We start from the raw sequence: 140015 nt of genomic DNA, 5'->3' as shown, positions 1-140015 counted from the left end.
CGTTTATTCACGTCGTCTGCAGGTCATTTTTCGAGAGTATTTCAGAACATTCGAAGAGTTTTATCCCGGGTCAATCACTTATGTTTGAATGGCGCAGCTATTCATCTAGTAAAAATACGAATATGTGATTGTGTTTAGCATAACGGTCACTTCACGTGTTCTATAATTTTGTATATATTGTAATATATTGTAGATATTGTTTTGGGATTAGGGTAGTAATTCTGGTGTGTGTGTTTTATAGTGATATCATTATATACTTCCTTTGTTTCCCATGGATTATATTGTTGATTGGGCAACGTCCTTTTTCAATATTTAAGCTTCTACATTTGCACTGTTGTGTTGTCAGAACTTAGATTCTCTATAATGTAGGTGGACTATTTAAAGTGGCATTTCACTACTTGAAATTATTTCTTTAATTTAATTAAATCACAGATAAATGGAATAATGAACAGATACTTATTCCATTGCGTCCATTGAGTTTTTAAAAGAACATTATTTCATCAAGTTACGTATGAAAACAGTTACAGTAAATTCATATTTTGGTTAGAATAATTGTGATCTAGTGCAAATTTCATACGAATTTAATTTTTCCTTCTTTTTCTGATGTTTCCGATTTGATCGTGAGAACCCAGATCTTTTCCATTTAATAGAATATAAAAATGTTTGCTTAAATATAAATCGAAAAGGATATGTAATTATGAATTTGTTACGGCAAAAGAGGAACGAGCATAATGCACCATTTCTTTTGATCTATTTTTCGGTACCTCAAGAGCATCAATTAATTTTCTGGTAACGATCATTTTCATCATCATAGCTAGAAAGGATGACAAAATAATACGTTTCTTATATTTGAGTAAAAAATACCAATGTTTTAATTTATTCAGTTTTCCTTTGTCATATGCCACATCTCTAGTCATGTCATTCAGGCTTGCTAAATCCTTACTGAGCACTCCTGAGGTGTCTCAACGTTTTGCCGCTGATGTCTAACGGGTGAAATACATACATACATACATACATACATACATATATACATACATACATACATACATACATACATACATACATACATACATACATACATACATACATACATACATACATACTGAACCGTTCTGTTTATGACCCGTTAGACGTGATATCAATGTAATTACAATATGCAGATGAGACCACAAAGGGATGGAATAATATTAAGTAATATTGTGCAACATGACGCAACATTGCCGGTTTGAGAGCATCATAGCGTCAGCTTGGAGATATAGTTCTCAGCCAGACAAATGGGGAAATGAAGCCAAGCCGACCACTTAACTTCTGGGGTTTCTGAAGCCAGTATCTATGCATGAAATCGCGGGAGAATTCAGGCGCGATGGAAACAGGACTAGAGAGAGTTCTCCGTCCACCGAAGGAATATAGAGATTATTAGACGATAGGATTAATGAGAGCAATTTTCTGAGTGAATTGATATGCCTCATGAAGCTAATCATCGTCTCTATGAATTAATTGGCATTCATCTCAATCACCGTGAGTAAAATTCCAGCCCGGGAGAGGAACTCAAGTGGTCAATGCGGGGAAGAACATCGCGTGGCGTCGGATAGTCTCTCAAATAAATACTGCGCTGAAGGGACGCGGAGATCATCCTCTATACTCAACGCTGTCAGAGAGTTGCGTCTCGTGTGTCGATTGCTCTTCGAAAGAACAATGCATTCATACTTGTAATTCGAAGTTAGAGAACTTTCTCTGTTGTGTAGCAAGCGAATAGGAAATATAGTAAATGTGCATCTTAGATTTGAAGAGTGAGGTGGTTAATATAATACCAGTTAGAAATAATTTGATTAGCCAAAATTATTCTACTAATAATTAAATTCTGTGTAGTATGACGCTAACTGATTCTAAGTCAGTGTAGGGTCGGAGTGCATAGAGTCTATTCTATTGCCTTAGAATAAACTATTGCACGCGGGAAGAAAGTAGTCGCAGAAACATTAGGCGCTCAACTTGAATAAACGCCTTGAACTATACATATGTTTATTTGTGTGGCGTAGGTGTAAGATAGTTGAAACCAGTACTTTACTTGTACGTGAAGTCTGCGTGCAATTGTATACGATTATCAGTTTAAATGTTACGCAAATAGCTACAAGAAGTGCATTATAATGCGAGATAAGGACACACGCATCTAACTAGTTACGTATCACAACACTGAATTTCCTTACGGCTGCCTTAAATCACAAGCATTCGCCCGCCAGTGCTAATCTATCACGGCGCGTGCCTGAGAAACGAGACGGTCAAGGCGGACATCATTCGCAGCTGGGATAAGAAGATCCAATCACAAGCGGCGTTTGTCATCACGTCCGATCGAAACACCGTGAGCAGCTGGGAGACGAAGATCCAGTACTGAGTGGTGTTGGTCATCACGATCCGTACAAGTCATCAGCACGAGGTGCCAGTAGAAGAGAGAAGACCCTGGTGATGTTGCTGGTATCGAGCAGAGGAATGCTGCCTTCTGCCACCAACAGTAACATTGTTTACTAAAGCTGTTGTTCGCTATGGAGGATCGTTAAGTGTAGCCCCTAATGAAGGTCAGACAGATTGTAAGTTATAAGCATGAGATAGGGTAGCGTAGCTTAGCCAAATAATGTAAATACAATTTTAACGCCCTTTGGGCGAACATGTAAATATCGTTTTAATGCCCTTCAGAAGAACATATAAATAGCATTTACGCTCAGGACAGGCATGTACAATCTGTGTAGCTTATTTATCTGCATGTTAATATTCATTGATCATAGTTTAGTTTTTTTCTGTATCGCTGTATATAAATGTGTCATTCTCTTGAAGAAGGGATTGTTTGTAAGTTCATCAATAGGATGATTTGCAGAGTCTAGAAAATGTTTATAGCCAGACGTTGTGTCTTAGGTATTAGCTAGAAATGCATGAGCATGTTTTGAGATAAATTTACTTTGGTTGCCAGCGGGAGAAGCTGTAAGTTCGTTACAAGAGTAACATTAACGTATCTTCAGACAGTGAGCGGAAGTCGAACGGCAGTACATTCATGCAGAATGTCAGCCCCAGGCGAGAAGAATATGTTTAATCTGCCCAGCGTTGTTAAGAAAAAATCAGCCATAATCTGTGCGAGTAACGCAAGTGTAAGCGTGTGAATATGTTATATAATGGCTTGTATTAACCTCTGTCGGTGATAATATGTGCGTGCAGAAAAAGGCACAGGAAATAAGAGTTACGAATGCTATGAATTGAGCTCTATTAGTGAGTAAATTTGCGTGCCGGTACATGCACAATAAGTAATGAGGATAAGGGTGACAGTATCATGTTACCGGTACATAACGTAATGAAAGGGCAAGGTAATTACGCTATTGAGTAAGGGCCTGCATTGTATGAATGGAGTCTCAGCATCCGCTGGACTACTAAACTATCAGCGGGGGTAGACTCTTAAATCACATGTGGAATTCATGATGGTCGCTAGACAAACCCGGTCGTCTGTCTGGACTTCCCGAGGGTTGAGTTCTGACGTCATTTGTTGGGGTCCTGTTCTTTCACCGAGCAGATAAGAGGGTAATTGCCTCTGCCAAAAGTTTTAACCTGGTTTCTGCATACTTTTAGAAGTGAAATAAATACGCCGTTCCTGTTGTATTTTAAATTACAGGAATGTGCAGAAACCTGAGCTACTCTGCGCATTGCCAATATATTGTTTTAGCATTGTAATTTAATTTGAGGTATTGCATGTCTCCAAGTCGAGTCATGGGTTCATGTGTCGGACATGAAGCGATGTAATTTGCATGTCTAGTGAGAAGTTTCTGTTTTATAGTTTAAAATGTGCTGCAATGTAATGTAAATATTTCCAACTATAGGGAAAGTGTTAGATGAATTTGTGGGAAGTGATCCATCTCTAACTCATATATTTAATCTGAAATTTAATATGTCAAGAACCTTCATAGTATCTGTCTGCACCTTGTGAAAGCAGAATGATAACGTATTCAGCAAACAGCTAAAGAAGAATATATAGGAGTTTCCGGTGCTGGAGTGCTGGCAATTATTGAAGATGCCAATTCTTGGCTTTTCAATTTTTAATATCAAAGATGAATTAATACAATTATATCGACAGTTAAATATATGTTGAATTTCATCTCTCGTTTTGTAAATACATTTTGTTATTTGATTATCGAAACTTCGTTGAAACTCACAATATTTCCGGTAGGTTTGGGGTAGTTTAAATGTGAATTATCCTTTCCTCTTCAATTTAATTCATCGATGCCCTTCTTTCATCCAAGTATTTCACCGGCTGAGTTACCAGGAGCTGTAGAAGAGGAAGTCAGGATTTCGTGTAAGCTATGTGCCAGGGTTTACGCACCGTTTAGGTGAGTGAATTTTTCACCATAGTATTTCTGGTTTGCTTTCAGGGATAGCTTGATGGTAACCAGATTGCTATAGGGCACAATACATACATAAATACATATATATACATCATTATGAACCGTTATAACTTTCAACGTTCAGTCTGAAGCCTCTGTGAATATAATAAATGTTTTCTCAATTATTTATTTGCAACTAGTGCTGTGGCCCCATGTAGTTCTATACCTCTTATCGTTAAATCATTAGAAACTGAGTCTATCCATCTTGGCCTCGGTCTCCTTCTACTTCTCTTCTCCTCCGTAACAGAGACCTTTTTTCTCGTAGGTAGCCTATCCTGGTCCATTCGCCTCACATGACCCCACCTCCGAGGCCGGTTTATTCGTACAGTTTCATCCATCGAGTTCATTCCTAAATTAACCTCTCCGTCTGTTTGTAAATTACCTGACTATGATTCATCTCCTGTTCAATATGTTTCGGCTAATTCATCCCCATTAGAAATTCTAGGTTCTGTAAATGCCAAAATTCGTATTTTTAAATTTACATGGAAAATCAAACTGTTTGTGGCTAAGCACTTGTCTTGCCCCATCATACTGGGAGCGGACTTCATTTCTCACACTGGTCTCGTGCTCGATCTCCAGAGTAGGTCGTGCACATTCAAGTTTGCGTCCAATTGTAAAATTCCCTTGTTAAAGTGTAATTCTGTATCATGTTCATCTATTTCGCCTACCCAGGATGAGATGTTGTTAGACCTTAGACATCTACCTGAGGAGCAGGCTGATAGTATTCGTAAATTATGTCAGTCATTTCCAGAGGTGTTCTCTGATACTCTTGGTGTTACTGACCTTATTGAATACAAAATTGAGGTCACGGATTCGATTCCTGTCCGTTTTCCACCTTATAGGCTATCTCCACCTAAAATGAAGGCCTTGAAAGAAATCATCGATCAAATGTTGAAGGATGGTATTATTAGGACCTCTAAGTCGGCGTATTCTTCGCCTATTTTTGTAGTCCCGAAACCCCAAGGAGGCTTCAGGCCTGTCATTGATTATAGGGCTCTCAATCGGAAGGTGGTGTTACAATCTGTGCCCCTTCCCGACCTTCATTCGTGTTTTTCATGGTTCCGTAAGGCCAAGTTCTTTACTATCTTGGACTTGAATCAGGCCTATAATCAAATTCCCCTAGCCGAAGAGTCTAAACATCTTACAGCGTTTGCCACGGACTGGAATTTATACGAATACAACCGCGTGCCTTTCGTGCTCCCCACGGGAGCAGCTGTACTCACTAGGCTACTAGATAGGGTCTTCTCCGACATCAAATTTGAGTACTTATATCACTACTTGGATGATGTCGTCGTATTTTCAGAGACTTTTGAAGAACATCTAGATCATCTGCGAGAAGTTCTCGATCGCCTTCGTAAGGCTGGGTTAACTGTCAAGTTGTCCAAGGTCGCCTTTGCTAAGCCCTCTATGTCGTTCCTAGGGCATATTGTGTCACCTGATGGTGTAGCGGTCGATCATTCTAGAACACAGGCCATCCGTGATTTTAAACCTCCCAAGGACATTAAAGGTATCGCCAGGTTCATTGGTATGGTGAATTTCTTCAGGAAGTTTATTCCTAACTTCGCTAATAGAGCGGCGCCCTAAAATCTTCTTCGTAGGAAAGGCATCAAATTCGAGTGGGGACCTTCTCAACAAGCCGCTTTTGAAGATCTTAAATTAGCTCTCTCTAATGCCCCTGTACTTTCTATGCCTGATTTCTCGAAGAAATTCATCGTCCAAACCGACGCGTCGTCGTCAGCAGTAGCTGCAGTCCTTCTTCAAGAGACTGAACTAGGGAGGCGACCCATCGCCTATGCATCTAGGACTCTATCGGCTCAAGAAGCCAAGTATTCCATCTATGAGCTCGAAGGTTTGGCAGTCTTATTCGCCTTAGAAAAGTTCCGTCTCTATCTGGAACACGTCAAATTCGACCTGGAGACAGATAATCAAGCCTTAAGCTGGGTCTTAGGTAGGCCGCGTCGTACTGGTGGTATAGCCCGTTGGGCCATCCGTATTTCTGCCTTCCAATTCGATGTCAGGCATATCAGAGGTACCGAAAATGTTGTTGCTGATGGACTCAGCCGTATGTTTTCCAACGACGTTGAGAACCATGAACCGGTCGATAGTTCATCTCCTCCCGAGTCCATGCTATCTGATGTTAATGCCATCTTAACAGATGCTCCCATGCTCTTTAGGGATATCGAGAAATACCAACGTGAAGATCCGACGCTGGCTCCGATAATGGAAACCCTTTCTTCTGGGGAACATGTCGTCCCTTATGTTCTGAGGAATGGTGTTCTATGTTGCCCTTCGAGGCATGATAAGATGATGAAAGTTGTCGTTCCAGCTGTTCTTGTACCTATGATCTTCAAGTATTATCATGAGACCCCATTAGGAGGGCATCTTGGTATCTTTAAAACTCGTGAGAAGATTCGTGAAATGTTCATCTGGAAGGGTATGGACGGTGAAATCCGTGAACTAGTAAAAGCTTGTAAATCTTGTTTGCTCAGTAAACCCACCATGTCCACCAAGGTAGGCCTTTTGTCTTCGCATCAAGCGTCGCGTCCCATGGAACGCTTGTATATTGATTATGTAGGACCCTTCCCCCAGTCAAAGGGAAATGCCAACAAGTTCATCTTTGTATGCGTAGATGGCTTTACGAGATTTTCCTGGTTATTTCCGACTAAGATGGCTACCGCTCAGTCTACCATTACTTGCTTAAATTCTATTTTTGCCTCTTTTGGTCCGTGCCAATATATTGTGTCTGATAATGCTAAGGCGTTCACATCTAGTCTTTTTCGTAAATTCTGTTTCGACTTGTCCATCTCTCATGTAACTACTTCTGCTTATTACCCTCAACCATCTCTGGCTGAACGGGTTAACCGTAATCTCAGGTCCGCGCTTATTGCCTATCATCATGAAGATCATTCCAGGTGGGACACGTCCCTGCATTGGTTAGCTTTCGCTTTGAATTCGGCGGTTCATGAATCTCACAAGTTTACTCCAGCTTCTTTGATGTTCAAGTTTGTTCCCAACACGCCGCTCTCTAACCTCTGGTCTCTGAGTGACATTCTACCCGAGACAATAGATCCGGACAACATTAAAGATCTTTGGAAGAAGGCTAAAGCCAATCTTCAAGTGTCTCATGAAAAGGTTAGGGAAAGGTATGATCGTGGACGGAGACCCACCCCTTTGAAGGTAGGTGACCAAGTTATGGTCAAGAACTTTGTTCCCGCGGGCAAGCTTGCCCCCAGATTTCATGGGCCTTGTATCATTCTCGATTTTCTTACGCCGGTTACGTTGTTATTAAGTAATCCAGCCACCGAGAGGATATTTAGGGTTCACCTGTCACAGGTGAAACCAGTGTAAATTTTGTGTCAACTTGCTTCATATAATTTGAAAGGAATATGAAGGTTATATATTTTTTTGAGTTTCACTTTTAAGGCTTTCTGCCCCTTCTATAATATTTAGTTTCATATGTATGCATTTTTGTAAACCCTCCCCGCACCGTTAAACTGCCATTCTGTCCTTACCACGGCCATTACCACGCTCCCGTCTCCTGCTATACACACTGTGGCTTGCTTATATTAAATGCCATGGATATCTGCACGCCGCTGGCCCCTCAACCTCTCCACCAAGCCTGTGCCCTCAAAAAAATGATGATGGTCCAACAATTCTGCCGCCTAGTTTTAATGTTTCAGTGCCCCCGCAGCCGCGTGGCGCCGTGCCGCGACTGGGCTAGAGGAAGGGCCCCCTCGACCCCAGCGAGGACGACATGTGCACGGCGAGCCGGAGCTCTCCTCCCGGCCAAGGCTGATGTGCGGCGCACGACCTGCTACTTGCCCGCAGCCTGTATATGTTCACCGCGGGCGCGGCGTGCTTCAACACCACTGCTCCCCTCATAGTGCGGGCGAGCGGTATCTCAGGGTACTTGAGGGTTCCGAGCGGCCTCCTCTGGACGCAAGCTGCAACGGCCGGTCTGGCCATCCAACTTAATCAACATTAACTACATGAACTATTACTATCAGCGATGACTACACTTGGGAATTCAACAACAAAATCTGGTGGACTTAGAAAATTTTTCCTCGACTTTAAAAACTAAAGTTTTCCTTCTGAATTCAACTTCTACAAACATAAAAACCTTACTTCTCCAGTTACAACAAAAATTTTGAAACTGAATCAAACCACATTAAGAAAATCTTATAAATTCTTCGGCAATTAATTTCCATATCTATATCAAAACTCGGACCTTGTTTTCAAACAAATTTCATGTGTCATCCCTGGAGGAACTTTTTTTTGGGGGGGGGGAGGTCTGTACCGGGCAGGACACCTCCACGCCGCTAATTTAAAAGTTGCGCCAGTTGAAACTCCTCTGCTGGAGGAAGTCTGAACTTTATTGACGGTATTAATTTTCAAGTTTCTCAGAAGATGTCACTACCTGAAAATTTTAGACTTTTTGAACTGTGTCATTTTCGACGTATTTTTGTTTTGCTTGTAGAAAGAAGTGTGAACTTTCTCTTCTAGAGGACACTACTGAAGACCAACAATAGTGCACCCTAGTGCGGAGTGAAAGAACTATTTTTTTTGGAGAAATTTTTATTTCAAAAGTTTGTTTCTTGTTAAATTTCTTTCTGTTATTGTTTAAGTTGGCTGTATACCTCTCTCCTTCCCCTTGTTTTGTATTTAACCAATCCCGAATTTCTTTTATTAATTTCTGACCAATCCGAGGCATCTTCCCCCAACTTGAATATGTTGCTGTATCCTACCCAATAAAGAGTTTGTGGGAGGGTGTTTTCATTCCCCTAACGCCTCGAACCTTCCGCAAGAGGATATAAACTGCTGATTTTAGGGTCTCCGGGCCACTTCTCTTCCATCTTTCAGTGTGTAAAGTACATAGCAGGGGCGGGAAGCGCCTATTTCTTCGGCAGCGGTCAACAACAAGGTAATGGCCAATTAATAACTTCTTTCTTTGCTAGCTCAGCATTTTAACTCTCGGGGCGGGTCCGAAGTTTTTCCATTATGTAACCTTCCTTAAAATGTAAAGAAACTGGTATCTATTCTATCTTTTAAACTACGTATTGGGATAGAGAGTGCTTGACCCTCTCGAGCTCCCACTCATATTGTTTTGAGGTGAACTTATTTTCTCAACCTATTCTTCCTTAACATTATGTAAATTTGTTTCTTTTCTAAATTCACCTCCGTAGTATGGGATTAGCCCTTGCATCAGTGGCCTAGAGCCAGATTAGGTTTTAAAAACAAGTGTATTAGGAGTGCAGATCGCCTCCTCTCAAATTGTTATTTTAGAGGTCATATAATTACCCTTTTTCATTTAATAGACCTCAGTAGGTTGGGTATTTTACCCCTGTGTCTATGTCCAGAGAGGACAACTTGAAGGTGGAGTTTAGTGTGGCCTTTGAGGGGCTTAAAGTTGAGAGCGAGTGGCTCTTTTTCGAAAATTGAGTGTTGTATGCCTCGTGGAGGCTTTTCAGTGTAATTTGGAGCAAGTTCTCCTGAACATGAATGGGGTTTTCTGCCCCTCTGGTAAAACTTATTTTGAAGTAAGGTTGGGCTGATTGCCCACGAATTGTGATGTAAGGGCGCTGAGCCCAAATCCAGTAAATATTGTACCTACATTTTGTTGACTTGCTACTCTGTACCTGCAATGCTTGTTATTTCTTCATTTTAAAAAGAAAATATAACCTTGTTTAAATTTTACATTAACTTTGATTCCGTAGTTTGAGACCCGTTCACGCCCGCACCTTCTTTCACCTCTACCTACCACTAAAACACGGTAACACAACAGATTATTACTGTTACGGAAATTTCGTGGAACAGAGAGGTGTAAGAAAGTGTCGGGGCGAATGGGCGGAGAATAAAATGACCAGAGCATAAGTCATGCAGTAAATTTTGAAATTTTATTCCTTTCTTTAAATATTTTTTAAACATTTAAAATGTGATGTGATAGAAGTTTTGGAACAATTAAAATTTAAATAGATTAACAAATGAACTCGTCAGCTCTGATAACAACAGCGGACTATAAATCCAAAAATCAGTTACAATAACTAGAGAGGATTGTCGAGATGATATACAAGGGATGAGCATAGTCGCTCCGAACAAGTACGATATTTTAATAGGAGCATGTTTTTCTCCACTCATTTACATCCTAGGAGAGCGTACAGCCTCTAAGAGGCACAAGGTTCTTACAAAATGATGCCTGACTATCTTCATATACTGTGTTTACAGTCACTTCTGCTCAACAGTCGTTTACGCATTCGTCTATAAACATTTACCAAATAAAGAGGGGCAGTGAGTGCCCGGTCTAAATGACCTTAATGTAAAGTTAATAGATTTGACACCATCGTCCACAGACAAAAGGCTAAGAGTAGAAACACTTGCTTTACTTTTAGAAAAACTCTTAAAACTCTAAATGGGCTTATGGCCCGAAGTTGCAGAGACAAAGCCTATGCTACCGAGGGTTGACTAAACGAGAAATATTAAATGCCGAAAGAGTGTTGAGAATTTAGAGGTTTGGAACATTTTAGTCTCCTCACACCAAGTTGAATGGGAAACAACAGAGGGTGATCACTCTTTGGTCCCCTCATTTACATGTACCCCAGCAGGGATTTGAACAGAGTCTTCAGACATGCCGAAAATCTACATTTAAAACATTAAATTAAGACTTTACGTGAACTATGCGGACGGCCATGTGACAGATTTCATATACTTTGGTGTAATTGACGCGGTTCTTCGCTAAGAAAATTCTGTAAAAATTAAATATTCCATGCACATAGTGCGAAGTTCTATATTATCATTATTATTATTATTATTATTATTATTATTATTATTATTATTATTATTATTATTATTAAAGAATATTTCTATGTAGAAGATCTGAGCTCACAACAATTTCTGCCATCCACAAGAAGCTATATCGAGCATATAAAACGATGAATAGCCAAGAGGAGAGAAACTGATTTAGATTTCTACACAACGACATGAATGATATCGACTGCTAAACATCCTCGTTAAAACGCCTCTGGTTGAAGTACACCGAACTAACTTTTGCCTGTAACTGTCATGGCGGCTGCCATTTCTTGATCTTGATAGTTAACCCTTATCAGTTCAATAAATTGATGAGATTATATGTTATTGCAGATTGAAGATTTATTTAAAAATAAACACGACATTTTCAAACACGCTTAGTGTTGCATTGATCTTATAATAAAAAGAGCGCAGTGAATATGGTGAGCATTTGCTTGTTTAAAACAAGAATTACGTATGTAGCAGGATGGATAATTCAGCGTCATGCACTAACAATAAAGTAATTCACTACAGAAAGATATGTTATGCGTACAGCAGTTCATTGATGAATTTACACGCGTAAAGAATGATACCGTACCACTGCCTTTTCATAACATACCTTCAGTGTCATTCTTGTAATTTTTTGAATTTTGCTTCTTGGTCTTGTTTGTTATGCTTTTTGCTCCTTATGGCTACTTTCTAAGAACTGCTGTGCAACAAGCAACATGTACGTCCGTTGGTTGCGGTGTAGAATATCTCTACGGAATCCTCTGCCTGTCGTAAGGGGCCACTAAATGGGGTAACCCCAGATTCTAAAGTGAGACCACCGGACCCCTGGTTGAGTGTAGCATTCCTTCCACATACGGTATCCTGCCAGCTTTATCACTTTAATATTTCTACCGGATATCTCTTGGTCAAACCTCACCTGACTTCATTCTACTGAATTCATAGCCTACATTTATTTATTTATTTATTTATTTATTTATTTATTTATTTATTTATTTATTTATTTATTTATTTATTTATTTATTTATTTATTTATTTGGTGTAACCTTGCACACCTTCTCAAAGACCGTACTCCATCACACAACAACTTCTCCAGATCCTTTCTATGGCAGATTCAGAGGAAATAAGCATATGTTTTGCCTTTAAGTGTCATGGCTGCCAGTGGTTCAAGTAGATTCAGGGATGGCCATCAGATTTGTAGCGTATATTTTTAATGTCGTCGTTTCTCCACCACAGACGCCATTCTCGCACCGAACGAGCTAGGAAGAAGACTATAGTGTGGCTAACACACTGCCTGCTGGATCTGCATCCGAGGGCTGCCTATACAGCCTGCTCATTACAACATTTTAACATGGCACTAAATGAAACACTCCGTTTACAAATATCCACAGCAGGTGGCAGCACCAACCGGCTCCTGAACTGTCGGAATCAAATAGCCGGAAATAGGGTAGTACTGTATTTGTTTACAGTGGAAATGGTGTACTGCTGCGTGCCTTTCTGCAAATCAAAAAAGGGTAACCTGAATGCCGTGGTATTTCATTGCATGACACGGGCTTTTTCAGGAGATCCAGTTGAAGCCATGTTTAGTTCTATAAGAATGGGAGGAGGGTGCAATGACATGACTGACTCACGGGCAACTCAGAATTCCATAAAGAGAATTCTGAAATCCGGTATTTTAATGTCCACCGATGGTGCTAACTTTATCCACAAATAAAATTCAAATTTTTCTGCCTCAGTATTGAACACTTTGGTCCATATTGAGGGATACTTACCTCTCTTACCTATCGGCAAAGTTCATGAGATCTGTCTCTTGGGTCGTGTCGGGTTCTTCGTCACTTGCTGAGGTAAAGGTAGGGTTCAGTAATTCTAATCTATCTACTGGAATGAAAGGTCTATTTACAATATTCCTATTTATTCAGGAAAATTCTGAAGCAATCTGATATGTCAACGGCATCAGTCAATTGTGTCTACTGGACACCACCATCATTTTTACATAAATGTCAGAACACTGGTGTGAGACTTTAACGTAACTGCCTGACGGGCATTCATACTAGAAACCATTGTCTCAATTATTAATCATTTAAGAAAGGAAAGTCTGGAAATCCTTAAATTCGGCTTCCATGTGAGACCACATGTAGCATCATAGTGATTCGTTATGGTCCAGCCCTCGTAACACGAACTCTGGACTCTGGGTATAATTAAGGCAGTCCAATTGGTGTGTGCCACACAGTGGTTCTACGGCATGGACCCTTAATTGAATCGATGTGACCTGCGTCTATGTCATAGACTGACATCTAAACTTCTAAGTTACTTTAAAGTCATTGTGGATGATGACCGCCAGGAAAATGATGCTACAGTGGCATATGGCCCTAATCTAAGTCACTGAGGTTGATGACCCCCTGACCATCCAAGTTTCTAGGCTGAAGGCTAAACACAATTAAGTTACATCGGTTGATGACCAAAGTTTCCACTTTACTATCCCCAGCACATTCACTGCTCAATCAATCAAAGTTCAATAATTACAACAATAGCAATGCTCACAAACTTTATGGCAGTAAAATCCATTTTCTTCGGATATGTCCCCTTTGCCGCCAAGAAAATTTCTATAAATTTTCTGACTTAACTAAACTGTAATTTCAAGAGTTTTGAAAGTGACTACATGCTTGCTACATTTCTGGCGGTAGTGTTCATGGACATTTAAAATTTTTACGGGTTCGATTTGTGAAATGATTGACCCCCTTTGATAGGCACTATAGTTTTTTGACTTGGCTTGGGTCACGCCATGTACACGCGCTTTGAAATGACTTGAGATTCTTCCGCCTCGACACGTGTGGCTGACGTCACGTACCTCAGAGCGTGGGACCGAAGGTAATCACCCCCTCGTCACGTGTCAAATCCATGCTATCAAGAATCCAACTTTTAGTTTAATTGTTAATTTATGCATAATGTTCTTAGGGCACAAAGGTCATGGGTTCAGTATCCTCTCCCGGACTTAACGAAACAGAACCAGTGATGCCCGCTGAGTATGTACTTGATTTACTGGAAGATGTTCGTGAGCCCTCTGATTCAGTTTTGTCGCTTTGGAAACTGCTTCCCATGTATTAGTGTGTGGTTATTTAGTGCATGTAATCGAAGCAAAAACAAAGCAGCACGTGCTTGAGTAACGTTTCCACCTCAGTTAATGCATCCCCATTGATGAACTTAATCAGACAGTCGTTAGAAGAGGCCTGCGCTATCCCCAGCAACGATTTATTGGGCTACAGAAATTTGTTGAGGCGGCTCTACCGTACAGCAAGAAATCTGCAAGTGTGCTCCAAACTATAAAAAAACTATGTTCTACCGTACCCTCTTTGTGCCACTGTAAGATTTTGAAGTGTTTTAGTAACAATAAGCACCAGGAACTTGTGTCAGAAACTGTGGTGGCCAAATTCGTGTAACCTCTACTTAGTAATGTAGAGAAGTACCATACAGACAAAGTTTCCAGGTTTCCTTGTTCGTCGAAATCTCTTTCTCGAAAAGACCTGATGCTATCATTCTCTAGAGCACCACTTTATGCGTACAATTCTTTAATTTTTCTGTTACTTTCAGATTTTAAATTTTGCTTGTATGCTTATCTAATTGTATTCACGCAACACCTCCTAGATATAAGGCCTCACAACCGTTCTGGGAAAATACTGTGACGTCAGCATCGGCAGGCAAGCTTGAACCTTTTCAGTATTAACACAGCAATAAGTTTGGCCATGTAACGCTGAAATTAGAAGAGTTTTAATTCGTTTAATGGTGCCAGTTGCTAATACCGTTGTACATAATGGTACTGATGTGTTGGGTACTCAACTGTAAGGAGAATTGCGACAGTGATAACGAAGTGCATTGGTTAAGTTTCCGAAAGACGAGGTTATGCGGCAAATGTGTTTACGTGCAATTCTAAGACAAGACTACAAATTTACTAATAACTCAGTGGTGAATAACTATTATTATTACATGCTCACACAATCATAATGAGCATAGGCCTATGACGTATTTAACTACACGCAACAGCTGGTGATTTGTAGGCATATTTACTCTTCAATGATATAAGGTTATGTTAGCTCACAATCATGGAATACATTATTTCAACGGTATTATTATTATTATTATTATTATTATTATTATTATTATTATTACACGCATTAAAACATACCACCTACAAGAGCTGCTGGTGTAGGTCGATTCACTCCGTAAATGCATGACTTTCGCTCACGGTGATAAATTATTTTAAGGTATGTCACAGACATTTCAAAGTCGGTGATATTTTATGGGAAATAACTGGTACTGATCCTCAGGAAAAACTTTTAACTACCGCTACTCCTCTTCCAAGACCATGACTGCCCATCATATTTATCGTCACATTCTGGCAGGTGAAGAGAAGAACCAGGCAAAAAAGTAGAATAGAAAGAGGAGCAATAAACAGAGCCATTGAAGATAGTAAATATATCATACCGTACACAGAATTTCAATCCACAATTTACACAGCTGAAAAGTACAATAAACATGTTATTACCTTATGGTTGTTGTACTGTGATGAAGGGAACGTAAGTAATTTTTCTGTACGTCGATACATCAAGGCAACCATACTACATAACATATGTAATCATCTAATAGGATATGGCCTTTATTCTAAACGGGTTTTATTGAAGTATAAAATATTTCTAATGTATATGTGAAGAAAATTACTAATACAAATGCGGTATATTCTTTAGTTACAAAACATCATAGCTGCATTACAAGGACTGAGTGTAACAATGTGTAGAAAGATTCAAGAAATAAGTTAATTCTAGTCCTAGTTGGTGAATTGAACACCGAGGATGATGTCCCCACAGTTAATTTAAGAGTCGCAGTTAAAACATTTCTTAGTTCATAAAGGAGTATGTGTATGATTTTCTTGTTATTTCTTGAACCTTCTGCCTGATATCTCCTCATGTTTACAAATTTACGACCGACCCCGTGGTGAAGGGATATAATGCCTGCCTCTTACCTGGAGGCTCCGAGTTCGATTTCCTGCCAAGACATGGATTTTTACCTAGATCTGAGGGCTGGTTCGAGGTCGACTCAGCCTACGTGATTACATTTGCGAGCTATCGTACGGTGAAATAGCGGCCCTGGTCTAGAAAGCCAAGAATAACGGCCGAGAGGATTCGTCCTACCGAACGCAAGACACCTCGCAATCTGCGAGCCTTCGGGCTGAGCAGGGCCAAGGTCAAGCTCTTCAGGGCTGTTACGCCTTGCGATTTTTACAAATTTATGTGATATAGTAGCAATTTAATGTTGCCACATGTCAGTACTTTTAAAAGAGTAGGCTCCGGTCTGAATGGTAGTCCAATATTAGGACAGGACCTTACATACTTTCTGGAATACATAAAACATAAAGTTCAAGGTTTCGAACAGAATGACAAATTGGTAACATCGATGTTAGGTGAAATTATCATTAAACCATACATGAACTTCAAGGGAGGAAACATTGTAGGCTCATGTGCAGATACTGCCAGTGAAGCTACGTCAGTTTAGATGTTAGGCCTATGCTAATATTATACGTGCTAGTTTTCTTTTAAGATCATGTAATAGCAACACCATATTTTAAGTGCCGTCCATAGACTTTCGTCCGCTTGTAAGTGCGTTACTTGAATAAATTACATCGAATAAATTAACTGCATAAATTGTGCCGTATATGTGTGCGTTATACAACTGCAGAAACTGTAGAAAAACAAAAAATCTACCATACTTCAAATAAGTTTTTTAGTAAAGTAAACAGTATTTGGCGATTAGCAGAATTATGTTACTTTTGCTTGTAACACAATCCAGCATGTGTACAGTAGGCCTACTTTTCTTGTAGGAAATGACGAATCAACGAAACGCAATAAACGTTATCCTGCCTGACTGAGTAAATATCTTAGTCACCTCATCCCCTCTGCCTACGACACGCAATAATATAAGGATTTTCAGTCCTACATCATAACTACTCTTAGCTTGTATTCGACAGGTAGTGAGATTGAATCCCACGGTAGACAGACCTTAAGGTGGTTTTCATTGGTTCCAATTTTGACATCAGGCAAATAATATATTATTATTATTATTATTATTATTATTATTATTATTATTATTATTATTATTATTATTATCATTATTATTATTAAATTAGCCGGCCCTGCTCCACGGCTAAACGGTTAGCCCAGAAGGTCCCTGGTTAGAATCCCGTCCGTTTCGGGGATTTTAACCCTCACTGGTTAATTCCAATGCTTCGGGGATATACGGCGTCAACTCGAAAGACCTACACCAAACCTCTTCGGAGGCCGGTAGTATTTGAAGGTGCTCAAATACAACAGGCTCGTATCGATATATTTACTGGCACGTAAGAGAACACCTGCGGGACTGAATTTCGGCAACTCGGTGTCTCCTAATCCAACTCGCAAAACCAGGATTAATACGCCCCTTCATATTCCGTATTCCCGCCTCTCTCTCGTTCAAAGAAGTTTATTTATCCGCATACCAACCCTCCTTAACTCTTTATCTTCTGACAGGAACTTGGACGTTTTTTCTTCGTATGCCTCCTTTAATCGATTCTTCCTTAACTTAACCTAGTTCATTTTCTTCATATTCCTTTTTTCTCTTCTCATTGCTGTCCTCTCTTTTGTACATAATATAATATTAATTTTTTACTGTGCTATACCATTACTTTATTTTTTGTTTTTGTTATGTTGTGTCTCTAATTATGTTAGTTTTTAATTTTTCCTCTATATTTATCGTTGCATGTTTTTTCGGCATTATTCTTCCACTTTTCTTTATGCTTGCCTTGTGCTACTCTATTGTAAATATGTATTTCATTGCGGAACTCTGTAATTCGGCTTCTCGCTGTTTTGGTTTCCCAAATAAATAAATAAATAAATAAATAAATAAATAAATAAATAAATAAATAAATAAATAAATAAATAAATAAATAAATAAATAAATAAATAAATAAATAAAAGTAATTAGTGGGACGTAAAACCGATATTATTATTATTATTCAAGTGATATGAACAATTTCTCCACGGTGTTATTTTATTTTGTTCAAGGTTTCCTGTTCTATATTTTCATTCTCTATAAAAAGGGGTATATATTTAGTAAAATGTATAATAACAAGAAATGTGTTAATGTTCCTCCTTCTTCTTTGTCTTGTATTTTTAATTCTCTTTTAACAGGAAATTATGCACCTTTGTGTGCTCACCTAATTAAGAAAACCACGAAATTGTCTTTATTTCTGCAACCTGTGCACTTCCTTATTTACCTGGTCCACTTGTTTTGATCGCTTAAAATATGGCAGACGCGGCGTTGAAGTGGATTCAAATATGGCGGCGCAATAGCCATTCTATTGTCCTCTTTCTATAGCTGTTTTTTTTTTATCACCATAAGATGTAAATGTAAATCCACTCTGTAGCGTAACGGTTAGTGTTATTAGCTGCCGTCCTCGGGGGCCCGGGTTCGATTCCCGGTACTGCCACAAATTTAAGAATGGCAGGAGGGCTGGTATATGGTTGAAATGGTACATGCAGCTCACCTCCAATGGGGGTGTGCCTGAAAAGAGCTGCACCACCTCGGGATGAGGACACGAGTTTACCATAAGATTATTTGTGGGTACAAATCCTGTCACGATTGTAATGAAAATTGGGTCTTAACGTCGTAAGATGGTGGAAGCCGCAAGTTCGGGCTTCTTTAGCACCATTGCTACGTGATTCAATGCTGCCTGTCCATTTACTGTGTGTCTGTGTTTAGAGCACTTGGAGTACACCAGAAACTAAAGAACGTAAAATTATGTATTGGTCCTTGGTCTTCCTGCTTCGTTTTCTCTTTACAAGTTCTTATCTGTTGTTTATAAAATCAGCTGTGTTGCACTGTCCTGTTAGTTGGCATTTGTGAGTGACGGGGAATGGTTGTGTTATATTCGATGCTAGCATCCTTTTAGAATCTGGGATGTAATAAGTTATCTTTCGTATGGTTCGGTGTGTTGTTTGAAATCGCCAGATTTTGGAGTTTTGCGGTGAGTATACTTTTTTGATACTGCTGTTTATATTAAGTCCGAGAAGTCTTCTATGATAAAAAGGAATCTCTTCCTGATTATGCTGAAACTTTTTAGCCTCTGATGCTATGTTATTAACATATTACGTTAATAGTATAAGTTGAAGCTTGTGATATTGCCTGGGTTATCAAAAATATGTTTAGCTTCTGCTAGGCTCTAAATTCGCCCAATTAAACTTCATTTTAATTATCATCAAAATATAATTTTCCCATGTAGATATAAACGGTGTGGATACTCACGAGATACATTATAGGTTCAGTATTGTCTGAGAAAAGTGAAGTTACTTACGATTTACGGTTGCTAGGTTGGAGAAAAGCGTCTTACTTCGTCGATAGTACAGTGTGATTATTATATTTGTGCATTGTTTTATTGGATACATTATTTTCTGTCAGTATATTTTTCATTTTGGTTGTGCAGTTGTATCTCTTCAAGGGGTAAACGATCTTAGGTCGACGCCCCAAATAGCATTTAAATAAATAGCATTTAAAAAAGTATCTCTCCAAGAAAGGATTACCGACAGTATTTTGAAAAATTTGCGAAAAAATCGGGGATGTACCAAATGTTCATGGCTTGGAAAGGCAAGGTGCATTTCTCTCAACCATATTAAGAGAATAGTCTGTTGTGTATATGCCACCATTCGCTACCAAATTCTGCAAAGGTTTAAGTGCCTTTGGTCGAAAACATTGGGTACCGTACCAGTACTAGTTCGTTTTTACTCGCATGTTTAGTTGTTCAGTGTGCTGTTGAATTGTCAGCGTTCATCTTTAATATCAATAATTTGTGTTTTTTCTGTGTGAATTGATGCCTTTAGTTTGGAAAATTCAATTTGCATAAAAACATATGGTGTTTAGTTTTCTGTTTGGAAATTGATTTTAAATGTATACGCTTTTATTAAAGCGTAGTACACCACTGGAATAGATATATAATCATGTAGGCTATGTAACTACTACCTTGATATATATTAATGATTATAATTGATTTACAGTCCTGAGACTGATAAATTGCTATAAAGTATTTCCATGTTATGCTGTCAATTGCTGCTTCCTTCATTGAAACATAATTCTGTGTCTGGATGTCAATCAGGATTTGTTTAAGGAAGGTATTTTTAGGTTTTCCTCATGGAGGTTTCCCTTCAGTGAAGCATTCTTTCACAGTTCTTATTAAATTGGAATGGCACATTGTGTGACCCCACCATGTAATACGTCTGTTACGGATTGTGTAAACGATTGATCTCCGTTGGTTCATAGTGTCTAGAACTCTGGTGTTTGACATCTTATCTCTCCGTGCCACATTTATCATCTTACGATAGCACCACATCTCAAAGGCTTCAAGATGGTTCATTTTATTTAGTATCCATGTTTCACAGGCATACAATGCAACTGTCCATACAAATGCCCTTAGCATTCTCATTTGGAGGGGAAGACTATGTTGACTGGTACACAGTAATGTCCTCTTCTGAATTGATTGAACAATATAGCATTTAACTTCAGTGGTGCTCCTTCCATCCTCTGTTATCTTCTAACCTAAGTAATTGTCATCAATCTTTAAGCAAAGAGGTTTCATGCAACTCGTGGCAGGATTCCCTGGAAGATATTGGGCTGCCAGCTATAATGGCCTGATGAGCAGCAAAATTAATTACTGGTGTGGGTACTCCATTGATTTTTACTCCTAAACTTGTGCCTTCTAGAGCTTCCAATCATCCCCTCCGCACGCCATGTACATGCATAATCTCTCTGTTCATTTAAGTGGGTGTGTATTTACTTTGATCTTTATTACCTTATACAACATTACACTCATCAAAATCTACCTTTGGATTGGTGGATTCTCAATATGAAGTTCGGTTAAGATATATCCATCAGTTTTCCATTTATAAGAAATCAGCTCTGGATGCACCTGCTTTTGGGCTATGTCTGCTAGGACTTATAGACTGTAAAATATTTTATTAGTAATATCTCCCTTATATGCCTTTGCTGGTGGGACCTAGTGTTTACAGTGCACTATGTCTTCTGGTATGGGCTAGAGCAATCTTGTTACTTTCATTGATATGTCTCAGCTTTATCCTTGGCTTTGACAAAATGAAAGTGACTGAGGTATGAGTGATGCTAGTAATGCCATTCCTTCTGCAGCCAGTCCCTGCTATGAATGGTGTGAAAATATTGCTCATAGGGTTGGTTGTTGCATGCATTTCAGTGGGCTTGGCAGACTGATATGTAATAGCAACTTCTGGCTCAGTGAGGAAAGCAACGGGAAACTAGCTCACTCTTCATTTCGCTGGTACGCCTCTTCAGTGATGCCTAGGCCATCTATGACAGCTGATGGCGGAGCTGTTGAGGATCCAACCAGCCTTCGGGCTGAGGTCTAAACATACATACATACATCTCCCTTATTAATCCTCCTATCAAAAAGTGTAAATAAAAAGTTTTAGAAATGAAGTTCTAGATCTATATAGGTTGGTTGATTTCCATAAAGTTAAGTCACAGATATTTTGTGGGAGAGAGAAATCGCTGCTTTGGTCTTCCTATAAACCTCCAGCCCATTCAGGGATTTTGAATTGATATTGACTTTAAAATCTACCCATGGATAGATAGATTCTAAATATGAAGTTTGATTGAAATATATCGAGTAGTTTTTCAGTTATAGGAACTCGGACAGACACCGCCTGTTGCATTTTCTGGCCTTCTGTGGCCACCATGTCCTCCAGGATTTAAGGTTTTCAGGTCTGGAAATCAGACTTCATTGACCCACTCACATTCCTCCTTACGGTTGAAGCCGTTGGTGTGCTTCAGAATTTCAGTGGCTTCCTTTTGTAGACGGGCATGGTAAGACACAGTAGTTGACAGTACTTAGGTGTTGTACTGTATGTCGTGGCCTGCTAGTCATTGAGAACCCTTAAATGCTGAATGCAGTTTTCGGTAAATTGTTGAACCATCATATGTTCCTGGACCATGGCCTGCAAGCCCAAAAAATACAGACATTGCCTTTTAACATCCCTTTAGTCTTAGAAAGCTTAATGTTCATATCATATTCATTGCACCTATTTTTATGTTCCAAGATATTAGATATTAATCTGCCATTAAAACAGTCATTTGCATAAGCAAAACATTTCCACCTACCTGAATCCCTCCCCTGCTACTTACACTGTTCAGTAGTTGAACCATGCAAACTACGAACAACAAATTTGAAAGATTACAGCCTTGTCTAACCCCTGTAAGTACCTTGAACCAAGAACTCATTCTAACATCAATTCTTACTGCAGTCCAATTACTAGGTGCATAAAATATAAACCGGAATTTTAAATTTGCGACTCTGGTATCAAACAGAAATGGGTGGGGCTTTGAGAGGATGTCCGAAGTGGGGGTCTTGATGCGTCACACACCACAGAGCGACCGCTCGCTTCAGTACGCCATGAACGAGCAAGAAGTACACACGTCCGTTGCGCAGAGCAACATATCAAGTTTCTGGCAAAAGAAGCTCCAAAGCTTCGAAATTTTGAGAAGGCTCCGTGCACATTTTGGGGATGCAACTCTTTCAAAGACCCGGGTGTATGAATGGCACAAACCATTTTTGGCAGGACGGGAAGAAGTCGAAAGCGAGCCCCACCAAAGATCACCGTGAACATGCATCACTGCAGACATTCGTGCGGTACGTGACCGTGTTGAGGAAGATCGGTGCATAACATTTCTGAATTGCTTCACTCTTAGGAATAAGCTTTGGAAATGTTCAAGCCATCATGAATGATGAACTCGACCTTCGAAAATTGTCTTTCTTGTGGGTTCCTCGTCTCCTCACCCAGGAACAAAAGAAATTCTGCCAAAATGTTTGTTGGAGGCATCCGAATTGCTATGAGGAGGAAGGATATGATTTTTTGCATCGTATTGTGACTTCTGATGAAACTTGGGTTCATCATTACACCCCGGAGTCAAAACAAACAAGCAAGCATGGAGTGGCGGGAACGAGGTGCAGCTGGCCCAGTCAAGGCCAAAACACGCCTTTCTGCTGAAAAGGTGCTTGCGACTGGTTTTTGGGATGATGCGGACATTTTCTTGTGGATTTCTTGCATGAAAGGACAGTGAATACAGCCTATTACTGACTTCTTTTGGTTGAGACAAAAGCTGCATATTGTAACAAACGTCGCCAGCAACTGATCTGAGATGTTCTTCTGCACGACAATGCAAGGTCACACACTGCTGTTGTAACACGGACAAAACTAGAGGAAATGCATTGGACACCTCTGGAACATCCTCCTTACAGTCCAAACTTGTCACCTTGTGACTACCACTTGTTTGGACCACTGAAAAAAACAGAGAGAAAAGTGATTTCATGATGATGCGGCGGTAGAGGAGTATGTGCGCAACTGGCTGCATACATGTTCTTCTTGTTTTGAGGACCGCATAAAAATGTTGCCAATTTGGTGGCAACATTGTGTCTCAAATTCGAAAGACTATGTAGAAAAATGAGGTAGGCCCTACTTGTTGGTGGATTCAATAAAATTGTAAAAAATAATTCTGGTTTATATTTGATTCACATCAACATAAATGCCTTTCATGCTTTTATTAAATGTTCCTCCTATCAAAAAAGTGTATATAACTTAAAAAATTTTTTAGAAATACATTTCTATAAAGGTTGGTTAACACGTTAAACGGGCCATTTTTGGGTGGAGTATCTCAAGTCTCCTTTCTGCTTTCACCAGCATCAGTTACTAACAATAAGATTCTCAAACGTGACGAGCGATAATACACCAGACCCATTTAATCATACAAACTGACGGAGTGTTACAGTACCTTACAACTTTCAACATTTTTTCAGTATCATAGCCTTAAGGTGCATTTCTCATTCGGTTTTGCTATAAAAAATTAAGTATTAGCATGCTTTATGGTATCTGTTGGCGTAAGTTAGTAAACACTGCCTAACAGGAACTTTATTAAGTCCGTTATCTATTTACTGGTACCTCTTAGTCTTCTCTGCCATTATTGCACATTACAGCCTTGCACATTCTCAGGCTGTTGAAAAGAAATCTCCTTTGAAGGTCGCTCAGTATAAAAATTAAAAAAAATTGTGCTGGGAGAAGCTCCTTTCTACGCCACATGACATCACAGGAGCGTATTTAAACATAGTCAGGTCAGTGCTGCTTAGCTGCAGGTGTCTTTGCCCAAACCAAGTACAGTACCCTCTAGAATGGCACGAATTCTTTATACTGTTGCATATCCCTCATTTACACTTGGTACCCTACTGAGTTTGTTCTTCACTGTAACTGATACTGTACCTCTTGCTTGTTCTACTTTGGATACCATGTCCTTTACTGTTTCCAAGCTCTCACATAATTCTAAATCGGTAGTTTCTAGGGGAGAGACTGTTTTAAACAGATCTCTACAATTTTAAGTAGTATATACTAATTTTGCCAACAAATCATCGGAAAATAGTTCCTGTGCTTTTTTAATTGACGATGCCTCCCTACCGTCAAAAGCAGAAACAATTTCTCGCACAATTTCGTGCTGTTCACAGTAGTACTCCACTGCATTAAGCCACGTTCCCCATTGGGTGAGCACTGGCTGAGGAGGAAGAGGAAGCAAACCTGTTACCCTGATTGGAGCTTCACAAATATTTTCTTAACATTTAATATTAACCAGTGAACATCAGGAAAATTCTGCCATATTTCTTCAGCAACTCTGTGCAACGTGTGAGCAAGACATGTTAAATGGACCATTTTTGGGTGGAGTATCTTAAGTCTCCTTGCTGCTTTCACCATGTATGGTGCAGCATTGGTTACTAACAAGATTTGTTCAAGTGGATCTTAGTAACACAAGGGCAAATGATATTTTCATAATATTGCCTTGTCTGGGATCATCTGCATTGTATATTTAATTAAGAATGTTCAGAAGTCCTCATTCACTTTATTAAGTAGAATATTGGTAGATACCAACATTTTGCACAGGGCTTTTGAGAAATTGAAAAGTTTAGTAAACAAAGATTTCACTTTTTCAAAAGAGCTTGCCTGCTTTGTTCAGAAGACTTGATTCACGCAGCTTTTATACTTAGCCGTACAGCACATTAAATTACTTTACCACCACTACCTTAACCGCTGTACAAAAAGTGATTGTTCCATCAGTACTGAAGATCTCTTCACCAAACTCTTGAACATAATTTCTTAATTTTACACCTTCACTGCACTTCACTTTCAGTATGATAGGGTTCACTGCTGAACTACAAGTGTGATCTATCTGTTGAAATTTGTTGTTAGTGTAAGGGGAATAGAGCTGTAACTGGATCAGTCAAGGACGAACTGGGCGAGTGATAACATGGAATTTCCTTGTTTGCTGATTGCTTCTGAGCTAATATATCTACTGGCAGGACATCCTATTCAAAGGCAGAAGCACACTATCATCACGATCTGTGAGCTCGTGCGTTTCATGTTGCAATCTAACCTGTCCAGAATGATGTGGTAAATGATGTCCGTACAGCAGCTCCTTCTTGGAATCAGGTTTTATAAACCTGCTACATGTCTGTTCCAGGAAAAGAAAGAAAAGTCTTATCACAATCACTACTGATCTGCGTTTAGGGCAGTCACCCAGGTGGCAAGTTCCCTATCTGTTACTTTCCTAGCCTTTTCTTAAATGATGCAAAGAAATTGGAAATTTATTGAACATCTCCGTTGGTAAGTTAATTCAATCCCTAACTCCCCTTCCTATAAACGAGTATTTGTCCTCTTGAATTCCAACTTTATCTTCATATTGTGATCTTTCCTACTTTTAAAAGCACCACTCAAACTTATTTGTCTGCTAACTTCATTCCATGCCATTTCTCCGCTGATAGCTCAGAACATACCACTTAGTTGAGCAGCTTGTCTCCTTTCTCCCAAGTCTTCCCAGCCCAAACTTTGCAACATTTTTGTAATGCTACTCTTTTGTCGGAAATCACTCATAACAAATCGAGCTGCTTTTCTTTGGATTTTTTCCAGTTCTTGAATCAGGTAATCCTGGTGAGGGTCCCATACACTGGAACCATACTCTAGTAGGGGTCTTACCAGAGACTTATATGCCCTCTCCTTTACATCCTTACTTCAACCCCTAAATACCCTCATAACCATGTGCAGAGATCTGTACCCTGTATTTATAATCCCATTTATGTGATTACCACAATGAAGATCTTTCCTTACGTTAACACCTAGGTATAGTCCGCGCACCTTTTAGCGATATTTTTTTGTACGGGGTGGTGGAGTAAGGAGGGACCTCTCATGGTTCCGGTAATACTGCCAACTAAATGAAAATGAAATCTGAATTGAATCGATAATATGATCGATCGATATGAATTTTCTAAACCTTTCTATTATCTTAAGCCAACAACTGTATCATACACACTTTATATAACATTTCTCGATGCGAATCTTGTTCCCAGCATGAATTCTATAGTTTGGCTTTGCTGTGTAAACAACAGTACTAGTATGTAAAGTGTATGCCAAATGTCACACAGCGTTGCATAAGCGATTCATAGTTCTTGTTTCAAAGGTTGCCAATACGAATCTCGAAGATGCCCAAGGTCAATCTATTCAGCACTAGGGTGTTCATGTATCGCTAAAAGGTGTGCATACGGTACTTACAATGATCCCCAAAAGGAATTTTCACCCTATCAATGCAGTAGGAGTGGAATCGGAGGTAAGGCTTTTTGCGGATGATGTTATTCTCTATAGAGTGATAAATAAGTTACAAGATTGTGAGCAACTGCAGCGTGACCTCGAAAATGTTGTGAGATGGACAGCAGGCAATGGTATGATGATAAACGGGGTTAAAAGTCAAGTTGTGAGTTTCACAAATAGGAAAAGTCCTCTCAGTTTTAATTACTGCGTTGATGGGGTGAAAGTTCCTTTTGGGGATCATTGTAAGTATCTAGGTGTTAATATAAGGAAAGATCTTCATTGGGGTAATCACATAAATGGGATTGTAAATAAAGGGTACCGATCACTGCACATGGTTATGAGGGTGTTTAGGGGTTGTAGTAAGGATGTAAAGGAGAGGGCATGTAAGTCTCTGGTAAGACCCCAACTAGAGTATGGTTCCAGTGTATGGGACCCTCACCAGGATTACCTGATTCAAGAACTGGAAAAAATCCAAAGAAAATCAGCTCGATTTGTTCTGGGTGATTTCCGACAAAAGAGTAGCGTTACAAAAATGTTGCAATGTTTGGGTTGGGAAGAATTGAGAGAAAGAAGAACAGCTGCTGGACTAAGTGGTATGTTCCGAGCTGTCAGCGGACAGTTGGCGTGGAATGACATTAGTAGACGAATAAGTTTGAATGGCGTTTATAAAAGTAGGAAAGATCACAATATGAAGATAAAGTTGGAATTCAAGAGTACAAACTGGGGCAAATATTCATTTATAGGAAGAGGAGTTAGGGATTGGAATAACTTACCAAGGGAGACGTTCAATAAATTTCCAATTTCTTTGAAATCATTTCGGAAAAGGCTAGGAAAGCAACAGATAGGGAATCTGCCACCTGGGCGACTGCCCTAAATGCAGATCAGTATTGATTGATTGATTATTATAACTGAGAGGACTTTTCCTACTTGTGAAATTCACAACCTGACTTTTAGCCCCATTTGTCATACCATTGCCTACTGTCAATCTCACAACATTGAGATCATTTTGCAGTTGCTCACAATCTTGTAACTTATTTATTAGCCTACTCTATACAGAATAACATCCACCAAAAAAAAAAAAAAAAAGTAGCTCTTATTCCACTTCTTTATTCATATAATTTATATATAAGAAAACATAAAGGTACAATTACTGCTTTGAGGAATTTCCCTCTTAATTATTACAGGGTCAGGTAAACTTCGCTTACTCTAATTGTCTGAGTATTATTTTGTGAAAATATAGCCACCCATTCAGTCAATCTTTTGTCTAATCCAATTGCACTTATTTTTGCCAGTAGTCTCTCATGATCTACCCTATCAAATGCCTTAGACAGGTCAGTTGTGATACAGTCCATTTGACCTCCTGAATCCAAGATATCTGCTATGTCTTGCTGGAATCCTACTAATTTTGCAAACATGTCTAATATACTGTAATCAGAAAGAATACTTTCCCTAAGCATACATGCAATGCATATCAAACTGATTGGCCTGTAATTTTCAGCTTTATGTATATCACACTTTCCTTTATACACAGGGGCTACTATAGCAACTCTCCATTCATTTAGTATAGCTCCTTCATGCAAACAATTATCAGTTAAGTACTTCAGATATGGTACTATATCCCAACCAATTGTCTTTAGTATATCCCCAATCTTATCAATTCCAGCTGCTTTTCTAGTTTTCATCTTTTGTAATTTATTTTAAATGTCATTATAGGTAAATTTTAATATTTCTTTAGTATTAATCACATCTTCTATCTGGACATTATTCTTGTATCCATGGTGTGCACTTGGAAATTGTGTTGTGAAACTTGATGCAGATAACTCGTACCTTATTAACGAAGCCTCAGTTTAAACAGAAATGCTGAAATTTTAACTAAATATGACCTGATATCACTAAAATGAGCAAAATATAACCAAACCAATAAAAATGGCCATGATATGCATATGTATAAAACATCAAATTGCTTTTAACTGGGTCAGGGGCCAGTCATTTACTTTTTTTTTCTCACATTTCAGATAAAATGATCCCAGGAAAGAAATATTACTTACTTCCTTAACTTCCAAAACTGCTTAACTCTTAAAACAACTTCCAAAACTTTTATAACTATACCTGCTTAACTCTTGAAACTATAGATGTTTAACAATAAGGTACTCGTATTTTCAATACATAACATCGGATTTCCTGTAGAGAGGCAGAATAAGCACATTAGTCAACCAATATTGTTAAATACATATTACTGCACATACCTTTAATGTGCTTGTAGGGCAAATAACATACATACTCAACGTAAAAGAAAACCCCACGAAAATAGCCTACTACAGAGGTGAGATTAGATTCGTGGATCGTGAGCTTGTGAACAGGAGAGCTTGCTAATTGTATTGTCCATTTTTTGTAGGTCATGTGCTGGTCTTGAAACATCTTGAAATATTCAAATTCCATTATCTTGGAATATGCTGGGAGTTGCGCATTGCAATTTGAATTGGTGAAAGTTATCACCATGTTTTGTATTGAATATTGAAAATGGATCAAAATGAGTTGGGGACGCAATGACAAGGTCTCCTTGTAAGTAGGAAATGTTGAAGGATTGATTTATTGTTGTTTGTATATTTATCTTTGTTTTGTCTCTTTCAGATTAAGAATGTCTGGCCAGTGGATTGGTTTTACAGTGTCTGTGAATTGTGGGGAAACACTGGGAACTTACCAAGGCCAAATAATTCATGTTGATTCTAGTGGTCAGACTATAACTTTGAAGAAAGCCTTTAGAAACGGAATCCCAGATCCCTCTCAGGAGGTTGTACTCTGGTATGTAAATGAATTAATTATTGCTTTCTTATTTTTGCTCTGAAACTATGTTTATTTTATCAGTTTAGACTGCATAAGAAATAAATTAGATCATACCAATGGTTCCTCACATTCTACTCAGTATAATTAAAATAGCTTTTATTAATTTATTCTTCATTGATTCTTCTTGAGGCATAGAAGTTGAGAGCATTGCAAAAGCTTGTTTATTGAGCAGAAAGGAAATCAAATTTTGTTTTATTGTGATCCTAATTTTGCCTGAAATGGTATCTTTTGTTCTTAAATTCAAAACCGCTATAAATGAGATACATTTTTTTAGACATTGAAAGTGGCAGGAAAAAGAAAAGTAGCTTTTGTCTTACAGGCTTTTTACCAGGTTTACTCATTCTTTTGTACCAGCTGTATACAATTCATATTTTATTATATTTTGCATCACTCTTTTTCCCTGTTGAAATTTTGTTATGGTCGTATGGTCTTGAGTGTTAAATATGAACGTTACAATTTTTTTCTCTATTTCATTTTTGCTGTCTAGATTAGTGGTTTCCAATTATGTAATAGCTGTAGATTCATTTTGTTTTTAAATGAACCAGACTACCAGCTCGTACTTTGGTTCTGGTGTAGTATTAGGAGTGGTGGTTTGGTAGGAATGTATATTACAAGAAATAAATCATTTCATGAAATGATGAAGATGATTATTGAGCAAAGAGCTTCTCATCTAGAACTCTTAAACATTTTGTACTTCTGTTGAAACATCAATATGACTGTTAAGTTTTGATCAGGTGTCCGTTTTTACCAATGTGGCACTCAGAGCTATGAATGTTCATCTCGCTGAAGTCTTTCTGGCTGATGCTAAGGTCATTGTTTATAAACCACATCCTTCCAAAGAGGTGACAAATATTGTAAATGAAGTGATGGAATTGCGTTTGTAGCTCCTTAAATCCGATCATTGTCAGTTCTTACTACACTGTTGACTAAGGCACAAATTTTCCTGTTTGATAACCATTGGTGACCAAGAATTGAAACAGGCAACAAGATTTAATATTTAGCTCTTTGCTAATGATGACAGTGGATGGCAGTGATTTCTTGCTCATTTAAGTTTCTTATACTGTTTTCCGATATTAGAAATCTTGTTTCCAGTTCTGGTATTTAGAAATGCTTTAGTCTTTTCGTAGCGGTACTTTTTACAATTTCAGTGTATCAATGAAATCTAGAATTGAGTTTTAGAAAAAGAAAAAAAGTAATATTCTCTCATTTTATGAAAGAGTTAATATAAATGAAATCAGTGATAGCCAGGCTGTATTCCATGTGTAATTGTCTCTCTGAAACAGAGTGAGAGATGAATCTGCCTGAAGTGCTAAAGTATGTACAGTATTTTAAGATTTTTATTTCATAGTAATAATTTAGTATGTCATTATATATGTACATTTCTGTATAGACGAAACTAAATAAGAAAGAGGAATAATATTTTGCAACTTGTATTTGCAAGGAATAAACTTATGGCTACTGGAGTATTTGGAGTGGCTGCTGTCATCTGACATTGAAATTCGTTTCCTGCTGCAGACAATGCTACACAAGTCCACCAAATTTTAGTGCTGTGTGAATGACTCTTTGTCCTGTGGCTACACAAAGAAATGCTGCTAGAGTTCCTATAGCATCTCTGTATTACCCACGGAAATATCCAATTCACAAAGGAATGGGAAGAGGATGGAGAAAACTCTTGTTTTTAGACATGCTTGTGATGGGGGAAACCTATTACCTAACGAATCCACAAAATGTAACTGTACTGGAATCCTGCATATACTGACTGCTATCTGAATGGCAAGTTCCTGTCATTACGATCATGCTCATATTCAAGTAGTTATACTTGGTTAAAGATCCTCAGGACCATCCTCTGTCTAGTGCAGACATACTCCATAATCCCTGTTCGTGTGGTGTGGTTTAAATCGGGCAATGCCGAACACCAGATTGAGGAAACATTAGTGTGTATTTGCAAGGAGTAGCTGACAAGTCATACTGTATTTTAAAAATAAACATTACTTGAATATTGTGTTACATAATCGCTAACTTTTCTTGTATAAGTTAAACCCACCTCTGTCAGTTTTCTCTCGTATTTGCACAAAAACACTCGTTCTACTACTATTTCAATATGTTTTGTTTTATTGTTTAGTCAGATTGTGAAATTTATTATTATTTTATGAAATACTTCCTCTCATGCAGAGGCTGCCTTGTGACAAAGTATACTTTTACATTTATTTTTAGAAGAGAAAATAATAGATATACTGTACTTGAGAAATGTTGAAGGTAACCTAATTGTAACAGTGATTTCTTAGAATTATCAGTGAGCCCCTTAAGGCTATGATGGCAATCTCCCGTAACGTAACTGGCAGACATCTTTTTCCAGAAATTAGCAGCAAAAGCGGGAATCGTTCCCCTTGCTCCAATCATTAGACCTACTATGTCGATTTCCTCTATCTGATATTTCTCCCTGTAGTAAGGAATTGTTAGTAAGTAAATATTCCTTTTCTCTAGGTTAACATCTGAGGGCTGCGACTTATGGCTTTCAAAGCGAATTGTGGGGTCGATGATGTAACCTCTCTTCTTATTCTTGAAAGCAATGATGTCAATCCTTCTGTGGCTTCCGTTGTCCGCCAAGCCATGAACCTCTTCAAATACCTGGAAACCATGGTCTTTTAGCGTTGCCGCAATTAACGAGCAGATGTTATGATCACGTGTATTCCTTAAAAGTTCACCATGAGGACAAGATATCAAAACATGTGCAAGAGTTTCAATCTCCTTGAGGCAGCGCCTACAAAGGGAATCGTTTTGAGATCTTCCTGGTACCGATCTAACTGCTGAAATGTTTGCTGTCATCTTAATTGCTTCACACAATTCACTACATGATAAGCCTTGATGGTCTCGAATCCAGGAGTTGGCAGGAGTATATCCATTGTACAAACATACACCTCTTCCTTTCTGCTGCAAGTTACCCCACTCGCTGAATGCTCTTTCTCTCAGTACTCTTCTCACTTTCCTGGCATCTGTTATTTCTAGGCGTGGATGTAGCAAATTGTCAGATGGAGGGACATTGAGGGATTGTAGTGAGAGTTATTTCTTCTTTCAGCTTTCTTGTAGCATGGATGTATTCATCACCTGAGCTTAATAGTACCTTACAGATGTTAATGTGCTGAAGATGAGCTTCCCAAGTGGCGCAGAAGAGTCCCAATCCCTGTTATTTTTTCTCAGTGTAGACCATTCCATTAGGAATGTCTGCAGGTATTTGAAGAATTTTCTTAACAGCACTTCGAATTAGTATGTCTGTATCAGCAAGGAACTTTTTCGGAATCTTCTCTGGCTTGATTGTTTGGAAAGGGTATATGAGAGATGGGCATATAACTGTGTTTATTACTTTAAATTTCTGGTCAGCCTGTAATAGTGGAGAAGAAACCAATTTCTCCATTTTATTCTGTAATTTTTAAGCTCCTGCGTAGGTTGAAAAATTATTTCATTTGAAAAGTTAACTCCCAGATAGCGGATTGTTTCCCCACGTCGCAAACTCTATATATCATAGCTCTTAAATTCAGCTGGGTCTTCGATTAACTTTCCGCGTTCGATGCAGATTGCCGTAGATTTCATTGGGTTGATATAAAGCCCTATTTCATGAAATCTCCTTGTGACTATTTTCGAGAGCTCAAGTGCTGCTGTTCGACTATTTCGTATGACAACCAAGTCATCAGCGAAACCCATAATCGTTAAACGTGGAAAATGTGGTACTAAAGAAAATCCATAGTTGCTTGTGAGAGTCTTCAGTTAGTTCGTTTAAAATATGATCTGTCGCTAGATTGTAGAGACAGGGAGAAAGACGTGAGCCCTGAATAACACCCCTTTTTAGGCTTAAGGTGGCTGTCTTTCCAGTTACAGTTTCTATTTTTGTAGTGTTTCCCGTCTGGAGATTAACTATTAGTTCCTTTAATTTCTCAGGTATTCCTAATGACCTCAAGGTCTCATGTAAATGAAGGTGCCCAATGTTGTCAAACGCCTTTCTGACATCTAGAAAAATCACTGTTAGATCAGTTTTGTTCTGTTTCGCGGAATTTAAAACCGAATCGAGTGTAGAAGTATTGATATGTGTACCGGTTGAAGATATAAATCCCCGTTGTTGTGGATTAAAAGCAATGTATTCTCTCAGGCGTTTATCAAGAGCTCGCTCAATTACTCTCCTAACAACAGAAAATATTGTGATTGGTCTCCAGTTTGCAATGTCATCAGGGACACCTCCCTTGTGTATAAGAACGGTTCTTGCCTTTCTAAAACACGGTGTTACCTGTCCTGTTTGAAGCATACGAGTGGCTATTGTGGCAATTATCTCGGAAGCAATGTCACTTTTAATAGCTCTAACGATGACGTAATCGGGTCCAGGTGAAGTGTCCACCGCAATTCTACTTGTTGAAAGCTGTATTTCATCTTTAGATATAACATCATTAAACGTATCATTGTAAACCGTTTGTGTAGCTTCACTCACTTTTGGGGGATAATTTTCTCTCACTGAATTCTTTTCATGTCCTAATATTTCATGGAAATAGCCATATACATGTTGAGAATTAATCAGACATCTTTCATTGTTTTCATGAAGGACAGTTCTAACTGCTTTCCTACGTTGATTGTGGAACTGAAATTGAGTTAACTGATATAAATACTTCGTCTTTTTTCTCTATCCCTATTAGCGGACCTTTGCGGATTTGAACTTTGTTTATATCCTTTTTCCGTATTAATATACGATTTCTTTTTACGTGCCTCGTAAAATTTCCTTGCTGGGTGTTTAGGCCCAGGCAAAAAGTCAATTGCAGTGGACAGAAACTTTAGAAAGTCTTCTACAAATAAGAAAAATTTAGAATCATTGATTTCACCTTGTACCTTTTTCCTCCATAACACCATTTGCTCTTGGTAGTACGAGTTGTGTGTGTTTTGTTGTTTTATTTCTTTTCTAGATTCATGCCCTTGTTCTGCAGATGTTCCTAAATTTATTTCAGTACTTACTTGGTGGTTCGATTCCCCAGCTATCTGTCTATTCACTAGCCGTGTTCGGTGTTCATTCGGATGTGCTTTTGAGATATGAATATTGACCCCCCCGAGTGGACTTAAACAGTTGCCCACAATGGTTACACAGAGGGTGAGAGGAATTACTTTTGTCATAAGCTGAAACATTACTTCTGTTTGAATTATCAGTCTCAATGCATGATGTGTCAGCAGAGGTATATAAACTTCGGTTAACCTTACTTACGTGATCACCAGCTGATCATTCAAGTGCTATGGTAACTAAGCACTATAAGTAAATAAACAAATATGGCTTCCGAGACTGAAGATGTATACACATTCAATTTGAAAGTATTATATAAAAAAAAATACTGACGAAAACACAGATAACATAGTATTGTATAAAAATCAATATAAATAACCACAATCACAATCCCATTATGCTGAAGAATACATCACTTAAAAGATTAATCCTATAAAGACCGCATGCAATATCCTTGGCTAATACATTCTCTCTGTTTTTATTTGAAATAGCAGTAAAAATTAATGGATTGGAGGCTACTTCACTGTCATATAGTAATATGTATACTCTTGTGATTTACTGTGGGTTTTTGTTGTTTGAAGTTTGATTATTAGATAATTAAGGGGCCAAGGGCTGAGAACTAGAAGAACTGGATTTTATGAGGGGAGAGATTATGTACAAAGATGACAGTTGTTGATTTGTTGTACTTTTGTACATCCTATAGCTGTTGCTTCCTACACCTACATAAGCCCATCTCTTGATTATCTGTATTTATACAGCTCTCTATTCCATTTACATTACTTATAATAAACCTGTTCGATTCATTTTCTCCTATGTTTGTCTTGTGCTCCTTGTCTTCTACCACTTGTAAATATTCTTCTCATTTCACCTGTCCCTTTTCATTTAAGTTTACCTTGTTTCTCATTATCCTACTCTTCTCGCATCAAGATATGAGCTCGTCAGGGCCTGAGAAGAAAATAGATCTAGATTATTAGGTTTGATGAGGGGCAAACCCTCTGATGAAGATTGCAGTGCTTGAAGTTGTGGAGTTAGTTCTTATTATTTTATGTTTATTCTCATCTCATTTTTCTCTTTCTTCCTCTGTTTACACTAGCCTGTCATTGTGTTTATCTTTGTGTTTCTATCTTCTAGCTTCCTGTCTTAGATGATTTTCGTAGTAGTAAGTAGTTAAATATTCCATAACATTTATGTTGATGACCAAATTATCTTTTTGTTGATAAAGTGCACGAGATATCCAGAATTTGAAGATAATAGATACAGCCTCAGAGGAAGGATATTCAAAGAATACAGCCAGCACTGTGGCAGTCACAAAACCTGTTGCCAAGCGTCCAAATCGCTCTGTGAGTGAGAGTCTTGCTGCAGTAAGGTATTCGCTGAGAGAATCGCCTCGTAAACCTGTAGAAGACCCTGGCCCCCGCACTTCTACCAGTCAGTCACAGTTAGGTGAGTATTCTGCTCTTTCACTGCACAGTTATAAATATTTGCTGTTAGTTATTCTGTAACTAGGCCTGTGTGTAAGAATTTTACTTCTCATGTGAAATTCTCATATTTATTCTATGCAACTTCAAACCTTTGGAATGTTACAGTAGGTGAAGGAAACCGTACTCCTAGTAAGAAAGACAGACAAAGACATAAATGGTCTGAGAAGGATGAGGCATGTTTTGGAACTCCAATAGACAATATAATTCATCATGAGTTTGATTTTGAGAAGAATCTTGCTCTGTTCAACAAACAGGTATGCTGTTGTTTGACCTCAGATTTTTTTAGGTGAATCTCTGTTTAGTTTCTTCATGAGATAGTGAAAAATAAGAATACCGTAGGTGTTAATGATTAATGTCAGAAATGCTTGAAACCTTTTTATAGTGCCTAACGTGACACAAAATAGGGTTAGCACCTATTTTTGACTTGCCAAAACTGAACTTTTCTCAAACTACTCATGCTCTTTAGAATTACAATTTGTTTTAATGCTTTTTAAAATTATTTTTTTACACTTCGCTTTATGTCGCCTGGGGTGAACATGGGAAACCACGGAAAGCCACCTTCAGGGCTGCCAACAGTGGGGTTCGAACAGACTATCTCCCGAATGCAAACTCACAGTTGTGCGACCCTAACCTCATGGCCAACTCACTCCGTTAATGTTTTTCTTGTTTTTCCTTTTTGCTCATCCTTGCATTTTTAGATGCCTTGTACTTGCACGGAAAGTGCCTGATGCTCTTTAAAACATTGTGGATTGTGGCTTATTGAACGTTCCTATGACGAGAGGAGGAAGTCTCTCGTTTCCATCCACATTTGCAACATAGAACAGTAACTCTATCCTTGTACGATTTCCCTCCATGGCACGTAAGTCCGTTTGGACTCGGCATTAAAAAAATCAATGCAGTTTCATCGGCATTGATAATATTGTTCAGTGCATACAAATTGATGATATGAGCCATACATTCCTGCCAACTGTCAGCATCGCCAGTGTTCACGGATCCTGCTTGTCCGCACACCGCCTGGTACGTGATATTGTGGCATTCCTTAAAACACTGAAGCCACCTGTTTGAATACTGAAACTGCACTCCCATCTTTAACACTGGTTCAATCACATTCCCCTTAATTTTTGCCATCAACGGGGATATTGTTTGCTCGAACATGAAGAATCCACTTGATCAATTCCACTTCCAAACCGGAGTGTCTAGCTCCTCGAATATGCTTTTGCTTTGCAGTATTAGCTCCCTACATTTCTTGAGCTCTATTCTCTCAGTATTTTTATAAATGTTGAAAGCGTGGATGCAGGAATTCCAAATTCTTTTAAAAGTTTGTTTTTTAACCTTTGTTGACCTCCCTTATAATTTGTATCTTCTCGCTTCATGTCTTAGAAGTATACTGACACTTAGCTGTTTTGCAACACCCTAAACTAAACTACAGTAATAAAATATAACAACTATGAAGTACGTAACTGTACACTAAAACGTAAGTAAAATGAGTAACTGCAATAATACCAAAGAATTACAATTTCACTAGAACTTAGCAAACCTGAAACACACTGCAAACACACCAAAGCGAGTGAAAGTATCGAAAGCTACCCCTACACTTTCTGAAACACACATTCTATCGTGATGTGGAGAAATTTTTTGTTTAAATTACTCTGTAAAATAGTATTTTAAAAAATTAGACAATTTTGAATTGAAAGTCTGTATTTCGGTAATGGGACTGACATTGTTTTTTGAATGATGAATTATCTGTATTTTGAATAAAACAATTGAAATAAGGTGAAAACCTTACCTTACATTTCCAGGAACGAGAAGTTCTCAAATTGGGTGGGATTTTGAATTATCGAGGTTCTGCCATATCGTCAGACCAACCATTTCCCATTTCTGTATTCTGCAATAGGAATTTGGATACTCTACCAAATGATAAACGACCAAATTCTTAAAGTTATTCATGACAGGTGGTGGTGATTGTTTTAAGAGGAAGTACAACTAGGCAACCATCCTCTGTATAACACCTTTGTAAAATTTTTAAATGCTATTTGTTCAGGGCATCAACCTATGGAGATCTTTTGCCCCTACTTGCACCATGTGATTTGAACCTGTGTGTAATTGGAATGGAGGAAGTCTAGAGTGTTGAATGTGAGGAAAGGAATGTTAAGGACAACACAAACACCCAGTTCCCAGGCTAGGGATATTAATCATTTACAATTAAAAACCCGTAATCCAGCTGGGAATTGAACCCAGGGCCGCCGGGTGACAGGCGGGCGCGTTGCCCCCTACACCACGGGGCCGGACTCTGTATAACACTAATTGGAGAGAAAAATGGAAGGGATCGAACAACACTTCGGAAAATGAAGGTATCGGCCAAAGAAAGACAAGGGCCACAAAGGGCATGAAAATGAAAGACTCCCTAGGCCTCGTGTGCTCTAATACCATCAGGGTCGGAAGAGAACAAGAGTTGACCAAGGAAGGTCAGATAGGATAGATGAAAGTGAGGAGCCTGGTACAAGTGGAAGCAATGCCAGGACTCAGCTCAGGGCTTTGTTCATGACGTGTCGTATATATATTTGACTTATGGTGGGGAAATAATCTTCCGTCATTTTTGCAACAAGTAGGTAAGAATTGCGTCTGATTGCAGTAGTAGCCTGAAATGCATTGCATATGAATTAGATTGTTTTCTTTGGCAATTAAACCTTTGAATACCTTACTTAAGGGGCTAAGTGCCAAAATTAAGTTCCTGAGATAATTAAAAAACTTCCTTAATCAGTGCAATTCTTTATTTCAAATGTTGAATTATTTTTAATATATTGTTTACATGTTTGAAATGTTCCTATAAAATTACAGGGGCTGTAAATGTAGCCTTTCAGTCTACTATGACATGGTGAAAGTAAAAAATTAGGAAAGAGTTAAGTGTCTAATGTATTTTCCTTACAAAGGAAAAACTCAAAATTATGTTCCATACTTTCACATAATACAACAGTCTACAAAAAGATTTGAAAATGATACTACATTTAGGTCTGATATCATTTTACTGATTTGGGAATATCAATTTTAGTTTTAAAAATGTCTGTTAATATCATTATGTATCCATTATTTGAATGATTGAATTTTTACAGCATATCAGAATACAAATTCCTGTAAAATGCTTGGTGCTCTTCCTCAGGTAAATATTCTATCATGGGCATAAGACATAGTGTCTGCATTCTGGAAGGTCAGGGAAATCTTCCCCAATGATGGATTTGAGGGGATAATTTTAGGCTCCAGTCTTGTGTAACCCAGGCTATTGTAGCATTTCTTTTTCAGGTATTTTTTCAAAAGAAGTGCGTAACAGTTCTAAAAAGTTTGTTGTGCCCTTGTGTCATTTCATTCAACTATTTTTATGTTATTTTTTATTTCAGTTCTAGGATGCTTTCTTGAAACTCATGACAATGGCTAACAAGCAGTGTACATTTAATAAACTTTGGCTAGACAGTAAAGTGTTTCCCGAACTGAATAGCTGGTTGGACATGTTGGTAAATGATGAAATGTAAAGTGTGTTGTAAATCATTCAAACTTAGCAATATGGGTAAACAAGCAGTCACTTATCATGCTAAAAGGACCTACTCATATAAAATATATGAAAGCGAAGTCTTCCCAGCCATCAATGTCCTTCTTTGCAAATAATACCGCTACACCATCTCCACTTGAAGATACACAGCCAAGTGTTAGCCCTACATCCATAGCTACAAAGGAATTGGCATTGCCGGGAACAAGTCAAACAGTTTAAAGATTTTCAGTGTGAATAAAAATGATGTTATATCGGCTGAAACCATATGGGCTCTCCAGGTTGTCACTGTTTCTCAACTCTTGTGATGGAACCCCCGCAGCATAAAAACAATGTTCCCAGACAGTAAAATTGCTGAAAACTTCACTATGGGCAAGACTAAGGCTTCCTCTGTTATAAATAATGGATTAGCACCATATTTTAAAGAAAGTTTGCATAATGACTTAAACAGTGCTGTGACTACGTTGTTTGTTTTGATGAATCATTTGACAAATTTGTCCAAAGAGGACAAATTGACTTGTGTGTAAGGTTTAGGGATGTAAATCTTCAAAAAGTTGCTACAAGGTATTGGAAAAGTATTTTTAGACAGGGCAACTGCAGATCACTTGTTAGATGTGTTTATACAAGGGCTCTCCTTACCTTTAGGCAGTATTTCGAAAGTCTCAATGGATGGGCCGAATATTAACCTCGGTGGTTTTTTTTTTTTTTAAAGTAACTTGAAAATCATTTGCAAGTGCTAAACCCCAAGGCCAGATCTCTTCTTGGTATAGGCATATGCAGTTTGCCTACAGTGAATTGAGCCATGGAAACTGGGATCTCCAAAATTGACTGAGACCTTTTTAATTTTTTCAGATGTCTGCATAATCTTTTCAAAGATAGCCCTGCTCGACGTGTTACATATACAAACAAGCACCGCATTTCCTTAAAAGTTCACTGCAATAAGATGGTTGGAAAATGGAATCTGTGTTGATCAATTATGGTCACATTGACAAATCTGTGAAAGAGTACACTGAAAACAAGGAACAAAAAAAACCTTCAGTGCCTTAAAGAAGCTGTGAAGAATCCACTACTAAAGACAAAATTAAGTGCTTTTAGAAGTATTTTGTGAGATGTTGAACCTTTCCTCAGAAGATTTCAAAATCAGAAACCTATGGTGCCTATGACTGATTTGTCTTCGAATTTGAAAACTGTTTTGAATATAGACCTGGACTGATCAGAATTCATTATATTCACCTACATTAGAAACACAAGTTAATTGCTTTTGATCTCAAGAGTGCTTTAAATCCACATGAAATAGTATTAGATTGCTGTGGTAAAATTATTTTATTTTCATATTTGAATTACTCTATTAATAAGGTAGTTGTACTGTGTTCCTTGGAAATAAGATAAAGGTATATGTTAGGCCTACATGTTACCTTTAAACAGTTTGTATTTATATATATATGAAGGGTACACGGGAAAAAAGGTGCATGTCGTATTTTCTACAAACTGAGATAATTAAGTTTGAAAGTTTCAACCTTTAATACTGTCTACAATAATACATTTACATAAAGTATTATATTATGTAATATTAGCCTAATGTATTGGTACTGTAAATAGACAATAATGAAAAAGTTTTATAATTGAAAAAAAAATAATGGAAAATGATGTAAATACACATTTGTCATGAAAATGAAGGGAAATGTCAGTCTTATGAACACATTATCACGGAAATAGAGGGGAATGTCAGTTTTAACAAAACCTACCAAATAACCTGTCAATTAATAGTGAGGAAGTCTATCAATGAATGATCTTCCCTCTGGACCACAACATGATCTAAGGACGCGCCGATCAGAAAATTTTGCTGCATGCATTGGATGTAAACCAGAAATAGAAATAAATTACAAATTTTAAATCTCAATATTGCCAGCATGTTTGCGAATGTAGAGCAACTTCATGTACATTAACTCTTGCACTTACGTTCATAAGATGCCTCTGGAAGAACAAACTCACTAACTGGTGTTTCTGGGAAGTGTGGAGTTGATTTTGGAGCATTTACAACAGGTCGTTCCCAGTGGCCATTGTAACTATATTCCATAAATCGTGGATGCTCAATGGAGATGACAAGTTCTCTTATAGGTCTTGTTTTAAAAGGGCAAACTTTTCTGTACAAGGGAATAAAAAACTTGGTCAACTGACGAATCATTGATCAACTTCGATTACATGGAAAGGGAAGGGCATATTTCTGGCACTCCTAAAATGATCCGCCCAGTCTTCTGGCATTTCAGCTGCAAATTTCTGATTAATTAGTGCCATGTTTCTATCGCACTCTAAGTATGAGTGCCCACGAATTGGAACTACTATTTTCACGGAATCGAGGCGTTTGTTATGATGTACTACAAAGTGGAGAAATTTGAAAACAGTCCAGTTCTTGTTCTGTCCACATGCAGAATCACAGAAGATTCTCAAGTGTTTTATCTCGTTCCCAAGTTCACAAAATATAAAGTGATGAAACATAGAACACACTTCATCTGCTGCCTTATGTGCAACTGTCTCTGGGTATGTATAGAATACCGAGTGTCCAGTAGACAAAACATGTATATTGAAGGAGAACAGTGACAGCTGTCTACGGTAATACATGTCGTTAGTGGGTAAATTAGGTATGCATAAATTCTTTTGGAAATCCATCACTGTTGCTTCTCTATCAAAATCTTTCTTGGAAGTGAGCCTTGCAAGTCGTTTACATATATAAAACTGTTCAGCTTTTTTAAGGTGCAATATGTTTTTAATGCCTAAGTTATATAATTGAGCTTCCTTACGCTCAGCACAATCTTTGTTAAGTGATCCTATTTGTGACATTCTAAGTTTAACCTCAGCTGAATAAGTGTCGCATGTACTGCACGTATCCGTGCAAGGATATCTAAAATGTTTAATTTGGTACAGATTATTTTTTGGTAAGTTTCATACGCACAGGACTATTGGGATTCTTATCCATAAACATAGCATGCATTCTTAACTGATAAGCTATCTGGCAAGTACACTTTTCGTGAATCATGGAGACTATAATGGCTCTGCCTTCCTCTAAAAGACTTTGTGATCCTCAATAGAACGCAGTATTAATTCTGAATGCTGCTTTGGTCGATTTGTATGTTTTCCGCGTCTGTCAACCTGGGGTGCACCAACCTTTAGATTTTTTTTGTATGGTCTCTAGCCATTTCTTAGAAATACCAAAGATGGACAGAAATGCTTTGTAACATACATTTCTTTCAACCATATTCCCAACTACTGGGATTCTAACCTTGTACTTGTAACTCTAATCATGAAACTGTGCTTCCAACTCGGTTTTCTAGACCTCCTTTGAGCAACTGGCTTAATGTCTATTAGACCAGATGAGCAACTACTCTGTTCGTTTCTAGTACTGAGCAGATTATAGTCATGAAGAAGTCTTTTTCTGTTGTCCTCAGAAATGTTTGTAAAACACTGCAGCCTATTGTAATGAGTCTTTCCCTTGTTCATGAGATTGTACCTTAAGTTTTTTTGTTGCCTCACTTGACCGAAACTAGGTCTCTTCTTGGTTGATGCCATCCTTGTGTTACCATTCTCTTCTTCAGACAGAGTATGCAAACTGCGCGATAAATAAGTCACGAACAACTACCACACGGTAAGATGAAACAACTATCAACTCAACATCGTGTGAAACAGTGCTTTGCAAGTGATAAATATCATTATTGTATGTATTGAAGATACTATTTGTAAGATGCTGAAGTGTTTATTGTGTCACCTATTCAATACATTTAAATTTTTTAAAAATTTTAGGAATTTATTACCATTTCTATTTGAGACATGTTTCACCCTTCTTTTTTTCTTCTTTTGCTTTACGTCGCACCGACACAGATATGTCTTACGGCGACGATGGGATAGGAAAGGCCTAGGAAGTGGAAGGAAGCGACCATGGCCTTAATTAAGGTACAGCCCCGGCATTTGCCTGGTGTGAAAATGGGAAACCACGGAAAACCATCTTCAGGGCTGCCGACAGTGGGGCTCGAACCCACGATCTCCCGATTACTGGATACTGGCCGCAATTAAGGGACTCCAGCTATCGAGCTCGGTCACACCCTTCTTTGAGGGCATCATCAGTCATAGTACCACCTCAAGGCATAAATCAGGTGCCTGATTAGTAATTAAAAAGTAAATGCTAAGATACAAACTAAACATATTACAATGGAAAAAAACAGAAAACAAAGCAATGTTCAGTGATGATACAGATAAACAATATATGTTTATAAACACAGTAGTCGGCACCAAAGCGTAAAATCACAGGGTATTTTAGCAGTGTCCAGCAGTGGTGGTCCCAAGAATAATAGACGCTAATCTATAGAAAATCACAGGAAATTATAAAATTTATACATATATTTACATGAAAGCAGTTTTGGGGAGAAAGGGTCTGGTGTCAATGTTCATAACACTAATTACTGCTGTTGGTTGAACGATCACAGTTTGACAGGGTAATTATACAGTAATTTTACAATATTCCATTGAAAGGTGGGAAGTTACGGGTTTATAATACATATTTACAAAAGAGCAGCTTGGGCAGAAACAATACAAAATATCTGGCACGAAGTGCGTCTCGTTGTTTCAGCCGTTGGTTGAGGATTGCAGCATTAACACTATACAGTAATATGCAGAGTGGTCTAACCTCAGTTCATAACCGTTGGGGGCTGGGAATAATATTCCACCGTTTTTTCAAGAATGTCATATGAGGTTCTATAGATGTAGTCATATTGGAAGTTGTCTGGTTGAAGTCCCGGATCCAGAATATGGCTCCAGAAGCATGGCATGGAAGGAAACTCTTTGGGTGTCGTGGCGCTTATGTATAAATTTAGTGTAGTCAATACGAAAGGTCGTTGAGTATGCGGTGCATTGTGAATGGCAACAATGACAGCAGTTATTTGTTGATAATTGTATATTCAGGGAATATGTTGCGGGGTTATAATCTTTCACTTTTAGAGTACTGTTAACTGCATGAAAACTTGAATACTATGTGAAAATATCAATGTGAGAATGCTGGTGAGACTTTAAACTGATATTATGCCGTAAATGAAAACATGAAAGACATCGGCATGAAGTTTTTGTTTTGTGATGCTGGCCTAGTGAAATAGAATGGAGCTGTTTGTGGTATAATCCGCGGTGGACGGATTAAATGTAAAAATACACGACTACAGAGTCGGAGTGTCATAGCTAGGACAGGATATCTTCTTTACAGTTTGTAAAGTGGAGCCGTAGTGGCACGCCATGTTGATGCCAGTGTGTGCTGGATTCTAGTGTATAGTTCAAAGTTGTGTTGGATGGAGTGGAGGTTATCCGACGTGTCGCTGAGAAGCTACTTGTTGGTGAGTATTGACTGACTATGAAGGAGGCTCAGCCGGTATGCCAGATATTAGCTATGATGCTCGGACTCTGTAGTAGTCTATTTTTACATTTAATTCCTCCACCGCGGATTATACCACAAGCAGCTCCATTTTATTTCACTAGGCCAGCATCACAAAACAAAAACTTCATGCCGATGTCTTTCATGTTTTCATTTACGGCATATCAGTTTAAAGTCTCACCAGCATTCTCACATTGATATTTTCACATAGTATTCAAGTTATCATGCAGTTAACAGTACTCTAAAAGTGAAAGATTATAACCCTGCAACATATTCCCTGAAAATACAATTATCAACAAGTAACTGCTGTCATTGTTGCCATTCACAGTGCACCGCATACTCAACGACCTTTCGTATTGACTACACTAAATTTATACCTAAGCGTCACGACACCCAAAGAGTTTCCTTCCATGCCAACCAAATTCACCGTGCTTCTGGAGCCATATTCTGAACCCGGGACTTCAACCAGACAACTTCCAATATGACTACATCTATTGAACCTCATATGACATTCTTGAAAAAATGGTGGAATATTATTCCCAGCCCCCAACGGTTATGAACTGAGGTTAGACCACTCTGCATAGTACTGTATAGTGTTAATGCTGCAATCCTCAACCAACGGCTGAAACAACGAGACTCACTTCGTGCCAGATATTTTGTATCTTTTCTCCCCTAGCTGCTCTTTTGTAAATGTGTATTATAAGCCTGTAATTTCCCACCTTTCAATGGAATAGTGTAAACTTACTGTATAATTACCCTGTCAAACTGTGATCGTTCAACCAACGGCAGTAATTAGTTTTATGAACATTGACGCCAGACCCTTTCTCCCCAAACTGCTTTCATGTAAATATATGTATAAACTTTATAATTTCCTGTGATTTTCTATAGATTAGCGTCAATTATTCTTGGGACCACCACTGCTGGACACTGCTAAAATACCCTGTGATTTTACGCTTTGGTGCCGACTACTGTGTCTATAAACATTTATTGTTTATCTGTATCATCACTGAACATTGCTTTGTTTTCTGGTTTTTTTCCAATGTAATATATTTAATCGAAACAGTCTTTCAACGTATTAGGTCGTGTTACGTACATGTAGTACGTGTTGAAGAGATGTTAAGTACAGAACACATGTTAACAACCTCCCGATTTCGCGTCGGTTGCTCTACCAATTGAGCTATGTTAACACGTACTACATGTACGTAACACGACCTAATACGTTGAAAGTCTGTTTCGATTACAATGCGGTCGTGAAAATTCAATATTCATTGACATGCCCCACAACGGGCGACTTAAACGCACTCTACAGTGTGCTAGCAGCAGTGCCAGACCTGTAGCTCAAATCCTTTCAAACAGAACAAAGATGGCCTGGGCCACCATAGCTCAATTGGTAGAGCAACCGACGCGAAATCGGGAGGTTGTGGGTTCGGATCCCACTGGTGTCCGGCTGGCCATTTTTGTTCTGTACTTAACATCTCTTCAACACGTACTACATGTACGTAACACGACCTAATACGTTGAAAGTCTGTTTCGATTACAATGCGGTCGTGAAAATTCAATATTCAGTAATATATTTAGTTTGAATCGTAGCATTTACTTTTTAATTACTAATCAGGTACCTGATTTATGCCTTGAGGTGGTACTATGACTGATGATGCCCTCCTTTGAGGGCGAAACATGTCTCAAATAGAAATTGTAATAAATTCCAAAAAAAAAAAAAAAAATTTAAATGTATTGAATAGGTGACACAATAAACCCTTCAGCATCCTACATAAAACAGTGCTGCCACATACCAAACTGACATTCCCCCTTTGTTCCTTTTTCTGTGGTGTCATTCCCCTTTCATCTATTGAACATGTATTCTTAAACTTGTTATATTTCCATGACTATTCTCTTCACTTGGTTGGGCATTGTCTTAAACTATTCTCCTAACCATAAAGTATATATGGGTAGTGTTAATTCATTTTTAGTTTTACAATGACATTCCCCTTTTTTCCTGTGTACTCTTCATATATAAAGGGCCCTTCAGTTTGTTTTTCCATAAATAATTGAAAAAGAAGGAAGTGAAGATTGAATTAGGCCAGCTATGGGAATGGTGGAGGCTAGAATTTATTTTTTGTTCCTTGTAAAACGTGCTGTTCAGCGATTTATCTCGTTGCTCAATTTTCGTGGGTCAGGAAAATTCTTAGGTCAGGGAAAGTCAAGGAAACTTGAGAGAAAATTTCTGTGGACACTATGAGATCACGTTTCTTTTCTGTTGTTACTCGCTTAGACAAACCACTTAGGTGAAACTCAACCTTTCTGAAGTCCTCTGCAGTAACCCCCTTTTTGAGAACTGAAATCTGTTTCCATTCACTGATCCCTTTAAATGTATCTCTGATAAAAACCATGCTAGGAGACTTGGAGGTTGCATATATCCACACTGCAGAAGTAATGTTCAGTTTCTTAGTGGTACTAAAACTTATCAACTACCACCTGAAAATAAAGTCGCCTTCCATTTCAAGGACGGTAAAAGGATTGCTGAGCTTGGCACGCTTTACAACATTGTGCAGACCTTCGGGGATGTAACTTTTCACAAGACTTTCTTATTTCTATTAGGGCAAAATCGCTATCACATGCATGAAACTATGTTCACTCACAAGAAATGTATGATCTATTAGATTAAATACCTTGTTAGTAGAAATACATACAAGAAAATTAGCAGCCTGTTCTTATTCTGACCAATGCACTTGTCACTCCAGAGGGTCAAATTCATTTTATGAATGAAGTCCACGTCCACTACTTTTAAGACACACGGTGCAATTTCATTGCCGCCTCTCCTTGCAATGCCCTCTTGCCACATACACATATAAGAGGATCCAGTATCACAAAAATGAAAGCTAAAATTATAACAACTAAGCTATTGTTTGTAAAACATTTCTGAATGAGTCAATGTTGGGAGAAATAGCACCTACTGTAGGTCAAATGATGCACATCTCAAATCACTTCCAGCCTCTTGAGCTTTGTTTGCATTATTCTTAATTTCTATGTATGCTTTTTGGACTTTTCTCTGAAGTTCAAGGTCTATCATAACTGCCTTGTTATTCGGTGACCTTTCAAGATGCACTTGGTTCTGAAATTTATCACACTTTTTATAGGTGTCACTCCTCAATCTACGAAATTTCAAATCTGGAAATTCTTCAAGAAAAAACTTCCAATACGTGTAGGTTACATTGTTATCATCATCATTAAATGCTTTTACAAGAAGGTTCTAATTCAAATCTGAACTCCACGAACCTGGGAGAGGTGATACTCCCATGTGGCGCGTCCCAGGTGGCGGATAGGGGGGTCCTAACCGGCTTGCCGGCGGACTTGAGGGAAATAAAATACCTCTCGTGGACCAAACACACTACCCCCTGCGGGTGGGGGACGCACATGTACACCCGCGGTATCCCCTGCCTGTCGTAAGAGGCGGCTACAAGGGGCGACCAAGGGATGATTGAATTAGAACCATGAAACTACTCTGGATTCGTACCATCACGCGGGGAACACCATGGGTTGCATGTACTTGCGAGTAGTATCACTAAATTGGTATGAAATAGGTTTGTGATTAGTTGCAGTAAAAAGCCTGGCCTGGTGGATTCCAGTACCTGTGCGTTGTACCCATGTGGGCAACACCGCGGGTCTGGGCATAGCCTGGGAGTTGTACCGCTATATGAGTGGCACCGTGGGTCAGCATTGCCTGTGATTGGTACCCACTATGTGAGGAACACCACGGGATTACCTGCGCCCATGACTAGTACACCTAGGTGAGGAACCTTACAGGTTTGCGTTGGCTATGAGTGGCGCCATTGTGTGAGAAACACCATAGGTCTGCGTTCCCTGTACAAATTCAATACTTGTGAGTATTACCATCTTGTGTGGACCACCGTGAGTCTTCGCTACTTTTGATCAGTACCCCAAAGTGACAAATACCATGGTTCTACTTTACTCGCGACATGTACCATTCTGTGGGGTCTTAGACGTGAATTTAGCACCCCTTCAGACATCAAGCATCATTGTGCTTTATAAATGGTCCCTTGGTCAGTAATACTCTACCTTCTTTTTGAGTCTGATCCACTGTTTTTTTTGTTTTTTTTAGGGTTCATGTCCATCCATTCATTCTTCATGACATTTTTTATTTTATTTTGGTCAGTGGATGAATTTGAATTTTTTGTTATTTCATTTCGTAGCATTAGGGCCGATGATCTCGATGTTAGGCCCCTTTAAACAACAAGCATCATCATCATCATCATCATCAAATCTGAACTTAAATATTGCTTACTGGTTTCTCATCTTAAATAATAGCTGATATCATGTGGAAGTGCCGTTAGGTCTCCTCTTCTTATCATTTGTTTCCATCTTTATATATAAAAATTAAGCCTGCGTATGTTTGTGATCACAAAACTCAAAAAGTATTCAGTCACAATATAGGCTTTTGAGCTTATGCCGTGTCAAGAAAATAAGGTGAAAGTCAAAGGTGAAGGTCGATTGACTTGAAATTTTGACACAACATTCCATTTGAATATGAGCGTGTTTAGGAAATGGTTTGAATGAAATAGGATAGGTAGTTTTTATGGAAGTAATTTAATTAAAAAGCCGCACCAAGATTGAATCGACCTTAATGGACAGACTGTCTTTAGGCAACAACGACTTACGCTATATCATAATAGTCGGGTAAGAATTTATATGTATAGGAGGGTGGGAACATGCTACCATGTTTTATATGAAGGACCTTTCTTGCTAGGTGGTTCATGTAATTAGGCAACTCATTGCCTGTTATTTAAAAATAGGAATCCAACCTGCCATGATCGAGATGTACCTGCATGAAATTAGGCAACTCATTGCCTGTTATTGTAAATGTGAAAAAACATGAATAAATGTGTCCTGTGCTTGCAAAACTCTAAAAGTAGTCGATCGTCGTCTGCGTATTCACCTGCCATAGTACAAGTTTAATGAGTTCAATCGACAAGAAGAAAGCACAGTAGTTTCAACAACGCCAAGAACAATTAGATCAACAGCTAAGACGTATGTAGTTGCAATATCTGAAAGATAGAGCTTCATATCATCGAATTGCTTTTTCATACGAACCAAATATTCAACACAATACCTCGTGTAAAGTTGTTCAAGTCGGAAAAACAGACAGTTTGTCCGTACTGCACAGCAATGAAATTTAAAGGAGAAACCCCAAGAATATGCTTTCGTGAGCAGAAAATTGAAGCTACCTGAACTTGAGCAGCCAAAATAATCACTGGAAAGTTTGTTAAAAGGAATTATTGATCAAAAACTTTTTCTCAAAAACATAAGAAATTACAATTTCTGTTTTCAAAGGACTTCATTCGGTGCTAACGTTATAGCAGAGCATTTTTTGCCGACATTTAAAATTCAGGGACAAATTTACCACAGATCATTAGTCTTTGCCTCCTTTTCCCAGCAATAATAATCAATTTTTCAAAATCTATTTCATCGGAGATGAAAATGACCAATTGAATGCATGCTGCCAAATTTCTACTGGCATCAAAAATGTTACATGACAACAATAATTTAATTCGGATGTTCAAAAGTGCAATTGATCTCATGTTCGCTAGAATACATTTATTTCCATACCCATTCATTTCATATCAGATTGAGGCACAACGAAGCGTGGCTGGGTTTAGCTAGTATTCAGTAAATTACATTGCACAAAAGCAATTTTTAGCTACAGCGTTCACTAACTGCTTAAACACAACAGATCAGTTGTCACAGCAAGTCAGAGCCGGAAAATTCATACGCCAGATGAATTGCTACTTGACATCTTTGTAAAGAATGGCTCTTACTTTCCGGTCGTGCTCTCTGTCGAGCAACTTCATTTGGCATTTAGCCTCTTTGTAAGGTTAGGTGAAAATGAAACCTACAACCTGTTTCCCAGTCATTGACCGGGTCAGGAATGAAATGAATGAATCATATATAGGCTATTAGTACGATGGAGTCGCCACTCCCAAAGTGATTTTATTAATGACTGATAGATGCTATGAAATGAGAATGGAGAGTGTTGCTGGAATGAAAGATGACGGGGAAAACCGGAGTACCCGGAGAAAAACCTGTCCCACCTCCGCTTTGTCCAGCACAAATCTCACATGGAGTGACCGGGATTTGAACCACTGTATCCAGCGGTGAGAGGCCGACGCGCTGCCGTCTGAGCCATGGAGGCTCCTGTAAGGTTAGGTATTCATTTATAAAACATATCAGTAAATACAAATCACTTTATTCATTCTTCTTTATTTTCCTACCGCTTTTCCCACACCTGTGGGGTCGCGGGTGCAAACTGTGTCACACGTGTGAATTTGGCCCTGTTTTATGGCCAGATGCCCTTTCTTACGCCAACCTTATTTGGAAGGATATAATCACTATTGCGTGTTTATGTGCTGGTTGGTAGTGTTGTGTGTTGTCTGAATATGAAGAGGAAAGTGTTGGAACAAACACAAACACCCATTCCCCGAGCCAGAACAATTAATCATACACGATTAAAATCCCCGACCCGGCCTGGAATCAAACCCAGGACCCTCTGAACCAAAGGCCAGTACGCTGACCATTCAGCCAACGAGTTGGACAAATCGCTTTATTCATTATTTACAACTAAATATTGCCATCAATTTATAACAGCCTTAGTTTGTAATTATTCAACATAATTATCTAGCATGTTACTAGAGATGTTCATATTGCTTGACTCAGTTCTCAGGGGAAAATGCTGCATATAGAATTCAGCTGTGTTACAAAAGTGGTACGTCTTCAATTCTAAATTGTTAATGTCCCAGATTTATTGTGATGCTAATTTGTTCATGCAGCAAAAGTGAATTTTATGGTGCTAATTTCCTCATACCACACATGTATTGGCAAGACCTGGAAGATACAGTTAATGAGGAAAATGCTGTTATTATTATTATTATTATTATTATTATCGGAGATCTAATTGCGCAAGTTGGGGTAGACAGACTTCGGTACGAGAACATTGGTCCACATGGATTTGGACACAGGAACCCATAAGGAGAACAACTATTAGATCTGTGCAGAAGAAATGATCCTATAATAAAAAATACATTATTCAAAAAAAAGGCACAGAGTAACAAGGTACAGTTGGAATGGCCAGTATAGAACATTGATTGACTATGTAATCACGAATAAAGATGGTGGCAGATATATCACAGATGTAAAGGTCATCCCTAGTGAAAGCATGGACAGTGACCTCAGGTTGTTGGTAGTAGACTTCAAACATAAGACTAATGAAATGCAGAAAATTATGAAAAAACCAAGGGTTAAAACTTGGAAGTTGCAAGAAGTCCAAATAAACGAAAAATACAAACTACGAATTCAATAGTGTTTGCCAAAGTGTGAAGTCACCAACGTTAATGAAGAGTGGAAGGCCTTCACACACCTTCGTGGGAAAAGTCAAGAACATATGTGGAGTTACAAGTTCTATCAAAAGAAAAAAAGGTGACACCATGGTGGAATGATAGAGTGAAAACAGCGGTGAATGAAAGAAACCAAATAAAGAAGGAAAAACAAAAACAGGGACAAGAACAAAATGAATAAGAAATACAAAAAATTCAAGGAGTATACAGGAACAAGAAACTTGCTGTAAAGAACATTGTAAGGGAAGAAAAAGAAAAAAAATGGAATGAGTTTGCAGACAAACTGCAAGAGGACAGTAGAGGAAATATGAAATTACTATACCGAGTAGTGAAAACAAGCGAAGGGATCAAGAGACCATAAAATCAATAGAACGTGATGATGGAACTCTGGCACAAGAAGAGGGAGAAATTAAACAAGAACTCAAGATCAATTTCGAAAAGCTGCTGAATGGGGATACAGAAAACATAACAATGGATAGAGGAGAGCCAAGTCGACGAACCACAACTGAACCACCAATTACATGGCTTGAGGTTGAAAATGCACTCAAGAGCATGAAGAAAGGAAAGGCAGTGGGCATAGATGAACTAAGTGCAGATATGCTGAAAGCAGCAGGATTCCAGGAATTCAGTGGCTCTACAGACTGCTTAACAAGATATGGGAGGAAAATACTATTCCTGAGGACTGGAAGATGGGCATCATTGTACCTCTGTTCAAGAAAGGAAGCCGACAAAAATGTACTAATTATCATGGTATCACACTACTGTCTCGTCCTGAAAATATTGGAAAAAGTAAGAGACCAGAATCAGAGAGATTGTTGAACCAATTTTGGAAGAAAAGCAGGTTTCAGACCAGGAAGGTCAACTACAGACCTTATATTTGCAATTAGGATGCTAATTAAAAAATACTGGGAGAAGAACAAGCCTTTATTTCTAATATTTTTGGACATTGAAAAAGGATATGACAGTGTACCAAGGGAAAGAATTTGGCAGTGCATGAAAGAACTTAATGTGCGAGACAGCCTCATAGACAAAGTGAAAATGTTGTATAGTGGGAATAGAAGTTGTATTCAAGTAGGATGTGGTTTGTCGGACTGGTTTGAAACAGAGAGGAGTGCAACAGGGCAGCTCATTGTCACCTCTTCTGTTTATTATTGTGATGGATGTAGTAATGAAATCTATTGAAAGGAAAGAACATGGAAATATCAAAGCCTTCACATTTGCAGATGATGTTGCGATCTGGAGTGACTCAGAAGAGGAATTGGGAGAGAGAATGCAAAGCTGGAATGAGGAGTTTAAGAAATATGGTTTAAACATCAGCAAGACCAAGGCAGTGGTGATGAAAGTGTATGGGGAAGGAGCAGAACCAGTAGTCATGTTAAATGAAGCCCAACTGGACAGCGTTCGAGTTTTCAAATACTTCTATCAAATCACAACCTAGCAAAACATGAGGTGGACAATCGAATCAATAAGGCAACACAATTTTACCACAAGGTAAGACACCTGCTGTGGGATGAGCAAATACCGATGAAAACAAAAATGACATTGTACAAGTCCTATTATACACCAATTCGTACAGTTTCGAAACCCCAACACTGACCAATAGAGAGAATTCCAAACTTCAGGCAGCTGAAATGAAATTCCTATGCACTATGATCCAGAAAACCAGGAAAGACAAAATTATTTATAGTTATGAATTTCATTTGGTTCCGTATTGAAGTGGGATTACAGTAATTAAAATTATTTCAAGGTCCACCTATTCGATACAGTTGTACTAGTTTCGGCATCTATGTGCCATCACATAAGTACAAATTAAACAATTATATGCATATTCTTAAAACACCTAAAACGCATTTTAACACATTATAAAATACATTACTGTAATGATACACAAGATAAGTTAAAATTATGTTACAAGTGATTGCTGTGATATAAAATACTTAAAATTCCGACAGTTCGTTATATAGTCCAGTCTGTGTACATCCGGGGTAAGTGAATTTATGCTGTTATATGTTGTGTATGTGAGTGACACTTATTCACTTGATAGTAGGTGGTTCCGGGGAAGTCTATTTTGGTCACGTAAGATCGTGATATAAATAAAGATGAATTCGCACTTCATTATAAACCTGAAGGAGAAATTAGTCAAGGTAGACGTTGGAAGCAATGTATAGAAGTTACTAGAATCATTAAAATCATTGAATGATAATTGACTCACCTTGAGCAGCATGTTGAACGTGTTTGTTACACGGACGGAGCCAGACGATGTGTTTGTGCAGCAGTAAAGGAGGCGAGGGGAAGGAAGGAGGCGGAGCACCTGCGCGGGAATGAAACTAAGGAGGGGAGGAAGGGTGGGGTAGTGGGGGTAATTGACAGAAGTGTGTATTGTGGATTACTTGGAAAATCGAACTTTTTTCGATAGTTTGGTATTTTTAAGCCAATTGATTAAAAGATCGAAAAGGATATTGGGTTTCTCGTAAATTTCGTTTAAATTATTATTGGGGTTGAAGTATTGATCGCAGTTAATATAACAACTTTCAATAATATTCATGATGGGTCCCTTATTTGCTGTTTCGAGAACTTCCATATCATGTTCAATGTCGGTAAATTTGTGATTAGTGTCGTGCATGTGTAGACCCATGGCGGAAAACTTATTGTGCCTCATCGCGTTGACATGTTCTGAATATCTAATTACGAAGTTACGTCCTGTTTGACCCACGTAAGAGCTGCTGCATTCATTACATTTTAGTGTATATATTCCAGATTTGGAGTAGATATTGGGGGTATTGATTGATGCAGAGTTGTGTAAAATTTCGGAGGTTCTATTCTTAGTTTTGAATAAAATTCTTATATTGTGTTTCCGGATAAGGTTGGTGATCTTGTGGACGTCGTTATTGCCATAAGATCACCAACAGTTCGATTTTCCAAGTAATCCGCAATACACACTGCCGTCAATTACCCCCACTACCCCATCCTTCCGCCCCGCCTTGGTTCCATACCCCCGCAGGTGCTCCGCTTCCTTCCCCTCGCCTCCTTTACTGCTGCACACACACACATTGTCCGGCTCCGTATATGTAACAAACACGTTCAACAAGCTGCTTAAGGTGAGTCAATTATCATTCAATGATTTTAATGATTCTAGTAACTTACATACATTGCTTCCAACGTCTGCCTTGACTAATTTCTCCTTCAGGTTTAAATTGAAGTGGGAATTCATCTTCATTTATATCATGATCTTACGTGATCAAAATAAACTTCCCCAGAACCACCTACTATCAAGTGAATAAGTGTCACTCACATAGACAGCATATAACAGCACAAATTCACTTATCCCGGATGTACACAGACTGGACTATAAATTGAACTGTCGGAATTTTAAGAATTTTATATCACAGCAATCGCTTGTAACATCATTTTATCTTGTGTATCATTACAGTAATGTATTTTATAATGTGTTAAAATGTGTTTTAGGTGTTTTAAGAATATGCATATAATTGTTTAATTTGTACTTAAGGCTGATGATGGCACATAGATGCCAAAACTGGTACCATTTGACATGTGATTGAATCACAATAAAACGTCATTGTATTGAATAGGTGGATCTTGAAAGAATTTTACTGTAAGACAAGATTAGAAATGAGAAAATTAGAGAAGTAGGAATAGATGATTCTCTCCTCAATAAGATTCAGATATCAAGACTGAAGTGGTTTGGTCACATGAAGAGGATGCCAGTCAACAGAACTGCAAGGAAGGAATTTGACAGAAAAGTAGAAGGAAGATGACCTGTGGAAAGGCCATGAAGGAAATGGATAGATTTAGTTACGAACGATGTACTACTGAGAGGTCATGATTGGGACAAGTCGGTGGAGGAAGAATGGTACAAGGACAGGATGAGATGGAGAAGGCTCATATACCACACCCGGGAAACTGGAGATGGTTTAGGATGATGATGATGATGATGATGATAAATGTCATAAACACGTAAAATAAATCAACTTATATGGTATTCCTTCTTTCTCAACATAATTTGCTAGTTTTATAAGTGTCTGCTACTAGACCATGCTAACTCAATTCTTTCATTTTTTTGTCATGAAACAATTGTGTTTAGTACCTTATGTAAAATAACACACAGTAAAAAATTAAATAAACACAACATTATTTACAAGATATTAGAATCATTCCGTATTGACTGTTTTCACTTTACCAAGGAAATTTAATATGTCCTATTCAATACATGCATATCATCATTAGATGGAGTAAAAGTAGTCAAACATGTTTCAACTTGTTTGAGCCATCTTCTGTGAAAAAAAAGGGTTAAAGTTATTTACATAATTGAAGCTAAAAAATGTGTTTCAACATAATAAAAGAAAGAATGAAAAACAAGAGACATGACGGAATTAAAACAATTCAATATATACACATTTCCATCATTAGAGGAGTAATAACTCGTTTGAGACATCTTCAGTGAAAAATAAGTTAATTATTTTTACATAATTGTTGCTAAAAAATGTGTTAAAAGCTAATGAAGAAAAGAATGAGAACAAATGAGACATGACGGAAACAAACAATGCAATTATGGCAAGGTTGTGGACTTCTTAGTCGCCATAATTGCATTGTTTGTTTCCGTCATGTCTCATTTGTTTTCATTCTTTTCTTCATTAGCTTTTAACACATTTTTTAGCCTCAATTATGCAAACATTTTAACCTTTTTTCACTGAAGATGTCTAAAACGAGTTGATTATTACTCCATCTAATGATGGAAATGTGTATATATTGAATTGTTTTAATTCAGTCATGTCTCTTTTGTTATTCATTCTTTCCTTCATTATGTTTTAACACATGGCTTCAATTATGAAAATAACTTTAACCCTTTTTTCACTAAAGATGGTTCAAACAAGTTGAAACACGTTTGACTATTTTTAATAATAATAATAATAATAATAATAATAATAATAATGTTATTTGCTTTACGTTCCACTAACTACATTTAACGGTCTTCGGAGACGCCGAGGTGCCAGAATTTAGTCCCGCCGGAATTCTTTTACATGCCATTAAATCTACCGACACGAGGCTGTCGTATTTGAGCACCTTGAAATACCACCAGACTGAGCCAGGATCGAATCTGCCAAATTGGGGTTAGAAGGCCAGCGCCTTAACCGTCTGAGCCACTCAGCCCGGCTGACTATTTTTACTCCATCTAATGATGGAGATGTGCGTGTATTGAACATATTCAATTTCCTTTGTAAAGCAACATAATTATTTAGTTTTTCCACTTTCCTGAATTTTTTAAATTTTGGAGTTAGCACGATTTGGAATTCAGATCCTCGATTGCAGAAATCATCAAAACACTAGATTCATTTCAAATTATTATACACCATAAGTAATCATGGTACTTAATTGGTAGGGAAACATGGAGAGCAGATCAGCAATAATTTCAGTGTCGTTTGTTTTGATACATATAATATGTATGATACGTGTAATCCATGAATAAATGACTGATAGTGGTAATGGACAGTGCACTACTTTACTGGACTGCATGATAAGTGCCCTTGACAAACTTGCTCATAGCTGGTATGGTCTTCATAAAATTTGTGGATTATTATTATTGTTGTTGTTATCATAATCATTTACACTTTGTGGATTTTCCTTACCATTCTCTCATGTCTTCCTCTTTCTCAAACCTGTTTCTCTGGAACATACCCTGATTTTCCTGAATGTATAATCTTCACTTTCAACACGTGAATGTCATTGTTCCTTCCAGTAGACATTCTAGGCCATTCATGAATTATATTATGTTACTTTCTGTTGGGTTCTAGTATGCAATACAGTAACATTTTGATCATGTTTTGTTAAATCTAATTGAAGAATTCTATGATACATGATCTGAATAGCGTTTGAAAGATTTTATGAAGTGAAAAGCAAGTATTGTGAACGTGATGAACATGAAGATGTTACATTCAGGAAAATCAGAGTATCTTCCAGAGAAACAAATATCCAATATCAGAGGAACAAACCGGTTTTGTTCCAGGCAAAGGAACTCGTGAGCAGATCCTAAACATCCAGCAGTTCATAGAGAAGATAAGGGAGTACAATATCAAGATGTTCCTGTGCTTCGTGGACTACAAGAAAGCCTTCGACAAGGTGAAATGGTCAAAGCTCTGGGCTATACTCATTGGGATGGGGATGCCGAGACATTTAGTGTACCTGATTCAACAATTGTACTCTTCGAACAGTGCGACAGTGAGAGTTAATAGCAACTTCTCAGATTTTTTTCTACTACTGCTGGAGTGCGACAAGGTTGCATGCTCTCCCTCCTCCTATTTAATATATACAGCGAGTACATTGTGAGAGAGATTCTCGAGGATTGAAGTGACGGCATCAGAGTTGGTGACAGAAAAATTAACAATCTGAGAAATGTGGGTGACACTCTGATAATTACAACAGATGATCGTGAACTAGAAACCATCATATGGAGGTTAGACGAGCGAAGCAGAGAATATGGTCTTGAAATCAACAATAAGGAGACGAAAGTGATGATTGTAGATAGTTTCAATAACACCAAACCTGCCATAACAAGAATTGCTGATTATGAGGTTGTCAGTCGCTTAGAGTATCTGGGATCTATTGTCACAAATACCGGAGACTGTGAACCTTAGATCCGCAAGCACATTGCGATTGTGAGAAATTCAACAGCATAACTTACTCGCATCTGGAAGGACACCTCCATCACTTCCAAGACAAAGTTCACCCTCATTCGAACTCCGATCTTCCCTATTGCGACCTATGCAGCAGAAACTTGGACGATAAAGATGGCGGATTGCCACAGGATTGATGCTCAAGAAATGTGGTACCATAGGAGATTAATGCAAGTATCAAGGACAGCACGCCGTACTAATGAATCAATCCTGCAACAGCTCGGCATCGGAACAAGTCTATCGACCCGTATCAACCAGAAACAACTCTGATATTTTGGTCATATTGCCAGAAGACAGGAGGCAATGGAAATACTTTTCATAGAGGAAAAAGTAGACGGCCAAAGACCTAGAGAACGTGCACCGTAACAATGGATGGACCAGATCAAGAACTTGACCAGGATGAGCTTACAATAGGCAAGTCACCATGACCAAAGCAGACTCCTGGAGGCAGATCACCAAAAGGCTTGTTCCATGATGCCACTACACCCTTATGAAGGGTTGGACTGAGAGAGAGAGAGAGAGATCATCTTCACACTTCTTTTTCTGCAGTATCTTTGTGGATGTCATATACTTGCTGAGGACTTCAGTCTCGTGTACATTTTTTAACACTTCATTTCTCTCATTCTCATACTTCATCGGTCAGATATGATATCTCAGTGTTGTCCTTGGTACTTACAGTAATGTCCTATAGTACCACATTTTTACTTGACAGTGCGAATCTTCCTTTCAGCAGTCGTCATTAGGCTGTCTGTTACTCATTTGTTGGGTCTCTCTCGCCCTCTTCAGTTAGTTCTTGTGAAAAGTCCTCCTTCAAACATTCATCACATCCTTTTCTTGTAAACTTCGTCTTTGCTTCTATTCCTTCAGTTCTTCAATTTTATGACTAATGAGTTCTGATTAGTCAACATGTGATGCCAGATAGATTTTCAATTTCCTAGATCTGGTTTATACAACTATCTTTCATGAACTAAGCATTAGCTGAGTTTTATTTCTGGTTAGTGCAGATTAATACCAATCATCTTCATCTTTTCTTTTCTTTCTTGCGAACCAGCCAAACTTAGGACCACACCAATACCACTTCACGTCCTTCTTATCCCTTCTTCCTTTCTCTTTATCCACAGTGTCTTCATTCTTTCAGAATGTTGCGCTCTTCTCTCTTCAGTCCATCTTCCCCCTCTGCGCTCTTTCTTTCCTTCCACAAGAATTTTTATGTTGGAAAGTCTTTTCCTGAATTGGTCTCTATCACAACATTCTTCATCTGCAATTCCTAACCTCTTGAGTTCTTCCTTAATCTGCTTGGCATATCCTCCCTGGTTCTTCAAGTAGTATATTTTATTAAAATGTATTTATTTAATCTTGCTGGATCCATTCTGACCCTGTGTCCATAGAATCGCAGCTGTCTTTTCTTTATTGTTGTTTCCAGGTCTTCTGTTATTCTGTATATCTATTTGATCGTAATCTGTAGTTTCCCTCTACCACCCTTGGGCCGTAAATCCTTAATATTATCCTTTCAATCTTTAGTATTTTTTCTAGGTTCGTTTGCTGTTTCCACCCCATAAAGAATTGCTGGTTTTACCACAGCTTCATAATGTCTTAGTTTGGCATTAATGGAAAGATTCCTTTTGTTGTAAATGGAATGGTGGCAGTGTTTAGCCTTTCCAATTTAAGTCTCCTATTTTTCATGGCCTCTTTATCCATCCCTTTGCTGTTGATAATCTCTCCCAGGTATTTAAACTGCTTTGTGACCTTCACTTCGCCATATTTAGTCTTCATTTTTCTCTTCACATAATTCCTGTGCGTGCTCATCATCTGTTTTTGTGAAGGAGATTTTTAAACCTGTTTTCTCGGCTATCTCCTGTAGTTCATTTATCTGTGTTATTGCTTCCTGTTCTGTCTCAGCGAAGAGTGCCAAATCATCAGGAAAGGCCAAACACTTGGGTTTGACATGTTTATTTTCACTACCTATTTAGCACCTGAGTCATTATGTTTCCAGTGTTTCCATGACCTTATCTAGAACTGTGTTGAACAGTGTTGGTGATAAGCTGTCACCCTGTCTCAGACCTGTTCTTATCTGAAAGGGTTTGCTGATCTCTCCTCAAAATTTCACTTTGGATATGGTGTTTGTTAGTGTTAACCTAAGTAAGTTGAGTGTTTTGTCATCGATGCCATATTCTCTCAAAATGTCCATCAATGTGTGTCTATCTATTGAATCGTATGCTTTTTGAAAGTCAACAAAAGAGATGATGTTCTTTGGTCGCGCATTGTAATATTTGATTATCATTTTTAGACTCAAGATTTGATCCTGACAAGAGCGCCCTCTCCTGAAACCACCCTGATACTCACCCAACTTGTGGTCAATTTGTGGTGTCACCGAGCACGATAGCTGCATTCGCTTAAGTGCGGCCAGTATCCAGTATTCGGGAGATAGTAGGTTCGAACCCCACTGTCGGCAGCCCTGAAGATTATTTTCCGTGGTTTCCCCATTTTCACACCAGGCAAATGCTGGGGCTGTACCTTAATTAAGGCCACAGTCGCTTCCTTCCCACTCCTAGCCCTTCCCTTTCCCATCGTCGTCATAAGACCTATATGTGTCGGTGTGACGTAAAGCAAATAGCAAAAAAAATTTGTGGTGTCAGTCTATTCAATAGGAGAAAAAGTCTTATACGTGACAGATAAAAGTGATATTCCTCGGTAGTTGTTGACATCTGCTTTTGGTCCCTTTTTATGTAGCAGTGTATTAATGCTACTACCTAGTCTTCTCGTACTTTTTCATCTCTCCAAATATTCCGGAACAGTTCTGTCACTTCAGTGATAAAGGCGTTTGTTATTACTCCATCTTCACCAGATGCTTTGTTGTTCTTTAGGGAGTTTACTACTCCCCTTACCTCTTCCTCGTCTGGTGGTTCGGAATCTGGGTTCTGGATTGTGTCCTTCTGAATCTCCAATTTTTCCCGTGGCAATTCACAGTTAAGGAGGTCTTCAAAGTACTTTGCAAGGATCTCGGAAAGGGCAATAGACATAAAGCTGAAAATTACAGGCCAGTAAGTTTGACATGCATTGTATGTAAGCTTTGGGAAGGCATTCTTTCTGATTATATTAGACATGTTTGTGAAATTAATAACTGGTTCGATAGAAGGCAATTCGGTTTTAGGAAAGATTATTCCACTGAAGCTCAACTTGTAGGATTCCAGCAAGATATAGCAGATATCTTGGATTCTGGAGGTCAAATGGACTGTATCGCGATTGACCTGTCTAAAGCATTTGATAGGGTGGGTCATGGGAGACTACTGGAAAAAATGAGTGCAATTGGACTAGACAAAAGAGTGACTGAATGGGTTGCTATATTTCTAGAAAATAGATCTCAGAGAGTTAGAGTAGGTGAAGTTTTGTCTGACCCTGTAATAGTTGAGAGGGGAGTTCCTCAGGGCAGTGTTATCGGACCTTCATGTTTTCTTATATATATAAATGATATGAGTAAAGGAGTGGAATCGGAGGTAAGGCTTTTTGCGGATGATGTTATTCTATATAGAGTGATAAATAAGTTACAAGATTGTGAGCAACTGCAACGTGATCTCGAAAATGTTGTGAGATGGACAACAGGCAATGGTATGTTGATAAACGGGGTTAAAAGTCAGGTTGTGAGTTTCACAAATAGGAAAAGTCCTCTCAGTTTTAATTACTGCGTTGATGGGGTGAAAGTTCCTTTTGGGGATCATTGTAAGTATCTAGGTGTTAATATAAGGAAAGATCTTCATTGGGGTAATCACATAAATGGGATTGTAAATAAAGGGTACCGATCTCTGCACATGGTTATGAGGGTGTTTAGGGGTTGTAGTAAGGATGTAAAGGAGAGGGCATATAAGTCTCTGGTAAGACCCCAACTAGAGTATGGTTCCAGTGTATGGGATCCTCACCAGGATTACCTGATTCAAGAACTGGAAAAAATCCAAAGAAAAGCAGCTCGATTTGTTCTGAGTGATTTCCAACAAAAGAGTAGCGTTACAAAAATGTTGCAATGTTTGGGTTGGGAAGAATTGAGAGAAAGAAGAGCTGCTCGACTAAGTGGTATGTCTTTACAAAAAACAATATAAATATGAGTCTCCACCTTATCAATACAAAATTAATTTACATTAAGCTGGTAAATATAGTCAAGACTAGTTTCGACCCCTAGGGGGTCATCTTCAGTTGACATGTATTAAAAATGTATTTTTTACAAAAACATCACATGTAGTGGTAAAAGCTTAAATTAATTTGAACCGATCATAAATGTTGGTATGTCTGGTACATTTGGGCTATTGTATGTGTCAATTTTGAGTTTTTAGCACACAGTGTGAAGGTAGTTGATTAACTAGTGTGCATCATCCATGAAGTCACATGTTATTTTTTATGCTACTACCATCCAATTTTTTTGGGTTATACAATGTGGAATATACATACATTTGTGCAAATCAACAGTGGCAAGTTTAACAATACACATTTAAAGTTGGTTCATAAATTACACAAATTGGCTATTGATTAGTCATATGAAAATGTAGGACATTGGTTTGAACACTTTTGACTGAAATATCAATGTAACACCTTACTGGCATATATCTTAGATGCTAAAATCAGTTTATAAAGCCTGTTATTCTTGATTGAGTCTTGGAATAGGGTTAAAATTTTTTAAATAAAAACTATTTGCTTAGTATAGGCATTAAATAATGCTGTTAAAATGGGCATATAACTAAAACAGTGGTATATGTATGCCATATATGCCTGGTTAAAAAACACATTACATTAATGTTATTGATATGTGGTGCTACATGTACATAGTTTTGGAATAAATGGGGTTGACGAATTATTCACAACAGTCTTAGATATAGTGTTCCGATAAAATGGGTCCGTAAAAATATTTATATGTAAAAAACGGTTAGGTAAGTATTTGAATAATCCGCTTGCAGATCAGGTAATACTTAGTTATATATCTGGAGATATTTTAGGCAGCTACTAATGTTGGAGTTATTAGAAATCTTGAATATATTAATGGAGCATGTTTTTCCATCCGTATGTCGTGATGTTTTAAGTTGGTGACATTTGTCAGAACGTGTTGAAATTATGCGTCTTGATGCACGTTGATTTTATCATGGAAGCGTATATGTTGTAAAAACAAGGTACAGTATCTGGAAATAGAAATAATAAGTGTGATAATGATGTGGTATGAAAGTGTAATAGTAAATCGTATGTCGTTTTACTTACGTAAGGTGTTGGAACCGTGCATTCTTTGTAGCTGCCTGTTGAGATCTGATACGTGTTGCTCTGAGATTGTAGTTAGCGGCGGTAGAGGGGAGGTTTGGGGGGATGGGTGGAGTGTTAGTAATGGGAGTGGGGTTGGAGGGGAGGAAGTCTTGGGGCGGTTGATTTGAACGTATAGATTTTTGTTTACTTATTCTTTCAATGTAGAAATCTTTTAATAAGGGAATTACTGCATGAAAAAGAATACTGTTTCTGTCTATACTTTCATTTAAGTTGGAGTTCGGATTGACGTATTTGTCTAAATTTATGTAAAATTCTTCTATTATGCTGAGCAAGGGACTTTTTGGATTCATATTGAGGATTTGCATGTCGTTCTTGATGTCCGTAAAATTATGTTTTTGATCGTCAATGTGCTGACCCATAGCTGAGAAATGTCTGTGTTTGACGGCGTTAACATGTTCATTATATCGTATTAAAAAACTTCTACCAGTGAGCCCTACATAGCTGGCTCGGCAATCGTTGCATTTGAGGCGATAGACTCCTGAGTGATTGTATTTATTTATGTTATTAACTGATTTGGAATTGTATAGTATGTTGGTGTTATTGCGTGCAGTTTTGTATGGTATTTTTAGGCCTTGTTTTTTGAAGATATTTGTTATGGGATGTATATGGTTATTGTTGTAAGTAAACAGTGCATATTCTTTTTTATTTTTGGTGATTCTGGTTAGCTTGGTTTTAGGTTGGTTTTTTACTTTGTTGATGATCCGGTTTATCATTTCTCTTTTATATCCGTTTTGTTTTGCTATTTCGTGGATTGTGTTTAGTTCTTTATTTAGATTTTCCTTTGAAAGTGGAATGTTGTATGCTCTGTGAATCATACTATAGTATGCAGCTCTCTTATGAGCATGTGGGTGGGTGGAGTCTATCTTTATTGTATTTGATGTATGGGTAGGTTTTCTATATATGTTGTATGTTAGGTGGTTGTTATGTCTAGTTATGGATATATCTAAATAGTTTATGGTGTTGTTATATTCAGTGTCCATGGTAAATTTAATATGGGGATCTATTCTATTTAGTTGTTCTAAGATTATGTTTTCATTAGTATGTCTATTGTCCATGATTATAAATGCATCATCGACAAACCTGCACCAATAGATGATATTTTCTATTTTTTTAATTTCTTGGTGTTCTAAGTAATCCATATATATATCAGCTATTATGCCTGATATTGGTGATCCCATGGGTAATCCTTTCTGTTGATAGATAGTGTCATGGAACTTGAAATAATTGTTATTGATAGCGAATTGTAAAAGTTTTATAAATTCATCTATTTCCAATTTGCTTAGCTTACTGTGGTTATAAAGATTGGATTCTATGATAGTATTAGTTTTTTGTGTGGGTATATTAGGATACATGTTTGTTATATCATATGTTGCTAGCTTGTAGAAGTGTTCTATTCTTATATTCTTAGTAATATTGCAAAAATCTTGAAGATTTCTAATAACTCCAACATTAGTAGCTGCCTAAAATATCTCCAGATATATAACTAAGTATTACCTGATCTGCAAGCGGATTATTCAAATACTTACCTAACCGTTTTTTACATATAAATATTTTTACGGACCCATTTTATCGGAACACTATATCTAAGACTGTTGTGAATAATTCGTCAACCCCATTTATTCCAAAACTATGTACATGTAGCACCACATATCAATAACATTAATGTAATGTGTTTTTTAACCAGGCATATATGGCATACATATACCACTGTTTTAGTTATATGCCCATTTTAACAGCATTATTTAATGCCTATACTAAGCAAATAGTTTTTATTTAAAAATTTTTAACCCTATTCCAAGACTCAATCAAGAATAACAAGCTTTATAAACTGATTTTAGCATCTAAGATATATGCCAGTAAGGTGTTACATTGATATTTCAGTCAAAAGTGTTCAAACCAATGTCCTACATTTTCATATGACTAATCAATAGCCAATTTGTGTAATTTATGAACCAACTTTAAATGTGTATTGTTAAACTTGCCACTGTTGATTTGCACAAATGTATGTATATTCCACATTGTATAACCCAAAAAAAATTGTATGGTAGTAGCATAAAAAATAACATGTGACTTCATGGATGATGCACACTAGTTAATCAACTACCTTCACACTGTGTGCTAAAAACTCAAAATTGACACATACAATAGCCCAAATGTACCAGACATACCAACATTTATGATCGGTTCAAATTAATTTAAGCTTTTACCACTACATGTGATGTTTTTGTAAAAAATACATTTTTAATACACGTCAACTGAAGATGACCCCCTAGGGGTCGAAACTAGTCTTGACTATATTTACTAGCTTAATGTAAATTAATTTTGTATTGATAAGGTGGAGACTCATATTTATATTGTTTTTTGTAAAGTAATATCTATCAATACGGAAATGAAACTTATAAACAACAGTAAGTGGTATGTTCCGAGCTGTCAGCGGAGAGATGGCGTGGAATGACATTAGTAGACGAATAAGTTTGAAAGGCGTTTATAAAAGTAGGAAAGATCACAATATGAAGATAAAGTTGGAATTCAAGAGGACAAACTGGGGCAAATATTCATTTATAGGAAGGGGAGTTAGGGATTGGAATAACTTACCAAGGGAGATGTTCAATAAATTTCCAATTTCTTTGAAATCATTTCGGAAAAGGCTAGGAAAGCAACAGATAGGGAATCTGCCACCTGGGCGACTGCCCTAAATGCAGATCAGTATTGATTGATTGATTGATTGATTGATTGATTGATAAGTCTAATTTCCCAATCATCAGCCACAGTTGAGAAACTGACAGATCATCAACCAGGCAGATGATCCACAGTTCTAAATTTAAAGTCACTTCTGTTGTGATAACTACTGTACATATTTTTTTGCTAGAGGTTCAGCGTTACACTAACACATCAAAGGGTTTCAATGTTGCAAGGATGTGAAAGTAATAGGAATGGGATGGTAGTGGCTGAGGCCTTAATTATGGTGTGAAAATGGGAAAGCACAGAAAACCATCTCCAGGGCTGCTAACAGAGGAATTCGAACAATCCAATCCAATTGCTTCGACGTTTCGTAGATGCTAAGTCAACTGCTGGGTCCTGCAGATTTTTTGTCACTTCATTCCAATTTTTTGGCACTTGTAGCCTTTTCCTATACTCTTCCCTCTTTTCTTGGATGAGTAATTCATGGTCAATTTTTGGCACTCTTTTCATTAATTTATTCTGTCAATATTAGGTTTTAATCTGTTTTTTTGATTTCATCATTATGTGTTGAAATGATTGCAATGTAGAACTGTATCTATTATGGTGGACATTCACTTGGTGTCTGTCTTGACAGAATCCATCTTAATGCTATGCTAGTCACTGGTATGTTACTTTATTAATGTATCGACTCTTGTATTTCCTTCTCTTCATTTTGTGTTAATAGTTCTACAGTCGCTTGGTTACAGATGAAAAAAAACAGAGCGAAACAAATAATTTTTGAATCCAAGGAGGAGCTATGGGAAGGTTTCAGTAATAACCTGGAAAGGCTTGGTCAAGTGGCAGGGAAACATTCCCGGACAGTAATAAAGAATCTTAAAAAGGGAGGAGAAAAGGAATTAATAGTGATTTGTGTAAATCACGTGAACTCTTAGTAGATATTAGGGCGCATATCGGAGAAGGACAATAATATTGCTGAAATTAAGCGTGAGGAAGTGGAAAGGATAGTAAATAAACTCCATTGCCGTAAAGCAACGGAATAGATGAAATTAGACATGAAATCATTAAATATATTGGGAATGCAGGGATGAAATGGCTTCGTAGAATATTAGCATGGAATGCTAGTAAGGTACCTTTTTAATTTCATGAAAGCAGTAACTGCAACTATCTATAAGCAAGGGAATAGGACAGATTGCAATAGCTATGGAAGTATTTCATTGGCAGTATACCAAGCAAGGTGGTCACTGGCATTTTAGAACAAACGGTGTGATCAGTGGTTGAGAATAAGTTGGGTGAAAATCAGAGTGGTTTCAGACCACAGAGGTGCTGTCAGGATCAGATTTTCAGTACGTGCTAGGTAATTGAAAAACTTTATGAAAGGAATAGTCAGTTATGTTTGTTTTCATAGATCTAGAATATAGAGAAGGCATAAGACAGAGTACTGAGGGAACGAACAGAACAGAACTTAAAATCGAGATTTATAAGCCCTGGTAATAAACAGTACAGTTATTGTCATGTTGAGTATCTCTCGTCCTCCAATAGATGTCTCTACGCTAATGTCTTTAGGGTTATTTTGGTAATATCTAGTTACTTTTACTAGCAGAAGTTTTCTACAATGAAAAATGGCTGGCAAATAATGTACACAGTCATCTCAATCAATCTGATTCAGCATGTAATAATCGCTCATAATATGAATCTAGGTACGATCTAATAATGCGAAAATTAGATATATTTCCCCTTTCTTATTCACAGTACGCAGACATAGTCTTAAATTTCACCTTGATCGTTGTCGTCAGTACGCAGTTACCACACAGAACACTTTTCACTGACCCAAAACACAACAAATGTAAACAAAAATAATGACATAAATGAAAACGTGCAGTACACTTATCATTCCAGCACTGAAATTCTGCACTGATAGTGGAATATCCATTTCTTCTCGCTGCAACTGTTGCAGATTTTTTTAGTCGACTGCAAACAAACCGAAAACTCCTACTTAAAGCACATATATGCTGTTATTCTCTTCAAGGATGCTGGACATGTACGCCAAGATTACCGTTCCTTCAGTTTTTCTTCCGTACCTCGGTGCCAAGTGTTACGTGCAAAATTTTGCTTGTTCCTGCTGCTCGTATCTCTCTGGGAACTCGCTCATTTATCATTCTTCTTTGACACGTAATTTCACGTGATCAAATGCAAAGCCCTTCAAGAATTCCATTTTTTTCCCGGGCTTTTATGGCACAACTTGAACAACACAAAATCATTACAAACTACGATTGCCAATAGGCAAAAGAAAATAGCCATATCACTAAATTTTTCATTAGTAGTTCCTTAATGTACTACTTGAACTGAGAATTTGTAGCTCTTAATAACTGCAACAGACTAGTAATTTGAGATGTTTTATTTACACTGACAATGCAACATGCATTGACAAAAATACTCTCGTAACTGCTGACATGAAGTCCACTTGAGAATTTAAATTTAACGTAGCGAGCTAACCCTGATCAGAGAGTGAAGTGTTTTGACACAGATAAGAAGGTAACATAAACTACAGCTCCCTGCAAGATTTTTAATTAAATCAGTCTAGATGTTTTATGTTTATTAGGAGTCTATGAAACCTCTCGTCACCAGTTAAAGGATATAATAACATTACAAAAAGCAATGAAAAATCTATGTTATTCAGCAGGTTTATATTAAATGCATACCGGTACCTAAGGTATTTATTGTTTAATGCAAATGTAAATATTAATGGTAAATACTCCATAATTTCAGACTGTGTTCACTAACTGTTGGTGGGACACAAGGTTCAAAGCCTGATGAAAGAGATAGCTACACTGAATGATCAATTTGAGCCTGATGAAAATCCTTTGATTCGAGTTCTGTTTTATTTAACAATTTCCCATATTGGAAGATATATCTACAATGGAGACGCCATGCTCCAAGGAGATTGTAACGTCAACAGCTGTGACAGATGACACCATACTAGTGGAATCGGTGACTAAAGCCAGTGATAACGTGGAAGTAAACGTACTGACCGCAATATTGTCGATTCCTGCACACCCAAGTACGTTAAAACTACCATTAATGACTGTAATATATTATAACCAGTTCATTATTACTTACTAACGTTTACAAAACTAATAAGACCTTGTACGAAATGATATGGAGTGGCGCCTCATATCAGTATTTGTTGGAATCAGTTCTAACATAGAGATAACTACAGCACTAGCTGCAGTTAAGTCGTTGCGCAGATAACTGTGAAGAAGCCGATAACCGTTGTTTCGGAAACTCGTTTTAAATGTATCACCACGTTAAGTCACTGATAACTATGCATCTACAGATAACTGTCATTCCAGAAACTGGCCTTCAGGGTGGATTATTAAAAGCAGTCAAAGGCATTATGTTGACAATTGAGCTGCAGTGAGAATAATTGATGGTAAAAGGAGTTCTTTGTTCAAGGTCCTTACTGGGGTTAGACAAGGCTGTAATCTTTCACCTTTGTTGTTCATAGTTTACGTGGATAGTCTGCTGAAAGATATGAAGTAGCAGAGAGGGATTCAGTTAAGTAGAAATGTGGTAAGCAGTTTAGCCTATACCAGCTACTTGATCTTAATGGCAGACTGTGCTAGAAGCCTCCAATCTAACAGATGCAGTGGGTATGATATGAAAATTAGCCATTCCAAGATTAAAGTGATGCCAGTTGTAAAAAAAAAACTAAGAGAAAGGGTGAAAAAAAATCCAAAATGGCCAATATTATGTATGTATGTATCCAGCATAGCTCTCAACCTAACTTGGTGCGCATAGGACTTATTATCTGGAAAAAAAATGCTCTGAGTGTATGACACCCATAGCACTCTCTTGGGTGGGGGTGAAGCATAAAAATGATAGGAAAAAACTGACATTGGTGTTGAAACCACAGTTTTCAGGGTCACCGAGATGGAGGTTGAGGAGGGTGAAAATGAATGTCCACAATCAGTGTATGTGTTTTAGTATACCTCTTAACCGAATTTGGTACAGATGATATACTATCTGCAGAACGTGCTGTAGGGGTAATTAAGCCCTAGCTTCCCTTGAGGCTGGGTTAAGGAGTGGGTGACATGTCAAAATAATCAAAAACATCTAATATTAGTGTTGAATCCATAGTTTTCTGGGTTGCTGAGATGAGCTGTGACATTCTGAATGCCGTTTAGCATGGGGATTGAGAGGAAACGAAAAAGTATGTCCAAAATGGCTGAGATTATGGATGTGTGTGTGTGTATGTATATGTTCCAGTATAGCTTGGTACACATATGACTTTATATTAAAAAACTATGTAGGTAAGACACCACTAGCAGGGGTAGAATATAAAAATGATAGAAAATGACGCGTATTAATGTAGAATCCATAGTTTTTGGGGTCGCTAGGATGAATAGTATCACTCCAGATGTTGTTTAAGTCAAAGTTCAACCCCTATCGGCATAGGTTTGGGAAGGGGTGAAAAAGAACATGTTCAGAATTGCCGAGAGGAGTGTTGATTCCATAGTTTCGAGGTCCCTACGCTGATTGGTGACAGCCCCAGTGACTGTTATAACTTACTTTGGTTATTTGTTTGGAAGGATCAACTACTTTTGGGCACTACAGCTAGTACAATAAAAACCTCATAATAGTTGTTATTCCATTTACGATAGTTTACCTCTGACATCCATAATTAGAGTATGGTTCCAGTATATGGGACTCTCACTGGGATTACCTGATACTGATCTTGAAAGGTTCCAAAGGGAAGTGGCACAATAAGTTCTAGGTGATTTCCAGCAAAAATGTAGTGTTATAAAAATGTTGAAATGTCTGGGCTAAGAAGACTTGAGAGTAAGGAAATGAGCTGTTCGACTAACCGGGTTGTTCCATGTTGTCAGTAGAGCTAGCATGGAATGACATTAGTAGACGAATAAGCTTCAGTAGAGTTTTTAAAGGTAGGAAAGATCATAATATGTAGATGATTGAAATTCAAAAGGAAAAATTGTGACAAATATTCATAAAAAGAGGAATTTGGGAATGGAATGATTTTTCAATGGAAATGTTTAATAAATTTCCTAGTTCTTTGAAATTGTTTAAGAAAAAACTATGTTAAGAATTGATAGAATTGGGCTGCAGTCCTAAATCCAGATCAATGGAGATTGATTGATTGATATCTGAGCTTTAAAAAAAAATGTGTTGTTCTGCGAGAGAGCCCGTAAATTTAACAAGAACATAGACTGACTCGAATTTATAAATGTGCACCTGTGCACCTTTTTAAAATTAATATACTGCATAAATTGTTAGTCCTAAAGCTAGCCTACCAAGTGTACTTGTTGAAATGTGCTCTGTCTCTTCGTTTGCCAGTTATCTCCAACAGATGGTATTTCTGCTGCAGTAACAAAAACTAACCTGTCAACAGCAGGTACATAATAGCTAGCATAATCATCTTGAACAGTTTCCAGCCTTCGGCCAACCTCTCCACTATCTTCTGCCTGCTCATGTTCGGTTCCCTTCTGTCTTTCTCCATTCGAATCCTCTGGTTTCTACCTCTTTATGAACACTTTGCTGCAGCCTCCTGTCTCTTGGCTTTCATCTAGGTCTCAATTCTTGCAGTCTTATAAACATCCTTCTCAGCAATCTTTCCTCATTCTCCATATGTGCCCATGCCACTGTATAATCTTGGTCTTTCTATTCTAGCTGTTATGGGTTTTTCCTTCACTGCCTCTCTCACTCTTTCATTCCTCAATCTTTCCAGTTTTGTCACTCCAGTCTTACTCCTAAGAAACTTTTTCATATATGCCTGTGTCCTACTTTTATCTCTGTCCTTCATTACCCATGTATAATATTACATGCTAATGTATCTCTTTCTCAAAAACCATACTCTTGAATTGCAAGGAATTAAGAGGTGCAGTTTGCACCCAATCCTCTGAGTTGGCTGGATAATGCAGGAAAAATCCCTAATTTCCAATTTTTTTTTTTTAAAGTAGAATTATTTTGTTTTGAATATAAAATGCATATAGACTTATCTTCATTGAAATATGTTCACCCTACTACCAGGTAAATCACTGTACACATATTCATTCAAGGTGGACATAAGTCAGTTGAACTTTTGTATACAGTATCTACTATGAGTAACTGAATACTTAGCAAGTCAGTACCATAAAATTTTCGTTGTTAAATGCGGGACTATTTTCTCCAGATGGAGTCCACTGCCAATGCTATTGTGCCATAGCAAGCTACCCTTGTTCAGCAGTGTTATGCTAGGACTTCGGTAATGTCTCTCTGGTGATATAACAAATGTGAAAAAAATGGAAATGGAAATATCAAATCTGAATTTCATGATCCATCTGGATTAAATTTCACACACATCTAGAATATGTGTCTCTTACAGGGACTATGCAGCAAAAGAAAATGTGATTTAAGTTGGATATGGGTAAGGAGGTGAAACGAGACTGGAGAATTATTACTCCTACTTGTGTGGTGACGAAGAATGAGGAAAGGTAACACACTATGAAGGCAAGGCGAGATGTAAGGATCATTCCTTCTTGTGTTGTGATGAAGGCAATGAGTGAGAAAAGGTAATACGCTGCCACATGGTTCAGACTTCCTTGAACATTCTAGTGTCAGGTCGAGGGACTGTCGTGCATCTTTCGTCAGCTACCCTCATATTGAATAGCTTCAATCGCTAGCTTCAACCATGATGGCTCAGTCTTGTCCGTATTGACTTAGTTTAATTTCCATTAAACACTTTTCCGCCTTGTCAGTACTTTTTTTTTTTTTTTTTGCTAGGGGCTTTACGTCGCACCGACTCAGATAGGTCTTATGGCGACGATGGGATAGGAAAGGCCTAGGAGTTGGAAGGAAGCGGCCGTGGCCTTAATTAAGCTACAGCCCCAGCATTTGCCTGGTGTGAAAATGGGAAACCACAGAAAACCATCTTCAGGTCTGCCGATAGTGGGATTCGAACCTACTATCTCCCGGATGCAATGTCAGTACTTTAATATAATTATCCACCGTACATGTTTCAAGAGTTCTACTGCTCTCTTCCTTAGCAGTGTAAAACATCAAACAAAATCCTTGGACTTGAGACATTTGTACAGTACAGTCATCAACAATACAAATTATACATAAATCTTGAAATCGTTAAAATATCTCTTTTCTGTCTAAACTGTTAACTTACACTTAGTATGTCATTTAGTAAAAACTTTAAAAATAGGATAAATTTCAAATCATAAAATGATAAATCCTATTAAGGAGGACAGTAGGACATTAAAAACTTTCCAGTCCGTCAAACACACAAAATTTCAATGAAAATTATAACACTATAAACATACCTGTAAAAAATACGCAGTATTACACAATGAATGACATGTTTCGTTCTTCAAGAACATCCTCAGATTCAAACAAACCACTTAAATCATGTGTAAATATGCACAGTATTGTTTACATTGCGTAAACTTGTCAACATTTTTTAGTATGGTCTATCGTAAACATAATGTCTAATAGATAATAGATACGTAAAATTAAAAATCCACCTTTTCAATACTAATATTAAACTAAATAAGTTATAACATATACTTGGAACTGGTATTGACACTGGTGACCATCATCTTCAGCCAAATATCAGAACAGGCAATCGTAAATATACATATCATTAAATCAATGCACTTATAAACACTCTTAATATGGGACTTATGATGCCCCTAAAAAGTATCTGGAGAATAAAACAATTTCAAAATCTTGAAGTCACGATTAGAACAACACTTAACACAATATAATTCTTTTTACTCAAGTTAGAACGTTGCAAGTATTGAGTTTGACTCAGAACTGTAAGATTCTCAAATAAATAAAGTCTTGTCATAAATGAAATGTTATACAAAGATCGAACCACATATAGACTTTCTCTGTAAATATGACAGTCACAGTTAGAACGAACGACACTTCGTTATTTTACTCAAGATGGAACCTTGAAAGTCCTGAGTTCTACTTAGAGTAGGGAGATTCTCAATTTAAATAAAATGTCTTGTCACAATTGATCAGGAGCAGAAATGATGAAACATATAAAGTTTCTTTATAAACATTAAAATTATTCTTGAAAAACAAACTGTGAACAGTCGTCTGTTTTAAATGTTGTAAATTGTTTCTATGGAAACTGTATTACGGCTGTGGATAGTTTCCTTTAACTTGAATATTGAAATCTGTTTAAAGATTTTTTTTTTTTCTATTTAAAGTCCGTGGCTCTGGCGGCGGGTCGTCGCCCTCTCACCTCTGGGTTCCGTGGTTCAAATCCCAGTCGCTCCATGTGAGGTTTGTGCTTGACAAAGCGGAGGCGGGACAGGTTTTTCTCTGAGCACTCCGGTTTTTCCCATCATTCATTCCAGCAACACTCCATTATCATATCATTTCATGTGGTAGTCATTAATCATTGCCCCGGAGGAGTGCGACAGGCCTTGGCAGCCGGCACAATTTCCATCCTCGCCGCAAGATGGGGCTTCATTCATCCATCCCTGACCCGGTCAATGACTGGAAAACAGGTTGTAGGTTTTCATTAAAATCTATTTAACCCTTTCCCGCCCGCATTTTCACTCTGCTTTTCCCCAGGTTTCAACCTATTATTTAGCAAAAACTGAAACAGACCGTATTGTTTCAGAAAAAGTTAAATACAGTAAAAACTATTGATCACAATGAATTCAAATTTTCTATAACATCAGAAAATATACCATCACATCCATTTCTCTGTTTATTGAGTCATAATGTATTTTTCACCCCCCCCCCCCCCTCCTCGTGATACTCGACACAGAGACAGTCTGCATTTGTCACATTCCCATGTTGTCTGAATCCCTCAAAACCAATAATCACGTGATTTTGGAAGTGGAATGATGCCCATGTATATAAGATTTTATTTCATCTGGGCAAGGGTCTTCCCAATCTGTTTTTATCTTACCGGAATGCGACTGTTTGAAGGCTGCATTGTTATATGCGCAATAGGCTATGTCACTGAATAGTTTTTCTCCTCCTAACATACGTAAAAAAAATCTGTTTCCGCTAATACTCCTTCCGAATTATGCGCAGGTTCAACATCATCCATTTAATCATTCGGAGTAACGAAACGTTATATTTGTGTTACCTGAATTGCCGTGGCATCGCCACCAGGTCCGATTTATTGATATTCGTTTTCATTCATATCACTGTTATCACTAAAATTATCTTCGTTGATACATTATTCACTCATTAAAAATTCACACGCACCCCTACTCAAGGATTCTGTGTCACTTTTTCCGCCCATATTCAGCTCGTTTCAATATACGCGATATTGAATCCCGCCATGTTTACGAACGAAACAGCTGACCCGCGCTCGCGGAAGTTCAAGACCGTTGCCTAGTCAACGTCAAGACAGATTATCTCTCTTCCTTTATTCCCTAAGACTTGTAGATTGCACTGTGTGTTCATAAATGCCTTATAAACACTTCACTGATGAGAAAAACAAAAAAACTTTCGCACAGATCACAGACGAATGCAGATAATGCAGCCGGGCGCTTTCGGGCGCTAAGGACCGGAAGGCTAAATGAACAGTCGGGCGCTTTCGGGCGCTAAGGGCCGGAAAGGGTTAAAAAGGTGGAAGTTGTAACATTAATAACAACTTCAAGGGAATTTTTCTCAGTTCAGTGCAGAGTCAAAGGAGTAAAATGAATAGTAAATTGTGCAGAAATAAACAAGTGGAAGTAGAAATTGAAAATAAAATTCAGGTTGTAAAGGGAAGGGAAGAAGGTAGAGGGACTAGAGGAGGTGAGACAAGTAAGAGAGAAGGGAATTAAGGAGGGTATAGTGAAGGATATGCATAACGTAAGAAAGTGTTGTGCATAATACGAAAGATAGAGCTGCAGTTTGGAGTTTTGTTATTAGTAAGAAGTAAAATAAGAAAATCAAACAAAATTTTTGGTTTTTCGGAGATGTCATTTAAATTTAGGCCCGCATTAAAATATTGGTCCAAGTGAATGTAACAATTTCCCGTAGCATCAAGCAAGGGACCTCTGTTTAGGACCTCTAATATCTCAATATCTTGGATCGAATTCAGTAGTAAAGGTATATTTAGAATCCTTCATATGTTGGTCTACTGCAGATAACTTGTTATATTTAATTGCATTAACATATTTTGCGTACCTGATTTTGAAGCAACAACCTGTTTGACCTACATATGAGCAAGAACCGTCATTACAGCAAAACCTATAGACTCCTGATTTTGAAAGTGTTTCTCTTATTAATAGAGGAGGGGTTGTGCAAAATATCCAAATTTCTGTTGTTAGTACAAAAAGAAATCTTAACATTGTGTTTTTTTGAAAATATTTGTGACTTAATATACATCTTTGTTAAAAGTAAATATTGAAAACGTAACAGGATTTGGTTTGTCTCTTGGTAAGGTGGTTTTAGGACGATACCTAAATTTGTTAATTATTCTTTCAATAAAGGCCTCTTTGAAGCCATTGGCTGTAGGTATAGAACGGATGATTCTTAATTCTCTATTGAAATTAGTTTTGGACATGGGGATCTGGAAAGCGTGATTTACGCGTTGACGTGAGTCATATCTAATGGTAGTAGCCATTTGAGTTGGTTTTCTGTAAATACTATAAGTAAAAGAGGAGGGATGTCTTTTAATAGTTAAATCCAGAAAGTTGATTGATCTATTAGTTTCTGATTCCAGGGTGAATTTGATGTGCTGATCTATGCTATTAAGGTATCTTAGGGTAGAATATGTGTCAATAGAATGTTCTTCAAGGATTACAAACTTGCCATCCACATACCTGGCCCAGAACTGAATATTAGCAAATTTAACATCTCTATCAATTACGGAATGCTCTAGATAATCGAGGTAACTCAGCTAAATTTCCCGAGCCTGGTGACCCCAAAGCCAAACCATCTTGTTTGTAAACAACATTGTCGAATGTGAAGTAATTATTATTAATTAAAAACGTTAAGATGGTCATGAAGTCTCAAATTTCCAGTTTGTTAAGCTGACTGTTGGCAAGTAAATTTATTTTGATAATTGGAAAAAGTAAGTTAGTATTAATACTCGGGTACATGTTAACAATATTGAAGGAATTCATAGAATGAAATGACTGAAGATTAAGGTTATCTAACAATCAATCAATCAATCAATCAATACTGATCTGCATTTAGGGCAGTCGCCCAGGTGGCAGATTCCCTATTTGTTGTTTTCCTAGCCTTTTCCTAAATGATTTCAAAGAAATTGGAAATTTATTGAACATCTCTCTTGGTAAGTTATTCCAATCCCTAACTCCCCTTCCTATAAATGAATATTTGCCCCAGTTTGTCCTCTTGAATTCCAACTTTATCTTCATATTGTGATCTTTCCTACTTTTATAAACGCCATTCAAACTTATTCGTCTACTAATGTCATTCCACGCCATCTCTCCGCTGACAGCCCGGAACATACCACTTAGTCGAGCAGCTCTTCTTCTTTCTCTCAATTCATCCCAACCCAAACATTGCAACATTTTTGTAACGCTACTCTTTTGTCGGAAATCGCCCAGAACAAATCGAGCTGCTTTTCTTTGGATTTTTTCCAGTTCTTGAATCAGGTAATCCTGGTGAGGGTCCCATACACTGGAACCATACTCTAGTTGGGGTCTTACCAGAGACTTATATGCCCTCTCCTTTACATCCTTACTACAACCCTTAAACACCCTCATAACCATGTGCAGAGATCTGTACCCTTTATTTACAATCCCATTTATGTGATTACCCCAATGAAGATCTTTCCTTATATTAACACCTAGATACTTACAATGATCCCCAAAAGGAACTTTCACCCCATCAACGCAGTAATTAAAACTGAGAGGACTTTTCCTACTTGTAAAACTCACAACCTGACTTTTAACCCCGTTTATCAACATACCATTGCCTGCTGTCCATCTCACAACATTTTCGAGGTCACGTTGCAGTTGCTCACAATCTTGTAACTTATTTATCACTCTATAGAGAATAACATCATCCGCAAAAAGCCTTACCTCCGATTCCACTCCTTTACTCATATCATTTATATATATAAGAAAACATAAAGGTCCGATAATACTGCCTTGAGGAATTCCCCTCTTAATTATTACAGGGTCAGATAAAGCTTCACCTACTCTAATTCTCTGAGATCTATTTTCTAGAAATATAGCAACCCATTCAGTCACTCTTTTGTCTAGTCCAATTGCACTCATTTTTGCCAGTAGTCTCCCATGATCCACCCTATCAAATGCTTTAGACAGGTCAATCGCGATACAGTCCATTTGACCTCCTGAATCCAAGATATCTGCTATATCTTGCTGGAATCCTACAAGTTGAGCTTCAGTGGAATAACCTTTCCTAAAACCGAACTGCCTTCTATCGAACCAGTTATTAATTTCACAAACATGTCTAATATAATCAGAAAGAATGCCTTCCCAAAGCTTACATACAATGCATGTCAAACTTACTGGCCTGTAATTTTCAGCTTTATGTCTATCACCCTTTCCTTTATACACAGGGGCTACTATAGCAACTCTCCATTCATCTGGTATAGCTCCTCCGACTAAACAATAATCAAATAAGTACTTCAGATATGGTACTATATCCCAACCCATTGTCTTTAGTATATCCCCAGAAATCTGATCAATTCCAGTCGCTTTTCTAGTTTTTAACTTTTGTATCTTATTGTAAATGTCATTGTTATCATATGTAAATTTTATTACTTCTTTGGCCTTAGTCTCCTCCTCTATCTCGACATTATCCTTGTAACCAACAATCTTTACATACTGCTGACTGAATACTTCTGCCTTTTGAAGATCCTCACATACACAATCCCCTTGTTCATTAATTATTCCTGGAATGTCCTTCTTGGAACCTGTTTCTGCCTTAAAATACCTATACATACCCTTCCATTTTTCACTAAAATTCGTATGACTGCCAATTATGCTTGCCATCATATTATCCTTAGCTGCCTTCTTTGCTAGATTCAATTTTCTAGTAAGTTCCTTCAATTTCTCCTTACTTCCACAGCCATTTCTAACTCTATTTCTTTCCAGTCTGCACCTCCTTCTTAGTCTCTTTAACTTTTTGGTTAGTTCTATGGTATTCTAGATTGACTTATTTGAAGAAAACTTATGTGTTCAAAGAAACTGTTGTATCGGCAGCCCTGAAGATGGTTTTCCGTGGTTTCCCATTTTCACACCAGGCAAATGCTGGGGCTGTACCTTAATTAAGGCCACGGCCGCTTCCTTCCAACTCCTAGGCCTTTCCCATCCCATCGTCGCCATAAGACCTATCTGTGTCGGTGCGACGTAAAGCCCCTAGCAAAAAAAAAAAAAAAAAAAAAAAAGAAACTGTTGAATGAATTGTGAAAATATATATAGGGGCTAGGTTTATAATTAATGATTGGTCGAATGGGGACACCTGCTTTGTGGACCTTGGGAAGTGCTGTAGCTGTAGGCAGACCTGGGTTCATACACGTTAATTTATCTTTTTAGTTGTTCAGTCAGAGGAAAGATGGTGTTCCTCAAAATCTGTTTTAAATTGTGTTGGATTGATTAAGTGGGATCCCTCTTAATTACTAAAAAAAAGTTTCATTATCAAAAAGGTTTTTTAGTTTTTTTAGTATAATCGGCCTTGTCCATAATGACTGTTGCGTTGCCCTTATCAAGTTTAGTAATAACAAGCAGATTATCTTCAATTTTTTTTAAAGATCTAAGATGTTTTTCCTATCTTTGAAGGATTCCTTAATAAAGTTGATGTTAGAGGGTATGATTGTATTTTTTTAAAGCAAAATTTTATTTGTTTTTTTAATGTCCATTCTGATTTAATCTTGTACGTCGTGTGGCATTTTTTTGATAGCGACTTCTGACTCAACGAGTTTAGAAGCTACATTGGCTCAAACAGCTGCCACCATTAGATATGACTCATGTCACCCTCAAACGCACAAGAGCGCCACATATTATAGTCTAGTAAATCGCGCTTTCCAGATCCCAATGTCCAAAACTGATTTCAATAGAGAATTAAAAATCATCCGTTCTATACCTAAAGCTAATGGCTTCAGAGAGGCCTTTATTGAAAGAATAATTAACAAATTTAGGTATCGTCGTAAAACCACCTTACCAAGAGACAAACCAAATCCTGTTAAGTTTTCAACATATACTTTTAACAATGATGTATATAAAGTCACAAATGTTTTCAAAAAACACAATGTTAAGATTCCTTTTCATACTAACAACAGAAATTTGGATATTTTGCACAACCTCCCCTCTATTAATAAGGGAAACTCTTTTTCAAAATCAGGAGTCACAGGTTTTGCTCTAATGACTGTCCTTGCTCATATGTAGGTCAAACAGGTCATTGCTTCAAAATCAGGTATGCAGAACAAGTAAATGCAATTAAATATAACAAATTATCTGCAGTAGACCAACATATGAAGGATTCTAAACATACTTATACTGAATTCAATCAAGATATTGAGATATTAGTGGTCCTAAACAAAGGTCCCTTGCTTGATGCTACGGAAAATTGTTACATTCACTTGGACCAATATTTTAATGTGGGCCTAAATTTAAATGATATCTCCGAAAAACCAAAAATTTTGTTTGATTTTCTTATTTTACTTCTTACTAATAACAAAACTCCAAACTGCAGCTCTATCTTTCGTATTATGTACAACACTTTCTTACGTTACGCATATCCTTCACTATACCCTCCTTAATTCCCTTCTCTCTCTTACTTGTCTCACCTTCTTTCCTTCCCTTTACAACCTGACAATTTACTTAATTTTATTTTCAATTTTTACTTCCCCTTGTTTATTTCTGCATAATTTATTATTCTTTTTATTCCTTTGACTCCGCACTGAACTGAGAAAAATTCCCTTGAAGTTGTTATTCATGTTACAAGTTAGTCCGGACCCGCGTTGTGGGGGGCAATGCGTCCGCCTGTCACCCGGCGGCCCCGGGTTTGATTCCCGGCTGGGTCAGGGGTTTTTAATTGTAAATGATTAGTATCCCTGGCCTGGGGACTGGGTGTTTGTGTCGTCCTTAACGTTCCTTTCGTCACATTCAACACTCTACACTTCCTCCATTCCAATTACACGTAGGTTCATATCACATGGTACAAGTAGGGGCAAAAGATCTTTATAGGTTGATGCCTATAGGTTGATGCCTCGAACAAATAGCATTTCCAAAAAAGGTAAAACTTCCACCTTTTTAAATAGATTTCAGTGAAAATCCACAGACTGTTTCCAGTCATTCAACCGGGTCAGGAATGGAATGAATAAAGCCCCCTTCTCACGGCGAGAATGGGAATTGTGCCGGCTGCCGAGGCCTGTCACACTCGTCTGGGGCAATGATTAATGAAATGTTATTGGAGAGTGTTGCTGGAATGAAAGATTACAGTGAAAACTGGAGTACCCAGAGAAAAACTTGTCCTGCCTCCACTCTGTCTAGCACAAATCTCACATGGAGTGACCGGGATTTGAACCACGGAACCCAGCGCTGAGAGGCTGCCGCCTGAGCCACGGAGGCTCTTTAAATAGCTTTCAATATTCAAGTTAAAGGAAACTATCCACAGCTGTAATAGTTTCCATAGAAACAGTTTACAACATTTAAAACAGACGACTGTTCAGTTTGTTTATCAAGAATATTTTTAAGGTTTATAAAGAAACTTTATACACGTTTCATCATTTATGCTTCTGATCAATTGTGACGACATTCTATTTAAATTGAAAATCTTCCTACTCTAAGTAGAACTCAGGACTTTCAAGATTCCATCTTGAGTAAAATAATTAAGTGTCATTCGTTCTAACTGTGATTGTCATATTTACAGAGAAACTCTATACATGGTTCGACCTTTGTATAACATTTCATTTATGACAGGACTTTTTATTTATTTGAGAATCTTACAGTTCTAAGTCAAACTCAATACTTTCAACTTTCTAACTTGAGTAAAAAGAATTACATTGTGTTAAGTGTCGTTGTAATCGTGACTTCAAAATTTTGAAATTGTTTTATTCTCCAGATACTTTTAGGGGCATCATAATTCCCATATTACGAGTGTTTATTTGTGCATTGATCTAATGATAAGTATATTTACAATTGCCTGTTCCACACCTGCCAACCCTTCAGATTTACTTGGAAGCTTTCCGTTTTTTAACTCTTCTTCCGATTTTCCTATTTATTCTTGGATTAATATAACCTCCAGTACGCTCAATACTCTTAAATTCTTATGTGCTTGTGTAATTGATGGAACCTCATTTTCAAGCATAGTTGCCTTATTTCGCGAGTGTATCGTCTGTCACCTTCGTGTAATGTTTCCTGCTCACCACAGCACCTTGTGCCCTTTACAGGTGGGGATTTTGGACGGCAGTCGCCCTACAAGCAAGAGAGGCTAATGCGTACTAGTGACTCGGTTAATCGGGATGAAAGAATGAATTTGTTATTGTGTGGTTTCCGCGCTGTTAACATCTTTCCTGTGTGTAGATTCGTTGGAGTTGTAGGCCATGTAATTTTTCTTCCGGTTCTGTGCTTTTCGCCCTATCAAAGTCATACGTTAATAATGTATGAGACATGTTGATCTGTTTTGTATGTGGTAGATTCATGTATTTCAGTGCATTTTTGTTCATTCTTATTTCAAAATTGTAACGGGTTGAATGTATTTCAGGGAGTTGTGTCAGTGACAGTTTCTGGTATTTTCTCTTCACATTATGGCCAAAAACATGAGAAACGTTATCTCTAAGTGTTCAGAGATACCTATGAAATTAAATTTCCGATCATTTTACATTCTAATAAAGGGAACTATTATGCATTTTGTTGCGTGTGTCAGTGTGGTATAAATATTGTTTGTATGAGAATGATTAGGCACATTTTATTGTAATCATTTTTACGAATATAAATTTAATCGTCAGTTCACATTGTAACTGTAGGTGTATACCTAGAGGCATGATTTTTTCGTATTAACGATAAACGCGACTAAAAATATTTTGAAGCGATTTTGCGATATCTTTACAAATCATATATTTCTGGTTAAGAAAATATGAATATTATGTTCACGAATTAAAGCGATAAGGCCATTTTAAAGCAAAATTCAATTATTTTGCGATAAGCGCGATATTACAGCGAAATTTGTAGTGAATAACGAACTTGACATTTTGTTCTAAGATTATGTATGAAAAGAAAAGGAAGAGCGAACAAATATTCATCAACATGAAATAAATATGTTATCATTAATGTTTTGGAAAATCTCTTTAAGACATGGCATCAAAGAAAAAGGGTTGGCTCCAGGCTTCTTGCCAAACGAAATATTGGGAATGTTGTTCTTGTGGTGGCTGGTAATCCCACCTCAGCCTGTGTCCTCGTGACATTGTGCAATCCTGCAATCCCTAATGACGTCTACAAGCAGCACAATTGACTGGTGTATTTAGACTTCGTGGTCAGGTGAAATTAAGAAAGTGATCACAGACAGTAGCGAAGATGGGTCGCTCAACAAGCGTTACGGTGCACAGCATAGCTAAACAGTTTGCGAGTGAAGGTTTATACGTTTCGGAAAGCAATATTTTAATGTGTAAATTTTGTAATGTTCGTATCGAGTGGGAGAAAAAAGATACTGTCTCAAAACATTGTTTTAAAAATAAGGAACATTCAGAACGTAAATTTAGCACTCCAACAGTGAAACAGCAGGCAGCAATAGAACTCTCATTAGATATGCAAAAGAAAGCTAAGAGTTAAAAAATAGAATTTATTCACAAAAAAACAGGGATGCTACTCAAAGCCAACATCCCGCTGGAGAAGGTAGACGACCCTGCAGTCAGGAAATGGCTTCAAAAGTATGTACCTTTGATGATTAATTTTAGAATTTCATTAAAGCGAAATTAAAGTGATACGGCAATATCTATTTTGCGAAATAATGCGAAAATTAGTATCCTTCTCGCAAAATCGTTCAAAAATTAATGCGAAAAAATCATGCCTCTATGTATGCCTTTTATCCTGTCCTTTTTCACCTAGACCGTGGCGCAGTATTATAGCCTATGTGATGAAATCCAAGAATTAAACAAACTTCCTATTTTTTTTATTTCTTAAAGTTGGCAGGTATGCTGTTCTCATATTTGGCTGAAGATGATGCTCACCAGCGCCGAAACTAGTTCCAAGTAAATGTTATAACTTATTTATTTTAATATTAGTAACGAAAAGGTGGATTATAATTTTACTTATCTATTATTCTCGGTTCAATATGGACTTTAAAATGAAATTCTTAAATTTAAACGTCCAATAGATACTCTCTATTTCAATTCCGTATTTTATTCAATCACTAACTTTCACTTATCCATAATACATAAATACATTATTACATGAAGAAGGTTACTAGCCCCCCCCCCCCCCCCCCCCATACCCATTTGATGAAGGAAGGTTCCACAACACTCAACATTGCCCCGCCCCTACTTCCTCATCCCCTCTCCACAGCACAGTATGCTAGGTTATAACATAGAGAAAGTACTGACCGGCTCTTCCCTATCCAATAGGAAGGATTCACAACATTTCAGTAGCCCCTCCCTTCTCCGCGGAACAACATACTTTGCCCAAAATCTTCCACTAGCTTTTCCTTTACCACAGTCGTGAAATAGTGTTTGGTGACAGCAGACTAAGCTTCGACATTCCAGATAAGCACAGAATTTTGTTTTTCATTATGTTAGTACGATGTTGGTTGAATACTTATAAAATCATCATTTGTTAATACTTGTTCATATTATCACCTAACACTCTATCATTGACAAGTTTACACAGCGTAAACAATACTGTACATGTTTATGCATTATTTAAGTGATTTGATAGAATCTGAGTTTGTTCTTGTAGAACGAAACATGTCACTCTTTGTGTAATAGTTTGTATTTTTTACAGGTATGATATTAGTGTTATAATTTTTATTGAAATTTTGTGTGTTTGACAGACTGTAAAGTTTTTAATGTCCTATTGTCCTCCTTAATAGGTTTTATCATTTTTTTTATTTGAAATTTATTCTATTTTTGAAGTTTTTACTAAATGACATAGTAAGTGAACAGTTTAGACACCAGACATTTAAAGATTTATGTATAAATTGTTTTGTTGACTGTATTGTACAAATGTGCCAGGTCCAAGGATTTTATTCGATGTTTTGCACCGCTGAGGAAGAGAGCAGTTGAGCTCTCAAAACATGTACGGTAGATAATTATAATAAAATGTAAAGTATTGACAAGGCGGAAAAGCGTTTCCTGGAACCTTCACTCACTGTTTGCATGGAGCGCTAAAGCACTGGCATTATCTGACTGGACAGCAGGTGTGACCTGCTGTTAGTTGAAATTCATATCAAACTGGAAATTATTCCACATTGTAAAGTCGCCAGTAAGCACGTGTAGAATAATAAACATTATGTAGAAATTGTTCGTCAGGGTAATTATTAGGTTTATCAGATGAAAATAAAATTGACAGAATGGGTTGTAAAATGAAAATACGATCTTGCGTGCATTCAACATGCAATATGGACATAAAATATGTATTCCTTTATTTTGATGAACAATATGTTAAAGGGCTAAACATCAAGGTCATTGGCACCTGAATTATTGTTTTATTGCAGAAATGTAATAGTGTTCCAAGTGTTTTACTGTAAGAATTGTTTACTTAGAAATGTTCAGTATAATAAATTTGCTAATTTTTGTTTCATGATATTTACTCCTTTTTATAAAGTTAAACGATTTTCATATACTACTTCATCATGAAAGTGAAATTGTTCTTCATGTCTTATTGCTAATATCAGTTACAGATATGAGGGCGAATCAAAAAGCAAGTTATACTTCCAAGTTATGGCCATTTATGAAACCACCTACACATAGGCAAATGGCTATGACAACATACAATGTAAGTTGACTTTTCCACACAGTCCCATTTCTCAGAACGGTCAACCAACTTTTCGATTCCGGGTGCGTAGAAATCACTTCCAGCGCTATGTAACCACCTGGAGACAGCTGCTGTAACCTCATAGTTTCGGAATCGTCCACCGAGATCCTTTTTCATTTTACCGAACACATGATAATCGCTTGGCGCTAAGTCTGGACTGTGTGGAGGAAGTTGCCATACCTCTCACTTCAATCGCTGCAGCAGTTCGGATGTTTGGCAGGCCATGTGGTTTGCTCGATTTTCCCTGCCACTTTTCTTTAATTGCCTTACACAGTCAGTTCAACGTTTGACAATATGAAGCAGAGTTTATCACGTACCTTTCAAATTCCACGTGCACCACACCCTCCATGTCAAAGAACACTGTCGCCATTGCCTTTCCTGCTTGAAGATTGGAGCTTGGTCATCTTTTATGCTGATGGGGTGTCCACCTATTCCATCAATGTTCTCTTTGTTTCAGGGGTAAAGTGGTGGGCCCACATTTCATCCCCTGTGATGTTTCACCGCAGAAACTAGTTGTCCTTCACAGAATACTGTTGCAAAAAAGCCAGTGAGGATTGGAAACGCTGTCCCTTGTAAACATCGGTGAACAGACGTGGGACCCATCTTTGACACACTTCATGAAATCCAAGGTGCTGGTGAACGATGGAGAACACACTGCCATACGAAATGTTTAGCTTGCAGGCAATTTCCTGCAGTATTTTGCACAGATTCTCTCTAATGATCCCATCCACACAGCCAAAATTTGCAATGGTACTGGACGTGGTGGGTCTGCCTTCGCGATATTCGTTCGCACTTTACAATACCTGGGCAAGAAATATCACGTTCGCCATATACAGCAGTGATTTCATGATGAATGTCCGTGCAATTGAGCCGTTTAGCCCATAGAAATCTGATTGTTGCACCCACCTCCAATTTGGGGTGAACATCCAGTTGACGCACCATTGAGCCTAGCCCACTCTCCACACACAACACGATGGGACACCACACCAACCTTCCTATCGGATGTATCAGCAGTTACTGTAGCTTTCTCCGCATTGGCCATGGTCACGACACACAGCGTGCTCTCGCAGTGAGCTAGTGTAATTTATGTTTTGTTTTGCCCTCGTACATGCATGTTGGAAGTCTAACATTTGATTACTTCTTTGAATATTTTATATCAGTTTTTAAAGGTTTTTCTAATTAATGCATTGCAATGAATTGTTTTAGGCTGTGTATGAAGAAATAAATGCATCTCAGCGACCGGACTTGGTTCGTCAGACAGATATAAACAGAAGAGGGGTCCAGAATTATCGCCATGATCAGAATGTTCTTGCTTCTGCCCCTGCCATGTATCGTCAGGTTGTTGTTCCGGCTCCAGGATCCAAGGAGTATGTTACAGGTCATTAATATTCAGTGCTATAGCTTATACAGATTAGCCATTCATCTTCAAGTTTGGGTTAAAATTTAGTTAGGGACACTTGGGCGTGATACCTGCAGGTTTCAAAGCTCATTTTGTAGATTCTCTTATAAGAAAATGTTTTCCTAGTCTTCTTTTTTTTTCATTCTATATTGTTAATAGTTTATGGTAAGCAATCCCTTGTGAATGAACAAGACTTCCATCATACTGTATCAGCTAGTTGTCTGCAGTCTCATTCACAAACTACCATTGCTAACAACTGTGAACTTGCTTCAGTAGTTGTTCTGTACTTTGATTTGATTTCTGTCGCTCTGCAATGATCTTCAGAGGAAACATGTTCACCTGAAATGCTCCACCTGGTCCAGTTTTGTATCTCCTACCTGGCATTCCATTATCCTATGTTTCTTCCTAAGTGACACCACTTTAGTCCTAGAAATATTGGTCTTCATACTGTATTTTACCTTAAAGTTCCAAAATTACAAGTGTAGTGCATAGTCTACCATTGAGAATAAGTCATGTGTGTAAGTCAAATGGCTATAAAACAATTTCATTCCTCTTAATCTGCCTCTGTCAGTTTGACTTTCAATATCTTATTTATTTAGTCGTATGGTGATCATGTATATATGTTCAGTCCTCAGTGCGAAGGCTGGTTGGATCCTCGACATCTCCACCATTAGCTGTCATAGAAGGCATAGCCATGAAGAGGTGTACTAGGGAAATGAGGAATACCAAAGATAGTTTCCTGTAGCTTTCCTCACTGAGCCAGAAGTTGCTATTACATATCAGTCTCTCAAGTCCACTGAAATTCATGCACCAACTGACCCTATGAGCAACATTTTCACACCATTGGGGTAGGGACTGGCTGTATAAGGAATTGCATTACTAGCACCACTCATACCTTAGTCGCTTATTGTCAAAGCCAAGGATAAAACTGTGACATATCATTTAAAGTAACAAAATTGTTCTAGCCCATACTAGAAGACATACTGTAATGCATTGTAAACATTAGGTCTCACCAGCAAAGGCATATGGTGATCACACAGAAGAGATTACAAAACTTCACATTTATTGATTCAGATAATAGGCATGTAAACTCTGCCCCCGGTACCCACTGGGTGGATAGAGTATCCCAGTGGGAGCCGTTGCCAGTTGCAAACCTGGATGAAGAAGGAGAGTTGGTGCCAGGAGCGTCATCCAACTGTAAAAATAATTGCCAAAACAGTATGGAGAGTTGTTTAGGAGTGGCCTTGGAAAATGTTAGGGCATTCTTCAAAAACTGTGTGCAAGGATCTTGTTTGTGTCTTGTGAAAAATTGGCAAGGGCTATCAAGTTGGAGGCAGGCTCAGCTGAAGAAATTGGTCCAGGTTAGGGTAAGAAGAATGTTGAGTCAGTGACCCGAAGAGGACAAGAGGTGGTAGACAAGAAGATCCACATCCTATGTCTACATGAAACACTATGGAAAGGAAACAAGGTCAGAGAACTGAGTGAAGGGTATAAACTGTTCTTCAGTGGTATTGATGGAACCAAAATGAAGTAAGAAAGTGTAATTGGAAAATAAAAGGATTGGAAAACAAATGTTATTAGTAGACATATAGGCTTTCGGGCTATTGCCATGGCAGAAAACAAGGAGTAATTCTTTATTTCACAAAGAGGGAGAGTACAACTTGCTATAGACCAATAGTAAAGCATTCTTAAAATCAAACCTTCATTAGTAGAGATGACTTACTCGTGAACTGATAAGATTTTCTTCTGAAGACCCTGACCAAGTTCTCTGCGAAACTTAAAGAATTTCACCTTGTTTTGTGACACGGCAAAATCCCAAAAGCTTATGTCTAAAACTAAACTACGAGCCGTGAAAGCATCAATCTAAATGTTATTAGTGTTCACCGTACATATGATACGATAATCAGCATTAAAGTGGAAATGGAAGAAACATTAAACTCAGTATGTGCTTATGCCTCATAAGCAGTATGGAAAGAGGAGAAGGAATCTTTCTGGAATACCTCGGGAGGATATCTTAGGTGGCAATTTGAATGGTCACTTCAGCGGGGAATGGGTCGAGTGAATGGTGGATGGACGTTTTCCAGAACATCTGTCCTGTTGTTACATAATAACTTTTTTCTAAAAAGTGACAAACTTCTGATGTTATATTAATGTGGAGGGAAGAAAAGTCGGATTTTATCTGGTGTAGAAGACAACTTTTAAAGGAGGTCTGAAACTTGAAGGTCATTAATGTCAAAGTAGTTGGGACGCAACATAGTGTCCTGGTGAAGGATTACAAGTTTCAAACTAGCAGTAGTAGTCTACAATGTGGAGGAAACATAAAGACCCAAGTTTGGAAAGAAAATTTTAAAAAAAACCCATGTGAGATAAGAAAAAGTAGGTGTGCAGAAGTAGTGGGAAATACAGCGTGGAACAACAAAGGCAGTGAAAGGATCAGGGGTCAAGCACTGTAGTGTATGCTGTGTGCCGATGTTTCACTGTGCAGTCAGGGACGAGTTACAGTGAAAGAAGAAATCATTGTGTACAGCATTGTAGGAGATAGGATTGATGACACACAGCAAGGAAACAGTGTACTTCAGCTTTGGAGGACAGGGAGAGGGATCGATCAAAATTGGGAGTGATGTATTGGACATAAATTTAAGTACTTTGGTTCTTCAGGGGATAAGAAAGGGAATTTGGACTCGGAGGTGATACACAGGCTGGTTGAACTGGAGGAAGATGTTGGGCTTACTTTCCGACAAGAGACAGATATAAAACTGAAGGGAAAAAATATAACATACACGTGGCAGAGATGAAATATCTTTGTTCATATGACCTGTTTTAGCTGATGATGGTGTCCATAGACACCGAAACCGGTACTGAATAAAAATGTTGTAATCATATTACATATTAACAATATATTATGTATTGAAAAAAGGTGGATCAGTCAAATTTCCCTCTATTGTATGTTAATACCACAATGCGCATCATATCTGGCGCAATTGCATCTACTCCAATTCATTGGCCTCCACTGCTTAGATCTACGCCGATCTAATGCCCTTATGAAGGAATTCTACAAGATCTCCAGAAATCCAGACTACCCGTGCATAGTGACCTACCACTTTTGAATCTTAATAGGCATTTATGGTACTTCTCCACCTTCCTCTCTCTTTCCACCATTCCTCTTCCATCATTTTGTCCCAGTCTAGGTTTCTTCTTCTTGCACTCCTCTTTATTGAATCGATCCACCTTGTTCTAGGTCTCGCTCTTTCCCTCAAACTTCATCATCCGGTTTTTTGGTATTCTTTCCTCCTCCATCCTCTTTACATTTCCAAACCATCTTAGTTTACTCCTATCAATTCTCTCATTTAGGTTTTCCATTCCAACTTCCATTCTCACATCTTTGTTTCTCAATCTGTCTTTCCTATGATACTTCTTAAGTATTTCATCTCACTGGCTTGAATTCTACTCTCCTCCCTACTTGTCATTGTCTAGGTCTCAGCCGCATACGTCAATATGAGTACATAATACATTTTGTACATTAAGCTCTTTACACTTCCTTGGTACTTCCTTACTCCAGACAAGGTTTCTTACATTTGGGTAAAATGCATTGCCCTGTAGCACCTCTTGCTAATCTCAATGTCCAGCCTGTGGTCTGCATTAATCCATTCCTCGGGTATTTGAAAATTTCAACAATTTCAAGGCTTTGACCAATTTTTACAATGCCTTTCCCTCGTCTTTCTCTTGATATCACCATGATCTTGCATTTCTCTCTCTCTGGGCCGATGACCTTAGATGTTAGGCCCCTTTAAACTACAAGGATCATCATCATCATTGCTTTTCTCTGTGCTGATTTTCATACCATACTTTTCAATTTTCTTGTTCAGTGCATCAAGTTTTTCTTGTTGCTGTTTGTTCCCAAGACCACAATATCATCTGCAAATAGTAATAACTTCGTCTTCCTATTCCCATATGTTTCCAATGTCTCCTTTACAACTTCGTCCATAACCGTTTGAAACAAAAAAGGCTACAGTGCACACTCCCCCTGTATTACAAGGAGAGGCCAGACCCTGTGTCAAATCAATTTCAGTGAGATGCAATGTACCTCTCAGAGGACACTCAACACTTTTTTCCTGACTTTGGTGCATCATAGTGCCTTTTATGAGTGTTGGTTTGCAGAATTTGGGACTGTTTTTCCACGTTACACAGTATGTCTATTACTGAGAGACGGAGAGAATGTATTCCTGGCATCCTATGTTACAACCAAAGTTAGTACATATGGTAGAGGTCCTATAATCCAATTAACCAAGCGCTTTCTTGTCTGTTGCTTGAGTAAACATTGACATAAGCCAGAAGTCCCCACGTCGATCTCTGTAATTCTTAGGAATAAGGTGTCCCAGTTATATATTGCTATAAATTGAACCTTAAATTGTGCATTACTCATAGACAGCTCATATTTTACTCTGTTAGACGAACAAAACAAAACTTGTATCACACTTTTGTGATGCAGCGTTACTGAGATAGCAGCTTACAAACCTTTGTTTTGCACTGAACCCTCTTCTGTTGTTATCCTGGAATTTCCTACCTGGAATTCTCACTCGTCACAAGTCTTTGTTATTGCAGCAGGCAGTTGTTACCAGTTATTGAGGACATTCAAAAGTATCTGCAATCATCGCATGGAGAAGTAGCTGCGGCAGCTAGAGATAGTATTACATACTATCCACTTCATTCCGTATCAATATTGTAATCAAGATAACAAGTAAAAGGTTCCACCTGATCGATACTTTTTTATTATTTAGCCTTCGGCTAAATTTATGTCATTAAAAACTTACAGAACATGTTTCGATTGCTTAGCAATCATCATCAGTTGTTTCGCTTAAGGCTAAGGTGAAAAAGCATAAAACATTTCATAATTAAAATTAAAATGTGTTAGTAAGGGACGTTTAAGTGGTGCGGGAGGATGGATTGGGGGGGGTTTGTGTTAGTTCAGATTAAAATTATTCAAATTAAAAACTATTCTAAACGAAAACATCTTTGATTTGATTCGTTGTCACTTGCACTGGTTCATTATTAAGTTCGACAGTTTTCCGTTAATGCTCTTGCACACTTGTCTTGATGGTATAGTGTTCCTTCTTTTTCTAGACCTTTCTTACTCTCCGGTGGAGAAGATTATGTAGATTGTTGGTCGATTTGTTCAGTTTTCATTTAGTTGGATAGTTTGGAGTACGATCCCTATCCAATTATTCGTTGTACGAATTTTATTCGGAATCATTAAGTCGGGAAGTTTGGTGTACTACCCCTGTCCAATTCGTTCTTGTTCCGATGTTTACGTGTTTGAAGACTGCAGAGACAAATACAAATCAGCTTCAATGTATTTCAGACGTACAAGGATTATCCTTAGTACCGAGAATTTCCTTTGCAGACAGTATAGTCACTGATCCACTCACGGTTGCTAACCATGTAGCAAGTCATTTTGCAGATGTCTCATTCTGGGAATTATTTTTGTAATTTCCTGGCTCTGAAGCGGGATGCAGAATGTCATCATCTGTTTTGCCACTCAAGCTTCAGAGGACTGTAACGTGCCCTTTACGAAGTGGGAATTCCGCAGCACCTTGGCGCTTTGCGAGGACATAGCTCCCGGACCAGATAATGTCTCTAACCAGATGTTGAAACACCTCAGCGTGGATAGCTTCTTATATCTCCTTGGGGTGTTCAAGGAGAGTTTCCGTCACAGTGGCGAGAGGGAATAGTAATTCTCCTCGAGCCTGACAAAAATCCTAAGTATGCAGAAAGTTAGGTCTGTTTGTCTCACTAACTGTCTTGTGTAAACTCTTTGAGAGGATGGTGAATCACAGACTTGAGTGATATTTGGAGAACAGGACTTTTATTAGGGTATCAATGTGGTTTTCGAGCTGCCCTCTCCACCACTGACCACTTGGTACGTCTGGAGAGTTCTAACCAGGACGCATTTCTCTGAAAACAGCATTTGGTGGCTGTTTTCTTTGACTTAGAAAAGGCCTATGACACCACATGGCGATTTGGCATCCTTTCGGTCCTGCATCAGTGCAGATTCCGAGGTAACTTGCCGGTTACAGGGATTGATTCTCAGTGCCACTTCGTTCACGATTGCCTTAAATTGTATTGCTCTGCTGCTGGTTCAGCAGTAATACAGTCGTTACATGTTGATTTTGCTCTGCATTATAGCTCACAAAATATGGCAGTCGCAGAGCGACAATTATAGCAAGTCATTGAAATGGCGTATGGCTTTTAGTGCTGGGAGCGTCTGAGGACAAGTTCGGCTCGCCAGATGCAGGTCTTTCGATTTGACACCCGTAGGTGACACCGGAAGAAGATGTAACAGATGTAGATGTAACAGCCTTGCCTGAAGAAGCCTTTGGTGGAGATCATAGAGTTGTGATAGGAAAATTGAAAGTTGGAAAGATTGAAAAACCCCAATTAAGAAGAGAGAAAAGAATTAAACTATGGAAGTTGAAGGAGAAAAGCATACAAGAAGAATTTCAAAGGGAAATAATACCCTTGGTGCCCAGGACAGAGGTGGGGAATGTTGAAGAGGAATGGAAAAGGTTTAAGGAAGCACTGGTTGGATGTGCAGAAAAGGTGTGTGGTAGAACATCAGGAAATGTGAAAGACAAAGAAACACACTGGTGGAATGATAGGGTAAAGATTAAAGTGAAGGAAAAGAAAATGGCATGGAAAGCATGGAAAACATCTAAGACTGAAGAAAGTAGAAGAAAATATGTGGAGGCAAAGAATTTGGCCAAGAAAGTAGTGGAGGAAGAAAAGAGGAAAAGCTGGGCCTTATTCACACAGACATTGAGAGATGATACGCAGGGCAGCAAGAAATTACTGTATGGTATCTTAAGAAACAAAAAGAGAGATCAAGTAAACACGAGATTTATGAAGGATGAAGGTGGCATAATTTTAACAAAGCCAGAAGAAATAAGAAATAGATGGAGAGAGTATTTTCAGAAGCTGCTGAACATAAGAACGGATGACAGTCATTCAATGGACGACCAGGAAAGGCAATTAGTTGACGAAGAAATGGATAAAGAAATTACAATGAATGAAATTGAAATGGCAGTAAGAAAGATGAAGAATGGAAAAACTGCTGGAATAGATGAAATTTCAGTGGAGATGATAAAGGCAGCTGGAGCTGTAGGCCTGCAGTGGACATATCGGGTTCTCAGGAATGTCTGGGAGAATAAGGAGGTCCCTGAGGATTGGCAAAAAGGAATAATCATCCCAATTTTCAAGAAAGGTGATAAGAAAGTTTCGAAGAACTACAGGGGAATTACTCTAATATCCCATGTTGCTAAGATAATGGAAAGGATACTGGAAAGTAGAATAAGGTTGAGGGTTGAGAAGCAGATGCAGGAAAATCAGTTTGGTTTCAGAAGTGGAAGGTCAACAATAGAACCCATTTTCATTATGAGACAACTAATGGAAAAGCATTGGGAGTACAGGAATGATATGGTGATGACATTCATTGATATTGAAAAGGCATATGACAGTGTCCCTAGGACGAAAGTTTCGGACAGTCTGGTGCAAAAAGGAATTGGACAGGGATTAATAAAAATGATCATGGCATTGTATAAGGAATGTTGTAGTTGCGTGCAAACACAAGTTGGCAGGACAAGTTGGTTCAAAATAACTAGTGGGCTGAGACAGGGAAGTGTTCTATCACCAATCCTGTTTACAATACTAATGGATGACATCATGAGAACAGCAAAAGCAGCATATGGAGGAAGAGAAATGAACATGATGTTATTTGCAGATGATATTGTGATTTGGGGAGAAGATGACAGGAAGGTTCAAGAACAGTTGAATGTGTTGAATGGGAAGATTGAAGAATGTGGATTGAAAATAAGTGTAGAAAAGAGTAAAACTCTTGTTATGACTAGAGGGGAGAAAGAAGGGAAAGGTCAGATTAGACTTGCAGACAAGCCCCTGGAAGTAGTGGAAACGTTTAAATACCTGGGGAGTGAATTAATGGAGAATGCTCGACTGGATGCTGAGATTAGTAAAAGGATTCAAGCTGGAAGTTGTTTCTATCATAGTGTAAGAAATATGTTATGGGACAAAGATGTGCCAATGGAAGCAAAGGATACTATGTACAAGATGTATTACGTACCCATAACAACTTACGGAGCAGAAACTTGGACAATGACAAAGAAGGATGAGAGTCGAATACAGGCAGCCGAAATGAAATTTTTGAGTAGTATGATACAGAAGAGTAGAAGAGACAAAATAAGGAATGAGAAAGTCCGGGAAGAAATTGGAGTGGAAAAAATGAATGATAGAATAGAGAAGAGCCGACTAAGATGGTTTGGGCACATAAAGCGAATGAGCGACGAAAGAATGCCAAAAAAGGTGATGGAAATGCAAATCCAAGGAAGGAGAGGCCGTGGACGACCACGATTGAGATGGAAGGATACCATCCAACGCAGCATTATAGAAAGAAACCTGGACTGGGACACAGTGTTGGAGGAGGAGTGGTGGAAAGACCGAAGAAAGTGGAGAGGAACCATATTTGCCCCTACCCGGCTACAGCTGGATAAAGGGAAATGATGATGAGGTGACCTGCATGTCGTGATGAGGATGAAATGATGAAATGATGAGGACGACTCATACACCCAGTCCCCGTGCCAGCGAAATTAACCAATTATCGTTAAAATTCCCGACCCTGCCGGGAATGTAACCCAGGACCCCTGTGACCAAAGGCCAGCACGCTAACCATTTAGCCATGGAGCAGGACATAGCAAGCCATTAGGAGAGTGGAACAGTGGACCTTAGAACATGGCTTTCGGTTTTCAACTGCAAAGACCTCTATTGTTCACTTCTGTCGGAAGTGCACTGTTCAGCCCTATCCTGAACTATATTTAGGGGGTGTTGCTCTTCATCCTTTCTGATAGTAAACTATTTTGGGAGCCACACATGCATTAGTTCAAGGCCAAATGCACTAAATATCTTCAAAATATTCAGTTTCTTAGCGGCACTACTTGGGTGGGGGGACTGAACGTTGCTCTAAGATTTTATAGGGCACATGTTTTATCGAGATTAGACTACAGCAGTGCAGCATATGAATCAGCAAGGCAAAGAGCGTTTGCGAACTGAACAGCATCCACTAGAGCTCCCGAATCCAACCATGACTGATCCTGTGCTCTGTGGAGGCTGCTCTTATACACCCAAGGGCAGTCTGTGTGTAAATAAAAAAACAAGGCGTCAGCCGTGGCAGAGCCAGGAGCAGACGAGAATGTCAACCCTGAGGGGGATCGCTCCCAATGCTTTATTTTATAATATATATACAGGCAGAAGGCAGTTGGATAAAGGATGAAAAGATACTGGCAGAGAGTGAATGCAGAGAAGGCTAAAAATACCGCAAAGAGTGTCAAACGTGGTCCATAGACTGCCAAAATGAAAATTAATACAGGCAAATTATAACCATAAGATCACACAGTACACAAATCAAATATAACAAGAACAAAGTTTCCACAGAAAGAACACCAAGGCAATCCAAGTAAATATTAAAAGAATAAGAAGGAAATAATATAAGATTGCATTCAAGTTGGATCCAGCATCGGCTTGGTAGAGCTGTTGCTGTAGCTGCGGGTTACCGGTCAGTCTCCGGGGATTGCCACCTGGGGAAGATGTGTAACTATCCTGATCAGTTGCCTTTTGTTGCTGTGCCCCCGCCGACGCCTTGACTCTTGCGACCCCTTCCCCAGCAACTGTGGCCATGACTGACTGAGGTTTGTCTGAGAGGTTTCTGGAACTTGAATCCCGGAGGAAGGTTGATTAGTGCATCACCCGTTGCTGCATTGGGTTGAAGGGCATTGGCCCAACCTTTTGTGAGTGCCACATACAGAAGACTGGCCGTAGTGTATGCGTATTTCTGTTGGGTTGAATCCAAGGCCGGTCATGCTGAAAGTAGCCAGAGGGTCGTCTTGGTGCTGGGCGGCTGTAGTGATGTTGAGTTGTGCTTAGAGAGCCTGAGCTATCTGATAGACCCGATCGTCCTGTGGGACCACTATGCCTCTGGAGTAGAGTTGTGGTTGCATTTGTCACCAGTGGTCTGGTCGTGGATTGTTAATATGGTACTGGTCATGCTCCTGGTTGCCTGCCCTGGGATCGTATTGTTGGCCATCCTCGGCTAAATACAGCTGTTGTAGCTTGCTGGGAGGTTGTCTATTCTCTGTGCAGTGGTCTGAATTTCGTTGCGAAGCTCCTGAAGGGCTTCACTGATGAGATTCTTTAGTTATTTACACGGACGGTTTAAGGGCAGGTTTCTTTTTCCTCTACCAGAAGCCTGTACAGTAGTTTGTACACAGCAGAGCTCTATGCCATCCTTGAAGCTCTGCGGTATGCGCTGTCCATTGAACACGGGCACTTTCTGTTGTGTACTGACTCCTTGAGCTTGTTGCAATGTATTAATGCATGTTTCCCATGGCACCCTCCAATGCAGCGGATCCAGGACCTGCTGGCTGGGTGTTGGAGTGCTAGCACCAGAACACGTTCTTGTGGCTCCTAACCCACATGGGTGTAGAGGGAAACAAGTTAGCTGATAGGCTTGCCAAGTAGGCGGTCACATTGCCTCCTTTGCCTTACGAGGCTCCAGCTCGGCTGAGACATTTATTCCCATTGGAGATGGAGTGGAAGGACACCCGTCTCCCAAATAAGCTACAAACGATAAAAGAAACGACGAAGGTATGGAAGACCTTTCTGGTTTCTTGGAGAGAAGCAATGGTATTATGTCATCTTGAGATCAGCCACAGTATAGCAACGCACTCCTACTTATTGTTGGGTGAAGCCCCTCCCCCAGTGTGTACTTGCAGTGTTCATCTTACCATGGTACACATCCTTACGGATTGCATGGACCTGATGATATAGATGTTGATTCCCATAGGGAACCTGAAATATTTGTTCCAAATGAGTAAATTTATAATACCAATATTAATGGTCTGTTATTGGACATTTTAAATTTTCCAGCTAACTCATTCCTGGTTGCCAGCGTTTCTTCCCCCGTGTGCTAGATTGGACTCATCGGTTTGTACCTAGCACACCCACCAAGACGCTGGATAGAGCATACCTTGGAGGCCACTGCATAGGCTACCTGGAACCACCGGCAGTGCCAATGCACTATGAGACACTTCGTCTCTTTACCAAAAAATTGATGCCTACTTGGCCCTATGAGAATCAACATAATATCATCTGACGGTCAAGCCATTTAGATAATTGTACCTTTTTCTGAAGCATTGTTTTTTGTAGGAAGGTTCGCTCTCTACTGGTAAAATAAAATATTTAAAAAATAGGAATAAGGGTAGGAACACATACTAGGATATATTCCATGGCCTTTGCATAAATATGTATGTGGTAAATATATTTTAATCTTAAGTAACATTTGAACATTCTTGTAGATGATGGCTTAGTGATACCCAGCATCACCTGTGAGTTACGTCGTCAGCTAATTGAGATGGCAGAGAGAAGAGGTCTTTCTCATGAACGCCAATCAGAACTGATGGGCAGAGCGGCAACGGAAATGGCATTACAGTTGTTAGGTGGTGCTCATCGGTAAGTTTAATATGTTTTGCAGTAGTTAGTGTTCATTATTCTGCTGTGTAAGAGTAACTGATCCATGTTAAGTGCATCTGCTAGGAATTTGTTTCGATTTGTTTTCAAAGTACTTCTTTGACCAATAACTTTAATCTCAGTGCAAGTATGATTTTGGATTGCTTAGAGCTTATATTTGTGTATGCTTTTCTCCTTTTTTTTTTTTTTTTTAATGCCTGTGATATCTTATTTGTTCTGAAAATGAACGCGAATCCATCGATGTTCTGTTGTATACTTCAATGGTAAAGAATAAAGGTTTAGTTGGTAATATACCTGGGTGTGAGGTATTGTTTTGTGAAGCATGGCATACATTCAAAACATATTCCCCTAATTTTTTTGAACTGTGTATTTGTCAGGACGCTCCCAACATAGGAGTGCAAAGGGTTAAATGCCTTCTTAGAAAGTAGTTTTATTCTGCACTGATGTCTGTCCAAAAGGCAATAAGAGATTTCTCCTTATATTCCCTTTTCAAAGTAGAATAAGTTGAGACTTATCAATTTCTCTTGATCGATAAGAATCTGGCTCTTTGGATTTTTTTTTCAAAGGGATTCACAATCTACCTGTTCTGTTGGTAGATTTACCGGCGTGTAAAAGAACTCCTGCAGGTCAAAATTCTGGTACCTCATCATCTGTGAAAACCGTAGAAGTACAGTTGTCTGCCAAATTATTACAACCACAAGGAGAGCAAGATATTCTGATTTTTGTTGTTTTTGGAATATATAGTACAGACGTACTGGTGCAAAATTATACATGTTACGTGGTTTACAGTACATTTCCCAGACGAGAAACAATTTGATAGTCACCATTTTTTTTCACACCGAAGTCGGCCATAGCTGCAATCACTCGAAATGCATTTTCTTGTCAGTTCCTTGGATTTTCCAAGCCTTATTTACTCTTTCTATGAGCATACTCTAGTTTTAATAACTCCTTCTTGCTTAATTTGTTTCTTCTGTCCCATCCAATTATTTTCTATTGGTTTCAAGTCAAGAGAATTTGCTGGCCAGTCTTAGTTATTAATTTCCTGTTTCTATGCGACAGCTGTATCAAATTTTACCTCGCCATGGTGCAGTATCAAGTATGATAGTATAATCTTTGTTTTAGATAGAAGTTAGTTACTTTAACTCTTGTTGCTCCTCTCCATTGTCCCGTGAACAACATACAGACGTCTTTAAAAAGGGAGTACCTACCAGAGAGTATAATAATTTGTCAGACCACTGTAGGTAGTGCGACGTAAAATCAATACCGTTGTTGTTGTTGTTGTTGTTGTTGTCCACTAAAAAAGGAGAGAGGTTGAGAATTGCACTGGATGAGGAGTGGCTTATAAAAAATCAGTTACATCTGAATGATGGGGAGTGATGGGTAGGTCTGTATGATATTCAGGTTATTCAAGAGAAGAAAACTTAGTTACAGTATTTATTTAATTTGGGGATAAAGAGGTTAAAATTGCTTTGACATCCCACCACCTCTCATGCACAATCCTGTGTTGTGTAGTATTTAGATTTGCATTTGTTCTGCGTGAATCTATGCATGGTATGTACAAAGCTTATTTTGTCCATTTTATGGACTCTAAATGGCAATCTTGACTTGTCCCTACAACAGCTGTTTCTTAGTTTCTGAAGTGAAGTTACTCCATTTGGATATGATGTGGTGGTTGTTGATTTAAACGGAATTACAATAAGATTATTACCCCTTCATAACACTAATCAGGGGAAATATTGAAGGGTGTTGACTCTTTGAAGTATGATGGTGTGTGCAAAAGTAACAAAATAACCATAAAGGACACGAATATGAAAGACTCCCTGGTCGTTGCAAACCTTATACTTTTGGCGTTGGAGGAAGAGGAGATTTGACCCAGGGCGGTTGTATAAGAAAGATGAAAGTGAAGTGTCTGGCTCAAGTCAAGTAAGAAGCAATACCAGAGTGAGATATGGGCCCTGTAGGTGCCGCCTCCCAAGCTTAGAGCCCATGGAGAGGCGACTAAGAAAGATAAAATAATAAACATTGACAGTTTATAAGGTATTGTTAGAAATGATCCAACTAATGTCTGTGGAGAGAACGGTTTCAGAACTATTACATGCTAGTGACTAGAAGAGGTCTCATGAGGCATGGAGAAGAAAAGACATTTCCTAAAAGAAGTACAGAAAGGGAGATAGAAACTAGCACAAAAATCCTGGCAACATTGTCCTCCTGATAGTCATGATGTAAATACTGTTGTATGTTTGGTAGATTCTACCTTCCTTACCGATACTGATGAATGAGTTAGCACTATAGCACTATATAGGTTAACAAATAACAAATTGATCGCACCTGGTTTACTAGAGTTAGGATATGACAATGAGGTTGATACTAGTTCCGAGGCAACATTGTCCTCATTTGTTCGGATGCACAATCGAAAGGTTGTGAGTATACTACTAAAAAATTGGAAGAGATATTCATAATACTTCCCTAAACAGAACTGACAGCTGTAAATAGTTGCTTTCCTTGTTTTAAATAATTTATTATTAATCTTTGTGGTATCCGAATTTGTCTTTTAGGCTGAGCACACATTGGATTCGTACTTGTTCCATACAGTTGCGAATGACCACGGTCGTACGTATGAACGCACACATTGGTTGTGAGCTCGTTCGATGAGATTGTTCAGTATTGGTATTCACTTTTGTCTTCCACTGTCAACATAAACTACCTGTTTCTGTTGGAGAATTCTCTTCTAAGATGCAGAAGACTGCATCGTAGAACTGGGTAGGTTAATGATGTATATCTGAAAAGGGAAGAATTAGGGGAATTCCATCATATCTGTAAAGATAATAACGAAAGTCGAACAAAATCACTTAGCATTATCATCCCAAAGCATGCTTGGACAACAGAGAGACCATAGATAGCCTCCTCTGCATTAATTAAATATGATTTATTTTAAAATAAATAAAAAATAAAAATAAAAACAGTATCACATTGTTCACAACAGCTAAGAATGTGTTCAGTTTGCCTTAAATTTATAGAAAGAGACAATATAGCCTATGTCATGGGAATTAAAACTCTAATATAGTAATAATAATAATAATAATAATAATAATAATAATAATAATAATAATGCAGAACCTAACTTGTAAACATTTGTACGTATATGTACAGAAATGTGCATCACTTCCAAGTGTAATTAAAAAATGGAATTACTACTTAGCGGGCATGTCCATTTCTTCAAAGAATACCTTCCATGAATTGCTTTGGTAGTTACGCAAGTGATATTTAAAATCACTTTGATCCCACAAGCTTTTTCGTTCATATATTATCGTTATGAACTTTTCGAACATCCCTGTTGCTCGAAGTTTGTATGTAAAGATCCGGTAAAATCCCAGCAAGTTGAGAATGTGATCGGACTTCGTATCTAAACCCGCGTATGCACACGACTAACTCGTGCAGTGTGCGAGCCTGCATAACATTACTCGCGTCGGGATTGTTTGTACGTATTCGTGCAACATAATTTCATACAGATACGGATCCAATGTGTGCTCAGCTTTAGTATTTTGAATTGGCTCAACACAATCTTGTAGAGCTAATATACAAACAATGTATTGATGCCCTCTTAGTTTTGTATTTTTTTTTTTTAATGAAAATTAATGTAAAACATTGAATATGTTCAGGCTGAATCCTCATAATGTTCATCAGTGGCCAACGGTGGTGGCATTGTGTGGATCACATCGCCAAGGATCTTTTGGAATTAACTGTGCTCGTCAGTTGGCAAGTCATGGTGTAAATACTATCATATATTTGGTAGATCCTACCTGCCTATCACCAATACTGATGAACGAGATAGCTCTATATAGGCTAACAAACAACAAATTGATCACAGACGCTCAAGGTAAGTATCATCCTATTTATTTACAGAAATCCTTCTCTTACGAGTGTCGGTAACATTACTTATTCCCCAATATATTTGAAAACACCAGTGTTGCCAAAATGTGGTGAAGATCTATTTACTGTCTATTTGTAAAAAAAATATTGCATCATCATCATCATCATCATAATGAATTCCTTCCAGCGAGCCAGTTAGTATGTTTTGGAATGGTGTGCTGCCATTTGTTATTGTCTATTCTAAAATTCCTTCATTCCTTGAGGCTTGGTTTGTTCATTTTATTCTGAAAAAAAAATTCCAAGTGCAATTTTTATTTGTACCTTCCAATCTCTTATGAATTTCCATCATTATTTAACATATATTTTCTTCTACACCTGTTACTGAAGCTATCAGGCTTATCAGTATTATGTTGATTTTAATAAGTTCAGCTCATGGTGGATGTCAAGTGATCATGAATTGACTGTGTTAATTGACCATTTGATAGAACTAGTGTGAAATGCTAGTCTACAGACGTCCATAGTCCTTTCATCAATAAAATGAATCCAATATCATTGATCTGCATTCAGGGCTGTCACCCAGATGGCAGATTACCAGGCCTTTCCTTAATTGATTTCAAAGTACTTGGAAATCTCTCCTTATAAATTAATATTTGCCCCAGTTTGTCCTCTTGAATTACAGATTTATCTTCATATTATGATCTTTCCTACCTTTAAAGGCTCCAGTCAAGCTTATTCATCTGCTAATGTCATTCCACACCATTTCTCCAGTGACAACTCGGAACTTAATCAAGCAGTTCGTCTCCTTACTCCAAAGTCTTCCGATTCCAAAACATTTTCTTAATACTACTCTAATGTTGGAAATCACCCAGAACAAATCACACTGCTTTTGTTTGGATCTCTTCCAATTCTTGTGACAAGTAGTCTTGTGAATCCCATACACTGGAAGCGAACTCTAATTGCAGTTTTACCAGAAACGTACACACCCTCACCTTTGCATCCTTGCTGCAGTTCCTAAATCCCTTTATAACCATATGACGAGATCTGTAACTTTTTTCATAACCTTGTTAATATGATTATCATAATCTTTCCTTATTATTATTATTATTATTATTATTATTATTATTATTATTATTTCGTATGGCAAAAACAAGGATACATTATAAGTACATGTAAATACATATTTCTTAAATAAGTATGTGATTTACAAGTCAGCATTCAAAACTTAATCTTTCCTTATTTTAACACCTAAGTATTTACAGTGATCCTTGTTTGATACTTTCACCCCATCAACACAGTAATTAAAACTGAGAGGACTTTTTCTCTTGGTGAAACTTACAGTTTAACATCGTACCTTTGTCTGGTGTCCATCTCGCAACATTGTCGAGGTCTTTTTGCAGTTTCTTCACAATCCTGTAACTTACATACTACAGTGTAACTTGGATAATTCAAAGCTGAAGGGACCACAATGAAAATTTGACTCATTCACGTTTTCATTTTCCTCCTCAGTATGACAGGAACCAGCTCTCTGAAGACAGTTTGACATTGTTGACTGAAACACGTGGTCTCCCATCCACTGTTGCACAGTTGGGCAGCTTGAAGAATGTTGATTTTGATCTTGTCCTGTTTGTCTAAGTGCCAGAAAGGATATTCTGCACTAACAACCTTCTGTAAAAGTGTTTGAAACGTTTAATGATGCCCTGATCCATAGGTTGCACTACAAGTCATGTTTGGAGGGAAAAACTTCCCTTAACTGCATACAGTTGTTAGTAAATACAATTATGGTTGTTTTTTTTAATTTCATGTCTAGTTTCTAGAGACATTTTTCAAAAATCTCACTTGTCTTCCAGGTTTTTTTTATTTGATTTGTACTCTACAGGTTTAGTTTTCACACTTTTGTAACAGCATGGATTACGTGACTTGCCTAACATGACCAACGGTAGTTTCTCGGAACCGTCCCTATTAGCACCTAACAAAAGTATAACCCGCTCTTTACTGAGTTTTCCTACACCGCAGTTCTCACCAGTAAATGCCAGTGTCTTGTGTGGAGTGCATTTAAAAAACAAACCCGTTCCACCAATCTTAAAAATGTCTTTAATATCTATCAATAATTATCTGTACCAAATTCTTTTTTCCATGAATCTGCAGCAACCGTATCAATGGATCCACTTTCCCCACAAACATTTTTGAACAAAATTTTATTTCTGTCTTTAAAGCCATCGAGCCACCCCGTACTCGCCTTGAAACTTGTTTTCCCCAAGGCTGTAGCAAACTCTTCTGCTTTTGCACGAAGTACAGGCCCACTGATAGGAATTCTTTTGCTGCTTGCTTGCTTGAACCATTTTAACATACAGTACATTTGTCAATGTTTTGATTTTCTGGTCCACGCATTCGTTTTTCTGTATCAATTCCTGCACTGTTTACAATTTGATCCTTATTCTTCAGTGTATTTGCTGGTATCCCAAATTTTTAGAGATGTCTGATTGCCTTTTTGCTCCTTTTTCCCCTCCTTCAATATCTTATTTTTTTCTGCTAGAGTCAACAATTTGTACTGAACATGTGAGCACTTGGAAAGAGCCATGATACTATACAGTACTCGATAGAACACAAACTTTGCACAAAATACTACTTGAGTACCCTGAAAAGACTTAAGAAGACGCCTGACCTTTCATGTCTGCAAGAAGACTGACTTGTGAGTGCAGTGTGGCTAACAGTTGAAGCAACCTTGAAAGCGTTGAGCACAGACACTTCGCATCAGCCCGGCATTTAGTGGCCGGTGCCAGCATGGTGTTTGAAAACAAGAACCAGACTATAAACTTAAAAAGTAATGACAACTATTCAGATTTTTAAATTTGTTTAGAATTTTTGAGTTTTTAACTTTGAATTAACCAACATAAATTTGAATTGGAGACTATATTGTAACATTATGTTAACAGGAAATTTAAGGGACCACAGGAAGAGTTCAATTTATTGACAAATTTTAATTTAAAACATTCAAATTATCCAGGTTACACTGTACTGTATACATTATAACATCATCTCCAAAAATCTTATCTGTGGTTCCAGTTCTTTGCTTATATCATATACATGCATAAGAAAACACAAAAGGTCCAATAATAATAATAATAATAATAATAATAATAATAATAATAATACCTTGCAGGAACACCCTTCAGCCTCTAAATTGTTTCTGTATCAATGCCTTACCTACTCTAATTATCTTCAGTTCTATTTTTTAGAAATTTAGCCACCCATTCAATCACACTTTTGTCTCGTCCTGTTGCTGGAGATCCATGAAAATGGATTTAATTTTTTAGTAAAATTTGTTTTTTAATGTGATTTCGGCCTATTGCCAATGAACATAATGTACAATTACTTACTGCTTTATGTACACATATTTACATGGAAATTTACACAAATACAATTCTTATTTGTTAATCATTGTTATATGATTCACTTGAAGCCATACTGCTTGGAATATCTTCAATCCCAAGCTGGTGGGAAGAGAAAACCAAAAGATGTAAATAGAAATACTCTGTATTAGGTTCTGTTAATTGAAAATAGAAATAAATCAACTACAGTAGAACCTCGATTATACGTTCCCGGACACTACGTTTTCCCGTATTATTCGTTCAAATTACGTGGTCCCGCAAGCATCCTAATTAAACCACGTTGTAAAAATCCCGCATTATCCGTTCCTCGAAGAAACTATTTCCCGGATCAACCGTCCAGAAATATCAGTCCCACCAACACTAAATCCTCGATCACGCAGTTTTCAAGGAACTGTATCTCATATTTACATGGAAAACATAAGATTATGTTAATTTTAAGAACACTTCCTCTTAAGCATTACTTTGTCAATTTTATATATTTTTCATCTAAACAGTGTTATGTGGCTGAAGATGTTGATAAAATACGAAACATGTACCACTTTTAACCATTAAATTGCCTTAAGCAATCATTGTATTGACTAGGTGGAAAATAATAAATATTTAATTGTGAATCTATTGAAGTGCGATACGGACCATGAAACTGATTTTATGTAATACGATTATGTTATCGAGACCAGAACAGATATTGCACCTTACATACATAAAGCCATGGGAGGTTTCACGATTGCCTATTACTGTTTTGATCCTAGTATAAGACTGGGAATTTTACACTTTTGTGTTAAAATGTTATAAAAACTGCAGTCATTTCATTTGCGCACGTTATGGTACATTTAAAAACTTTAATTTTGCACTCGTACAGACTTGTACAGCGAGCACGCTTGCCAGCTGAGCTCAAGTTCGCGAATAATCGTCATTTCGGAAGTGTAATCCAATTTGATTGTGATTAGTGAGTGGCAGAATTGAATATAACAAGAAATGTAATGCATTCGAGAACTTGAGAATCAATGCATTCTAGAGTTCAACATAACCTTTAAAAGTCTATGTAGGTCTAATTTATGCGGTACCTACAAGATTCTTGATTTATGAATTTCATTTTCCGTTTTGACATTTACCAATCTTCATAAAAGGAAAGAAAAATTCCACCTAATCAATACATTTATTTTCTTGCAAAGTATTACAATCTAGGACCGGTTTCGACCCTTCATAGGTCATCCTCAGCTATATCAGAATCACATTTGCATCTCTATCTTATACCTCTGAAAGACCTTATGATATATTGTTTCATAATTTTCAGTGAAAACTTATCTTAAAAACTTACACATTTCTAAGCGTTGTGTTAAAATTAAAAATTGAAATTACAAAACTTTGTCTATTATATACATGCCCTTGGGCTGACAGAATGCATCCTTAGGTTGATTAAGCATCTATCTTAGGTATTGTTGCTTATTCTGTTGAATCGAATCCCTTTTGTACTTATGTACAGTCGTGAATAGACTATCAGTAAAATTTGATAAATAAAACTTACGTGATAATTATAATAAAATATCATGTTACATCTTTATACCTTATTGTTGGAGTGATATTATTTTAGGCAAAATAAAAATGCGTGTTGACCTCTATAAAATATTTTACATAATATATTTTAAAGTCTAATCATTGTACTTTAAAGTCTAAAATACTTATTGCTTTGGAACTTGCGTTGTTATGTGGTAAAATATTATAACAATTTGTCTTATATAACATCAGATATTGATAGTATTTAAAAATGCCGTGTATGGTTGGCTTTTAAATCTAATGATTAAATATCATTTCCTTGTTGCATAAAATTACAAGTTTCATATTATGTTGATTATGTGTTGTATAAAACATAAATGTCTAATAAATTGAATGCTTATCATTTACTACAGAAATTTTAAACACTTGAATGTCTAGTAATATAGTCAGTGTGTTTAGTGACACTGAAACATGTTGGCCTTGATTCTTGCGTTATATTTCCATAATTTGCCTTTTTTTATATATGTCGAATGTTGGTCTTTATAGGTTCCATTTGTAAATAACAGCACTTTCCTATAATTGTGAAATGGATCAATAAGCTTGATACGTGTTAAATTATGGAATATATGTGTGATTCAGTTCTGGCCTAACTTCTGGAGTTTTCTCCCATCAAATGCCGTAAGACTGTGGTGGTTCCTTTCCCTTTTTTTTTTTTTAAGGCTGGTCAAGTTGCTGGATGTTTGAATTGCAAACTTGCCGAGAAACTTGCAATTCAAACATCCAGCAACTTTACCAGCCTTAAAAAAAAGGGAAAGGAACCACCACAGTCTTACGGCATTTGATGGGAGAAAACTCCAGAAGTTAGGCCAGAACTGAATTACACATATATTCCATAATTTAACACGTATCAAGCTTATTGATCCATTTCACAATTATAGGAAAGTGCTGTTATTTACAAACGGAACCTATAAAGACCAACATTCGACATATATTAAAAAAAGGCAAATTATGGAAATATAACGCAAGAATCAAGGCCAACATGTTTCAGTGTCACTAAACACACTGACTATATTACTAGACATTCAAGTGTTTAAAATTTCTGTAGTAAATGATAAGCATTCAATTTATTAGACATTTATGTTTTATACAACACATAATCAACATAATATGAAACTTGTAATTTTATGCAACAAGGAAATGACATTTAATCATTAGATTTAAAAGCCATCCATACACAGCATTTTTAAATACTATCAATATCTGATGTTATATAAGACAAATTGTTATAATATTTTACCACATAACAACGCAAGATCCAAAGCAATAAGTATTTTAGACTTTAAAGTACAATGATTAGACTAAAATATATTATGTAAAATATTTTATAGAGGTCAACACGCATTTATATTTTGCCTAAAATAATATCACTCCAGCAATAAGGTATAAAGATGTAACATGATATTTTATTATAATTATCACGTAAGTTTTATTTATCAAATTTTACTGATAGTCTATTCACGACTGTACATAAGTATAAAAGGGATTCGATTCAACAGAATAAGCAACAGTACCTAAGATAGATGCTTAATCAACCTAAGGATGCATTCTGTCAGCCCAAGGGCATGTATATAACAGACAAAGTTTTGTAATTTTAATTTTTAATTTTAACACAATGCTTAGAAATGTGTAAGTTTTTAAGATAAGTTTTCACTGAAAATTATGAAACAATATATCATAAGGTCTTTCAGAGGTATAAGATAGAAATGCAAATGTGATTCTGATATAGCTGAGGATGACCTATGAAGGGTCGAAACCGGTCCTAGATTGTAATACTTTGCAAGAAAATAAATGTATTGATTAGGTGGAATTTTTCTTTCCTTTTATGAAGACCTACAAGATTTCCATAAACTGACCAACAGTGACCAAATCACAATGGAAGTTTAAAAAAAAAAAAAAAAAGGAATTTCGCCATCATATTGGGCGCTTTTGTATCTAATGTGCTGTATTTTATTAGATAAGAGAATTAAAAACTACTTGTGGTCATTTGTTGTTTGGCTTGGCGTTATGGGTATTAGATTTTTCGAGGAGTTTGGTTGATCAAAGTTGCTGAACTGAACGAAGTTTTCAGAGGAAAATGACGAAGTTTCCCTGGTAAAAATAAATGTAAAGTTTCGAGATTTTTAAGTCCCGTACCGGTAATTTATGTTTGAAGTCAGCCTCACAGTCTAACTTGCCTGCCTTTCATCCAGAGGGTCCAGGTTCGATTCCCGACCAGGTCAGGCATTTTTATCTGTATATGAGGGCTGGTTCCAGGTTCACTCATTCTAAAATTACCTTTAATTGAGGAGCTATTTAATGGTGAGATGGCGACGCCGCTCTAGAGAGCCAAGAATAACAGCCAAGAGGATTAGTCACACTGACCATGCGTCACCTCGTAATCTGCAGGCTTTCGGACCGAACAGCGGTCGCTTGGTAGGTGGAAGGCCCATTGGGGCTCTAGTTTGGTTTGGTTTAGGGGTGTTTGTAAAATGGTAAGTATACATACGGTATTTCATTTTTGTGATGTTTGACCAAATTGTTGATGGTTCATTCATTCCCAGACTTTCCGTTCTCCCGTGTTGTACGTTTGTTTTTCGTGGTCCCTCCAAAAACGGAGAATCGAGGTTCCACTGTAGATATAAAATTAAGATTAATTAGCTGTTCGGAAAATGCTACCATTATGAGGATTTCTGCGTTCTCTGGTTTCGGCAGTTTCTTAGGGTTGCTTAACACCACACCATAATGCAAGATAAAGTGCTCAGCATCCACATGTGATGTAGGGTACCACACACATCTTGTAGAACAGTTATCAAAAATTTGAGACACTCCTTTTTCAGGGAGCGCAAAAGGCTGCAAATTTTCAATGGAGAGTTTCTTCTAGCATTGTCTGGAAGACTGTGTGGTCCTCAAAGAATGCATATAGACTAGATGGAGCTGCATGACAATTTTCTCAGTTCTTTCTCTATATCATCTAGAGTTAAGATCTTGTTGCATAATTTTTTCCGGGTGAACAGGTTGCCAAGGGCTTCAAAAACAGCCTTTGAGTGGTTGCCTACCATCAGCTGACTTAGTTCCACCAAACTCTTCTGCGCTGTTTTCTTAAGAGTTTTCACAGCTTTGGCTCTGAATTGTCGACATTTCATTGAGGCGAGCATTAAACTCGGTGAATATACTTGCCTAGTCAGCAGATTGAGCATGTTCTGCTATACTCTGAGGTTAGAATACAGAGTGAGCCGTAGAATAGCTATTACATTCTAAAAATGTAATTGAATCCATAATACAGTTACAGTTGTCTGCCACAAACTGAGCTTGTTCTCTTGTGACAGCTGCCTCACTGGTACTCAAAAATGCTATACCATTGTTCTCTTCACTCATCTATAAAGTCAACAATGTCATTTAAGTGTTCATGAATGTAGAGCGCAGACTTCAACAAAGTATACCACCTCATCTGCATAGGCATTGGAAACAATTTGATCCTCCCTGTGTCATTTTTGTATCTTTTGCAAAGAAATTGAAGATTTATGCATTTCCTTCATCCGTTGTTTAAGAAAGCTGGCTTGGTTTTTACAGCTGCCGAGTTAAGTTCGTAGAGGTTGCGCTGCCAGATGTGGCCTACAAAATTAATTTCATTAGCCTAGTATTGCTCTTACCAACAAGCCCTGTTAAGGTGCTCGCACATGTACCCATATAACGAGCTGAATCAGTAACTATGACAAAAACATGGTCAAATTAAATGTCGTACTTCAGAGTGACCACAACACTTTGTGCACTTGGCACCTGTGGCTTTATCGAGCACCACACAGGCACCTAAACGCACATTAAAAGCACGGTTCCATAATTACATCACAAAGAACAGGAATTTTTTTATCTTTAATGCTTCAGCTCTTGTTGCTTTTTATCCCCTACAATAAGAATGTAATGCTCCCAATTGTTATTGACAGACAGAAAGTCTCTGGTACCTTTTATGTGCTGGAATAACCACTGCCACATCTTGGGGTTGTGTAATTCAGGGCTGAAGAATGCCTCAGTTGTCCGTAATGAGTCCATTTTTATCTTCTTTTGCTGTCTTTGCCTGCGTGAGCAATTCTTCCACAGATGATTGCCGCTTCAGTGATCCATTGTTTGCCATGCTTGTGGTTATCATCAGTAGCGATGTGTTAATTACTGTGTCCACTCTTTCAGACTCCAGCCTTTTGTCACAAAATTTACACATCAGTATTTTTTTATGCACATAAAACATCTCTGAGCTGAATTCACTTGGACATGAATATACCATAACACCAGTCTTAGACATTCCACCTAGTCACGCTTCTTCTTTTTCACTTACAATTTAAACACGAGAATTATTAAACGTAAAAGAACACGTGGTCTCCATGGTCTTAGCAAGGGTAACATTACCAACTTACGTGTACCAAAAATCATTACCCATAAGAACAAACATAGAATTCCAATGTTATCCGTTGAGAAAGATTTATTTTGTTGGATTTAAAACTCTGCTAGATGCCAGTGCTCACACAACAAAATATAAAAGTTATAAATGAAAAAAATATTTTAATGAGGTCTTATTTACAGACATACCTGCTATATTGGGAACGGTGCTACATTGCATAATGCAAAGAATGCGTGTCAAAATACGCTGGTGCCAAAAAGAAGGCTGAATTCACAAACTACCATATGTCTGCCAGAGTGTGTTGGTGTGATTTAAAAAGTTTTTTCCAAATTCTAACACAGAATTTGTATTTGCAATATTTGCCAATTTTGTGTTATTTTGTGATTCAAAAAATGAACTTCTACAATCTAACAGGTCAGTTATGAGCTTAATTCGAAGAAAAGTTTAAAATTATGAAATTCTTGTTTTCACATCTTGCGATTGTTACAGATCTCCACAAATAGCCCTCATTTTAGTCAGCTGTATCCCATGATCTACCCAGTCGAAAGCCATGGATAGGTCAATAGCGATACAGTCCATTTAAACCTAAGAATTTCATTTTTTGTCCGTATTGAACTGAGAAGGATGATAGGATGATAGGAAAAAAGGTGGACAGTCCATTTGACCACCTGAATCTGTAGTATCGTACTACTGTATATCATGCTGGAATCCTACAAGTTGAGCCTTACTGGAATAACCTGTCTGAAACCCGAAATGCCTTGGTAATCTTCGTCAAGAATTTCATTGTTTGGTCCGTATTGAATTGAGATTCACAAAGCAATAAATTTAAGTGTGGGGGTCCACCTATTCAATACAAATTATGTAGGAGTTTTAAATCACCACATTATTATTTATTACATGGGGCTGATTTCAGCATAATGAATAGCATCATCAACCAAATAGGGAACTTACGACAATATAAATAGTGGACATAATCATAATAGACCCTGTATTTAAAATGTACTAAGTAACTAACCATGTTATAAACACACTGTTTTTTTACAAGTATAAAACTTGGTCATATAACAACTATTTTTACCCTCATCACAGAGAATAAATTGGATAAAAATTCATGTATTTTCAGGCCACAGAGGGCTGTCAAGGTCAGATTTTCAGATTGAATCAATTGAGAAATGCTTTGGGAGGAATAAACTGTTCTGCTTACTTTCAGTCATACGACAAAATATCCAGATAAAAAATATTGGCCATGCTGAGGGATTATGGCATCAAAGAAAGGTTATTACTAGGGCTCGAGAGTTGAAGACCTATAAATTGCCTAAAAATTACCTGTAAAAATGCCTAAAAATATCCCAAAAAGGATGTAAAAATGTGATCCAAATTCATTCGTAATTTTAATTACATTTTTAAGGAATATAATGTTTTAAAATGCAAAATTCTGGTGGCATGCAACATACAATGCAGAAATGAGTGAAATACTTCTTAAAAATCACAGGAATAGAACCAGCTTTTGGGTGGTTAGGCCGTGTGCATTATGCAGAGTTTCGTCCAGACGTGCCATTTTTTGAAATACTTCTTCTTTGCGACATTATATATTGTTAGATAAACGTAATTTAAGAAAGGAATTCTGTGTCTGCAGAATTTGGAATGAAATATTCTTTTCAATTAGAATGAATTCATGGAACCCGCAAGGGGCATCCTGGAGAAAGAAATCGAAATTAGTATAATTGGATTGATACTTGGATTAACCACATTAGGGTTACAGAAATTGGAATTCGGAAACCTTCCTTCATTTGGCTTTGCATTATATCGCAATATTCATCTCCAGGTTCTTACGTGTAAAGGATCGTCTGTTTTCAGATAGCACATTGCGAAACATCAAGAAACTTCTTCACATCAACTTTTCATACTTGAAGCAAGTAAGATATTCCTCTTCAAAAGCACATTAAAATTTTCATCTTGTACATAATTTGATAATCCTGGTTGATTTCAAGCACTGGTTTCATTTTTTTCATTTCATTTTCATCTCATTTTCTCTCTTTTCAGATATATGTATTTACTAGAGAAAATATGTTTAAGAGGTGTTGGGGGTGAATTAATGAGGATTCAAATCCAAAATGAGCAGTAAAAATTTAGTTGAAAGAAGGTGAGGTCGGAACAAAATCTGTTAAGACCTAAAATGGGCTAAAAAGGACCAATAATCCAAAAAATGCCGAAAAAGGCAAAAGGATAAATAAAACTTACCCTTTTGTGGCCTACAATGACCCAGAATGAACATATATGTTAGGCCTCATCTTTGGACACTAGAGAAAAAGGACTTTTTCTCGACTTCCGAGCCCTAGTTATTACTAAGATGACGTATTTTAGACATCAAAAATTCTGTTTTTTGGCAGCTTAAATAGGCATTATCAAAATGTACGTAGGCTTGTATTAATTATTTTACCACTTAAAATTAAAAAATTATTTTCTGACTGGTGTTAAATAGGGGTTTTTTCTGCATTCGGAAGTGCCAGTTGTTATTGATCTCAATTCTGTGAGAATTGAATGAAACTACTGAAACTACTACTCTCCAGCTACCATACATCTGACAACTGGTTTTCCAGTTTTCTGGAGTAAATGTATGTCTTGTTTCAGTCAGAATATTTGTAAATTGAAAGAATGTCCTCTCAACCTCATAGGATGTGATCAAGCAATACTGTACTTAAATGAGGCCATTACCACACATGACAGCTTTAATGTCATGGCTAAAAAAAGTTGCTGAGAAGAATTAATTTTTTGTTTCACATATTCCCAACAAGGATCATCCTGAATTTGATCCTGATGACTTCAACCATTTCTCCAGGAATTTCATCCTGACCAGTTGCTACACTGGACACATCTCCACTTGGCCATTACTTGTAACATTGCAATCACCAGTCCACTGTTTAAATAGGAATGCTTTTTGAAGATACATGTTTGGACCTCATAAGTGAAATTCAGTCACAGTCTTACAAGATTCAAAACACACTACACAAATACTGCCGTTCTGTTTTTACCAGCTATCTTAAAACGGGCAGGTTGGCCGTGCGGTTAGGAGCGCCCAGCTGTGAGCTCGCATCCAGGAGATAGTGGGTTCAAAGCCTACTGTCGGCAGCCCTGAAGGTGGTTTTCCGTGGTTTCCCATTTTCACATCTTAATTAAGGCCACAGCCGCTTCCTTCTCATTCCTAGGCCTTTCCTGTCGCATCGTCACCATAAGACCTATCTGTGTCGGTGCGATGTAAAGCAACTAACAGCTATTTTAAGTGCCCTAGTACTGCCTGCTATTCAACAAGACATTGACGAGGAAAAATTAAAATGTAAAAAAAAAAATTAGGTGCTTAGAACATTTATTGCATAATAGTCTTTGATATAAAAATAAGCATTTATAGGCACTGAAAAGTGTCTTTTTTTTTTTTTTTTCATAATTATGTTCTGTGCTTAGTTTTTGCAGGCAATCAACATCATTTATGTTGACAATTTGGCTGTAGTGAGAATTGATGGTATAATGGGTTCTTGGTTTGAGATAACTGCTGAGGTTAGATAAGGCTGTAATTTTTCACCCTTATTGTTCACATGGATGGGTCTTTAAAGTATAAAATGACAGGATTGAGTTCCCACAGGTTGTTAAATCATAAAGCCCATGTCGATAACTTGATCTTTGTTGGAAACTGTGTCGAAAGTAGACAGTAGCTGCCTCTGTGGATCAGCGGTAGAGTGTCGGCCTCCGGATCCCAAGATAGCGGGTTCAAACCCGGCAGAGGTAGTCGGATTTTTGAAGGGCGGAAAAAAAGTCCATTCGACACTCCATGTCATACGATGTCGGCATGTAAAAGATCTCTGGTAACACATTTGGTGTTTACCCGACAAAATTCATTAAATCTCAGCCATAGACACCCAAGAGAGTTTCGGTTCACTCGGTCTGCCACCTAGTGGGGGCCTAGAGTAAAACGCAACGTCGAAGTTGACGAGCAGACAGCCAGGTGGCGTCAAATTGAAATGTCTGCACACGGTAACTGAGGCCATACGATTATTATTATTATTATTATTATTATTATTATTATTATTATTATTATTATTGTTATTGTTATTGTTATTATTATTATTGTTATTATTATTATTATTATTATTATTATTATTATTATTATTATTATTATTATTATTATTATTATTACTACTTCAAAAGAAGTGCTGCAAATATAATAAAACTAAAATTATATTTGTATGAAAGGTACGTAGGAGGATTGAATTTCAGTAGGGAATACAAAATTGGACAGGTGAATTATTTCAAGAACTTAGGGCATGTATTCTCCCAAGTTTGTTCAATAGTAGGAGAAATCTAATCAAGGTGTAACAAAGCTAATGCAGTTGTTATCATAGAAAGAAGTGAGCTCTCGGACAAAATTATCTTTATATTGCTCAGTTTTCCTTTTCTGAGACACTGTATTTACTTTAATCGTATAGATTGTTAGTATTATGGTATTGCCACTCTCAAAGGCATTTTATTCCTGCTGCCAGGTTCTTAGCAGTCTGCTCCTAACATGGAGACACACTTCTGGCAGCCACTCCTAACCTGGAGAAACAGATACCACCTGATGAAATGCCTTTGCTGTCGGGATGAGTCTCTTAAAGTTTGAGGATCCCTCCTCTTCCTGGAAGGCAGTGGATTCCTTCCATATTAAACCCGGAAGGATAGCTTGCCTTCTCTGCCAGCTCTGCCATACTGAAGATTTGTTTTCCGCCTTTGTTGCAATTTAGGTTTCCACATGTATCACTGAGCACGGAGCCATATATTGTGGGACTGTGTTCCTGTCAGAATATAACCCCTGCTGTTTCAGTACAGTACTGTTGCCACAAGCACCATGAGGACGTGACTTGTGAGAATTATCCATGTGGACTCCGAAACCTTTTGTCTCTAATATCCTATAGACCCAGTTAAGACTATCTAATCCCAGTCCCCATAATTATATATAGAGAGAGCAGAAACCTGGTTGAAGGCAGAAAGAGATGAGAGCCAAATACAGGCAGCAAAAATGAAATTCTTGAGAAGTATGGTGCAGAAAACAAGGAGAGAAAGTGAGGAATGAGAAAATGCAGGAAAAAAATTAAAGTGGAAAAGTTAAATATTAAAATAAAGAAGCAGGCTTAGTTGGTTTGGACATGTTAAAAAGGATGAGTGATGAAAGAATGTCAAAACAGAATTATGGAAAGGGAAATGAATGAATAAACAAGCAGAGAATGAATGACCTTAGTCTAAAACAGCATAAGAGACAGTGTTGGGTAGGGAGTGGTGGAATGATAGAAGAAAATGGAGAGGAACAATATTTGCTTCTACTTGGCCATAGCTGGAGAATGGAAATTGGTTATAATGGTGATGATTGCTGTGTTTTCAGACTGACTTTGCTATGCAAGAGAGAAAGCTGGATGGATTAAGGACATTTTATTCATAAACAGGAAGTAACAGACATGTAAGTAATAACAATGATATACAGGTGGGAACAATGGCAAGAGGGCACTTACAATAAGAAGATAAAGGCTAAGTTAGGATTTAATGAATGAAGTTGTATGAATGAACTGGCTTTGGTGGTAGGGTCATTTGATGTGAGGGGGGGAGGATAGCTTATGTAGCAGAATAACGCATTTGGCCTGGTCTCCTAACAGCGCTTGAAGTTTGAATGCCAGTAAATTGATACTGTAGCATCCTATAATCCAGTGTCTATACCAGTTCCTTCTGCCTATGTATTTGTCAAAGCATATATTTGTTTAATGTGATGTGGTTAGCTGAGGTGTTCATGAATTCTTTAAAAGCCAGTGTATACCACATGTCATTAGACTTCAAGGTATTTATTTCCCTGATTCTTTGTCTGCTTCTTACTGTGGTACACATGCTGTGTGGACGTGGCCAGTCTGCACCGTAGACTAAAACTTCAAAGTACCATTTCCCTCACCTTACGAGATGACAGTCAGCAGACCTCGTTATCCGTTTTATGAGGGATAGTGGCCTGTTTTATTGTGTATAAAAGTGAGTTTTAAATTTGCTTTTAATTTTATTTTATTGTTAACTAAGTTTTATTTTGATGAGTGTTTTAGTTTGTTTTGTATATTTTAATGTGTTTATAACTTTTAACTTGAATGATATGTATGATCAGACTTCAGGCCAATGCCTTATTCTATCTTAATCTATTTTCTCTATAATTTTATAAGAAAATAAGGTATTGCAAATTAGATCCACTAATTATTTTAAATTCGTAATCATTTTTCATCATCCTTTTTTTTTTTCTTTTTTTTCATATTCTAGTCAGTGGATTCATTTTAAAATTTTCATTATCATTAAATTTTGTTCCACCTCGTACCATTAGGAGCTAATGGCCTCTGTTAGGCCCCTTTAAACAACAATCATCATCATCATCTCTGTCTGCTTATGTCCTTATTTGTTCAATATTACATATATTTAATAGTTTGTTCTATATCTTTCCATGTCACAAAGTTCATGATCATCTTGAACCATCTCCAGTTGCCTGGGTGTGGTAAATGAACCCACTTCATCTCATTCTGTCCTTGTACCACTCTTCTTCCACTAACTTGTCCCTGTCACAACCTCTAAGCAGTATGTTGTTCTTGACTAGACCTACCCATTTCGTGGCCTTCCCATGGGTTATCTTTCTTTTATTTTTCTGTCAAATTCCTTCTTTGCAGTTTTGCTGGCATCCTCTTAATGTAACCAAACCACTTCAGTCTTGATACCTGGATCTTATTAAGGAGTGAATCATCTATTCCTACTTATTCTCTAATCTTCTCATTCCTGATCTTGTCTTTCTTGGTTTTGTGAATTATAGTGCTGAGGAAACTGAGTGGAAAGACCGAAGAAAGTGGAGAGGAACCATATTTGCCCCTACCCGGCTACAGCTGGATAAAGGGAAATGATGATGATGATGATGAACATGATGATGATGATGATGATGAGTGCTGAGAAACTTCATTTCAGCTGCCTGGAGTTTAAAATTCTTTCTGTTGGTCATTGTTGAGGTTTTGAGACTATGCATGAATCTGTGGTGTACAATAGGACTAGTACAATGAATGTCATTTTTGTTTTTATAGGTATTTGATCATCCCACAGCAGATATCTTATTTGGTGCCGTATTAATTTGATTGTTTACCTCATATTTTGGTAGGTTGTCGTTTGTTAGATTGCTGCCCATGTACTTGAAATCTGGGATGCTGTCAACCTTGGCTTCATTTAGCAATACTTCTATTACAGAACAACTTTCATGTGCCTTATTGCCTTCTTTTGTTACATACATACATACATACATACATACATACGTACATACATACATACTTCATTATAGACTGTTATGCCGTTCAGCATTCATTCTGCAAGCCTCTGTGAATTTCACTGTCACAATCCTCTGTCTGTAACTAGTTCTGTAGCCTTGTTTAGTTCTGTATCTCTAAATCATTAGAAACTGAGTCTAACCATTGTCATCTTTGTCTCCTATTCCTCTTACCCTCCATAACAGAGTCCATTATTCTCCTAGGTAACCTGTCCTCCTCCATTCGCCTCACTTGACCCCACCACCGAAGCCAGTTTACGGATACAGCTCCATCCATACAGTTCATTCCTAACTTAACCTTCATCTCCCCATTTCAAGTACCTTCCTGCCACTGCTCCCACATACTTGTACCAGCAATCATTCTTGCTACTTTCATGTCTGTTACTTCTAGTTTATAAGTAAGATATCCTTAGTCCACCCAACTTTCATACCTGTAAAGCAAAGTTGGTCTGAATAGACATATGTAAAGATAGTTTTGTCCTGGAGGTGACTTCCTTCTTACAGAGTACTCTTGATCGCAACTGCAAGCTCAGTACAATAGCTTTACTGCACCTTGATTTAATCTCATTTACTATCCTAGGATAACACACATCCTAAATATTTGAAATTATGGTATCTACCTGTTCCAGCTTTTAATCCCCAACTTGACATTCAATTCTCTTGAATTTCGTGCCTACTGACATCAATTTGGTCTTAGAAAGGCTATGTTTCATACCATACTCATTGCACCTATTTTTATGTTCCAAGATATTAGACTGCAGGGTTTCGGCACAATCTGCCATTAAGACAGTCGTCAGCATAGGCCAGACTGCTTACTACATTTTCACTTAACTGAATCCCTCCCTGCCAGTTAATACCTTTCAGCAAATTGTTGTTTATGGTTTACATGGATAAAGGTGAAAGATTACAGCCTTGTCTATCCCTGTAAGTACCTTGAACCTAAAACTCATTCTACCATAAATTCTCACTGCAGCCTAGTTATCAACATAAATGCATTTAATTTTAATAATCTACACTTAATCCCATAGTCCCCCCAGCACGGCAAACATCTTTTCCCTCAGTACTCTGTCATACCTTCTTTAGATCTATGAAACATAAACATAACTGTCTATTCTTCTCGTAGCATTTTTCAGTTACCTGGCGCTTGCTGAAAATCTAATCCTGACAGCCCCTCTGTGATCTGAAACCACACTGGTTTTCATCAAACTTCCTCTCAACCACTGATTGCACCCTCCCTTCCAAGTTGCCAGTGAATGCCTTGCCTGATATACTGATCAGCAAGATACCTTGATAGTTGTTGCAATCCTTCCTGTTCTCTTACTTATAGATAGGTGCAATTGCTGCTTTTGTCCAATCAGAAGGTACCTTACTAACACTCCATGCTAATCTTATTATTGTACGAAGCCATTTCATCCCTGCCTTCCCACGTACTTCACCATTTCAGGTCTAATTTCATCTATTCCTGCTGCTTTATCAATGTCCTCCTCACGAGCTTGGTGGTTCGCGATGTCACCAGGAAGATTTCCTTTTACGTTGAGAAGGAAAGAAAGCGCTTCTCTTAGATGTCAGAACTAGCCGCCATCTTTGTCTACCTCAGCGTCATATAGCAGTGCTGGATTTAACTCCACTTTTCTTTGTATGTGTACTCCACTTTTCTTTGTTGTATGTCTATTCTCTGTGTATGTTTTGAACTTAATAAAAATAATAGCTCCATTGTTTTTATGCTGGAAGTAAATGTGTGTTTTTGCTATTTCATTTTCATCAAGAAGATTTTTCAAAATATTCCTTCCACCTGTCCAGCTATTCCCTGGGTTCTATTATGAGTTCACATGATTTACTCAAAACACTATTCATTTCCATTATCTCTCCCTTCCTAAGATTCTTTATTAGGCCTACTGTCTAGAAAAGTTTCCCAGCTGCCTGACCTAGTCTTTCCAGGTTATTCTTGCAATTTACAATAATTATCTCTTCAAGATTTTTATACCGGATTTCTACTCTTCAGTAGAGCATATTGTTTATTATCCTTAAAACGGGGTAAAATCATTGCTTCCTTGAACCCAATTACATAGCATGGTATTAGCACAGAAATCCAATGGGAATGCAATTTTTAATTGCTATGAGAACTCCTAAAATATAGATACCATCTAATTCATGAACCATTAAATCATTGATACTTATTTATCTATCGTATGATGCATGCATGTACATATATATATATAGGTTTAGGATAAATGTGCGTAGTCACAAGTCCGTACAACACTACAACTCGAGGTCTAGTTTTTTGGCCCAAGCAACTGCTTCATCTGATGTACGGTGAATGTCCATTAACATTCCTTTGAAAATTCAAATTTGGCAGTCGGCAACAATGTGGTGGATTGACTGAGAAGGGGCACCACAATCACAATTTGTAGAGTTAGTCCAACCCCATTTGCACAATAGATAACATCATCTGCCTTGTCCACTTATCAGATTGATGCTTCTCCATTGTTGCCTTGGAAGATCAAATCCTTGTACACATTTAGAAGGGTTCTCAACTAGATGTTTGTTAACTACTGATGACTGATCCCACTGGGCTCTCCATAAACTGTTAGCATGAAAAGATGATCTTTCAAGATAGTTTGCTGTACACCAGGGTGGTTTTCTTGATTTCAGTTATTCATGTTCAGTGTTTGTAATATCTTGATGGATGGGTAATTGGGCTAACTGCTGAATGTTTTTCCATACCTTTAGGAGAGCTTCTGATCATCTTAGGGCTGGAGGTGGAATGTTGCTGAGAACAGGAAGCCATAGCATGTTCGTGTTCCAAATGCATCCCATGATTATGTGCATTGCCTGATTGAGTTGTACATCAATCTTCTTAGTGTGAACACTATTGATCCAGGAGGGGCAGCAGTATTCAGCAACAGAATATGATAAGGCTATTGCTGTTGATCTTAGAACATGAGTTGGCTCCCCATGATGTACCAGCAAGTTTCTGAAGAACATTATTTCTAGTTTTAACTTTAGCAGCTTCATTTGAGAGATGTTGCTTGAAAGTCAAAGTTCTATCGAGTGTTATTCCCAAGTATCTTGGTGTACTGCAGAACGGCAACACTTGACCTCTGAATCTGATTGTTGGTTTGTAATTAGACTGTCTGTTGCGTAAGTGGAATGTAGATAAAACTGTTTCTTGAAGATTTAGGTGCAGGTAACATTTCTTGAAGTATACATCCAAGGCTTCCAGATCAGTGGCTAAAGTAGTTTCAGCATCATAAAAGTTGGAGCACTGAGTCACCAAACAAATGTAATCAGCATAAATGAATTTTTTGTAGATGTGTCTGGGAAGTCGTATATGTACAGACTGAAAAGAAAGGGAGCCACGACTGATCCTTGAGGTAAACCATTGTTTAATTTAAACACTCTACTTCTGTCATTATCAGCGTAGATCTAGAAGTACCTATTGCTAAGCATATTGCTAAGAAAGGCCATAAGTTTACGTCATGGGATAACACTCGAAAATTTTAGGAGGAGTCCTTCTGGCCAGACAGTATCTTAGGCAACTGATAGATCCAGAAAGGCAGCTATGCTCACCGATTTTCTCTCATGTCTATTTTCGAAATACGTGGCTAGAGACAGTACTTGATCTTTACAACTTCTTCCAGACCGAAATCCTCCTTGCTCTGTAGGAATGTAGCTATTGATTGTTTCATAAATTCTGTTGTAGATCAGATGCTCAAGGAGTTTATATGTGATGCTCAGAAGTGCTATTGGACGGTAGTATTCCACTTTAGTTGGATCCTTATTTGGTTTCAGTATGGCTATTATTTTTGTTTTCTTCATCAAAGGTGGGGTATTTCTGGTTTGCAGAATATTAGAGAAGTTAGTTAACCATTTTATTGTGGCTGGTCCACAATGAGCCAAAAATTCAGCATAAATTCCATCAAATCCGGCAGCTTTCCCAAGTTTCATACTTTTGATTGCAGCTTTAGTTTCCTCTTCTTTGAATGTAGTAGAGAATTCAGAAAACTGCGGCGCTGCTCTTTTCTTGATGTTCAACTATAATTTGATAACCTTTTGTGTTCTTAGAAACCGATATTAGATGATTAGCAAAATCATTCAGATGGCTGTTTTTTATCTTTTAGTTGCAGGGTTTGAAGAGTTCAATTTCCTAGTTATAGTCCAGGCCTTCCTGCAAAAATGAGTGTAATCTAGGGATTCTACTGTTTCGTGCCAGATCCTTCTTTGACTCTCATTCAAGGATTGGAGGAGACCAGCTGCATTGTTGGAATTAGGATGTTCTTCATATTCTCTTAGTAGTTCCTCACTCTCCAAACTCCAGCCAGGGATATACTCCTTACAATATCATCTAGGGATGCATCGTCTAACTGCACCTTTTATAACCCCTACAAATCTGCTGTAGTTGTAGTATGTAGGTTTGATCCATCTTATATTGGAGTCTATTTGCTTTGTAAATGCAGTCCAGTTGGCTTTCTTGAAGTTTCACCTCGGTTTACTATGTGACCGAACAACAGGTATAGACATCCCAACCTCCAAGAGAACAGGCCTGTGTTCACTGTGGGAAATCGTTGAGCACTGTACGTCGAACTTAATTGTGTTAAATATAAAGCTGATTTGTGAAACAAAGATAAGGAGTTCAGCCTCGAGACCAGCAAGCTGATTGAAAGGTAGGCAGTTCTTTAGCATCAAAAATTAGATTCAGATTTTCAGTTTCCCTCCAGTCCACAAGAACTTCACCATTAGGGTCATCTTTGTTATATCCCCAATGATGATGATGATGATGATGATGATGATGATGATGACTGTTGAAATCACTGAGATATATAGTAGGAAACTGCAGAAAAGGTATAGGAGGATTAGACCAAGTAGTATCTGGTGGCTTGTACACATTAACTATTGTCAAGTTTTCAATGTTAACTGTAGTAGTAAAAATGTCATTTTCAAAGTGTACTGATAGTAATTGGTAATTTGTTATATAATTCCTGACATAAGTTTAATGATAGACGCTATCAATTTAAAGCCTGGAATTTTCCCCCTACTCTGTATCTGTAGTTTGTCTACTGTGTTTGTTTCTTGAAACACGATGACGTCAACTGCATATTTCAGTGCAATCCTGGAAAGATACATTTCTCTCAACTAATCCCTTCGATATTCAATTGACAAATGCGCAGCGATGATCCAGTTCTACGAACTTGAGGGTCCTAAAAAAGACCCCACATCTCCTTGTTTGCTCTTTGACCGAGAGGTCGTTTCCGACAGTTCGGTCTCATCTTATCACTGTTGCCTTCTTTGCACCATCCGGGGGACATGTGTAGGGCAGAGTGGTGGTTGAACCTACAGACATGAAGCAACGTAGACCCCCAGTCATTGATATAAAAATGTGGATGCAGTTTTAGTCATAAAAATTATTTGCAAATTTTTAGTACACATGATTATGATAGTTATTTTAACGGGCTTAACTCTAGATCATTGGCCCCTTTTTAGAACAGACATCTTTTATGTTAAATAATTTGTATCATTATATAACATATTTTCTTGTGTTATATAGAACTACCAACTGTTGCTGTGGACCTTATTGTGCTGGCATTGGCAGATGAAACGGCCAAAACGGTTACTCTTGCACTTCAGATGAAGTCCAGTTACTGTGCTGCTGCTACATGGGCTAATGAGAACCGGGCACCTGTTCTTGCCTTGGATCCACCTCCAGATGGTACCCCTGGAGTAGATACTAAGTTCTCTTTGGTTCCATTCCTACCTCTTGCCCATAGTCCAGAAAATGGCAAGTTGTACTTGTGTAATGTGGCCTGTCCACAACAGGTTTTCAAAGATTTAGGAATAAAGTATACATCTCCTTTTGGACCAAAGTTTGTTATTCCTCTCCATCCAAATGATACATGAAAGGAGTGTGTATTAGGAAGTCGCAGACCATCAGTACAATTCTACACATTGAGTAACATACATACTTAAAATACAGAAGCTTTTTGCATAGTATGTTCAAATATATATTAGAGTTTACATTGAAAAGGATTTTTTCTACAAGCTTAGCATAATCAACTTTAATTTCACTCTTTCATACGTTTTATCCCGTATTAGCATTGTTAGTTAAGAAATACAGTAATAGATATTCCTAGTTGTTTTCGAGTTCTGCTTCATAAAGTTGAGTTTCTGAATAATTTTCCAGAGATCAATCATCTCTAAGTAACAATGACATTTTATGGTCCTAGCAGTAGTATCATTAGAATTTTAAGTTTTGAGTCTCCAATTATTAACGACGAATTTCTAATGGAATATTGTTTTGATTTTCTAGTCTTTTAGCTATTATCATGATCAGCTGTACTATTCACTCCTCTACTTCATTTCACAACATAGTCTTCAAAGGTATTCCTTATTGTAAAAAAAAAAAAACAGTTATGTTACAAAGTCTTCTTCGGTATTTATTTTCGTTATGATTTAAATCAAATAGGATAATATCCAAAAAAGACAGAGAGGACCTGAAGTAAAGAACGTAGTGGTCACCAAAAATGAGAGGTAGGGTGCCTCTTCATGATGCCATGAAAGCAGTTAAAGGGAACTGGTATTAATGATTTCTGTATAAACGGCTACACTTATAATATTAAGACAGGATTTCTCTGATGAATCAAATTAATAATTTTGTATAGTTGATACAGAGAAAGGCAAACCTAATTCACTTGGGAATTCACAGGCTGGAGCAGGTCCCATATGACTTGCAACACACACACAGCCTCTCCAAGGAGAGCCATAACTTGATGCGCTGGTGAAATATATTTGACTGCGTACAGAACTGAAGATTTTGTCCTACTGAACTTCACACCATAGCCCAACTTTTTGATTGTGTAATGGAACTTGATGAATTGCATGTGGATTTTCCCTCATTATTTCTTGGGAAGTTCCTGTACCTAGCCTGGCAGTCATATGGGACCTTCTACAGCCTCCAAATTCCCTGGTGAATTAGGTTTTCCTTACCCTGTACCCTGATTATCTTCAACTGTACACCAGAACACGCCTTGTAAATGGTTAAAAGTTGTGATTTAGATAATGTACTTTAAATATACATTCACATAAATTTGTTGGGACCTAGTCTGACAGACATGCTTTTTTTCCTTGTTCCCTTCAAAGTTGTTAATTGGAAACCCACTATTTTTGTATCCAGAGCATTGATACTTAATATAAAGTTAATTCTAATATTATTGAAGGAAAAGGAGTGTGTTTTTTCTCATCTGCATGAGTAATAGTACAAACTTGTTATAATGGATTATCAGATTAAGATCTAGAATTTATGAATGGAATGAGTTTCTTTTTTAAATCCCTCTTCAATAATTTGCCATGGTATGAATGTGTTATTGACATTAAGTATGGATAGGAGACAGTGTCTGGGTAGTATGTATACAGAGAAGCATATTTTTGTACTATTATTATAGAAAAGAACATTCATACCAAAGAAAATGTCGGTTATTTTCTTGTATAAGATGGTGGGATTTTTTTCTGACTGGTTTCATAGGATTCTAGATCTTGGAGTAGTTGTTTCTAGAATAAACATTTTAATAGGAACTACTTAAAACTACAGGATATTGATAGTGTTATATTCATAACATCGTCCCAACAGTTTCCTCAAAATACGCTTTTTTAATAATGTGCGTAGGTGCATAGGATGATATAGGTTACATTTCAGAAAAGGTTGTCTGCTCATACCTTTCCTTTTGCACTTCTCATGTGTCTTATTTGTTGTCTTCCTCGTAATGTTGTCTTGTTTATTTATTATTTTGGATGACCAACTTTCAGTCATTCATTTTGTAATGCTCTTGTGTGTTTAAATACATTTGTGATATACTGGTTGCAATAAATTTTTAGATTTAAGTAGGAGAACAAAATTTTTTTGAATGCCATATTTAAATTTGTGGCAAAATGTGACTCAAATTTGCAAATAATGTTATTTGATGATAAACATAATTTCCTATGTTGAGTTAATTTAATATTCTGTAATGTTAATAGCTTGTAATGTTTATTAATCATATAGTCGTGAGGTGAAATGGAGAAAAATTCTAACAGAAATGGACAAATGAACTGTTCCCATTTGTATTAAAATAGAACTAATAAGAACTGGAAACTTTTCTATTATCTTTATTATTATTATTATTATTATTATTATTATTATTATTATTATTATTATTATTATTATTATTTATTATCAAAACATTTTAAAGTTTATTTTAGCTTGGAGATAAAAAAATGTTAGATCTGTTCTTCAGCAAACCACTTGTCATACTATTCTATCTCATATCTAGACTATTTGTACTATAAATACTTGTTTTATTTCACTTTTGATTGGCCACTTCAGCAGGGTTCCGCTGCTTGGTTTTGATACTGTAAAGGGTAATCGTTGTCTACATTAGATAATAACAAATCTCTTTGCTGTTGGTTTTGATTATCCTTGTTTTTATGAAATTAGTTTTACGTTTTCTCTTTGATTTAAGAAATTATAGGCCTATGAAAACAGTAAATTTTAGTAGCCCATAATAATCATTCATTTCCCTCGTGCAGATCCTACTGGGTTGGGATGTTTATGGCACCTTTCCATCATTGTTCCTTCTTAACTGTGTTCCAATCCAGGTTTCGTATAATTATACTCTTCTTGATCGTTTTCAACCACTTTAGTCTTTGTCTCCCTCTTGCCCTCCCTTCTCCTACCTGGATCTCCATAGTCTGCCTCGGCATCTTTCCCTCTTCCATCCTCTTAACATGTCCGAACCATCTAATTTTATCCCTCTCCATTCTGTCATAAAGCTTTTCCACTCCAATTTCCTTCCTGATGTCCTCATTTCGTACTTTGCCCTTTCATATCGTTCCTATCAAACTTCCAAAAATTGCATTTCACTGGACTGGAATTTATTCTCCTGTCATTTTGTCAGTGTCCAGGTCTCCACTGTATATATCTGTACTAGCTGATGTACCCGTGCTTCGCTACGGAATTCTACATTGTATACAGAATTGTAGGTTAGGTAGAGTGCACATTGTGAACAAGACTATTAAATTGCATAGCTCTTAACATTACCCTGGAAACGTGACAGAGAAATTACCAAACGTCTTTTCTCATATGAAGACTGTGTTTGGGAATTTTCATTGTAATGGTAGGCCCACTTGCCTACCATCAGTCACAATCAGGTTGGGAAATTGCAATAAATGGCAGACACTCACTCTCCACCTGCCTTTTTACATCCTCAGAAAGACTATCTTAGTGGTTTTCCCAACTGAAATGAGCATAGGTCATTACAATGACATTAGTAGCAATGGCGCGAGTAAAAGCAATGATTTCACATTAATTACTCGATCAAATGGAAAACCACACATTTACTCACTTTTAACGAACAGTACTACGCTGCCGATCTAACAGTCCAAAGTTCCACAGCTGGAATGAACAGCCCGCGGACAGCCATGATCCGTGAACACTCGGTCTTTTTTCAGAGGGCAGGGGGGTGTTGAATAGTGGAGAGTCCCAGGGCAAAAACTATGCCCTTTTACTAATGTGTTTCCTAGGAGTACCCGATGAGTTGGAAAATCTCAATTCACTACACTGGCGGCGGAAAAATCTGACTTGGAGGCAATTTTTTCCTCCAAGCCAGAGGAGAAACCCCATCTTCACTGCTAATTTGGAATAAATTGAATGTAGAATTTAATAAAAGTGAAGAGGAAGAAGCTCTTTTTAAGAAACGGCTATTTTCAGGGTCGAATTTTCAGTTATTTAGTGAATTGTGGTGCTATAATTTGGAGTACGCCTAAATTGTAATTCTAGAGCAGGTCATACTACTACTGCTGCTGCTGCTGCTGCTGCTGCTGCTGCTGCTGCTAAATGAGCCTCTGCCTTAAAAGTGCACACTGTTCATTCAAAACAGCGCGTCAGAGTAGGGATCGAATAACTGGAATACTATGATGAACCAGAGGAACGACATGCTAAAGAGGCAAGTTTTCTAACTCGCCAGCTATTTCCTGCCAATATTCAGTCAGGCTGTTATACTTGGTACGCAGCAGTAATCTCATCTGTCGGAGTTGAGCGGCGGCATAAGAGACAAAGAACATCACCCCAAACAATGGTCAACGTAATGTTATTGTTGATCAGTGTTATGCGGTTTCAATATTGTAGGCCTTCACATTTAGTTTTCTTTCGACTCTGAAACCACTCTCATCACAGTTGGTGCGGTAAAATTGAATAAAACATAAATGATCGGAAACTATTCTCTATAACTTTTGTTATGTACCTAGTACTTTTCGATAGGACCAATAACATAAGTATTTAAAAATAAATTTTAGGCACCTTCCTCTAAACTACAACTTCATACAGGGCAAATAAAATTGTTTGTAACTTAGACTGTAGTTTCTTATTCCCTGACTCTATATACCGACTTTCATTAAATTCTGTTAACCCATTTTCTCGTGGCTCGGCATTTATATGGACTTGGCAACAAAAATACAAATTCATGAATATCTGTATTATCAAAGACTGTACGGTAACAATGTATGGCATAAATGATTGGAAATTTAATTCTATAGAACTTTAGTTATGTAGTATTTATCGATAGGACCACTAATATTATAATTATTTGAGAATTCAATTTTAGGCCTTCCCGTAAACTATCATTTCACTCAGCGTGAGTAAAATGATTTATAGACTAGATTGTAGTGGCTCATTCCCCGACTGCACGTACTGATTTTCATTAAATTCTCTTCAGCCGTTTTCTTGTGATGCGTGTACATACATACATACATACATACATACATACAGACAGACAGACGAAAATTACGGAAAAGTAAAAAGTGCATTTCCTTGTTACTATGGACATGACCGATACATAAATACCATTCTTTTCAAATTCTGAGCAATGTACAGACAAAACTCTTATTTTATATATATAGATGGGGCAGTAATGCATCTTGCAAATCATCTCTTTACCCTTCTTTGGTACTTCCTTTCTCCACACCAGGTTTCTGATAGAATTCAATTCTATGTTGAATCCTTTTACTAATCTACGTCAGTTTGCTTCCCAAGTACTTGAAGCTCTCTGCAATTTCAAGCTTTTGTCCCTTTATTTTTATAATTCCTTTCCCTTTCCTTTCATCTCTAGTCAATACCATTGTCTTATTCTTTTCCGCACTGATTTTCATTTCATAATTTTCAATAATCTCCCATAATATGTCAGGTTTCCCTTGTGCTTCCTGTGTTTCTTCCCCACACCACATCTACTGCAAACAACATTACCTTCAGCTCCCCATCCCCATATTTTATCTTTGTCTATTATTATTATTATTATTATTATTATTATTATTATTATTATTATGTCCGGCTCCATGGCTAAATGTTTAGCATGCTGACCTTCGGTCACAGGGGTCCCGGGTTTGATTCCCGACGGGGTCAGGAATTTTAACCATAATTGGTTAATTCTGCTGGCATGGGGGCTGGGTGTGTCTGTGTGTCGTCTTCATCATTTCATCCTCATCACGACGCGCAGGTCGCGTACGGGAGTCAAATCAGAAGACCTTGTCCTCAGATACTTCCAGCAGTAAGCCATACACCATTTCATCATTATTATTATTATTATTATTATTATTATTATATATGCATAAATGAGCAGTATCAAGTTAATGGACAACGGAGAAAAGCATCAAATAAAACATTTTATAAAGAATTTGTATCTTTATTGAGTACTGTACTATTAGGAAAAAACTTATATCTTTTTTAATTTCCATACTTTTTATTTCTTATGTGTTCTTTAGTTTTCACTATTGTCTGTGACTTATGCAAAGAATTTTTTAATACCAATATTTGTATTACTCAAAAAAGTAATTTATAACTAAATTGTTTTTAATAAAAGTTTTAAGTTGCACGTAATACTCTTGTGTATACATCAAAATAATTAAAATCGTCCAAATCAAAATTCATAATTTATTCACAACAGTTTGGCAAATGTTTCTCCAGTCCGAAAATAAGAACTTAGTCATTGACTTGAGCATTAAAGTTAAAATTTTTGCTGTTTGCCTCCACATTCTGATACCAGTGCACCCCTGGTTACAAGGCTTTCAAAGGCATACTAGAAAGCAAGTGTTTGCGGTGCCATTATTTCCCAGTGTCGTTGCCAATAAACGATAACTTACAGCTGTAGGTTTCTTTTTTTACCATTTGTTTTATGTCGCACCGACACAGAAAGGTCTTATGGCGACGATGGGACGGGAAAGGTGTGGGAGTAGGAAGGAAGCCGCCGTGGCCTTAATTAAGGTACAGCATTTGCCCTGGTGTGAAAATGGGAAACTACGGAAAGCCACCTTCAGGGCTGCCGACAGTGGGGCTTGAACCCACTATCTCCTGGATGCAAGCTCACAGCTGCACGCGCCTAACCGCACAGCCAACTCGCCCAGTTTACGTATTTCAAATGAGAACTCTTGTCACTAGTGAATAAATTGTACATTTTCTCATGACTATGTTGTTAAACTACCGATAAGCCATGCATTGTATGTGTACCTGTCATTATTTATTTTGTTTGATCATGCAACGATTATGTGATTTTTTAAAAATCCAATTGTCCAGTGAAATACGTTATGTAGTCTATTTTATCTACATACTCATCTAAGATAGTGTTATTATCCCTCCACTCTAGTAGCGAGTGTATCCTTTCCTCAACTTTTTCTTTCCTCTCCACTCAACCTCACTCGGTCACATCGTAGCTATATTCTCCTTCTCCATAAAATCATCCACCACTTCTGACTTTCTAGTAAGCAACACGAGGTTGATTATTGTCACCTTCATAATGTTCTCTACTGGTCACCCACTTCTCAGTTCTCCCTACATAAGAACCGCTTGTCACTTTCTGGGAATGCCCTAGCCTTTTCCGAGACTGATTGAAAAGTGCCATCTTTATTCCAGGCTGTTATTGTGATAGGGTTGCCACTCCCAAAGGCATTTTAGTTACTGCCAGAAGGTGATCAGGCCACTCCTAACATGGAGTACAGGTGCCTTTTGCAGCTGGCCCTAACTTGGGATCAGATGCTGCTTGATGTGTTCCAGTGTCATTTCCTACACAGAGGGAACCATCACCCCACCTAAGGAAACTCATGCGGCCGAAACCGTTGGTTACCGTAGGGGATTGTGTTCTTTATCGCCACATAGCACTCTGCCATGAAAGGCTGGCTGTATGGTCTACTCATTACTGTAGTGAGGTAACTGGCTAGGCAACTGTATGATAGCCCATTTAAAGATAAAAACATGGCTTTATTTTATTTTATTTTTATTTTATTTTATTTTTGGTGAAAGACAACTCTTTAAAATTTTCCTTTTTTCATAAATATTTATGAAAATTGGGTCAGTTTGTGTTACAAAACTAATTGAGTCTCTGTTCTGTAATTTTGGCAGTTTAACACATTGCAGATGGCCACATTTGAATGTGCTACCCTCGAAAAATCACCAGATTTTTTAATGGATTTTGAATATTTTTCAAAGCTAGGGAAAGCAAAGAGGGTAGAAACTTTTGAAACATACTTTCCTCCATACAAAAATTAATTTGAAATAACATAGTGCAGCAATTTATTTTATATAAATTTATAAAAATTTTAAGTTCTATAAACGAAAACAAATTCTGACTCTTCCGTGGATGCCACTCGGGTTAATATTTTGAAATTTGACGAATATTGAGGTTCATCTACTAAAAAATGCTAATTAAATATAGAGTCTAACCTAAGTGATCATTGGCTCAGGTATCCTTGTTTACAACCAGTAATTGTTCATTGTTCATTGTTTGATGACAGGCTTACATCAAGTTGCTGCAGGTTGTCATCTGTACACAGGAAACAAGCCAAATTTTACTGAATATTACTGAACCTACTGTACTTGACACCTGTTGGAATTTACAGTATAACTCTGGTTAACCAAATGGGGAGGGGCATTTCGAATGACGATCTTTTTTGTGAAGCGATGAACATCTATTACTATTTTTTTATCTAATTAGAGTTTTTAATTCTAAAATGTTTCAAAGCCCAAACTAATTCAAAACTCTCTTTGTAGACTGCACTTATGTTTAAGTTAAAATAAAATTTTAGGTTTTACAGTACATCAATAGATACTTAATATTATTTACTCATTCAAAAATCACAGTAATTTTTGTTTGTTTCTTAAATTTGCGATGTCCGGGACATTTCGGATAATGCAGGTTTTGTTTAATCAGAGTTTTTCTGTAGTTCATTATCAAAGTTTACTTGACTGAAGCATCAAAACAATCGTGTTCACTTGGTGAGTAATTGTCATCCTTGTCCTCAATTTCAGAAACAGTCTTCCATAAGGATATTCCAATTTGGATTCATCGTCAAAATTTCATGCACTTGAATTAGACATGTTGAAAATTAATATCAGTGACACAAACAAACCTGCCTCTCGTACACACTCTTCTGTCTGCACGCATGTACGCACTTTTCCACTCGCTTCACAGCCGAGAGTGAACAGATAATGCCAGCCACAAATTATGTATGAATGCAGCCTTGTTATCAATGCCTCGAAAGAACTACTCTTGACTTATGCTCCTAACTAGTGCATACTGTGCTTACTAGAAGTATCCAACAATATTCCGATGGAGTCACAGCTTGTTGAAACAGCAGCTTCTATTTTTAGCCACAGTGAAAAAATGCCTCCATAGATTCTCTGAGCTCCATCAGCAGCAATGAAGAAACATACCCATAGTATCTACAGGCGGCATCACCAATGTGTTAAGGTCTCTAAGGTATAGAAAAGAGCAATTACCGATTTCACAAATTCTCCAAAATTGTGAAGTACAGATGAATCCCAGAAACTCAACATCTGCAGATTTATGTTTTTCCCATAGTGGTTTAATCACAAAATTAGTTTTATTTTATTTCTGTACTTGCACTAGTCAAGCAGCTGGGACAGCTTGCATCAATTATTCATCACTCACTGCAGTCCTTTCCATTTTTTGCTGTCTTTATAGGGGGCAGACTTTCTACCAAAACATGAATTGTAAAGATCGAATGGCTTTCGTTACTGCACAAATTTCTTTCACTTAAATTTTTTTGTGGATTGGACTTGCCATTTCTGAGTGAATCATTGTGCAGGAACATTTTCAAGTTCAGTAATTTTAGCAGTGAAAACTTTGAGTGAGAAGAGGGAACAAAACAATTGACTATAGAAATGAAACTCGATACATTAAAGACTAAAAGTTTCATGTACATTTAAGTTGTTTTATTACATTTTAAATGAATTGCTTTAGATTAGGTATTGCACTTTCTTTTGGCCTCTATATTCTTTCAGTATTTTAATATGAAATAAGTTTTATATAACTTTCCATGAGTCCGTAGAACTCTACATGTTTGTAACTAGACACCCTCCGTCAGTATTTGGTCAAGGTTGTATGGGTGACAGAGATGACATTAATTGAACAGTATACACACTTTGTACAAATTGGAAAATTAGTGGCTCAGTTTATTTTAATCTCTACCCCTTGGTTAGTTCCATAGTCTTTCAATCTGCAATACCGATATTTTATCAATACTTTTGGTAGCATTAACAATTCACACCTGCCTAGTTTCTTGTAATGAGTTTACGTACGACAATATGGACTTTATGGTGAAATTTATTTTATGTAATGAGTTTCTTATACTTAAACTTGTTTGGTTATATTTATTCTTCCTATAGCTCTAGAACCCTTTGAGTTTAGCTTTGGCTTCCTTTGTTGTGATTAATTCCTATTGTTTGCAATCCACTGTGTTCATTCTCCATTGTTCTAACTCTGATCATCCTCCATATAGTCTATCCATGATGTTCTGGTTCTACCTTCCATTCTTCCTTCAAAGAACTTTTCTTCATCTAACTTAACCTAAGTGTGTGTTAATTACAGAAACTAGGTCAAACCATCTGAATTTATTATGACTGACTCTTATCGTGTAATTAATCTCGTATCATTTAAGTAATCTTCTAAATAAAATTGTTTGAGGATTGAGCTAAATAATGTATGATTTAGATCTATTGTTATTTTAAGCCATATTTGACTACTGTTCAGTAAGACATCTGTAAAATGATAAAGGGACATTCTCTGTTGTTTCTTCCCTTGTAACTTCATTTTTTGCAATTTTGGATCATATGATAGATCGCATCTTTGTCTGGCAGCAATTTTTTTTTTTTTTTTTTTCAAGAATTCTCTGTCATTTATTTAGATATTTGTATTTTAATGATGCATACTCCAGTCGGAATAGTGGGCATGATATATGAAGGCAGCACTGCTATCTACCTCACGTGACATTTGTTGTTTGAGTTGTATTATGTTAACTTAGTCAAAAGAGTAAACAGAGGATCAAATTCTTTTACTTCATATTTCATAGCTTAACATTTTGTGTACAGATTGTTGAGCAGGCTGTCTACCTCTATGGACTGGACTTATTCTAGCATTGGAAGTGTACTTTAATAAACAATCAGTCATAACTCTATTGTTACCAGCTCTACCTTAGTCAAATTTGGCAAAAGGACAGCGATGTCCCTGGTAACTGCTGAGGGTGTGGTAGTATGTGAAGCATTGTCCCTTGTGGAGTGGCACTTGGCAAAACTGGCAGATTTCCTTCTTCATCTTCTTAGCGCTGCACACTTTGCTGGGCTTTGTAGAATATTTCTTCTTCCCTCGTACAATCTTGTCTAGCTTGTGTTTCTTCATGTCACCTGACAGTCCCCAAATGGGATCACACTGTGGAGTTTGGACAGTGGGCTGCTTATCTGCCCCATCGTCCTCAACAGCATCACGTCCAGTGTATGCTGAAGCCCAGTAGTTAAGTACTTCTGGAAGGAAGTTCTTGTACCTCAGTTTTCTGTGCAGGTTCTGTGTTTTGTAGAGACAGAAAACATTGAATAGTGCACAATTTATGAGCCACTGAGCTCGATAGCTGCAGTCGCTTAAGTGCAGCCAGTATCCTGTATTCAGGAGATAGTGGGTTCAAACTCTACTGTCAGCAGCACTGAAGATTGTTTTCCGTGGTTTTCCCATAAAATGTTGGGGCTGTACCTTAATTAAGGCCACGGCCGCTTCCTTCCCACTCCTAGCCCGTTCTTCTTCCATCATCGCCGTAAGACCTATCTGTGTCGGTGTGACATAAAACAAATTGTAGATAAGAATAATCGTATGGCCTCAGCTCCCATGTGCAGACATTTCAGTTTGCCACTATCTGGCTGTCTGCTTGTCAATTTTGACATTCCGTTTTACTCTAGGCCTACTAGATGGCAGACTAAACCGGATCTCTCTTGGGCGTCTATGGCCGAGATTTAATTAATCTTATCGAGTGAACACCAAATGTGTCACCAGAGATCTTTTACATGCCAACATTATATGACATGGAGTGTTGAATGGACTTTTTTCCGCCCTTCAAAAATCTGACTATCTCTGCCAGGTTTGAACCCGCTATCTTGGGATCCAGAGGCCAACACTACCGCTGATCTACAAGGAAGAAATTTATGATCCACAGCACTACCTTTTTGTTCCACTTTGTTTTTGTTTTTCTTTAGAATAGTGTACTAGAAGAGATATTGATCTGCTCTGTCTACACCTTTCATAAATTTATTATACTCTATAAGATGCACAATAGATTCTCATTGCACTTTGCATGTTCCTCTTCTATTTATACTAGAACCAATGACACCTCAGAGCAATATGCTTGTTCTTCCAAGTTTGGAGCAGAACTCCATGCTTTCGGCAGTAGATGCTTTCACCCATCTTCAGTTCTTTTCCTGGATGAACAAAGGTTTTGTGTTGATCTCTGTTGGCTCTAATTGTACCACAAACGCTGGTCTTCCTTTTCAGTGAGGTCTCAGCTAAGGCTATGCTGATGTAGTAGTCATCTTGGTAAATGTGGTGGTTTTTTTGTCATGAAAAGGTTGCACAACACTTAGATGGTTTCCTCCCGCTCTTTCTCCTCAGCACTGTAAATCTCCATGGATCCTATGTATCACGTTCTGGCTTCGCAAACCATACGAACTAGAATGCTAATTTCCCTGGATTATATGTCTGAACCAACACATTTCACTTGTGGCCACACATCCAAACTGTCTCTCTTCAGTCACATATTTGCAGATCCTATTTTTGATTTCTGGAACCAAGCTTGATTGCTTCAGTCTCTTCATTGCGGCAGTTCCCATTTCACACCAGGCAAATGCTGGGGCTCTACCTTAATAAACGCCACGGCCGCTTCCTTCCCACTCCTAGCCCTTTCCTGTCATAAGACTGTGTCGGTGCGACGTAAAGCTACTTGTGCGTGATTTCTGGACTCTTTGCTGTTGATTTTTCCTCAAATGGTGTACCGCGTCTCTTGTCCTCGTTATACTTTCTTCCTACATCTGCAATGCAATTATCAGTTTTCTGTGCTGCTTCAGTTATGTGAAGCTTTTCTTTAGTCATGAACAACCTATAATGAGATCTCTCGCTAGCAATTCTTAACATGTGCTGCTACTAAAACAGACACCATACAAATGACATGTTTACGCAGCGAACTTCTAGATTTCTGTATGTCAGGAGCGCTGTACGAACCTGGATGCAAATAATAGTCAAAGTCATCTCCGTACAGGCCATGAAGGCCCTTGGAGGGGTGGAGGGTAAAGGCTTCCACTATCCGTAACCTTGGCACTTGTTGGGGTAGAGTGGTTAGTTCTATGCCCGGCCGCCTTTGCTCCCAGGAATTAACCTGGTACTCATTTTTGGTATAGGCTGAGTGAACCTCAGGTCCATGTGTACCTCCGGAGGTGGAAATGTTGTTTCTTAAATTTTACGACTTCCTGACGGGGAATCGAACCCACGTCCTTCCGAGTGAACCGAGCACACCTTTACCGCCTCGGCCAGACAGCCCCGGATGCAAATAATAACACAATAATAAAAATATATGGGGTCTATTTATGTATACAGGGTCATAAAAAACCCATGTTATAACAAATTGCTGCTTCAAGTAGAATAAAAATATTGAGGTACTTATGGTCTCCAACTGAAGAGGAAAGGTAGGAATTTTTTTTTAACATACCTTAATACATTTCTATATGTGCCCCATTAGTGGCATGGCAGACACTGAGCTGGTAGTCAGTTTCTTGCCTCTTGTAAAAATTGCACGGCAGGAATCTTGTGAAATGTAACAATTGAAACTAAGGGGAGATAAATATCAAAAACTTGGTAAGTAAGAAAAGTAAGTTTATGTGTGTATATAATATATAGTATATTAATTACAGAAAATTTTTTAATATATCCATGATGCAGC

The 140015-nt window shown here is 37.7% G+C and overlaps 1 protein-coding gene across 2 annotated transcripts; it reads left to right on the top strand.

The window, feature by feature from the left end:
* The first annotated feature begins 19098 nt into the window (after positions 1-19098).
* On the top strand, positions 19099-129953 carry Edc3 (Enhancer of mRNA-decapping protein 3). 2 transcript variants are annotated; one of them, XM_067159534.2, is made up of 8 exons: positions 19099-19251; positions 29552-29722; positions 36016-36236; positions 36383-36528; positions 88426-88597; positions 100033-100186; positions 103864-104081; positions 126280-129953. In XM_067159534.2, exons 2-8 carry the CDS (start codon positions 29559-29561, stop codon positions 126627-126629), a joined length of 1425 nt encoding a protein of 474 aa, XP_067015635.1. In that variant the 5' UTR covers positions 19099-19251; positions 29552-29558; the 3' UTR covers positions 126630-129953. The 2 variants fall into 2 exon arrangements, with proteins under 2 accessions (XP_067015635.1, XP_067015627.1); XM_067159526.2 differs by having other exon boundaries at positions 36380-36528.
* Positions 129954-140015: the final 10062 nt, after the last annotated feature.

Source organism: Anabrus simplex, chromosome 1 (assembly GCF_040414725.1).
Source record: "Anabrus simplex isolate iqAnaSimp1 chromosome 1, ASM4041472v1, whole genome shotgun sequence".
In the NCBI taxonomy this organism is placed as follows: Eukaryota; Metazoa; Arthropoda; class Insecta; order Orthoptera; family Tettigoniidae; genus Anabrus; species Anabrus simplex.
The sequence above is the reverse complement of the archived record's forward strand: the minus strand, read 5'-3'. Positions and strand labels throughout refer to the sequence as shown.

Excerpts from the sequence above, each read along its gene's own strand:
- Edc3 (XM_067159526.2), top strand. The coding sequence starts at position 29,559 with ATGTCTGGCCAGTGGATTGGTTTTACAGTGTCTGTGAATTGTGGGGAA. Across the intron at positions 36,237-36,379 it reads TACCAGTCAGTCACAGTTAG|TAGGTGAAGGAAACCGTACT; the intron begins GTGAGTATTCTG and ends GGAATGTTACAG. Across the intron at positions 88,598-100,032 it reads ATCCAAGGAGTATGTTACAG|ATGATGGCTTAGTGATACCC; the intron begins GTCATTAATATT and ends ACATTCTTGTAG.